The sequence below is a fragment of the Antechinus flavipes genome, chromosome 6 (assembly GCF_016432865.1).
Source record: "Antechinus flavipes isolate AdamAnt ecotype Samford, QLD, Australia chromosome 6, AdamAnt_v2, whole genome shotgun sequence".
Classification (NCBI taxonomy): Eukaryota; Metazoa; Chordata; class Mammalia; order Dasyuromorphia; family Dasyuridae; genus Antechinus; species Antechinus flavipes.
In genome coordinates this window covers 83,526,351-83,670,529 of record NC_067403.1, presented here as the reverse complement: position 1 = coordinate 83,670,529, position 144,179 = coordinate 83,526,351, and the positions used below count along the sequence as shown (strand labels likewise).

Here is a 144,179-nt window from a genome sequence, read left to right as displayed (position 1 = left end):
CTATAGGGAAAGTTTCTGGGGAAAACATGTGTAAATTCAATATATAATAATCATGCATAATACTGATAATCATGTGTATTTTATAAATAAGAAACTATCGTGTATATTTTGAAAAGAGACCATATAGTCCCATCCATTCATTTTACAGATGATGAAACCATTTTTCAGAGACATCAAATCTGGGATCTTAACTCCGATCTCTGAAACACCAAATCTAGTTTTCTTTCTTTTACCCTTGAGCCCCTCTAAAAAGGTGAATTATTTATTTTAAAAAGTTATTCAAATCATCTACTGTTTTCCTTCGTGTTGACCAGCATACAATATGGATGATAAATGCTTGGTCATACAAATACTTGAAAAACACATCTAACCCAAAATCTTCTATTTGGAAGATGGCGATATGAACTTTGGGGAATTCAGGAAGGTAATGGGGAGCTTGATACATAGTAGGAGTTTAATAATGCTTGTTTCCTTCCTTAATAAATGTTGGTAAATTGAAGGGATTTGAATTGGAAAAATGGCAGAGCTACAAAGGCCAAACTCAAACAGTTCCTGCCCTCAAGGCGGCAGTTTTCTGTAGATAAGACCATCCAACCCCAAAAGCCAGAACGGAAAGCCCAAGTCGAAGGATGAGAAGGTGCTGTCAGAGAGAAATCCAGACCTCCTCTTCCACACCCTAGGAGGCTTCCCAAGCCCAAGCTAACGACTTGTTCTGGAAGCCGGCTTGACTGGCTTGTCCGGTGCCTTCTTCAGCCAATTAAGGCTGCAGCCTGCTTGGGAGTTTGCTTGGTTTCATTTTATTGCCACGGCCTGTACATCAATTCACAAGAGGTATTGTTCCAGCTTTATCAATCAGGGCAAACATCTTTTGTGGCTAACCCAGGTTTGCCATTAACGATGGAATCAAATCAGATGGGGTTTTCCCATCTCCAATCATGCCGGCTCTAGAGCACCCATTTGCTTTTCTGGGACTCTTATGTTAGCCCTTCATCCGTTGGGTTGAGGTTCCCAGCTTCTGATGAAAGGTTAGATTTGCAGAAACAGAAGCTTTACATTTCAGCCATACAGATTGAATGAGCAAAAATCAGGCAGAAGAGAACTTCAAAAGGGGAATGTGGGGGGGGGGGCCTCTAGGACATGCCTGTGGGGACCAATTATTTTCTGGCTCAGCCTTCCCCTAGAGCAGAGAGGAAGCACCAGGATGCGAATCTTATCTAAGCCAGTCCCTATCATTCTGAATTGCCTCCCCGGTGTGGAATGGCTGCTCTGCCCCTCCAGAAAGATCCAAAAGACTTCAGGAGGGCCAGTTCCTAGCTTCCCAGGGACTTCTCTGGTTGCTAACCCAACCCCCCACTACCTCTTTCCTCCAGACTTTCAGACGGTCCCCAGTCTCTGGTTGCAAAGGTCCTGCTTACAGTTGTTTCACAATCTCAAAGAAGAACACATCTGCCTCTCTCCCTTATTCTCAAATGCAGATAGCCAGGCTTTACCCATCGGCTGTATTGACTAGCTGCAAATAGGGGAAAAAAATTTAATTTATCTAATAAGTTTGCCAATAAGTATTTCTTTAGGATTAACGAGCCAGCAAGTCTAATCACCAGATAGCACAGAAGAAACTGGGAAATATCAGTAATCATGTGGGAGCGAATGAATGACAGCTTGACACCTTTAGAAACAGAAAAAGGATTTTTATTTTAAACCAGTAACAATCTCAACAATATAACATCTTTAGCTTTAGAAACAGAAAAAGACTTTTTTTAAAAATCAGTAACAATTTCAATATAACATCTCAACTTCAGAAACAGAAAAAGAAAAAATTTTAAAACCAGTAACAATCTCAATAATATGACATTTCAATAATCTTGGCAACATAACATTGCAACAGTCTTAGCAACAGAACATTCCTCCCCCTCCCCACTCCCCATTATCGAAGGCCTTCAGGCAAAATTCAGTTATTCCCACAGTTACAGTTAGTAACAGGGTAGGCTCAGTTTGGGCAATGTATCTCAACAGTTGAAAATAGAGCAGGTCTTTCCAGACCGGCTAAGTCTTCTCTTATAGTAGGTGGCTCTGGCTCAGATGCCAACGTCTGGATGAAGTCGATCCAGCTCCGCACTGTTAAGTGGGTTCAGGAGTCTCGTGGACAGCACGATTACCTAAGAACAGGAGGGGGTGGGGAAACACCAGATATAATTAGGGAGGGAAAATCCGATCCTGCCTTAGCCATGGTGAAAGAAACAAAAGGGCATGGGGTATTACTTTTGAATGGACAGGGGGTGGGGGGTGGTTTTGGGGGCAGACAGACCCCATTTCCAAGTTTCAAGAATGGAACGCAATCCAATTTTAGATTTTCTGAGGTTCGTGGCTTGGGGTAGCATGATGGCTACCTTGTGCTCCAACTCAGAGTCTGTGCCCATCACTCCCCATCCCTCAGAACTCGGACACTTAAGTTTCTGTTCTCCACTACTGTAGATAGCAACTCTACTGCTGAGAATTTGGACACAAAGTGATTTTGCTTTCAGTTAGAATTGCTCCCTCCTAATACCACTCTCTGGCTTCAAAGATGAATAGCTGACTTCCGGCCAAGATGGCGGAGAGGAAATACACGTCTGTGTAACCTCCGTGTTTTTCTCTCACTATTCATTTCATTTCATGCCTCTGAATTAATGCTCGACTGGAAAAAAACCATACAATTACTTACCAAGAGAAACCATCCTTGAGACTCGTCAAGAAAGGTCTGTTTTTGCGCGAGGGCGGGGACGGTGACGGTATTTGGAAGCAGTCTGCGGGCAGCAGCTGCAACCAGAGCACAGAAAGCAGCTCAGAACCGGGTAGAGCGGAGAGGGGGTGGGGAGCGATCGCAGCCGTCTCTGCGGGGAGAGCTTTGCTACAGGAGCAAGTCAGCAGCCCAGCAGAGAAGCTAAAAACACCGGGGGTGAAGAATACAACCCCAAACAGCTGGAGTCTCTCGGGACCTGGCCACCCCTCCCCCACAGCATCTCAGCCCGCTCGGATCTCAGAGCGCTCGGATCTCAGCGCGCAGGCGCCATAGCACAGTAGGACCCGTGCCTCACGAATACCCTGCCCCTCCCCCAAAGAAAGCAGCCTCCAATCAAGGGGTTTTTTTCCTTCTGTTTCTTTGATAGTTTGTCTTTGATAAATAGACAGAATGAGCAAGAAACTGAAAAAGAATCTAACCCTGGACAGCTTTTATACAGATAAAGAGCAGACTCCAAATCCTGAGGAGACTAAAAATAAACAGTCCCCAGGTGAATCCCCAAAGGAGGAAATCGTATGTTCCTCAGCACAGATGAATCTCATGGAGGAAATTAAAAAGGCTCTCACAAGGGAGCTAGAAGAAAAATGGGAAAAGGAGAGGGAGGCTCTGCAAAAGGGGAAGGAGGCTTGGCAAAAGGAGAAGGAGGCTTTGCAAAAGGAGAGGGAGACTTGGCAAAAGGAGAGGGAGGCTTGGCAAAAGAGCCTGGAGAAGTCAGTTAAAGAGAGAGTGGATAAAGAAACCAAATCCTTGAAAAATAGGATTGGTGAACTGGAAAACAAAATTGGCGAAATGGAAAAAATTCCACAGAACAAAAGAACTCAATTGGACAATTAGAAAAAGATCTTTAAAAAGTGAGTGAAGAAAATACCTCACTGAAAATCAGGGTCGAACAATTGGAATTGAATGACTCGAGGAGACAAGAAGAATCAGTCAAGCAAATCCAAAAAAATCAAACAATGGAAAAGAATGTGAAATACCTTCTGGGGAAGACAACAGACTGGAAAACAGATCCAGGAGAGACAACCTGAGAATCATCAGACTTCCAGAAAAGTATGATAAAAAAAAAAGCCTGGACACTATTTTCCAGGAAATTATCAAAGAGAACTGCCCAGAAGTCATAGAAACAGAAGGTAAAATAGACATTGAAAGAATTCATCGATCCCCTACTGAAAGGGAAAAATCAAAACACCAAGGAATATAGTGGCCAAATGCCAGAACCCTCAGGCAAAGGAAAAAATACTGCAAGCTGCTAGAAAAACCCAATTCAAGTATCAAGGAGCCACAATAAGGATCACCCAGGATCTGGCAGCATCCACATCAAAGGATCGAAGGGCCTGGAATATGATATTCCGAAAGGCTAAGGAACTTGGTATGCAACCAAAAATAACTTACCCAGCGAGATTGAGCATCTTTTTCCAGGGAAGAAGATGGACATTCAACGAAATAAGCGAATTTCATCTATTTCTGATGAAAAAGCCAGAACTTAACAAAAAATTTGATCTACAAGCACAGAACTCAAGAGAAATCTAAAAAGGTAAAGATTAATCTTGGGAACTATATTTCGGCTATAAAGATGTATAAAGAATACATGTATACCTTGTTCTAGAAACTAGATGTGGAAAGGACATTGTACCAGAAATAAGGGAAAGTGGGGGTACTACATCTCATGAAGAGGCAAAGAAAACCTAGTATATCTGAGAGAAAGAATGGAGAGGGATGAATATTGTGAGTATTTTACTGCTTTCAGAATTGGCATTAAGAGAAGAATTTTAGACATATTCAATCTATGGTGAAACTTCTCCCACCTCATTGAAAAGTGAGAAGGGAAAAGTGAAAAAGGAAGGAATAAGCTAAGTGGAAGGGAATACGGTAACTGGGAGGGAAAGGGGCAAGTTGGGGGGGGGGGACTCTAGGGGGGGGAGGGATACTGAAAAAGGGAGGGCTGGGAAAAGCAACTGGAGCTCACAAGCTTAATACTGGGAAGGGGGGTAAGGGAGTAAGAGGGAGAAAAGCATAAACCGGGGTTAACAAGATGGCAAGTAATACAGAATTGGTCATTTTAACCATAAATGTGAACGGGGTAAACTCCTCTATAAAGAGGAAGCGGTTAGCAGAATGGATTAAAAGCCAGAATCCTACAATATGTTGTATACAGGAAACACACCTGAAGCGGGGTGATACATGCAGGTTAAAGGTAAAAGGTTGGAGCAAAACCTACTATGCTTCAGGTGAAGCCAAAAAAGCAGGGGTAGCCATCCTGATCTCAGATCAAGCTAAAGCAAAAATTGATCTAATCAAAAGAGATAAGGAAGGGCACTATATCTTGCTAAAGGGTAGAATGAATAATGAAGAAGTATCTATAATAAACATATATGCACCAAGTAGTGTAGCATCTAAATTCTTAAAAGAGAAATTAAGAGAGCTGCAAGAAGAAATAGACAGTAAAACTATAATAGTGGAGATCTCAACCTTGCACTCTCAGAATTAGATAAATCAAACCACAAAATAAATAAGAAAGAAGTCAAAGAGGTAAATAGAATACTAGAAAAATTAGATATGATAGATCTCTGGAGAAAATGTAATGGAGACAGAAAGGAGTACACCTTCTTTTCAGCAGTTCATGGAACTTATACAAAAATTGACCATATATTAGGACATAAAAACCTCAAACTCAAATGCAGTAAGGCAGAAATAGTGAATGTATCCTTTTCAGACCATGATGCATTGAAAATTACATTCAATAAAAAGCCACAGGAAAGTAGACCAAAAAATAATTGGAAACTAAATAATCTCATACTAAAGAATGATTGGGTGAAACAGCAAATTATAGACATAATTAATAACTTCATCCAAGAAAATGACAATAATGAGACATCATACCAAATGTATGGGATGCAGCCAAAGCGGTAATAAGGGGAAATCTCATATCTCTAGAGGCCTATTTGTATAAAATAGAGAAAGAGAAGGTCAATGAATTGGGCTTGCAACTAAAAATGCTAGAAAAGGAACAAATTAAAAACCCCCAATCAAACACTAAACTTGAAATTCAAAAAATAAAAGGAGAGATCAATAAAATTGAAAGTAAAAAAACTATTGAATTGATTAATAAAACTAAGAGTTGGTTCTATGAAAAAACCAACAAAATAGACAAACCCTTAGTAAATCTGATTAAAAAAAGGAAAGAGGAAAATCAAATTGTTAGTCTTAAAAATGAAAAGGGAGACTCACCACTAACGAAGAGGAAATTAGAGCAATAATTAGGAGTTACTTTGCCCAACTTTACGCCAATAAATTCGACAACTTAAATGAAATAGAAGAATACCTCCAAAAATATAGCTTGCCTAAACTAACAGAGGAAGAAGTAAATATCCTAAACACTCCTATCTCAGAAAAAGAAATAGAACAAACTATCAATCAACTCCCTAAGAAAAAAAACCCAGGACCAGATGGATTTACATCTGAATTCTATCAAACATTTAAAGATCAATTAACTCCAATGCTAAATAAACTATTTGAAGAAGTAGGGATTGAAGGAGTCCTACCAAACTCCTTTTATGACACAGATATGGTACTGATACCTAAACCAGGTAGGCTGAAAACAGAGAAAGAAAATTATAGACCAATCTCCGTAATGAATATTGATGCTAAAATCTTAAATAAAATATTAGCAAAAAGATTACAGAAAATCATCCCCAGGATAATACACTATGACCAAGTAGGATTTATACCAGGAATGCAGGGCTGGTTCAATATTAGGAAAACTATTAACATAATTGACTATATCAACAACCAACCAAACAAAAACCATATGATCATCTCAATAGATGCAGAAAAAGCATTTGATAAAATCCAACAGCCATTCCTAATAAAAACACTTGAGAGCATAGGAATAAAAGGACTTTTCCTTAAAATAGTTAGGAGCATATATTTTAAACCTTCAGTAAGCATCATATGCAATGGGGAAAAACTGGAACCTTTCCGGTAAGATCTGGAGTGAAGCAAGGTTGCCCACTATCACCATTATTATTCAATATTGTATTAGAAACACTGGCCTCTGCAATAAGAGTCGAGAAAGAGATTAAAGGAATTAGAGTAGGCAAAGAGGAAACCAAACTATCACTCTTTGCAGATGATATGATGGTATACCTAGAAAACCCCAGACATTCTACTAAAAAGCTATTAGAAATAATTCATAATTTTAGCAAAGTAGCAGGATACAAAATAAATCCCCATAAATCCTCAGCATTCTTATACACCACCAACAAAATCCAAGAGCAAGAGATACAAAGAGAAATTCCATTCAAAATAACTGTTGATAGCATAAAATATTTGGGAATCTACCTACCAAAGGAAAGTCAGGAATTATATGAGCAAAATTACAAAAAAGTTTTCACACAAATAAAGTCAGACTTAAATAATTGGAAAAATATTAAGTGCTTTTGGATAGGCCGAGCAAATATAATAAAGATGACAATACTCCCTAAACTAATCTATTTATTTAGTGCTATACCAATCAGACTTCCAAGAAAATATTTTAATGATTTAGAAAAAATAACAACAAAATTCATATGGAACAATAAAAAGTCGAGAATCTCAAGGGAATTAATGAAAAAAAAAATCAAATGAAGGTGGTCTAGCTGTACCTGATCTAAAATTATATTATAAGCAGCAGTCACCAAAACCATCTGGTATTGGCTTAGAAATAGATTAGTTGATCAGTGGAAAAGGTTAGGTTCACAAGACAGAATAGTCAACTATAGCAATCTAGTGTTTGACAAACCCAAAGATTCTAAATTTTGGGATAAGATTTCATTATTTGATAAAAACTGCTGGGATAACTGGAAATTAGTATGGCAGAAATTAGGCAAGGACCCACACTTAACACCACATACCAAGATAAGATCAAAATGGGTCCATGACCTAGGCATAAAGAACGAGATTATAAATAAATTAGAGGAACATAGGATAGTTTATCTCTCAGACTTGTGGAGGAGAAAGAAATTTGTGACCAAAGATGAACTAGAGACCATTACCGATCACAAAATAGAAAATTTTGATTATATCAAATTAAAAAGCCTTTGTACAAACAGAACGAATGCAAACAAGATTAGTAGGGAAGTAACAAACTGGGAAAACATCTTTACAATTAAAAGTTCTGATAAAGGCCTCATTTCCAAAATATATAGAGAACTGACTCAAATTTATAAAAAATCAAGCCATTCTCCAATTGATAAATGGTCAAAGGATATGAACAGACAATTTTCAGATGAAGAAATTGAAACTATTACCACTCACATGAAAGAGTGTTCCAAATCACTATTGATCAGAGAAATGCAAATTAAGACAACTCTGAGATATCACTACACACCTGTCAGATTGGCTAAGATGACAGGAAAAAAATAATGATGAATGTTGGAGGGGATGCGGGAAAACGGGGACACTGATGCATTGTTGGTGGAGTTGTGAACGAATCCAGCCATTCTGGAGAGCGATCTGGAATTATGCCCAAAAAGTTACCAAACTGTGCATACCCTTTGATCCAGCAGTGTTTCTATTGGGCTTATACCCCAAAGAGATACTAAAAAAGGGAAGGGGACCTGTATGTGCCAAAATGTTTGTAGCAGCCCTGTTTGTAGTGGCTAGAAACTGGAAAATGAATGGATGCCCATCAATTGGAGAATGGCTGGGTAAATTGTGGTATATGAATGTTATGGAATATTATTGCTCTGTAAGGAATGACCAGCAGGATGAATACAGAGAGGCTTGGAGAGACCTACATGGACTGATGCTAAGTGAGATGAGCAGAACCAGGAGATCATTATACACTTCGACAACGATATTGTATGAGGATGTATTCTGATGGAAGTGGATTTCTCTGACAAAGAGACTTAACTGAGTTTCATTGGAGAAATGACGGACAGAAACAGCTACACCCAAAGAAGGAATACTGGGAAATGAATGTGAACTATTTGCATTTTTGATTTTCTTCCCGAGTTATTTTTACCTTCTGAATCCAATTCTCCCTGTGCAGCAGGAGAACTGTTCGGTTCTGTAAATATGTATTGTATCTAGGATATACTGCAACATATTTAACATATATAGGACTGCTTGCCATCTTGGGGGGGTAGGAGGGAGGTAGGGGAAAAAAACAAAACATAAGTGATTGCAAGGGATAATGTCGTGTAAAAATTATCCTGGCATGGATTCTGTCAATACAAAGTTATTATTAAATAAAATAAAATTAAAAAAAAAAAAAAGATGAATAGCTGCTCCCTTTTGCACAGTCTTTCAGATCATTTTCAAGCATGGGGTCCTGATGCTCCGGCCCTTCCACGCCCTAACTCAAACCTTCCTCTGGTTTGGGTTCTCCATCCCTGGAGCAAAAAGGGCCTTCCAGAGCCAAGGAAGCATTGGGTCAATGGTTATCTTTGTTTTGGGCTTGTCTACCCTAGAAAGGAGAAAGTCTGGTACACTGGGAAGGGTGGCTTTGGAGCTGGAGGCTATGGATTCAAATCCAGATCTGCTGCATTGGATGTGTAAAATGGAGTTGGATTGCTCTAAATCTAGGGTCAGAGGGCAATAGTAGCCAGTATCTTTGTCAAGAAAACCCTAAATGGAGTCACAGCTAAACAACAAAAGTGCCATATAAATGTCAATTATTATGAGACCCTGAGGCTTTCTACAGCTTAGGGGTATGAGGGACAGAGCATGAAACTTGAGTCATAAAGTCCTAAATTCAAATCCAAATGCAAATATCTAGTAGCTATGAGTCAAGACATTATCCTGAATGTTGTTAGTCCTCTTCAGAAATAAAGGATGAACCACAACTGAGAGAGAACAAGGCTGCCTACCTTAGTTTCCTCATCTGTAAAATAAAGACCAAAGTACCCACCTTTTTTGCTGTATCAGATGAAATATTTCTAAAGTTCTCTGCAAACTTTAAAATATTAAATAAATGCTATCGATTTTTATTACTTTATTATTATTATTTGGAGCTGTGATGTACAAAAAGAAAATGTCAATAAAACTTTAAGAAAAAGTGAAAGAATTCTCCTAATTTGGGTCAGTGAAGAAAGAAAACCTAACTAGAAGAGGAATCCAAAGATAACTGGCAATATCTACTCATTGTAGTTGAAATCTAGGCCTTACCCTTCAAAAAATTGGTCTTTCAAAGCGAAAATATATTATGAAAGTAACTGATTATTTAGAGAACATAAAACTTGGGTTTTATGTAAGATAGATTCCAGAGGAAAGTATGGTCTCTACAATAGTTGGTTATCTTCCTTCCTTTCGAAAGAGAAAATGCCTTTTTAAAATCAATATGGTGTCATCCTTGCTATTTTTGAGACAGGAAAAAAAATCCTAAATACGAGAAAAAAAAGGACAAGTTTTTCTATGAAAATAAATAAAGTCCCAGGCTCAAGGATTACACTTCTCAATTTATAGTTTACATAACCTCTCTATCAACAAGACCTGCGCAGTCTGTGGTACAGTATGAGATTCTGTGGAGATACCAGATTCCAGACAGTTTCTAGCCTCCAGAATCTAAAATCCAGAACATAATATTAATTCTAAGAACTCTGTCCATAACAGGTTGGTGAATTTGAGCCACACTGGTAGCTTTAGAGGTGGTGGTGCTTAGGGAGGGAAGAAGAAAAGAAAAGTTAGATGGTGGGTCAACATAATGACAATGAGCAAAAGTTCACCTTCCCACCAATCTGCACAAGGTATTTTTGCCTACAGCTGACAACACACACACACACACACACACACACACACACACACACACACACATATAATATATTCTATATATCTTATGTCTATCTAGAATATGCAGATATGCAATCTCTCTCTCTCTCTCTCTCTCTCTCTCTCTCTCTCTCTCTCTCTCTCTCTGTATATATATAAATTCAGCCACAATGGCCAAGTTCACCCAAATAGTCAAAGCACATCAGCTGTAGGCTTTGAAAATGCTGGCCTTAAAATATATATGAAGGTATCTTATTGGGAAGGGAAAGGGAAATTGAACATTTAGTCGAAGCTTTATGAGCACCATGTCGTTTAGGCGCAGAAGTAGAATCGGGATTGAGTAATTCTAACTCTTGAAATCTTCCCATTCCGTGGAATTGAGACCTTCTGTTACAGAACCCATAACACAAGAAGGCCCTTTGGGCTGTCCAAGCCAAGCTGGGCCTGGGTCTCTCCCCTGTGAGGCTGAGAATTCCCCCTTTTCTCACTTCTCGTCAGAGAAGCATCCCTTCCTCCTTATCCAACTACTACATTTTCTAAATAAGGAAGACAGAAGTGGTGAAATGATGACTTAGATTCAGGTCTTTGACCTCTCAGTGCAATATTCTTTTCATTAACTGGACCTGCAGGCTTTCTCTCGTCATATACATAGGAACCCTCCCCTCCTCTCCCCCTCTCCCCCAATATCCCACTACTCTCAAGGAAACTGATGGCCTGGTGTCCTTGAATTGTACCAAGGAAATTGTTTCTGAAATCTGCTGTTGAGTGATAAAGAGATGACTTTCTCTTTTCCCTTTCTTCCCTCTTTTTCCTTCCCTTTTTGTTCTCTATCATCTTTTCTGTAAAGGGAAGACAGGTCACTGATAATGCTCCAGACCTCCCATGAAGGAGACACAGTTTAGTGGAAAGAACAATGGTATGGTCTCAGATGATCTGGATTTGGATCCCATCTTTACTACTCACTTGCTAAAAACCTCAGTTTCCTCATCTACAAATTTGGGAGAATAGTGATTATATGACCTCCCCTTCATAGGGGGTATTATGAGGAAAGCATTGGATGGACCTTAGAGCACCAGAGAGACAAGTTATTAATCATTTATTTTTGTGGGCTCCTTAATTCCTAGTACAATGCCATACCTATCTGAAACATTTAGAAATGTTTTTGAAAAAGTGAGGGCAGACCCAAAGTCTGAGCCAAGATTCAACCCACACCAGTATACTAATCTATGGCTTGATCCAGAGATTCTTAACTTTTTTTGCATCATGAATCACCTGGGGAAGAACTATAGGAGGAAAACTTTCCCTGTGTTTTTTTTTTTTTATTCTTATTTTCTCTTAAATTCATAATTGGAGGAAATGCTCAATTTTAACCAGAAGTTAGTGAAAATAAAAGTATATATGCCCTCCCATCCACGTTCATGGACCTGCCCCCTTGAAATCTATCCACAGACCCACAAAGAAGCCAGTGGCAAGGGGCTGGCTGGCAGCAAACTGCCTTGAGTTGTGTCGCCCTTCCCAGTGACCAAAATCAGTGGGATGTGTAGGGGGACCATAGGAGCCCAGATCCAGTGAAGCTTGGGTGCTGGAGGGAGAAGGATGTTCCCTGCTCAGCCTTCCCTTTCCTACTCATCTGTCAACACTTCTGGAATAAATGAGCAAGGCACGGCGCTCAACTCCTGGATCAGAGCATTGTATCCCACTCAAGGAAGGAAGAGAAAGTGAAAAAAGGGGGACACATCTGACTCAAGGGGTTCCTGCTCTCAGACATGAAAACAAGGGCCTCTGAGACAAACACTTGAGTTCCTCTGCAGCCTCAGGGCAGGCATAATTTGTATGTCAACAAGCTTGGGTGATTGCGGACAACTACATCCTGGAGTTTTATATGCTGCTGGTACAAGGGGGAGAGGCGCCCAGTGCCAGAGTGCGTCCTGGCCAGAGGGGGGGCAGAAAAGCCCTATGGGAGGGGGGGCACGAGGGCCCCAACCCCTCACGGCCTTCTCTCCCAGGAGCTCCCAAAGCAGAGGCAAAGACAACTATCTCGGAGGCCTTTGTGCTCACATCCCCCACTGTCCTCTTACTCACGCCCGGCCCACCGGCAGGATTGTGCCCTTTGTTTTCCCCTTTTCCAAGCTATGGCTTGTGACGGCAGATGCCAGAGCCTTCCCATGTCTGCCCGCCAGCAGAAAACACGGAGGGGGGGAGGATGGGATGCAGGCCACGGGCTCTGCCTTCAGGGCCTCTGGGATTTCTTAGCCAGGAGAAGCAGAGAAAGGTGGGGCAAGGCTTCCCCCTCCCTTTGGGAATCTCTCATGTGAAAATGGGCACCTGTGTGCCCTCTCACACACACACAAACTCATACACACAGACACACATGCACACTCACACAATCACTCTTCCTCACAGTCACATACACAATTACACACATATTCACACTCTTCTCTCCATCTTTCTCTCTCCGTTCTCTATCTCTCTCTCAAGCTCACACACACACACACACATACACACACACACACACACACACACACACACACAATGAATATTCAGAAAGAAAGCTAGAAGGCTTTGGACACAGAGTGATGAATAACATCCTCCCCTAAAATTGATGATATCTCAACAGATAGAAAAAAAAAAGCAAGTTGCCAATATAGTCATTTCTAACTTAAATCATAAACTTTTTTTGCAATTATGTAAAATATTTCCATACTAGTTATTTTGTACAAGAAGACTTGAATGAAAGAAAAAAGACAGAAAGACAGGAAGAAAGAGAGAAAGAGAAAGAGAGAGAAGAAAGAAAGAAAGAAGAAAGAAAGAAAGAAAGAAAGAACAAAAGAAAGAAAGAAAGAAAGAAAGAAAGAAAGAAAGAAAGAAAGAAAGAAAGAAAGAAAGAAAGAAAGAAAGAAAGAAAGAAAAGGAAGAAAGGAATGATAGGAATGATAGGTTCGATATATGACTTCAGTGCTAAGGTGTGAGGATCGGCCACTATCTCAATTCTTCTTTAATTTTCATGGACATGAGCATCTCGATTATAAAACAAAACACCCAAAGCTTCCGAGTAGAACTCACTTGTGCTAATGATGTACCCTCATTTCAGTTCTCTGCATGACACATCCGTCACCTGCAGGTGGGTTCTGCAGGTACATTATCTCCATGTAGTTGCTTTACCTTCAGGAACATGGTAAATCCCGTTTTAAGTAGGTCGCTGAGGCCCGAAGACACGTGTTCAATATCGCCAGAATCTGGTCGCTGTGCGTTCAGCATCTCCTCCATAATCTGCTTCAGCAATGGCTTATAGGTTGCCTGAAAAGGTAAAATGTTACCACATTAGTGAAAGATATGTGTCCAATTGATCTACTGGAATAACCATCCAAAAACGGCAATTTTGGGGGAGGGGGAAGAGAGGAGAAAAGAGAATCAACACTTTTCCAAGCCAGATAGAAAGCAACATTTTAGCTTATGAAATTAGAGAATAAAATATAATAATTTAATACTGACTTGAAGACAATCTCAATCTTTGAGAGCAGCTCTTGGTATGATGCTCATTACTGCCAGAAAGGATCTATCTATCCAGTAATTTATTTATTTACATAGCCCTCTCTTTATTCATTCTCTATCTATATATTTTAATCCTTCTATTCATTCTCTTTTCTATCTATAAATTTCTTTTCTACCTATAAATTTCTTTACTACCTATAAATCTCTTTTCTACCTATAAATCTCTTTTCTACCTATTTTTTCTACCTATTAATCTCTTTTCTACCTATAAATCTTCTTTCTGCCTATAAATCTCTTTTCTACCTATAAATCTGTTTTCTGCCTATAAATCTCTTTTTCTACCTATAAATCTATCTATTTACTTATCCATCCATTGATTATTATCTATTTATCTATGCATCAGTATATCTATATTCATCAATCTATCTGTTTACCCTATTCCATTCGTCCCATCAGTTGCCTATCTATCTAATCTATTAGTCTATCTTGTCCACTCATCCATCTCCATTCGTCTGTTCACCCACCCACCCACCCATCCCTCTCTCTCCCTTGGCTGTCAGGATACAACTGGGTTGCTGTGGACAGAACATCGCCTTTATAGTCAGAAAACCTTGGTGTTCTTGAGCATGTCACAATGAGCTAGGTCTCCATGGAGAAGGTAAGCAAGGCAACTGCTCATCATTTGAGGTTAGTGCTCAGCCTATATGCAGAGGTTTTCTTCTTTCTTTTTTTTTTTTTTAATTGTAATTAAAGCTTTTTATTTACAAAACAGATGCAGGGTAATTTTTCAACACTGACCCTTGTGAAACCTTCTGTTCCAAATTTTTCCCTCCTTCCCACCTCCTCCCCTAGATGACAGGAGTTACATGTTCAATATGTTAAAACATATGTTAAATCCAATATATGTAAACATATTTATACAATTACCTTGCTTAGGCAGAGATTTTCTTCCTACTTCTTTTTATTGACGTTGTTTTCCCCAATAGAATATAAACTCTGCGGGCAAAGACAATTTTGTTTTTATCTTTCTATCTCCAGGGTCTAGCGTAATGTGTGACACACAGCAAGTATGTAATATATGCTTGCTACTTGTTTATTTGTGCTTTGCCGACTGAGGAGTCCCAGGCGGATGGATGAGGTGGGGTACCCAATGAATGATAGTCACAAAAGACACAGGGACCAGGATCTGGGGACACGAGGAGAAGCCAATGGGGAAGGGAGCTAAGCCCCTATATGGTTCTTGGGATGGAGGCTGGGCTTTGGCTGAGAAGCAGAAAGAGCTCAGGCCAGGGTTAAATCCCCTGAATGCCTCATCAGGTACCTTTCATCTTGTACAATTTGGAAAACACCCCTTTGCACGCTGCAGATCTTGAATCCCCTTGTTAATTGGGCAAGGGTTGTCTGCACAAGACACGTCCAGTCTTAGGCCAAGGTTATCATGTTAGATCCATATGATAGTGAGTCTGGAAGAGGTCACGAGCAACATGCCCGGAGAACAACATCTGCTTAATAGCTCTCTAATGCCACGGCTGAAAAACACCAAATCAAGTGTTGCAACAACTGGGGGAAGAGATTAAAGCGCACATTAACCAGAAGCATTTGCTTTGAGAAATTGTAGGGTAAAGATCATTTGAAACAAAATAAAAACGATGTGTTCCAATTGTCAGGCAGCCGGATCCCCTGAATAAATACAACCGATTTAAATCCCGGGTTAGGAACAAGTCTGAAATCTCAATGCTCAGTGGTGTTGGGCTTGAAAGGATTGGCCAATAGGCTGGGGCCCTGTCCTGCTTTCTCCCTGAGAGAGGGGACCCTCAGTCCGGTCGGTTCAGGGGCAGAGATGGGATGAGGTGGGACACTTGTTGGTCACTGAGTGGCCGGCAAAAACTGGTTTACTTAGCCACGATACAGAAAAGAGATCAGGAAAGATGCAATCCCATTTAGCTTCAGTTCTGGGAGATGTGGCCTCCCTGCTGCCTTATGGAGACAGGGCTGGTCAGCTGGCAGAGCACTGGGATCTTTCATTGGGACTGAGAGGCTCGGACTCCACAAGGGTGGAACTTTATATGCTTTGGGGTGATCGGGCAGCTTCGTCATGACAGGAGGAGGCCAGTCGTGTGGCAGGAACAATGTTGTCTCCCTTTTAGGGAGAATGAATTGAAGGGGAGGGGGCCGAGAGCTGCTAAGGTTAGAGGGAGGTATGGCCCTAATCCAGGTTGTGGAGAAACCCTGGCAGGTATTTATCCTACCACACTCTGTTCTTTCCTCCAAAAAGAAAAAAGGTGATAGGGACATTCTATCCTTTTTTTCTTTGCTTAGAACCTTTTTTTTTTTTTAATATTTTATTTTATTTTATTGAATAATTACTTTATATTGACAGAACCCATGCCAGGGTAATTTTTTTTTACAACATTATCCCTTGCACTCGCTTCTGTTCCGATTTTCCCCTCCGTCCCTCCACCCCCACCCCTAGATGGCAAGCAGTCCTATATATGTTAGATATGTTGCAGTATATCCTAGATACAATATATGTTTGCAGAACTGAACAGTTCTCTTGTTGCACAGGGAGAGGGACATTCTATCCTTAAGAAAGTGCTTTGTACAATGCCTGGTAATCAACATCTCCATCATCCCCTCCACCATATCCCCATCCCCATCCCCACCATCCCCACCACCACCACCATTATCTCAGCTAACACAGCGCTCGCCAGATGCTACCTCCTGTGCTAAGCACTTCACGTTTGTCCCCACTGGGTCCTCCTCTCAACCCTGGAAGTGGGGGTATTCTTTTTCCCCACTTTTAAAAACGAGGCAGCTGGGCAAGCCCTCCCGGGGTCACACAGCCCGGGTTCAGGCCGGGGCTCTGCCTGCTGCACGGGCACATGAAGAGTGCTTGCGGACTAAGGACTAAGGACATTACCACTGCCTCCCTGGGTTGGAGCCCCACTTTCCCTCCCCCTCAGTAACCTATCTCTGCCCCGTGAAGCCCACGGCTGTGCCACAGACAGGGGAGCGGCTACATCCCCTGGTAACACATGCACACGGGAGTGGAAGAGCATTCGGCGCCTCCCACGTGCCAGCACCACGGAGGACAGGGAGCTCCTTCTCGGTTCCGTTAGCATACGTAGGTTTTAGAGCCTTTCAGGAGGCCGAAAGGGCCTCCTGTTTGGAGAGACTCTACTAAAAGGATTCAAGGGTGAGCTCCCCACAATTATTTACCATCCTTTCACGCTCCATGATTGTCCTGAGTAACGGAATTTCTAGCTTGCTGACTAAGGGATGAAAGCCTGGGGCTTGTGGGATGCAGAGCCTCCCCTTGTATGGCTGTGCGTGAAATACATCCGAGGGAGTGCATTCTGCACATCGATGAGAAATTGTTCTGTCTCTGTGTTAATAAACGCAGCCAGGTTTTTAAAGAGGTGATAGGCAACGGATCAGCACCAAGGGCCTTTGGCATTGCCCACAGAATCACCAGCTCCAAGGGGAGGCTGACAGTCCTGTAGATGCCGGGTTCCTCCCAGAACCACAGCTCGAGTAATTAAGGAGTAGGCCCGGGAAGACTCAGCCAGGTCTACCCTCCTTCAGTTTCCTGAGGAGCTCAGAGCAACCTCAGGTTGGACAGAGGGGAGCAACAGGGTGACCCTGAGTAAAGAACAGAGACATTTCCAGGTTCTGAGAGAGGGGGAAAGTTAAGTGCGTAGAGCCAGGGGTTCTCAACCTGGGATATATAAAGTTGATTTTCAAAACTATTTTTAATAATGTTGAAAACTATCTTTACCTGTATTTGGAAAAAATGAAATACTATTGAGAAAAAATAAAAACTATTAAAAAAATAAAACAACCTATTTCAGTAGGACCGATTCCCTTGTGATCCTATTTCTTTTAAGCATTTAAAAACTTCTATTCCTAGAAGAGGCAGTCACCAGACTGTCAAAAAAGTCCATGATACAAAAAAGTTAAGAAAGAAAGGATGTTAAAAAGAAGTCAGGACTAGACTTTAGATGCTGTCTACTATTGTGTGCCTGTAGTTGCCTGTATTTGAAAAAAAAAAGTTGATAATAACAGCTGACATACAGTAAGTAGATAAAAAAGTGGATATATTACTTCGTTTGCTTTCCACAAAAACCCCATGAGAAAGGGCTGAGGATATCATACCCACTTTACAGATAAGAAAACAGGCTGAGAATGAGTAAATGACAGGATCACCTAAACTCTGAGCCTGGGAGGGAATTTGAACTCACATTTTCCTGGCCCCAAGACTGGTCCTTTAGCTGCTCTACCACTTAGCTTCCCCAAGGGACCTCTCCTCCCCTTTTTGTACCCTTCTATACAGCAGGGTCCGGATTATAAATAAATTATTTACTTTATTATAATTTAAATTATCATTTCAAATAGAATTGGAATACATATAGGAATACTTCTGGGGACTCATTATTTGTACTCATCAGGACCTAACAGTGGAAATGAGATTCTTGACACTCAAATCAGAGGTAACTGATGGTGCCATCCATGGAATATTGAGTCCGGGGGCAGGAAAACTGGTTGAAATTCAGTCTCAGACACTTACTAGGTGTGTGACTTCAGGAAAGCCATTGACCATAGTCTGCCTCAGTTTCCCCAACTATAAAATGATGATAATACCACCTGTCTTTCAGGGTTATTGTGAACATCAAATTAGATACTATATTACGAATAAGGTGATCACAACACTTTATTTGTTGTATTACAACACCTGGCACATAGGAGGTAGATATGTAAATGCCTTTTCTCTTTTGATTCCCTTTCCCCTTCAGGGTAAATGGCCTAAACTCTGTTAGTACGGCTGATATTATGAAGAAGGATAGAGACGATAAGGTAGGGTTCTTGAGCCTGCCAGTCATGGAAAGGAGCCCCAACCCTGGGAGCGATGGTGTAGAATTCCTGGCAGATCTTACACCAGGTTGTGGTGGCAAGGGCAGGCAGGAGACGCCTGGCAAACTGTCATGGTATTTCCCAAAAACATATTAAATGGAAACCTCTAAGAGAAACTGTGACTTCTGTGTGTCACATAAACTAAATGTCTATGTGAAGTTAGCCAAGGTCCTCCTCATTGCTGGCCACAAATGCTCCAAGACCTCATTAGGGTCCCCCTGCCAAAATTTACAATAAACGCACTAAATCTTGCTTGGTTCTTGTCATTCTGCTGTCTAACTGTCACCATATATCCTAGTTCTTTTTTTTTTTTAATAACTTTTTATTGATAGAACGCATGCCAGGGTAATTTTTTACAGCATTATCCCTTGCATTCACTTCTGTTCCGATTTTTCCCCTCCCTCCCTCCACCCTTTCCCCCAGATGGCAAGAGTCCTTTACACGTTGAATGGGTTGCAGTATATCCTAGATGCAATATATGTGTGCAGAACCGAACAGTTTTCTTGTTGCACAGGGAGAATTGAATTCAGAAGGTATAAATAACCCGGGAAGAAAAACAAAAATGCAAGCAGTTTATATTCATTTCCCAGTGTTCTTTCTCTGGGTATAGCTGCTTCTGTCCATCTTTGATCAATTAGGGCTCTCTTTATCGAAGAGGTCCACTTCCATCAGAATACATCCTCAAACAGTATCGTTGTTGAGGTATATAATGATCTCCTGGTTCTGCTCATTTCACTCAGCATCAATTCATGTAAGTCTCGCCAGTCCTCTCTGTATTCATCCTGCTGGTCATTCCTTACAGAACAACAATATTCCATAACATTCATATACCACAATTTACTCAACCATTCTCCAATTGATGGACATCCTTTCATTTTCCAGCTTCTGGCCACTACAAACAGGGCTGCCACAAACATTTTGTCACATACAGGTCCCTTTCCTTTCTTTAGTATCTCTTTGGGGTGTAAGCCCAGTAGAAACACTGCTGGATCAAAGGGTAGGCACAATTTGATAACTTTTTGAGCATAGTTCCAAATTGCTCTCCAGAATGGCTGGATGTGTTCACAATTCCACCAACAATGTATCAGTGTCCCTGTTTTCCCACACCCCCTCCAACATTCCCCATTATCTTTCAACAGGTGAAGAGAATGGGACTCCAATGACTATTAGACCTTGACATATTTTAATTTTAAGGCATGTAAATCATCACGTCTGAAGAACATAGAACTCCAAAAGAGATATTTATCTGAATTCTGAGACACCACTACACACCTGTCAGATTGGCTAGAGTGACAGGGAAAGATAATGCAGAATGTTGGAGGGGATGTGGGAAAACAGGGATACTGATACATTGTTGGTGGAATTGTGAACACATCCAGCCATTCTGGAGAGCAATTTGGAACTATGCTCAAAAAGTTATCAAATTGTGCCTACCCTTTGATCCAGCAGTGTTTCTATTGGGCTTATACCCCAAAGAGATACAAAAGAAGGGAAAGGGACCTGTATGTGCCAAAATGTTTGTGGCAGCCCCGTTTGTAGTGGCTAGAAGCTGGAAAATGAAAGGATGTCCATCCATTGGAGAATGGCTGAATAAATTGTGGTATATGAATGTTATGGAATATTATTGTTCTGTAAGGAATGACCAGCAGGATGAATACAGAGAGGACTGGCGAGACTTACATGAACTGATGCTGAGTGAAATGAGCAGAACCAGGAGATCATTATATACCTCAACAATGATACTGTATGAGGATGTATTGTGATGGAAGTGGATCTCTTTGATGGTGAGCTACTTCAGTTTCAATTGATCAAGGATGGACAGAAGCAGCTACACCCAAAGAAAGAACACAGGGAAATGAATATAAACTGCTTGCATTTTTTTCTTTGTGTTGGTCACTTGGTAGAGAAACCTTAGATTTCTGTTATTTGGTACCAATAATGAATTTTTCTTAATAGAATCTTGTCAGAAAGACAACTATACTGCCAAATAAACATTCGATGGGTTGTCAAATAGGCTTCTTCCAGCCTGATGGTGTTTATAATTCTCACCTATTAAACCTCTGTCTTGGAGTTGTCCTTCTGATTTTTCTGGTTTTTTCCAGGAGGACCTTTGTTCTGATGCACTCTTTTTTTTTTTTTTTAATAACTTTTTATTGATAGAACGCATGTCAGGGTAATTTTTTACAGCATTATCCCTTGCACTCACTTCTGTTCCAATTTTTCCCCTCCCTCCCTCCACCCCTTCCCTCAGATGGCAAGCAGTCCTTTACATGTTGAATGGGTTGCAGTATCTCCTAGATACAATATATGTGTGCAGAACCGAACAGTTTTCTTGTTGTACAGGGAGAATTGAATTCAGAAGGTATAAATAACCCGGGAAGAAAAACAAAAATGCAAGCAGTTTATATTCATTTCCCAGTGTTCTTTCTCTGGGTGTAGCTGCTTCTGTCCATCTGATGCACTCTTAATGAATTTTTAACCTGTTTATGTTTGCTCTCATGCAAAAAAAAAAAAATGTTCTTTATAGGGGATACTTAAAGAACTTGGAATTTTCTGAACTTTTCTGAATCTTACTCCTTCATGTTTAAGGACAGAGTTTGTCATTTAAAAAAAAATTTTTTTTATACTTTAGAAATGGGTATGAAGAAATGAGAGTTTCCTAATCCCCCCTTCTCCCGCCCCATTACTAAACAGGATAATTGTAAAATATAAAGGAGATAACATATCAAAAGTCCTTTGTAAGGTAATGAACTGAACCAGATACACCCAGGGAAAGAACTCTGGGAGATGACTAAGAACCATTACATTGAATTCCCAATTCCTGTTATTTTTGCCTGCCTGCATTTTGGATTTCCTTCACAGGCTAATTGTACAATATTTCAGAGTCTGATTCTTTTTGTACAGCAAAATAACAGTTTGGACATGTAAACTTGTCTTGTGTTTCATTTATACTTTAATATATTTAACATGTACTGGTCATCCTGCCATCTGGGGAGGGGGGTGAGGGGAAGGAGGGGAAAAATTGGAACAAAAGTTTGGCAATTGTCAATGCTGTAAAATTACTCATGCATATAACTTGTAAATAAAAAGCTATTTTTTTTTAAAAGTCCCTTGTAAGGATAGAATTCCATTTAACAATGTTATCAAATAATTGTTATTCATACAGGGATTCTTATTCAACAATAAATTGGTTACCTTCAATAAAGATTCATGTCCATCATTTTCAATGTCATTAAATGTTGTAAGTTTACAAGAAATTATTTTTGTTGTAATTTGTCTCTACAAGAGTTTCATAACAATCGTGGCAAACATATAGCTGGGGGAAGGCAGAGGACAAATGCTCAAGAACAGATTGGAGAAATGAATAAAACAATTTTAAGGAATGAGTTGGTCAAAGAACAAATTATTGCAACTACATAGATCTTAGAGAGAGTGATAACAATGAAACAAAGGAGAATAACTCTTAATAGGAAGTTGAATCATTCTCAAAAGGAAAATGTATGCCTCAGAAAACACATTATTGCATTTCAAAGAAAGAATTAATTAGGATCAAATACAAATTTTCTTGTTTGTATATACACTAATAACCCTAAAAGAATTACAACACATTTTAAAATTCTTGCACTAATGTTTTGTTTTGTTTTGTTTTGTTTTTTTACTGAGGCAACTGGGGTTCAGTGACTTGCCCAGGGCTACACAGCTAGGAAGTGTTAAGTGTCTGAGGACAGATTTGAATTCAGGTCTTCCTGCCTTCAGGGCTGATGCTCTATCCACTGCACCACTTACCTGCCTCTGCACTAAGGTTTTTAAAGCCTGTTAACATAAGGTCTCTGAAACTGATTTTTAAAAACATATGAGTATATGTGGGATTTCATTGAGCAGGAAGACAAATTTTTCATTATCATTATGAGATGTATTTATTTCTGCTTAGAAGTTATCAGAATTGGGCTAAAGCCTAATAATCATTCCATCTTACATAGTGTCATGTAGCCTGCTCTGTTCAAATAGTAGAGACTTTCTTCAACTATGAAAAAAGGATTTTTCCTTAAAAAGCAATTATACTTATTTGTAACTTTTCTTTACTCCTGAGTTTCCTTCCAGTGTCTAAAATACTTCCTCTGTCTAGAATCTTTGCTACATCTCACAACATTCTGTGTAGTGTTCAGAGGATGGAGAGAGTAGAACCAGTTGAAGGATCAGATGAGTCTCCATGAAGGAATTGACAATCTAGCCCTGGTCCATAGGAAAGGATTTGGCAGAGTAATGCAGCATTGATCTCCCTGATTTTGCCAAAATCAAAAGTACACATAAATCAGGAAAGAAGAAAAGTCAGGTAATAATATGCTGAATGTAGGGCTATAGCTAGATTTGGTTTATCAAATTTAGAGGATATATATATGAGACAAAGAATGGAAGCCAGTTGGCTTGTGAATGGCTACATAGGAGGGAAGTGTCTTTGTTCTGCCAACAACTCTCTTTAGCCAGGTTTACTCTAAAGTGTGAGGTTTGGGATTATAGTGTTCATTGACTACTTATGATTTACACCATTTGTAGGCCTCAATCATATGAAGGGAGGGATAACAGGAGAGCAGTCTAATCTTTACTTGAACCAGTAATGTTAGTGATATTTGTGAATGTTAGGATAACCAAAGAAATGCCTCTAATATATTGAGCAGCTCATCTATGGAGGATTTATGAAGGACATGGACAACAATTCTCTAGAAAGAGAAGACATTCAGTGGTTTATGGCCAGAGACTTTCCCATAACCAGTCTTGTGCAGGAATCTGGGTGTTTTTCTATGCTGTGGGAATAGTTTGTTTCAGTCAAATAAACTGTTTCCTGTAGCATCCCTTAATGCTACCATAACCTTATAGCTCCCCTTAGAGCTACTCTTAATGCCATTCCCTCAAAGGCAAGGCTAGGCAACACTTAACCATATTCAGGCACTAACCCAGTTACCACAGAGACAGGCTGGCCAGGAGGTAGGGTTGAAGGGAAAGAGAACTTTATTTTTAGATAGCACATATATACCCCCCTGATGATCCAGGAGAAGGGGAGGTCTTCCAGCAACCTGGCATAACAGGATTGGCCCGAGAAGAAGGAGGGATGCATGGTAGGCTTTGAGAGCACTAAGGAGGGAGAGGTGGTGCCTGTGCTGCTCAGCATCAGGCAAGGAGATAACAAAGGATTTGGACTTCAACACCTGGCTACGTTTGTGGTGATTACTTTCCTGAAAACAAGGCTGCCCAAAGACCACCAGGAACCCAAAACAAGAATATTGCAAGGGGAAACAGCCTTTTATAAATTAAAATCAATTAATCAAATAAAGTCAATTAATCAAGAAAAGAATACAACATTAGATAATTTGATTTCTAATTGAAGATTAGAGACAGTCCAAGTTAGGTAAGAAAACAGTTCATTCCCTAAATTCAAAAGAAGTGTCCCACTCCTAAATATCTATATTCAGTCAAAGACATGAAAAGAATAACTGATTTGTTACTAGGGGTCCATTTTCAGATACGATATGTGGGTTTGAGAAAACTCCTTGCATCAAACTTTGGATCTAATTGGGGTTTCTGGGCAACATAACCTAGGTTCTTAATTAAAGGTCTCTAAGTAGCAGATAGATATGGTTCTGTTTCCTAGTTTGACAATAGGATAAACAATATTATGGACTTTTAAACATTCCTCAAGACTTTTTGCCATTAAAAAAATGACATCTTTTGTTAGAGTTCAAATGTTGGAGTTCTTGTTCTTCTCAAGGCACAGCCGATTTAGAGGCTTAGAGTCCTTCGGATGTCTCCAAATCCAAAGGTTCTGTCCTTCAGCCTCTGCCTCTGCTTTCTTCAGCCTCCAACCAACACAGAGATGGAATGTCTCTCTCGACTCCTTCTGGGGAGCCCAGCCACCAACTACAGTGGTGTGAGATGAAGATGAATATGGTTGTCCACTGAACTCTCCACTCGTAGCTGTATCCTCTGAAAACCCTTCCTCTGCCACCAGAGTCGCTCCTCTCGAGTCCAGCTGAGCTCTCTTCTGCGACCAGCCAGCCAAGAAGAAAAATGTATTCTGCCATAGAGCCCTCATTGCTGGCCTTTTATCTGACTCTTCTGAGAGAATGGGATTATGGGTTTTCTCCCATAGTGCTCTCTGGCCCAACGAGCTTCAAGGGAGGTGTGAACTCATTGAACTCCAATGAGTAAAGGTGTGAACACAAGCCTTGTATTAATTAGTTCTACTTAGTACCTTGTTTCAGGTTCTGCCCAAAACATCTTCTTGTAAGATTAAATCAACTCTAATTAGTTAGCAGTTAGTAAGGATTCCAACATCTCCCCCTTTCTTTTGTTTTAAAACATAGGGGGTTTCTGAGGGGGTACAAATAAATCCATCAATATGGGCCAGAACTTTGTAACAGATATACATGGTATACATAAATCCATCAATATTGGAGGCATTATACATAATTTACATAAGCACATAGCAATATAACACAGGCTAGTAGTAATGTAACAAATAACATGAATCATCCTGAAAATTTACACATGTCCATAAGTCCTAGAAACAGTCCAATAGGATTCCATTGTCCAGTTCATGTGCCAGGAATCTAATAATTCTTGTAAGCTCTGAAGTACTGCAAAAGATCTCATCAACAATTTTTCATCTTAAGGAATCCAATGATTCTCGCTGATTTTTCAAGAACTAAAACAGTTTCATCTTGTGTTAGGAAATCCAATGATTCCTGAAGATTTTAAAAGTCTTTTAAACAGTCTCTTTGTCAGCTATGCTCTTTCAATGGTGAGCACAATCAGCAACAGAAACACCCAATATTTCTTGGGTCTTCTCCTTTGTTTCAAGGGTCTGCTCCATCTCTCTGCGATGGACAAGGCGAATGCGGCTCGTCGGCACCCATCTGATTCCTTCTCCACATGTAGAGATACAAGCAAATCCTCTCCCCCAAGCAGTTAGCCTATCTGGTCCCTTCCATTCACCACTTTCTGGATCTCTCCACATCACCTGGCGATTATCTAAAGATAGTGGAGCTGCTCGCACTGGACACTGCTCTTCTGGTGGGTTATAAAACCTGTCTGCTGGAGCCAGTGCATCTTTATCAAAGATTAAAAAATTAAGGGTATAGAGAACTAAATTTAGAAGTTCTCTAGGGTTACCCGTGGCTCCCCCTTTCTTTTGTTTTTGGAGGAGTGTCTTAATGTCTCTGTTTCTTCTTTCTACTATTGCTTGACCTTGAGGATTGAAGGGTATGCCAGTAGTGTGTAAAATCTTATACTGTGCACAAGTGTTCAAAATGTTTGGAGGTATATGCCGGTCCATTATCCGTTTTTATTTCTTGTGGCACACCCATAATTGCGAATGCTTGAATGAGGAATTCAGTGACCACTCGGGCTGTCTCTTTTGCTGCTGGTATGGCAAAAGTGAATCCTGAAAAGGTGTCTACCACAACGTGGATAAAAGATAGACGACCAAAAGATTTATAATGGGTCACATCCATTTGCCAGATTTCATTGGGTCTCAAACCACGAGGGTTCTTCCCTGGAGGCAGTGTAGGAGTGTGGAAGGGAAGGCAAGCTGTACAGCTTTTCACTATGCTCCTGGCTTCTTCTTTTGTAATTCCAAACTGTAAACGCAAAGCTCGAGCAGCCTGATGGTATTTAGAATGGGATTCCTGGGCCTCCTGAAATAAATGCGTACTGACCAACATAGTTAAAAGGCTATCTGCCTTGGAATTTCCATCAAAAACAGGACCTGGAAGTCCACTATGTGAGTGGACATGCAGGATATAAATCTTTCCTGGATGCTTTCTCACTTGCTCTTGAAGTTCCTTAAAGAGCTGATATATATTAGAAGCTGCAAATTTTATTTGGGCTGTGGCAATTCTTTGTACCACACCTACTGAATAGGCTGAATCAGATATTATATTTATGTTGCCTGGGTAATAAGTGAGAGCTAGCATGATCGCATATAATTCATTCTGCTGAGTGGATTGAAAAGGAGTTCTGACTACTCTTTTTACAGTTAAATCATGAGAGTATACAGCACAAATATTTTGTTTGGCTGCATCTGTAAAAATAGTTGGTCCTTCAAGAGGAACCTTAGAAACCTTCTCCTCAAAAATCCATTGCCAATTATGCAGTAGTCTGGTTATCTTTAATGGAGATCCATGTGCAAAATTTGGAGCCATGGCCAATAAAATTTGCCACTCTGGGATGGTTTCACAGCATACATTAATTTGTGCATTTGTATAGAAGGTATATATCTTGCCAGGTCTTGTCCCAGATAATTGTACTGCTCGCTTAATGGCCTTTAATAGAATCCTAGCCACAAGCACTGGGTAAGGCGTAAGGCTTTGTTCTGGTTGTGCTGGGAGGTTCACCCACTCTATCACACTGTCTCCTTGATGAAGGACTGCTGTGGGTGCTTCTTTCATAGCAAAAGCTGATATTTCCAAGGGTTTTTGAGTTACTCTTTCAACTACATTGGATAAAGCCAGTTCAACTTCTCTCAAGGCCTCTTGAGCTTCTTTTGTAAGCCGGCATGGTGAATTTAAAGCAGTGTCTCCCCTTAAAATGTCATATAGAGGTTGCAATTGATTGGTAGTTAAACCTAATACTGGACGCATCCATTGGATATCTCCTATTAATTTTTGGAAATCATTTAAGGTGTTCAACCTCTCTGTTCTTAAAAACAGTTTTTGTAGAGTAAGTGCCTTAGGATATATTTCATATCCTAAATATTGAAAAGGAGCATGCCTTTGAATTTGTTCTGTAGCGATATGAAGTTTGTAGTATCTTAGTGTTTCTATGGTTTTTTGTAGACATGCTTCCAGCATTTGTTCCTCAGGTGCACATCCCAATATATCATCCATATAATGTAATAGCATAACTTTTGGAAATGCTTTTCTTATTGGAGCAAGAGCAGTAGCAACATACATTTGACACATAGTGGGGCTGTTCTTCATTCCCTGTGGCAAAACTGTCCATTCATATCTTTTATAAGGCTCAGCTAAGTTGACGCTGGGCACTGAAAAGGCAAATCTCTTCATATCCTCCTTATCCAGAGGAATGGAATAGAAACAATCCTTGATGTCTATAACCCAAAGAGGCCATTCTCTAGGAAGCTGAGTAGGAGATGGAAGTCCAGGCTGAAGAGTTCCCATAGTTTCCATCTGTTCGTTCACTATTCTTAAATCAGTTTTCCCGGTTTCTTTTTTACAACGAACACTGGTGAATTCCAAGGACTTAGAGAAGGTTGTAAATGCCCTTGTTCAAGCTGCTCCTGTACTATATCTAATAAGGCCTGAATTTTATCACTACTTAAGGGCCACTGTTCTATCCACACTGGTGTATCAGTTTTCCATTGGATAGGAACAGGTGAAAGTGTTGGCAGGCCTTCAACAGCAGCCCTGCTTAAAAAACTGAAGTACTCATTTTTAACCCCAATTGTTGTAAAACATCTCTTCCCCACGGATTGATGGGGATTTTTTCAACTATAAAAGGAGTAAAAACTCCTGTTTTGCCTTCAAAAGTCCATCTCATAGGGGCAGCATTAACTTCAGCTGCTATTGATCCTCCTACTCCAGACATATAGGTATCTGCTTTAATCTTTGGCCAGTGAATGGGCCAACTGGCACCTCTAATAACTGTACGATCCACACCTGTGCCTACCAATCCTTCCAAAGGTAGGCCATTTATATAGATAGTGAGCATAGGTCGGTCAGCCGTTACAGCTGCTGTCCAGTATATTCCTGGATTTTGTGGTCTGGAGTCAGAACCTGGATGACTATCACCAGGCTGCTTATTAGGATTCTGTATGAGTAAACCTGATGCTACTACGTCTCCTGGGTGATAAGTCACACATTGTCTACCTGTATTAGTGACTGGGATATTATCTACACATTCCCCAGTTTCCCACATCAGTGTGTGGATGGACACTGTTTTGTACATATAAGGAGGTGAAATGGTCAAGCCTACTGTGCCTGGAGGTAGGGGATCCATAGGCTGGAGAGGAACAGATTTCACCTCTCCAGGGGGTATCTCAGTTGTCCCAGCTGCATACAGCTCTATTCTCCCCAATTGTAATTCCCTTCTGCCATCAGGTTGCTTCCTGGCTGGTTGACTGTGTAATCCCCTTCTCCCATCATATGGCTTTCTGGCTGATTGGTCATGTCTGGGTACTGGACTTCTAGGTACTCTCTGGGTGCACCATTGGCTGCCATCATGCCCCAAGTGTTTTTTGCCTTGGGCCCTGGGGCTGGGCCCCTCATCCCGTTTCCCTGAATCTGTCTGCATTCTGAGGCCCAATGGAAGCCTCTGTTGCATTTTGGACATGGGATTTGGGGTCTTGTTTTCCCACTTTGTTTTCCCATTCTATCTCTATACCAACATTGAGCTTTCAGATGTCCTACTTTTCCACACTGAAAGCATCTACGAGTCTCTCTGGAAGTCCCTTGCCAGGAGGGACTCTGTCTTCTCATGTTTGGATTTTGGGAAGTCTGCATCATAGCCTGGCTATAAAAGGCACCTGTGCCCACTGTGGCACAGCGTCTTATGAGCTCCTCTAAAGGAGCATCCTTGCGCAGACCTAGTATAATTCTTCTGCAAACCTCATTAGCATTTTCCTTAGCAAGTTGCCTTATCAAAATGTCTGTTATTGCATTTTCTCCATTTGTTCTTGTGATAGCTGTCTGCAAGCGTCCCACAAAGTCAGCAAAGGGTTCATTTGGCCCTTGTGTTATTTTTGTGAAGCCCCCCCCCCCTTGTCGTCTTTATTGTGAAGAGAAGCCCACGCTTTGATAGCATTATCAGCAATTTGCTGATATGCTGCTACAGAATAACCAATTTGTGCTGCAACATCTGCATAAGGACCTGTACCTGTTAGTAGGTCACAGGTGATTGCCGTATGAACTCCACTTTGACTATTTTGTTGGGCTTGTATCCTACAGAGCTCACTATATTCAGAAAGCCACAAGTAGTTCTGTCCAGGTTCTAGGCATATTCTTGCTATCGATTTCCAGTCATTAGGGGTCAAGATTTCAAAAGCCAAATTCTGTAATAGCATCTTAACATAAGCTGATGTAGCCCCATAAAGAGTGCAAGCTTTTTTCAGGTCTTTGAGGATTTCTATATCAAAAGGTGAGTATCTTCTACTTTTTTGACCTGAAGAATTAAACTGTTGAATTACAGGAAAAATGTGGTGTTGAAATTCTGATACATTTTTCCCTTCTTCTCTGGCCTTAATTAGTCCCTTTTGCAATCTGCTCATAGGAGCAGCTGGATGCTGGGGGGGAGGTGTTGGATGCTGGGGGGACGTGCTGGATGCTGGGGGGGAGGTGCTGGATGCTGGGGGGAAGGTGCTAAATGCTGGGGGGGAGGTGCTGGTGCTGGGGGGGAGGTGCTGGATGCTGGGGGGAAGGTGCTGGTGCTGTCACTGCCCTCCCCACTACCCCTCCTCCCTCCATCCCGGAGGGTGGAGTTGATGGAGGAGAGTCAATTACCTGCTTGTCAGGTGGGGCTGAAGCTGCCTCAGATTCACCCCGCCCTTGAGCCTCACTTAAGTCTCCCTGCCCTGTGGGGATAGAACAAGTACGGTATTTTAAGGCCATCTGTATCGTATTGTATAAATAGAATACTTCAACGGAAACTGAACGAGGACCGTTTTCTTTGTTATATGCAGAGATCTGTTGACCAACCAATGCCCAGTTTTTTAGAGAGATTTGCTCTTCCTCTAAGAACCAAGGGGAGGTGCGTTTTAATGTAGCCAGAAGTCTAGCTGCTTGTCCCCAAGTTACAAGTAGCCCTTGATCTTCCATCAGCTTAAGCAGGCTTTCTATAGCACCACTCCTGGGTGGGGCTGGGGTTGGGGGGGGTTGGGGTGGGGGATGGAGAATCTTTACCTAGGATCTGTCCCATTTTCGCCAAGAAAGGTTGTACTCACTCAGTTCCTGGTCACTGGAGACTTCTTCAGTGAAAGTAGGGTCCTTGGTTCCCACACTTGGGCGCCAAATGTTAGAGTTCAAATGTTGGAGTTCTTGTTCTTCTCAAGGCACAGCCGATTTAGAGGCTCAGAGCCCTTCGGATGTCTCCAAATCCAAAGGTTCTGTCCTTCAGCCTCTGCCTCTGCTTTCTTCAGCCTCCAACCAACACAGAGATGGAATGTCTCTCTTGACTCTTTCTGGGGAGCCCAGCCACCAACTACAGTGGTGTGAGATGAAGATGAATCTGGTTGTCCACTGAACTCTCCACTCGTAGCTGTATCCTCTGAAAACCCTTCCTCTGCCACCAGAGTCGCTCCTCTCGAGTCCAGCTGAGCTCTCTTCTGCGACCAGCCAGCCAAGAAGAAAAATGTATTCTGCCATAGAGCCCTCATTGCTGGCCTTTTATCTGACTCTTCTGAGAGAATGGGATTATGGGTTTTCTCCCATAGTGCTCTCTGGCCCAACGAGCTTCAAGGGAGGTGTGAATTCATTGAACTCCAATGAGTAAAGGTGTGAACACAAGCCTTGTATTAATTAGTTCTACTTAGTACCTTGTTTCAGGTTCTGCCCAAAACATCTTCTTGTAAGATTAAATCAACTCTAATTAGTTAGCAGTTAGTAAGGATTCCAACAATCTTTCATCTTCAACAATTCTTCTATGGTCAGTAAGAACTTATGAAGAATATTCTTTAAATACTTTGCTATACTTAGGAAAGTGGATCTTGCTTTTAGCCAAGCCCCAGACCTCTTTCCAGGTGTTTCCTTTTTTACTCTAATCTGTCCCCATATAAAATATCTGCACATAGATAAACGACTCCCTGTCTTTTTAGCCAACAGTTTCCTAGCCTTTGGAATTCCTGGACTGCCTCAGCTCTTCTGACCTAGGCAAAATATGAAAGGCCTCTTGCCTCTTTCCTCTTACCATCATAGAGATAAATAATAGTAGTCAGTTAAGGAGAGGTATAATTAGCTAGTGGGAAAGCAATTTTTCCAAATCTCTGGAAGTAAATGGATAGGCAGGATCCCTAGCTTTGACCTCCCCAATTTCTCACTCCCTTTCAGTTAATCCCTCAGAAAAGAAATGTTATGCCACAGTTCTCTTTAACTGTCCTGACTCAGTTTCCCTGTCTCAGTTTCCTTAACTGTTCTGTCTCTGACCCAGTAAAACTAAGGATTATTCGCTCTCGGGTTATAAATTAGCAAGATAAAAGAGTAGATCTCCTGACTCTTTTATGGATTTACAATATTCCTTTAGAATATTCCAAGATAACCCACGATATCTTTACTTCTTTGTCTCCGGATTTTTTAGGGTTTTATGGCTTCCCCTCCCTGATAAAAACTTTCCCTCCCTTTCTCTTCTTTGTCTCCAAAAAGGTATTTAAGAAGTTGGGATTCCTCCATTCATTGCTGGAGAATGGCGTCTGGCAGCTGTATGCTGGATGCTGGATTCTTTGGATCCTCCAGCCCTGAGACCAATATGGATTCCTTGGTCCCAGTATACTTATCTCTGTCTGACTGGATAATCTGAAACGAGAGTCCTGTCCAGTCAATCTTACTCTCCCATTAATAAAAATATTAAAACTCTCTAATCTCTCTCCTGCCTCAGTTTCTCCGGCATTACAGAAAGACTTGCCCTGAACAATGATGAAGGGATTTCTTTTCAAATGAAAGTGAGGTTTCTAAGACTATATAGCCAGTGTATAAATTTTTTTTTAATTATTTATACTCTGACTGCAGTTTTCTTTTCACTGGGGATTACTAAATCCTCATGTATCCTTCCTATGGTTCATATTTTAGGAAGGAGGAACATGATTGAATCTTCAGAATTATAATCTGTCTGACACCTAAGAAATCTCTCTTCAATTATTTTCATTTGGTTTTCATCTTTTATGATTGAATAATAAAGCCTTTAAAAAAAAAACTGAATGAGAATATTTGTGGGAGATACACAGGGAAGATCTGAAATGGTTCTGTGATGACAACCAGATCCTTTTCTGTGTGAATAGTTTTGGAGATCATGAAAACTATGGACATTGGCCCATTGCAGTGACTGCTCTGCATTGTAGGCTGAGTCATATAGAAGTCATGGATAATCCCCTAAGTAATTTGAAGTATTCCTTGGGAGTGACTCCTCTATTCCCACTTTGTTATTCAGTATTAGTCTCTCCCATTGAACTATTATCCCTCTGAGCACTTACTCAATTAACCATCCAAAGAGGTCAAACAGCCACTCCTTCCTGCAGTGACTTTCCACTACAGAGATCAATCAGACTATCTGCTAATGTCATCATAAAAATATAAAATGTCTAATCTCAGATATGCATTGAGTTTTGGTAGAAAGTCTTCTCTAAAACTTGATTTCAAAATATGTAGCTTTTCAAACATTTTGATCAATTTTGCTCTTTAAGAAGTGCTAGTCCTCATGGAGCTGGCAATCTATCAGAGGAGAATTTTATAAAATATCCAATATTATCTAATAAAGATGAAATAAGTATACTACAGTTAAGGGATATTATCAGAAGATGAATAGTTATGCATTTCCTCTGAAACAAGAAAAGAAGAGACATTTGGAAAATAGAATCCATGGATGAAACTGGATCACTAGAAAAGTTCATCCTTTTGTGGCTTTGCCCACTTCAATATGCACTGATCCATTATTCTGGCACATTTTCTTCTGTAAGTATTAAGTATTGGCAGAGAAGCTGAGGCACAGATACACTAATTCATTATTGGTGGTGCCATGCTTTGGACTAGGATTTAAAAAAAAAACAAAACAATTTGAGGTCATGCAAAAATATTAGAAAAATTAATTATATTATTTGACCTCTAAATGACAAGAAAAAATTCCATATACATGACAATATCGGAAACAAGGGGATTAATAAGTGACAAATATAAAATTCTACTATTGGGAAATAGCTGAGAAAGCTAGGGAGTCTTATAACAGAAGATTATCAACAAGTCTCTCATCCCAAAGATTTGGCTGCCTGTGGACATTGAAGTAAAAGAGCTTCACTCCTCCAAAAAGGACAGCTAAGTTACCCTTCCTGTTGGACACAGATCTTATGACTTACATATTGAGCATTAACCCAATCGCAGATCAATATCATTGATACATTGTACTCCCAGAATATGTCATCAGAAATTCTGTATTTCCAAATCAGTTTGTCTATTGGAAGCTTACATTTCCAATATGCTTCTTGCATCCAGAAAGGAAAAAAAAAAAAAAAAGAAACTACTTTAGTGTCTTAATTCATTGGCAACTCCCAATATACTGTCATTTTTAGACATTCCCTGGAAGCTACTAGTCATACACAATACAAAGGATATAGAATTGCAGGTGAAAAAAGGGGGCTTGGAACTATACTTTGATACCTCATTAGATGGATTTAAGGTGTGTGTGTGTGAGTGAGTGAGAGAGAGAGAGAGAGAGAGAGAGAGAGAGAGAGAGAGAATTCATTGTGATAAGAACCTTGTTTTCCTCTCCTTTCCTCTTCTCTACAAAGAAAACCTACTTGCTGCTTCTTTCTCAGAATTGAAGGGCAAGTGCTGGTGAGACCAGAGGGAACAGATTGGGAGAATGTTTCTGGTGCGACATTAGGATTGAGGTAGTTATGCACAATTGACGAAAACTTATCATGTTTTTTAATTGAGTAAGGGATAGGAGACAGAATGAAAGCTTCAGGGGCCCTCAATTCTTCTCTTTGTGTCAGTTTAAATCCTTATCTCTTCAGAATTTTGTCTTTAAAAAAAAATATCTTCTCTTTAATTCTCCAATCTCTCCTAATACTTATTTTCTATCAAATGGTATAAGATATCCTCATTTTTGGAATGCCTTCATTTGAGCTTAGCATCTCACGTGCAATTGATTTTTTTTTATATTACATTATGTTATAGAAATGCTTGTTTTATTCAATAAATTTTTAAAAAGAAATAAACATTTAAAACCAATAAGAAACAAGGGCTTTCATTCCAGATCTCTAAACTTTTCAAAACGCAAATTCCAACAACTGCCTGTATATTCTCATTGCCTGTACTTCCTTTCTTCTCTCTTTTTAAGCCCTTGCAATCTAGCTTCTGACCTCTTCAACCAACCAATGATTTTTACATTCCAAAATCATCTAGCTTCTTCTAAGTCCTCCTTCTCCTTGAGTTTTCAGCAGCAGTAGATAATACTTATATGTATTACATAATAATAATATTCTTAGGCAGGCAGATAATTGCTTAAATGGATAAATTCAAAGAATAGATTTAATACATTGGTATCAATTCATTTGTTTGCAAGAGAGATGTGGACAAGAAAACAACAAAGGTTGACAAGTTGGCCTTAAAGTGCAGCCTAGTTTTTCAGAAACTAAACTTGACATAAAATTATTTCCACAATTCTAGGACGGTTGAACATTCATATGCAAATAGCCATAAGTATGCAAAGACCCTGAGTGGCTGTCTTTCAATGCCTTAGAGTGGTTCTCTCATTCAGGGGTTACCTTGTAATCACATCCTATCAAACCTAAATCAAGATCTATACCTGGGCTTTCCTTCTTATGGCAGTGATGGCAGGTTACTTAAAAACCGTGGTCAGTAGACATGCAGAGAAGCCACCATGAAATCATTATGTATCTGTGGAACTTTTATGTAAAAATAATCTTCAAGTGCCACTCACTGGAATGACAAGGGTTTTTCTAATTTAAACTTATCCTCTACTTTTGGAGTTACTTAGGAGAATGACATTTGTTCCTATACTTAGGGAGTCTCACTAGGCGACTTAATGGAAGAATGGCTTGAAAGTAGAGTCTGATTGAAATTAGGACCCAAATAAGAGGTGAAAAGAACCTTAATTCTAATTCAATTGATGTATGAATAAAGGAGCAATATTAAAAGATACAGTGTTCATAGAAATAATCAAATTTAGAAATTATTCCATATGAGAGTTGAGAGATAGTGTTACAGAATTTTAATTTTGGGTTACTGGAGATGTGGTGGTAACCTCAACTGAAACATGGATATTTTGAAGAGAGATATGTTTGAGATATCAATGAAATACTTAATTGAAAATGTATGATAAGTATTAGGATGTATGAACTAGCATATTAGAGTGTGTATTCTATACATTTTTGGAATATTGCTTCATTTTTGGAATTTTTAATGAAGTTATTTTTTCTATGGTTTGCTCTTAATTTACTGTTTTTAATTATTTTTATGCAATGACTCCTTTTTTTCACCTAATGTTTTACGATTGCATGTGAAGTTTTCAGCTTTTATCATTGTAAGATATTGAGTTCCAAAATGTGTTTCTTCCTCCCTCTATATCTTTCCTTCCCAAAACAACAAGCACAGTGATGATAGATTATGCAGGTACAATCATAATAAACATTTTCCACATTAGTCATGTTTGAAAGAAAAATCGTAACACAAGGGAAAAGCCATGATGGAAAACAACAACAAGAACAAAAGTCAAAATACTCTGCTTTAATCTCTCTTCAGACTGTAGTTCTCTCTATGTATGTAAACAGTATATGCCATCTTGAGTCTTTTGATAGTCTTGGATCATTGTATTGCTGGCATTAGTTAATTGTATCATAGTTGATTCATAAAGTGTCTCTTCAGTGTGGATTCTCTGATATAGAGTGATTCACCTTTTTAAAAAGTATTTCCCTAATGATTACATTCATACAGTTTCTCTAAAGTGTGGGTACGGTCATGGTCAGTAAGACTAGATGTAGACTTTCCACATTGGTTACATTCATAAGGCTTCTCTCCAGGGTGGATTCTCTGATGTTCAGCAAGAGCTTCCCTGTTTATAAAAGCCTTTCCACACTGGTTACATTCATAAGGTTGCTCTCCAGTGTAGATTCTCTGATTTACAATAAGATCTCTCTTCCTTCTAAAAGCCTTTCCTCATTGGTTACATTCATGTGGTTTTTCTCCAGTGTGGATTCTCTGATGTTTACTAAGAGCTCCCTTTTCTCTAAAAGCCTTTCCACACTGATTACATTAATAAGCTTGCTCTCCAGTGTGGATTATCTGATGTCTACTAAGAGCTTTTTTCCTTCTAAAAGCCTTTCCACACTGGTTACATTCATAAGGCTTCTCTCCAGTATGTATTACCTGATGTACAATAAGATCGCTCTTCCTTCTAAAAGCCTTTCCACATGAGTTACATTCATATGGCTTCTCTCCAGTGTGTATTATCTGATGGCTTTTAAGAGCTTGCTCACATATAAAAGCCTTTCCACATTGGTTACATTCATAAGGCTTCTCTACAATGTGGACTTGCTGATGTACAATAAGATTGCTCTTCCTTCTAAAAGCTTTTCCACAATGGTTACATTCAAAAGGTTTCTCTCCAGTGTGCATGATCTGATGTCCAATAAAACCTTGCTTGCTTCTAAAAGCTTTTCCACACTGGTTACATTCATAAAGTTGCTCTCCAGTGTGGATTCCCTGATGTCTATTAAAATCTCCCTTCCTTGTAAAAGCCTTTCCACACTGGTTACATTTATAAGGTTTCTCTCCAGTGTGTATTATCTGATGTCCAGTAAAACCTTGCTTGCTTCTAAAAGCCTTTCCACACTGGTTACATTCATATGGTTTTTCTCCAGTATGGATTCGCTGATGTACAGTAAGACCTCTCTTGTTCTTAAAAGCCTTTTTACAATGGTTACAGTCATAAGGTTTCTCTCTAAGCTGGATTCTCTCATGTGTTGCACAGTTTTCTCTCCAAGTAAAGTCATAGGATCTATCACCCATGAACCGTTGTTTGGGAGTTTCTACCATAGAATGGCTTAGCTCTGCAGTAGTTTCCTTCACTCCAAGTCTGATCCCTCCTTCTAAAAAAAAAAGAAAAGAAAAGAAAGACAGAAAAAAGCAAACAATGAAGCAAATATAGTCATGATAAAGACACACGCACACATACATACACATACACACACACACACAATTTATATTCCTTTCTCTCCATCAACAGAAAAGAAACTCGGTTATTTTCTCTTTTTTCTAAGCAAAGAGAAAAACATTAAATGGGCAGAACTAATCATTTTACATCCCATTATTTCACATTCCATACATAATTTAATTTCTAAGCAGTTTCATGCACAATTTCAGTGGAACCTCTCAATAAACCTGTGACAACACAGAGAGTGCCTTCATTTGCCTTAGGTGCACAACTTAGGTCATCAGCTGAGAATGGCTGACACCCCAAAACCCAGCAGCTGAGATTAGAATTTGCACACTGAGAATGGGGATGCTCTGCCTACATTATGTGACAAATTAGTTCCACTCTCAATTTTTCCCTTTCCCTTTCATGATTTGCATTTTCACTTGTTTTCATAGACATGACATTTGGTGCATATATAGGAAACACTCAAATTATGTCATGATCTGTCCTGCCTATAATCATAACAAATTTCCATGGTGATCCTGTTCAATTACATTTTTCTATTACTTTCTATTACATAACAAAAAAAAAAAAAGTTTTTTTTAAATGCATGAAATTATCCACATATGAAAATGTTTCATGCATAAAATTGAGTTCATCATCCTGAGATATGGAAGGGAATTGCAGGCTGCACTATTGCAATCCTTCCCTTTTAGCAGCTCACAAACCCCTTGAACAATTGAGATAATGATCCAAGGGATCTGACCAAAAAATGTCTTAGTGGGACCTTAGGTGGTGAATAAATGTCTGATTTGGTTATAAAGGTAGCTGTCCTCTGGGACAACACAGATATTTCCACTTTTACAAGTCTTTTTCTTGCGATTTTGGTCTATCATGATCACCAATACACTGCTATGGAGGACTGTGCAGTGAGTCCATCAAACTCTGGCTGCTTCAAAGTACAATACATTGTTCTGGTTTCTCAAATTGACACCAGAGTATTCCCAGCATTCCAGGAAGGTTGCACACTCATGTTGAAATGACCACGGGCTTGCAAAGACCTTCAGGGGCTTTCTCTCCCCAGACCAGAGTAGTTCTTTCCCTCCTGAGTTATCTAGCAACCCCATCTCATCCAGTCTCTGAGAAAGCCTGAGAAAGATGTGCTAAAAACAATATTTGCAATTATCCTTGAGTCATTTAGGGCAACATTTGCCAGGAGCCAATAGAAATATAAATCATTTTAACAGTAATTAACAATGACTTCTGACTGGTTAGAGTATGTCTCCATAGGAGCTTATCCAATTCTTTTGTTTTCTACATGATACATGTATGATCATTTTCATCATATCTGTTTCAAAATCAGAATACAGTTACAGTGGATAAATGTGGATAGGGTCTTTGTTGGAATCTTTACAAACCATTATATTATTATATTAAAGAAGAAAAACTCCACAGGTCTTGAATCAGAAAGTCCAGGGTTTTAAACCCACTTAAGAACCTTGCAAATCAAGTTATAAGATCTCTGTTAGATTCAATTACTTTACCTGTAAAATGGGCATAATAATAGCACTTAAGTCCTCTATTCTCATGAGGATGAAATAAGACAGTGCAGAGCATGACACACAGGGCTGTATAAATGCTACCTATCTTATTTCACTTTGACTATTACCTCCCCAGTTCTGCTCTCCTTCTTAAACCATCCTCCTCACCAATTGATGATGCACTGAGGCACTAAATTATTTAGTCTACCTGGTGCACAGTGGGTCTCTCCAAAGTGGCTGGTGTATTATCCACCCCACCATTCTGGGACCTTCATAAGAACGGGGGATGTCCCTCACATCTCTTTGTGTTCCTGGTGTTTAGCCCAGTGTTGCCATGTAGCAGGCCCTTAATTGTTTACTGACTAGAAGTTCTAAGGAATGGCTCATGACCCAAACTTTGGGCACATTCAGGAGAGGTCCATTGCCCCAAATCCCAAGCAAGGGCGTCTTACAGGATCACAGATGAACACTAGTAGGGACTTACAGGGACATGGAGTGTGACCCACTCATTTTATAGATGGGAAACTGGTGTTCACAGAGGAGCCTGGCACACTGCTGCCAAGAAATATCCAATATTAAATTCCAAGTCTGGCCTTTCTCCCCCAAACTGAGCATTTACTTCAGGGTAACTCCTAGAAGCCCCTTGTGACCACAACTCTCACAAGTCTGCTTTCACCTCACTCACCTGGAGAGCAGCTCCTCAGGCCTTCTTGGTCCAGCATCCAAAGTGCTTCCCTTTGCTCAAAATAAGAGATCACCTCTTCTCTGGGAACTGGAAGCCCTGGGCATGGGGAAAAAAAAGAGTTAGAAATCAAAACGGAGAGAAGTTGGTCATGTAGTTCTCCCTAGTGAAAGAATGAGGATCCATAGCTGCTCCATATTGAAATTCAATCCCTGATGTTCAGACATATCAGTTTATACTCACTCACTGGGGTTTGTACATCATCACCTAAGAGAGGATGTGCCCACTATTTGTACTACTTCCTCTGAGAGAGAGCCAAAGGCCCTTCTTCCCACCTCCTATCCTGTGAGGCTCCCCCCACTGGAAGAAACTTCTAATCCCTAACCTGGGTTACTAATTGTGTACCTCTGGGCAAGTCAATTAAATTCTGTTTGTTTTCCTCAGTTTCCTCAACTCTCAAATGCGCATAACAATATCACCCAACTTGAAATGTTAAGATGAGGTTAAAGTGATATCATATTTTGTTGTACTTTTAACTTATAAACAAGCATTTCAGTATCATAGTTCAATAAAAAGATGTTTGCACATGAAACTGTAAATCCACATTACACAATTTGTTATTCATTTCAAATAGACAAGAAAATTATCAAGTAAATTTTTTCCTTTCTGTTTGCCTGTGCCCACCCAAGAAATGGCTGCCATTGCATAGAAATATATATATATATACACTCACACATTAATAAATAATAAACACATAGACACACATACATAAACATACATACATACAGATATGGATGTAAAATTATGCTATCCGTATTTCTATTTATCAGGTTTTTTTTTTTCCCCCTGGATGTAAATAGCATGTTTCTTGATTTGTTCTTTGTCATGAATTTAAGTACTGGGAATCATCAAGATAACTTATTTGCTGAAAGTTGTTCTTAAACTGTATCCTTGCTATATTGTAAAGAAAGCATATGGCACAGCACCTGGCAAAGAGCAGGTGGAAATAAATACTTATTCCCTTCCATTCCTTTGCCACCCTTTGTGCTGGAATTATGAGGGCAATTCAAAGGCATATTAAGAAGAAACTTTCCATACTAGGGCCAACTAATTGCTTTGAGCTGATACAAATTGACTCTTGCTAAAAAGAATATTCCAAATACTAGACCCAATCCAAAAAAGGAAAGAGTTGAAAGGAAAAGCCACCTGAGCAGTTTTTAGAGCTTTGGTGTACAAAATTAGAGGTGAAACTCTAAGATCAGTTCGATGTTTGAGATGCTTCTACTGATTTAAACTTTGACCTGGTAATGGGTAAGAGAGCTTCAGGAACAAAGAAAATTCTCAGGTCCTGTCACACAATACAAAGACCAGCTCTTTCCCTTCTCTTCCCTCAAATCCTGTACACATGGCAATGAAGATATTCCCTTTGATTGCAGACTTGCAATTATCAGGGGAGGTGCCCTTACCCAGGGAGAGCAGGTTCTGGGCGTTCTCCACCATGACCTCCTTATACAGCTCCTTCTGAGAGGGGTCCAAGAGCCCCCACTCCTCCCATGTGAAATCCACAGCCACATCCTTGAACATCAACACCTCCTGCAGCATCAAAAGTCAGAAGATGTTGAGCTGAAAGATCCTTCAGAAGTAGAATCCAACCCCCTTCAATATACAGGAGGAAACAAACACAGAGAAGCGAGTTGCCCAAAGGTCATAGGCTTTCTGAGAGTCAGAGTCAACTCTTGAACCTGTGACCATTAAGAGACTGAATTTAGAATCTGTTGAAATAAAACTGAAAAGTGACTTATTACAGAATACATAATGGAAAGGCATCCTAGGGCTGCAGAGAATATTCTGCTAATGAATTCTTCCACACCCTTTGTTGGTAACCTTATGTTTCTCCCAACTCCATTTCCTATTTCCCCATTCCCTGTACCTCTTCCTTTTATCTATAATCTATTTTCCTAAATAAACCACCTTTTGCCAAAGAGAATGGTCATTGTGAATTTTATACATGTTTACTTCAAGCTAGGAATTACTTTCCTGACCTAGTCATGGTCTATGTGTAAGGTAAATTTCAGTTTAATTCCTTTATTCTATTATTTTGTTCTGGACAACAACTATGTTTTGAAAAGAAGGTTTCTGTGCGGTTGATCTACAAGCAGTGGCAGAAAACTCCTACAGCACAGCCTCAATTGCAGCCCTGGAAGTGTGAAGGACCAAAAAAAGACCTTGTGAGCAGAGGAGCTATGTGACAGAGAATGAAAATGTAGGGAAAACAGCAAAGGAAGGTAGACAGTGAGGAGAGGGAGAGAAATCCCCTTTCTAGGGGAAGAAAAATGGATGAAATTAGAAAACTAAGAAACAGGACTAGTTGAAGGGCAAGAAAGAGAGGGAAATCTACAAGAGAACTAAGAAGACAAGGGGGGGTGAAGAAACACAGAATGAGATAAATTAGAAGGGATGAACAAATGTCTAGAGAAAGTTGAAATAAAAGACTTATGACATCTTCTAAATGGGACAACTAGAGGAATATGCATATTTCTTTTCAACAAATGGTTCTTTTACAAAAATTAATCATTGGGATACAGAGATCCTTCACACAGGTGTAAAAACGAAGACATAATCATTATATTCTTTCATTTCCCACAGAAATAGGAATGAAAATGTGTTCAAAGATCACCAACAAAAAATACAAACCTAAAAGGAGATTTACCTGTGACATATTACATAATGACCGAGTTAGAGGACAAATCTTAGAAATGATAACTTTGTAAAGGAAAAGGTAAATGATTGATTAAATAATATCCAAAATTTCTGGGGTTCTGCTGAAGCTGGTCTTAGGTTATAGGTGTGTGGCGGGGGGAAGTGAGGGGGGAGGGAGAAGACTTACCATAACATTAATTAATGTAGAAAAAGAGATGTTTAACTGAATATGCATTTTAAAAAACTAGAAAAATCAATGAAAAATCCAAAATAAGTACAAAAAACAAGATATTAAAATTAGAGGGGAAATAGATGAACAGATAAATTGGATATACAAAGTGACAAATAAAAACAAAAATGGCTTCTTTGAACTGATTCTAAAAGTAGAGAAAACCCTTAGCTAAAATGATCAAAAGGAAGAGAGCATAAAATACAGTCACTGAAATATCAAATGGCAAAGGTAAAATAAGCAATCTCCTTTGATAGCTTTGGTAGCTTCTGCAATGACTAGCCTCTATGCTTTTATGTGAATAGAGCTCCTGAGAGCCAAGAGAAAAATTATCAGATTTCTTTCTGCATCTATTTTGAACAACATCAGCCTCCTGAAAGAGATGTCCAAATGACAATTCCTAGGAAACCATCACCAAAATGCAGATCTGCCAAGTTGATGAAAAAAATCCTTCAAATCTCCTAAAAGAAAATCCAGGACAATTGAAGTACTAAAGAGCCAGCATTAGGACTAGACATAATTTGGCAGCAACTTTCATTAAGGAGCAGAGAACTTGTAATAGGATATGGCAGAAGGCAAAGGACCTAATCTTATGGCCAAGAGTAAATTATGAAGCAAAAACAAATGGAATGCTTTCAGGGGAAAAGGACTTTTAATGAAAGTCCTTCCAAACATTCCTAAAAAAATGACCACGAGACCTGTGAGGAGAAATACAAAAAATCATCCACAATGAACTACTCTCAGGGACTCAAAATAAAAGGAAGAACTAGTTATATACCACCATAGTGACATGACATGTGTTCCCTCTGATTCCTTTTTGTGCTAACAGAAGGAATCAAAGTAGAATAAACCTGGGAGGGTTCTATTATGTCTGGATGATCTTAATGAGAGATTGGAAAGAGGGGGAGAGGGTGGAGAGAAAAAAGAGCTAGGAAATATTGTCTCTGACCAGGAGGGCCCTCGATTTGACATCTCTACCAACAAAGGGTTGGGGACATCTGAGCCTCAGTCATCTAGTCAAAGGAAGAAAGAATGCCCAGGACATAAGCAGGTAAATGCAGAAATTCAGTTTACTCCCCTGTGAATTGACTCAAGTCAGTTCTCTGCATTATACTCTTCCAGGTCAACTCAGGACCTGCTGCAGCCTATAGAAATCAAAATATCCAAGAACCTGAAGTGCCATGACACATTAATGTGACTCTCTTAATCCTTCCTTTTCTCCTACTTGTTCTCAAGGTTTCTGCCAGTGCCTGGCACTCTGCATAGAGAAGCCTAAATTAAACCAGAAAAAAAAAATTTGTACCTTGGGGTCCAGGAACAAAAATGAGAATCCCAGAAGCCTATTTTAGACAGGAGATATGGGTCCCTGTGTGCCAGGACAGGTCTTAGGAGCCTCAAAGCAGCATGATGGCCCCAGAGCTTTCTGTACTAGAACTCCTCAGCTTGGACATCAGGCCTTTCTCAATGCTCTCAGTGACTAAGGAATGGTCAAGGGGAGGGATTCGGGGAGACCTGGAAAGGTTGGGGAACTTAAGGCAGAAGGACAGGAGCACCCCAGGAGAATATATTCTTCTCTGATGACCAGGACAAGAGCTGGGGAAGCCTTCCAGGCTCGGCTCCCGGCCTGACCAAGACAAATTCTGTGAAGGGTTTTCTAGGAGCTTCAGGGAAACTTGTCATAGTAAACCAAGAGGAGGGGGGAGACACTTTGGGTAGGGAGGGGAATTGGGCAGGCCCAAGAAGAGCAGACCTGCTCCCTCTGGAATGGAGATTCATGATGATGTGGTAGATCTTGTCAGTCCCTTCTAATGAGGAGGAACATAGAAATAAATGTTGAAGTGGTGTGTGTGTGAGAGAGGGTGGGTGTAAGTGGGTCTGTGGCCAAGATCCCAAAGGTCCAAGGAATTAGTTGGGCAGGGCAATGTTACTATTTGTCTCCCTGATGCCTGTTTTTGTATGGAAATAACCTATACATCAGAACCTTATAGCTTCACACCCCATGTCTAGGGAAATGGCAGTTACTGCTGATGTTGGTCAGGTCTGGGGATGCACTTCACTTACCTGAGGGCGTCTGAGGCTCCCAGACTCCATTCCCTCTGGCTCCAGGCTCCCTGTAGAGGTAACAAAGCAATCAAAATGAATCCTTTTTGTTAAATTCCTCCCTCCATATCAATAACCAACCAAACAAAAACCATATGATCATCTCAATAGATGCAGAAAAAGCATTTGATAAAATCCAACATCCATTCCTAATAAAAACACTTGAGAGCATAGGAATAAAAGGACTTTTCCTTAAAATAGTCAGGAGCATATATTTAAAACCTTCAGTAAGCATCATACGCAATGGGGAAAAACTGGAACCTTTCCCAGTAAGATCTGGAGTGAAGCAAGGTTGCCCACTATCACCATTATTATTCAATATTGTATTAGAAACACTAGCCTCTGCAATAAGAGTCGAGAAAGAGATTAAAGGAATTAGAGTAGGCAATGAGGAAACCAAACTATCACTCTTTGCAGATGATATGATGGTATACCTAGAGAACCCCAGAGATTCTACTAAAAAGCTATTAGAAATAATTCATAATTTTAGCAAAGTAGCAGGATACAAAATAAATCCCCATAAATCCTCAGCATTTTTATACACCACCAACAAAATCCAAGAGCAAGAGATACAAAGAGAAATTCCATTCAGAATAACTGTTGATAGCATAAAATATTTGGGAATCTACCTACCAAAGGAAAGTCAGGAATTATTTGAGCAAAATTACAAAAAAGTTTCCACACAAATAAAGTCAGACTTAAATAATTGGAAAAATATTAAGTGCTCTTGGATAGGCTGAGGGAATATAATAAAGATGACAATACTCCCTAAACTAATCTATTTATTTAGTGCTATACCAATCAGACTTCCAAGAAAATATTTTAATGATTTAGAAAAAATAACAACAAAATTCATATGGAACAATAAAAAGTCGAGAATCTCAAGGGAATTAATGAAAAAAAAAATCAAATGAAGGTGGTCTAGCTGTACCTGATCTAAAATTATATTATAAAGCAGCAGTCACCAAAACCATTTGGTATTGGCTAAGAAATAGATTAGTTGATCAGTGGAAAAGGTTAGGTTCACAAGACAGAATAGTCAACTATAGCAATCTAGTGTTTGACAAACCCAAAGATTCTAACTTTTGGGATAAGATTTCATTATTTGATAAAAACTGCTGGGATAACTGGAAATTAGTATGGCAGAAATTAGGCAAGGACCCACACTTAACACCATATACCAAGATAAGATCAAAATGGGTCCATGACCTAGGCATAAAGAACAAGATTATAAATAAATTAGAGGAACATAGGATAGTTTATCTCTCAGACTTGTGGAGGAGAAAGAAATTTGTGACCAAAGATGAACTAGAGACCATTACTGATCACAAAATTGAAAATTTTGATTATATCAAATTAAAAAGCCTTTGTACAAACAGAACGAATGCAAACAAGATTAGTAGGGAAGTAACAAACTGGGAAAACATCTTTACAATTAAAGGTTCTGATAAAGGCCTCATTTCCAAAATATATAGAGAACTGACTCAAATTTATAAAAAATCAAGCCATTCTCCAATTGATAAATGGTCAAAGGATATGAACAGACAATTTTCAGATGATGAAATTGAAACTATTGCCACTCACATGAAAGAGTGTTCCAAATCACTATTGGTCAGAGAAATGCGAATTAAAACAACTCTGAGATATCACTACACACCTGTCAGATTGGCTAAGATGACAGGAAAAAATAATGATGAGTGTTGGAGGGGATGCGGGAAAACGGGGACACTGATGCATTGTTGGTGGAGTTGTGAACAAATCCAACCATTCTGGAGAGCAATCGGGAATTATGCCCAAAAAGTTATCAAACTGTGCATACCCTTTGATCCAGCAGTGTTTCTATTGGGCTTATATCCCAAAGAAATGCTAAAGAAGGGAAAGGGACCTGTGTGTGCCAAAATGTTTGTAGCAGCCCTGTTTGTAGTGGCTAGAAACTGGAAAATGAATGGATGCCCATCAATTGGAGAATGGCTCGGTAAATTGTGGTATATGCATGTTATGGAATATTATTGCTCTGTAAGGAATGACCAGCAGGATGAATACAGAGAGGCTTGGAGAGACTTACATGGACTGATGCTAAGTGAGATGAGCAGAACCAGGAGATCATTATATACTTCGACAACGATATTGTATGAGGATGTATTCTGATGGAAGTGGATTTCTCTGACAAAGAGACCTAACTGAGTTTCAATGGATAAATGATGGACAGAAACAGCTACACCCAGAGAAGGAACACTGGGAAACAAATGTGAACTATTTGCATTTTTGATTTTCTTCCCGAGTTATTTTTACCTTCTGAATCCAATTCTCCCTGTGCAACAGGAGAACTGTTCGGTTCTGCAAATATGTATTGTATCTAGGATATACTGCAACATATTTAACATATATAGGACTGCTTGCCATCTTGGGGGGGGAGGGGTGGAGGGAGGGAGGGGAAAAAAATGAAACATAAGCGAGTGCAAGGGATAATGTTATAAAAAATTACCCTGGCATGGATTCTGTCAATACAAAGTTATTATTAAATAAAATAAAATTTAAATTAAAAAAAAAAATAAAATAAAATAAATTCCTTCCTCCAGTCCCTGGTCTTTATCTCAGGGTCCTGCTGCTCCCAACTTTGAGGGGCCCACAAAAGTGATAATAGACTAAGCTCTTATTAGCAAAGGTCACAGCTAACCATAGGGAGTCTTTAAATCTCAGACTCTCTGAAAACCAAGAGAAAGCCAGGAGCCCTCTGGGGAGTCCCTCTCTTCATTATCTGTGCATAAAAAAGCACAGCTTTCCCTAATCCTAGTCCCAGCCTGATTGCCTTTGATTTCATAGCCTGGAGAATGCTGTTTGGGGCCCTGACAGTAAAACTGTTCCAATTTTACCCCACTTTTGCTGTCTGTCTTTGATCCAATCCCTTCTTGTGCCAAGCCTAGGTCACCAAAAGAAGATGGAGAGGGAGAAGCATCCCAGAGGATCAGTCATCCTGATTCCCTCTTTTTCTCAGCAGGAGGCAAGCCTACAGGGATTTCTGGGGGAGTGTGAGGTCCTCCAGGAGTTACAAAGTGGGTGTCTCATTGACCTGATGTTCACTTGAGAATTACCAGTTATTGGTTGATACTGCAAAATGTTAGTGGCCAGAGGATTCTCTGAAACCCTGGGAATTGTAATGTAAAGAACTGCAGAGTAATGCTAGGGCATTTGCAGATGAAGTCACTGCCCAGGGTTAAGTATACTGCCCTTTACAAAACCCCATGAGAATGACCAAAGCAAGCCTAATCCTTGGAGACAAAATCCAGTCTGGCATTCAACTCTGAGGGCTCAGAGAGAAGAGGGGCCAGGGAAGCAGGAGGTCTGGGGATCAGGGTAGAGTCTAAAAGGTAAGACAGAACAATGGAGATCATGGAACTCAGGACCAGTGGGGTGAGAATTGGTGGACAGCCGAAGCAAGGAAAGTTTAAAAAAAAAAAAAAGTGCCCTGAGATCTACCTAGGAGCTGGGAAGGAATGCTGGGACCTTCTGGTACAGCTTAGGTTTAGAGTCTGAAAACAGGACAGCTGAATCAATAATCAAGAGTTGGGATGGGGAGCCCAGGACAATTGGGTCCTAATCAGAAGGCTGAAATTATGGACAAACTCTGAAGTCTGGGAAAGTGTGACCCAAAGGGAAATCTGGGCAAGTTTGGGAAGTGATTGGGAGCCTGGAAAAGGTGTAGGGGTAGGGGGGCTCATTCAAGAAGCAGCCTTGGTAGAAAGGTGTGTTCTTGGTAGACATGGAGGTCATGTACTCCAAGGTCAGAAGAAGAATCTCAAAGACAAGGAGAGGCAGTGGAAGTGGGGAAATATGGAGCATGCTGGCTCAGACCTACCTGGGAGCTGCAAGCACAGCTGTGGATGCAGGAATGCCAAATTATCTCAGCTCCAAAGGAAAAAAAAAAAAGGGGGGGGGGTGAGAGCCCTGAGCTGGCAGGGAAAAAGGAGAGAGATTGGAGCTCTTAGGGGGAAAAGAGATCTGAGTTCCCAGAGAAAAACAGGGACAGAATAAAGGTCCCAGGGAAGGTAGACCAATTTCCATAAAAGGTAAGGCAAAAGGGGCAGGAAGGTAGAGTGATGCTAGCTCAGACTTCCACTTTGTGGATAGCCCAGTAAGGAATTGTCTTCCTGGTCCTAAGAGCCCTGTCCCATCCCTCCCCCAGATTGGTTGAGTACTTTCCTCCAATCATATCCAGGGCCTGGATTTTAGAACTCCCAGTTTCCTCTCCCACCTTAGTCCTGCCCCCATCACAAAAAGATTTTCTGCCCCAAACTCCTCCCAGACCTCCAGAATCCTCCCAGGCCACCCACCCAGCCCCCAGGCTGGTCCTCTCTGAGAGCTCCTCCTCCCATACTCATCTCCACCTCCTTCTGGGCAGAAATACTGCCCTGCTGAAAGTGCCTCACCAGACTAACCCAAAGTAAGAGACCTCCTACTCTGAACAAAGGAAGCAAATAGCTCTTGGGAAATCGGGATGCTATATACCATTAGTTACTGTAAATCCAACTTGGATTTTATTGGATTCTCCCTTTGTCATTGTGATCTTTAACCCTCTACAAGCAGACCAGACCTTAAGGAGAAATACTCTCAAACTCAGCATGAGGAATAAGAACAGGGAAGAATTAAAGGTTACTGGATCAGAATTATTTTGTCTTATTTTATAGGTACTACTCACTCCTCTGGCTATTATTTTATTAGATTTTGACTATACTCCTCCCCCAAATTCCACTCTCCTTAAACCATTATCATTCTTACTTGTAGTGTCTGGGCTAGCTTTCTGCAGGATCTCTGGACTGGTTTTGGTCTTAGCAGGAGAGTCACCCCGATGGTCAGGAATAGAGTCCAAAGTCTTTATTATCTTCTTCAGTCTCACAGTCTGAACCAGTTTCTTCCAGTTCTCTCAACCCTTAAATATCCTATTATAATTACATCATTACATCATACTGAGTATCACCATGCTAAGTACTAAGTATATGTAAACTAGAGAACCGTTATCTCATCAATTCCACTGAGTAAACACCTTGTTTTAAGTATCCTTGTTTCAAGTACATTTCTCCAGAATTCTGGTCCTTTACACTTAGTAATTAGTGAGTTATAAATCACTCCATTTAGTTCATTTTTGCAGTTCACAATGGGCTCACAGTGGGTTTCCATCTCATTGTTGGTATGTTGTCTGCCCCACCAATCCAAGACCTCCATGACAGCAGATGTCCCTTGAACCTTCTTTTGTTCTTGGTGCTTAGCCCAGAACCTGGCATGTAGTGGGCACTTAAATGTTTGCTGACTTATAGAAATAAGCTCATCTTCGATCAAATAATCCCTTTAGGCAGTTTCAGGAGAATTCCATGCCCCTAAATCCCAAACAGAGAAATCTTATAGGATCCTAAATGATCACTAGAAGGGACCTACCAGACCATAGAATATAATGTCCTCATTTTACAGATGGGGAAACTTAGATTCATTGACCAGCCCAGGATACCATTATAAAGAACTATTTTAAAAAGAGTTTCTAGGCAGTTTTTCCCTAAGTTTAGCACTTACTCCTTGGGAACTCCTAGAATAGTCCTGCAACCACAAGTTTCTTACACCTGATTTCCCCTCCCTCACCTGGCAATCAGCTCCTCAGCCTTCTTGGTCCAGCATCCATGGTACTACCCAAAATAAGAGATCTTATCTTCTCTGGGGCCTGTAAACCTTGTCTGGAAAATCAGTTAAGGATGAAAAAGGAGAGAAACTTGCAATTTAGTTCTCTTCAGGGAAAGAGGGAAGGAGCCAGAGCCACTCCATTTTGACTTTCACTCAATTATGTTCACACATATGAGTCTCTATACTCCCTCATTAGTTCTTGTTTAACCCAAAGTAGAATATGCCATATTATTCTGTTGTACAATTATTAAAAAAATAATAGCCTTTTATTTTCTAAATATAAGCAAATGTCATTTTCATTATTCATCCTTGGAGGTCATGAACAGTTGCCAACTAAGGATTTAGATGAGCCCAATTGTGCAACAGTAGAGGGGACCTTAATAAGAACCCAATGTCAATAGCATCTGAAGTCCACATCTGGAGGGGAAGGAAGAAGGATTTAAAATTTAGTGGAGCCAGTGCCAACTACTATAGGCATCCCATGTCCCTGTATGAGCAAGGAGACATCTCCAACAGGAATCATCAAAAGAACAAGCTTGGTCTAAATGCCGTCCTCCTTCTCACTTCTCCCCAGAGCTTTGTCCTGGTGAGCGATTGGGATTGGAGGGAGGGTCCCTCAATGTTCTCTTTGATGCTTTCTCTTTTTTTTTTTTTCAGCATCTATCCCCCCTTTTACATTCTTTCCTCTAGAGACTGGATTTTCCACAAGTAAAACAAGCTTCTGGTCTAATTAAATTTGAAGTTGCAAGAGGGCAACGATTAGAAGGGAAGTAGAAAACTAGGAGGGAAATTTTATATTGAAGACTTTTGATAAAGGGCTCATTTTTAAAAGATGTAAAGAATTGACTCAAGTTTATAAGGATACAAGCTTTTCTTCAATTTATAAATGGTCAAAGAATGTGAACAGACAATTTTCTGAAGAAAGTAAAAGCATTTCTAGTCATATGAAAAGATTACACCTCTCAGATTAGTTAAAATGACAGTTTTTCTGAGTTTTTAGTTTCCTTCTAATTCTTGAATCCTGGCCTCTATAAAAGACCCCTCCCTAGGGAAACAGAATAAACAGTTTCATTCTATTATCCGAGAGACAGGCATGACACCCCATTGATAACACTCACTACTGATTAAGCTCTCTACTGAGGTGAAGATTAGTCCAGAGACACTCATTCAATTCCACAATTCTCAGCAATACTGGTGGGTCTGGGAAAAAATAGGGGAACTAAAAGAAAAATGTTGGTACTATGAGTTAGGTTACCCATATAGAAGTACATTAGCAATTATACTCAACAAGGGTTCTAAAGTATCCAGAATTCCCAAGGATTCATAGGGCACAAAGAAAGAATAGTGCAAATTTCAGTCAAATATTCATCACATTTTTTCCTAGTAGCAAAGATTTAGAAAGACTACTGTTTCTCTCTGTGACTGGATACACCATCTTTGGTGAATGAATATGCTGAAAAAATATTGTGAATCAGAAAGGGAAAGACATAATATATGATGCTAAGTGAAATTACCTCTTTCACAATTGTGCAAATGTCTGGAGTAGGATGGTATAAGTAATAATAAGTATTGATAGACATGTAGATATGTTTGGGTTTTAGAGAACTGTTGTTCTTTTAGTGTTCAATTGTTCTGAGAAAAAGACTTGAAGTGGGAGAGGAGGTTTTCACCAAATGAGTGAGATGTGGAAAAAAAAATAAAATTCTAAAAAGTGGAAAAGTGAAAAAGAAAGATATAATTCTTTAAAAGATACGATTGACAAATTTAAATGATAAACAGAGCTAGGCTAGGAAAGGCAACAAATTTGACCAAAACATGTAATTATAATCACTGTTAAACATCAAATCACAATAAGCTGAATGAATACTGATTAATTTGAATAGGGTTTCAAAATTATCATCACACTGACCTTGGATACAGGAGAACCTGACTTTGAAGCCTATCTTGCCTTTTAACTAGCTATCTAATTTTGTCTTTGCATCCTGACATTGGCCATAAAACATAAAGATAATAGCAAATTATTCGTAAGAGTTTTTGTGGACCAAAGATGATGATGTATTAACAATATCTTAAAGCTCAATGACAAAGCTCATTATTATTACAAGGTGTCACATCATTGTGCCCACCCTTCCAAATGATAATATCTCTATTTGTTGGAGACTGGCACAAGTTTAGGGATAAAATATCCATTATTACTATACTTGCTATGGTCATTCATGAAATGTGTGTGTTTGAAAAAACTTAAAGGAGTGGGATTGGAACCCTTAATGTGCCCCATTTTCTCCTTTCAGGGTCATGGGTGAAAAATTTGAATCATCAAAGGTTCATCTCTGTGTTATCTATTTGAGAAAAGACATTAAGATAACCACCCCTGAATGCAGACATGCTATTTGTATGTCTTGTCTCCTCAATGAAAACCTTCCAACTTCTTGCTGTACTGCATGCCAGGCGTTCTACCAGTTGGGAACTCAGGCTGATATGGCAATGCAACCTGAAGAAGAAGCAACCTAGAGAAGAACAGAAGCTGCTCTGTGATTATAACAAGATCCTATTCTGTGTGACCTGCTCTGAGTTACCGGATCATGAAAATCACACACATTGGCCCATTGCAGTGGCTGCTCAGCATCACAGGCGAGTCATGCACAGAACAATGTCATTCCTCCAGGTGGCCCAAGGTCTTCCTTGGGGAGTGACAGCTCCATGCTCAGTTTAGTCATTCCTATTGTAGACTATCACTAGGATGTATTTATTCCCTGATAATCTGAGTACTTACTCAATTATCCACCCAAGGAGGTCAAACAGCCACTTCTTCCTGGTGTGACTCTACACTATAGACATCAATCAGACACTATTGGTCTTTCAAGATTCAGCCCTTCACATTGCATGCCCTCAACCTAAGAGAAAATATCCTAATAGTAGTTATTCATGCTATTCTTCCAGAAAAAAAAAAAAATCAAGGAAAATCTGGAAATTTTGCAGACACTACTGATGCTGAAGTAAGAGACCTAAGGGACAGGCTGTAATTTGAACTGTAACTACCTGGAACTCTTTCCTTCAGTAATGTTTTGTACATCCTTAATCTCAGATAGTTTTCATAACAATCCTGTCATCATTATTAGCCATAACTAGCAGACAAGACTGTTGAGGTGTGAGAAGTGAGGGCTAAGAGATTCCCTGACAACAATGGAGTCCTCTAGCCACTTTGCAAAAGAATTCACAAACCCCAATGAATACAGGCTTGAGGTTTGTGGCAAAAAGGGTCTTATTACACTAAGAAAACAACTTTCTTAGTGGGCAAAATCCTGTTACGATTATTTACAAAAGCTTGGGCACACAGCTTTTGATTATATAATTATATTTATTATATAATAGGCAATAATATATCAACATAAGATATAATATAAATATACACTAATAATCTTAAAATAAAATAAATTAAATATATAATTATTATATTATAACATTATATAATATTGCATATGTAGTATAAAAATAAAGTAAAATGATACAAAAAATATATTATATATAATTATATATTACATATATATATAATTATATAATATTACATTATATAATTTTCTCTTGATTATATATTTTCTCTTGCCCCAAGTCAGGGAGCAATGTGAGGGACTAATTTTCAATCCAATAGAGGGCAGTGACCATGCCCCAGGCCAAGATCTCCAGTTCAATCATAGGAGGAGTTTCCTTATCTGGAAGTTTCCTTTATGAACCAGAAGGTAAGGGCCCTCCCAGAGGCCTGGAGGCTTTTCCAACCCTTCCCTCCTCCCCAAGATCAAGGGGACAGTTTACTACAAGACTACTGAGGCTCAGAGACACTGTCTCTTTTCCTAATCCATGTCACTAATGACTATAGGAGCTTTGAATTAAACCAATGGCTCCTAATCTGAAATCTAATGCTTCTCTTCAACTGAAGCTGACCTCTATAACTGCTTCTCCTTTTGGCTCCCTGTCTCAGCCTCAGACCTCTACAAACAAGAAAACAGAAAAATGGGGGCTGAGGGGAAAACAGCTGATTTATCTGCTGCAAGAGCAAATTAACAATAAGCTTTGAGAAGTGAAGACATTTGCTAACAAAATTGTGTGACCAGTAACAAAATGGCCTTGGAATGATAGTTGGGAAACAGTGAATCAAATTATCTTTCTATTATCATCATTAACAAAGAGCAATTACTCATTTTCATAGCACTCTCAGGTTAGCAAGACCAGTTTAGGTAGAAATGTTACTATCACCTTTAAGCAGAAAAGCCATATTATACTTCTGTTCCAAGAGATCAATATACAATATTTGAGATTCAGGTGGGAAAAGCTCAAGAAATCCTAGATCACTTACGCAAATTTGATTCATTTCACAAGGAAATCACAAATAACATTGAAAAGTCAGCATTCTCTCAGCATTTTGTGGACTCAGATTTAGGTAGTAAAAGGATTTTGAGGTCATGTTTCCTCCCCTAGCCTGAAGAATCCTATCAAACCTCTCTAGAACTCTTTCCTCAAAACAAGAAACATAAATACTTATTTTTACAGAGTCAAATTCTCAAGAATCCTTCTTGAAACTCTATCTGAAACATGTATATGGTACAGATGATGCTATTTGTACACTGGAGGAAAAGCCAGAAAGAACAAATGCTTTGTCAAAATTGACCATCTCCAGAGTTTCAAATGAACTGCACTCAGCTCAAAGTGATATTCTTCCTATAGTTCTGATGTTTACAATGTTATTAAATGCATAAGATTAGAATTAGCATTGATCACTTGAACTAATTCCTAATAAATCAATGGGATTAGGTTGTATTAAGACCTTATTAATCTCCATTATGTCTTATTGCTAGCAGATTTAAGCCTCATTACCAGTTAAACTCTTTGGTATCCTGAACCTGAATAGTCAATACCTTAGAAGAGACACTTTTGCAAATCTGCATTAGAAACAAAGCCCATTAGAAGATATATAGCACAGAAAATCATAGAACTCAATAATTTCATAAAAATAAGTGTTAAATGTGATCTTCACTTGTAATTGGGAAAGTAAAATGTTATTTAGAGAAATAAATAAAACTGAGGTTAATATTTTTGCCTCAATTTCTCTTTTGGCAGTGTGGTGAAATATCTCCAGAGATGCTTTAAAAATACATAAAGTAAAATGCAGAGTCACAAAGAATCCAATTCAATTTCAGTAGGTATCAAAAATACTTTTAAAACATGTTAAGAACTCTACATCCCTGCCTATGGACTCAAAGCTGGTTATTTATATTTACTCTCCTCTGGGATTACCTTGCGCCCAGCCTACTGAGCACTGCTTAAGTGAATCTGCCCAAGGGAGATAGATACCTGGAGTTGGTGCTGCATCCTAAGAGGAGATCAAGCAAGAAGACACAGTCCTCCTCATCTCCAGGACTCTTTAACACCTTTGAGACACAACCTCCTGCCTCAAAGGCCAACCCCCTTTTTACCTCCTGGGCCCGCCCTGCCAGCTGACAGACATGGCAATTCTCAGAGAAGAAGAAATGTCCCTAACAAGATGGGCAGAGAAATACGCAGTTAAGAAGTGGAGTATTGTTTCAGTATTCAAAAAGCCAGCGAAATTCAGAATCTAAAGGTGGGTTTGGGGAATATTCTAATAAAAAGACCTGTAATTGACAGCAACTTAAGGATGTATTTTCCATTGGTTTGCCCTGAGAAAATGAAATTCCCCTTGGGAAAAAACTTTCCTCATTGTCCTTCACTGGAAACATCTGTAAAGGATTTTGTAGAAATGATTTATTCCTCAACGAATCTTCCTTTACCTTATTCTTTTCCCCGTTTTACCAGCCGGTAGGAAGTGCAAATAAAACTGACTTTTCCAATGCAGCAATCAACTTCTGAGATTAAAAACAAATAACACACCTAGAAAATGGTTTAGCACATTTAATGTTAAATTCCCTCCCATGCCTGGAGACTATTCACAGATCCCACTGAACGAGATAAAATGAGATCTTTCAAGACAGTTGTGAAAATCGAGTAAGGCTTCATCTATTTCAAAGTTTGAGTAGGCCTGAAGGACTTTAAGTCAAGAGCATACTTAAAGTGTCTCCTCCCTGCTATCTTAAGGACATACTTAAAGTCTCTTCCTGCTATCCCCTCCCTGTTAGCTCCCTAAGGGCATACTTAAGTCCCCTTCTTATCCTCCCTATTTCAGCCAAATATGGGCAACTATGTACTTGTTGGTCAAGTTCAATTTCTTGGATAGTTCTCGCGTTTAGAATGTAAGATCCTCAGCCAATAAGGATGAGGGTCAGTGGTGGGAGGGGGAATTTGCGTTAGGGATAAAAGCACCGACCCTGCCCCCTACGAGGCCTCTTCCCTTCGATTGTCTTCTCGATGGGTGGGACGCCCATTCTGGAGAATGTAAATAAACTTTGCTTTGCTTCTAGAGATCTATCCAGTTGTTTTATTAATGGTTTCTGACCCACACAGGAGGGAAGGGAAAAGTTGAACAAAAATGAGTGCAAGGGACAATGTTGTAAAAATTACCCATGCATATGTTCTGTCAATAAAAAGCTATAATTTAAAAAAAAAGAAAGAAAGAAACAATCATCAGCATTATTTCAGAGAGCCCTAGAGAGACTTCCATGAACTGATGCTGAGTGAAGTGAGGAGAACAAAGAACATTGTATATAGCAACAACAATGGATGGACAAGGCTCTTTTAAACCATGAGTCGGCAGGCCAATCCCAATAGACTTGTGATGGAGAAAAACATCTGCAACCACAAGGAGGATGATTGGAAATGAATGTGGATCACAACATAGTATATATTTTCATGTTTTTATTGTTGTTTAGTTGAGTTTTGGTTTTCTTTCTAATTTTTCTTCTTATTGACCTGATTTTTATTGTTTAGCATGATACATTTGGAAATATGTATTAACAAATAAAGATGATGTTTTAAGTCTCTGAGTGGAAAAGGGAGAGTCTTCTAGGCACAGGGGACAGCCACAGAAAATGCCTAAAGAGAAATGTCTTATTTCTGGAAGAATAAGGTGGCCAGTGTGACTAGATGGAAGAAGACTGGATATTATGGGGTGAATTGTGTAGTTAGGTGGGCCACAATTGTGGAGCAATTGACAGAAGAAGGCTTTTGTTGGATTTAAGTGAAATTAAATGGGCCTTTGTTGCAGTTGGGCCTACTTGAATTCCCAAAGCTACAACCTGAGCAGGGTGGCAAAAGCATTGACAGGATTACCTTATCCCTAAGTAGGCCCTTTTGTTGTCCTCAAGTGAGCCCTTGCTACAGTGGGCCCTTTTGCATTCCTTGCATTCTCTATATTGACACAAATTACCATGACCCTCACAGTTTCCATAACCAATAAAAAGGCCATGTTATGATTCAACTCCCAAGATTATTTTTCCTTTTACAAAAGAACTTACTGATATCCCACTTCTTTACTAACTCCTTATAGGGTTACTTACTAGACTTACTAAGTGTCACAATGGCTAACTCCTTTTTGGGAATTCAGCCTTCCAGTCAATGGAGTGATCCCCAATAATTCATTTAAAAAAAAAACTTAGCCCAATTACTAAGGGGCAGGTCCATTGGGTTCATTAGGAACCCATTCAGCTCATGGCAGCAAGTTCTCTAGGAACTTAGCCACCTTAATGGTTCCCTCCTACTTGTTAATAGTGAGTTCTCTTAGGGAACTTACCTTGAAGCCTTCCCTTGCTTATCAACCAATTCCCTTTTGGAACTTAGTCTGCCAGTCAATGGCATAATAATACAATCTTTTCCTCTTTATTTGGAGCTTCTCTAAGCCTACAAATTCTTTTGAGACACCTCTCAAAGGTCAAAAACTCCAATATATACAGTGGTTCATCCTGTGTACATTAAAATTTTCTGGTCCATACAGGGAGAGTACTGAAACACCAATATTTTGGGGATTCAATACTTTTGCACCACTGCATACAAACAGATACGGGGTCAAGTGGGTAAAGATTTGAAAAACTGTGACAATGCATTGCTGATGAAGCTGTGAACTAATCCAGTCATTCTGAACAGCAATTTGGAACTTTGCTTAAAGGACTATACAACTGTGCATATCCTTTGATCCAGCAGTGTCACTACTTGGTCTGTATTCCAAAGAGATTATAAAAGAAGGAAAAGGACCCACACGTGCAAAACTGTTTGTAGCACTTCTTTGTGGCAGCAAGAAAAGGGAAAATGAGTGGATGCTTATCAATTGGGAAATGGCTGAATAGTATGTGAAAGTAATGTTATACTATGGTTCTAAAAGAAATGATGAGCAGGCTGATTTCCAAACACCCAGGAAAGATTTATATGAAGTGATCCTGGGTGAAGTGAACAGAACCAGGAGAACATTTTACACAGAAACTGCAAGATTATGGGATAATCAATTATGATAGACTTGGCTCTTCGCAGCAATATGTTGATCCAAAACAATTCCAATATATTGGGGATGGAAAATGATGTCTTCACCCAGAGAGAATGCCTGAGATTAAGTGGGAGTCAAAGCAGACAATTTTCAGCTTTTTTTTTTTGTTTGTTTTTTGTTGTGTTTTTTTTTTTTCTTTTTGTTCTGATTTCTCTTTCACAACATGACTAATTTGGAAATATGTTTAAAATGATTGTTTATATATGTATAACCTATATCAGATTACTTACTGTCTTGAAGAGGGAGGAGGAGAGGGGAGGGAAGAAAGGAGAAAAAATTGGAACTCACACTCTTACAAAAATGAATGTAGAGAATTATTTTTACATGTAATTGGAGGAATAAAATACTGTTGAAATTAAAAAAGAAAAGGAGAGATTCATTCACAATATCACTCATTGAGATGAGACAATAAATCATATTCCCTCAGCTTTTAATGCAATTATCAAGTGATGGTCACACCTATATTTTGAAAGTGAACAACTTATACAAATAAAAAACATTAACATCATTTTACATTTTACATTTACAGTTACAAACAACTTCAGATATATTACATCATTAGTGTCTCTTAATCACCTATGTACAGTCAATGGCAAAGGGAAAAATATGCTCCTTCCTGGTATGAAAAACCACACAAAAATAATATCCTGTGCCTTCAAAACAGTGCATCTATTAAAGGATAGAGCTTGACTTGCACTCATGGCAACACCAGATTTTGTTTAAGTTCAGTTGATTGGATATTTATATTGGAAGAGAGCTGGCTTTCTGGAGAGGCTTCTTTGATAAATCAATATTGATATCAAATAATGTTTCCCTACCAATCACCCAATAGGAATGCTTTAAGATTGTACATTGTGATCTGTATCTGTAATACGCCAAACATATCTTAGGCCTGGAGCTGTGTCCCTTAGGAAAAAAAAAAAAAAAAAAAAAAAAAAAAACCCTAGGAAGAGGATAACTAGGTGGCAAAGTGGATAGAGCACCAGCCCTGAAGTGATACATGCTTAGATATTTACTAGCTGTGTGATTGGACAAATCACTTAATCCTGCTTAAGGAAAAAAAAGGAATGGTCTGGAAAAAAAGCTATTTCAAATATACTTGAGGGTCATTGGAATTCCAATCTCTTCTCTTATTGGAGGACAAGGAGAAAAGAAAGGTTGAAGATGTGCAGGGGAGGGGATGTGAGGGAACTGATACATGAAGCATTTCTTGAAAGTGTCATAAAATGAGACAGACCCTTCATCACAGTTCAGCAAAATCCCAATGCTGAGGATAGGACCATGAACATCATGAGTGAAGTTGGGAGGAGTAGTCATTATAGTATATTGATTTCCATTCCTAATACATGAAAGAAGGAATATATCCTTAGCAGAGGGGACAGGATCTCTCCTCAATGATGCCTTACATACACCAACTGTCCATTGCCTACTGTCTCCCACATCAACTTCCCAGTAGTGGATTCCAGATTGAAAGACTTGAGTCCCCAAAATGATGTTCTCTTTAAATCGGTCAGGTGTGAAAGTTACAGCCTGTTGGTAGCCTCTATGTACAACACTTTTCCGATTATCTGACACAATGAGATATGGACAGGCACTTTCAGGATCCAGGGTCACATTCTCTGAAGAAAAAGAACAAGAAGTTGAGAAGTTTAGCTTCTCAAAACCTGAATGGACAAATAGATATAGCACAGTCCCTACTACTCAATGTTTGTTGTACTCATGCACAAATTTTGTAGGAATTTTTTTCCTTGTTCCAAAACAATAATTTGGGGGCTTCTTTGGTTGATCTGTAGCTAGTCTGGGGACTAAGAAAATGTTATGGCTTCCCGGGAATGCTTTCCCACTAAACTTCCATTAACTAATTCACTAAAGAATACTCTGAAATGTGAGTTTAATACCATGAGTGCAGATTCTCACCTTTGAAGCTTGTCAGCATATCACACATCATAGTGTAAGAAAAGAACATCCTGGGAGTGGTGACAGTTTCTGGACAGGAATCTAAGAGTGATTCACACCTGCAGAGAGGACAGACTCATTTACCCTCAGTGATAGGGAAAAGACACCCAGTCTCACTATCCTTCCTCCCATCAGACAGACCTTCCATTCCATAACTGTTCATAAGTTTCCATTCACAAAGCTCTGCTGCCCTAGTTCCAATAGAGGACTCCAAATTAATCTTACCTGGTCTGTATATTTTCTGCCACCTAGGGAGAAAAAGGAGAGAAGGTGAATGCTGGACTTTGCCATGCCTTATACACTGGCTCTTTAGTGATTGCCTACTCAGTCATATGTACTGTACATGAGTGACCCTCAATTCCCATGTACTTCATTGACCTAGGCTCATGTGGCTTGAGATTTTCAACAAGAGAATTGTCTAAAAAGGAACAGCCAAGGACCTTAGGTCATCAAGTCTAATTTCTAACACATTGTTCCTATGTTTTCTAAAAAACTTAGGTGTTAGATCCCTGTCTTCTGATCCAGAGCACATGCATTCTATTTTAATCATTTTTTCCCTTTGTGGACACAAAAGTATTATGAGGAATATGTACTACTCCTATGAAAAATTTAATGAGCTCTATTAACCAGTCTACTAATGATTGTATACTTCTCTACAAAACTTTTTGAATTAGGAAATTTTGTTTAAGGTTGTTTTTTTTTTATTTGCCAGCCATCATATTTTTAGAATTTCTAACTTAGCTTGAGCAAAATCCTCAAAAAATTACATTTTCCTCATCTACTGTCCCCTTAGAAATCTGACGATTAAGCATATTAGAATTCTATTTAAACTAGGAAGCAACCAGCTTCCTAGATCCTGCTATTAATTCCATCTGTTATTTGCTCATTTTTTGACAGGATTTGGAAATCTTAAAGAGCTGGGTAAGTCGAGTGTTACTGAATTATATGATAATTTAATTATCTAAAAATTATTTGATAAACATCTAATAATAATCCAATTAATACTTTGCCATTCCTACCTGCAGAAGCTGGATATCAGGTTTCTGATAATTTTGTTCTATGAGCACAATTGCTTCTCTCAAGCTTTGAAGGTACTTGGAAAGTCTGGTCCCATTTTCTCTTATATACTTCAGATGATCATATTCCTTCCTGGTCACCAAGTGAAGATGATTATTCTCTTCTTCAATCAGCAATTCATGGCATCTTTTATATTCAGCCCTCAGACTTTCCCTCTGAACTTGGCCCTTTTCCTACAAGGAATAGCTTAGTATGATTAGGTCAAAGTTCTCTCAATCAATGTCCAGAAGAAAACATAGTCCTTGAATCCACTACATTAATGTCTTTTTGCATAAATAAGTATTTATTTATATAAACTGATATTTCTATTATTCTTTAAATTGAGAGATTTGTTGATATAGTGGATAAAAAAGATGACTTTAGAGTCAGGAAGAGTTACCTCTGACATATAATATCCTAGTGAGCCTGTCTAAATTCCTTAACTTTTGGGTGGTCCAGAGGCATCAAATATCAAATAGAAATGGATTCTTCCTGGTTGCACATCCTCAGAAAACCTCAAATTAACACTATCTGTGTTGTATTATAGTTTTCTTCTTTTTTCATTTTTTTAAAAAATAGTTCCCAATTACATTTTAATTTTGTTCAAATTAAATCAAGAATTTTGTGCTTGCTGCCCACTTGGCCTTGAATTGAACAGCACTGTTAGCAGCCATCTTTCTTTCTTTGTTTTTTTTTTTCTTGCTTGCTTTCTTTCTTTCTTTTTATATCTCTCACTTTCTTTCTCTCTTTCTCCCTTCCTTCCTTTCTCCCTCCCTCCCTCCCTCTCTTCCTTCTCTCCTTCCTTCCTTCCTGCTCCCAAGCAAATCTCTAAAACCAAAGTTCAGAGAAGTTGCAGATCTGTGTTATTAGATGATTTCTTCCTTCACAAATTCTCAATGAAATAGCAAGATCCAGGGCTTCTCCTGGATAATATTTCCTATAGTGGAAAACTTGTAGGAAGTAAGACTGTCATGAAGATCTACTCCCAGAAAAAGTATACAAACTTTCCTTTGGGATTGTGCTAAAGTCTCTGGTGCTGCATATTGTCCTACATTAACTGTGTCCAGTCAAAGGGAACTCAAGTCACTTACCTTCCAATTATACTCTTTCTCTCTCTCTTTATTCAGCAATTCCTCAACTGTCTCGATTTCTTTCCAGCAAAGATGTGAAGCCTTTTGGAGCTTGTCCTAAGGAAATACCACCATTAATTTACACGTTATGCTATTTCCTAAGCTTGATCATCAAAGTCCCAATATATTAGATCATGGAGGTCAATGATAGTGATGTAGTACAGCCCTTTGGAAGGATGTAGCAGGCCACCTCATCATAGGAATGATGTAGTTAGAAATGATATATTTCTTCCCTTCGTCTCTCCTGCCCCAGTTTGCTCTATGTGACCAGGATGCTGAATACATAAATATTGTTGGCTTTCTCATAACAGCCTGTTGGTCAGTGATAATAGAGTTTCTGAAATTAATGAGAAACAACCAGGTGCTTAAAGTTGACACAAGGCCAGAACAAAATTGGGTAGCCAACACTTAATCAGGTGACATTCAGGTTCAAAAACACACTTCCAGAAGATTACCTACCCATTACGGGTCCTGCACCTGCCACAAAATCAGAAGCAGACCACTCCTCAACTCCACCTCTAGGCCATAAAATTAGCTTATCACTGAGTGGAAACACCTGATCCCTCTCACTTTTCCCTATACATTTACTTTCTTGTTCTTGGTTCTTTGCTAACTTCTTTTGGAATTTAACCTGCTTTAATTGGTGTTACAATTATAATAAACTTTGCCCCTAGACTTGAAAATGGGTTCCAGCCAGCAAATTCTTTTGTAAAACCTTGTGACATCAGTCTGGAACTTCGAAATTTTGGGGATTCCCTTTGAGCCACAACAATAGTCACAGTATCTTTTGCTGTGTGTGGCCTTGGAGCTAAAAGGCACAACTCATGCAGATACTTCAAGATATTCATAGCCTCCAACCCAGATATATTTAACACAAGTGATTGGTTCATAAGAACCACCAGTGGGAGCAAGAGAATGCAATTCCTTCTCTGAATTGCTTCTCCATAGACATACTTACCCTAGAATCCTCTGCAGCCTTTTCTATAGATTGTACTGTATGCCTCCTATGCTCTGGAGTTTGAAAGCAAAATGCACAAAGGAGAGTTTGGTCCTCCTCACAGAATAGATTTTGCTCTGCCTGGTGTCTGCTACATAACGTACTTTCCTCTTTAATTGTCATCAAGTGGGGTTTGATGTGCCTGGCCATGTTGGCCAACTTTTCTAGATTATGATTGTACTCGAAGTCTCTCAACTGGAAGATTCTTTGGCACTCGGGACAAGGGCAAGGTTGGTCAACTGCTCCCCAGGTCTTGAGGAGGCAGAAGCGGCAAAAGGTATGGCCACAGCTCAAGGTCACTGGGTAGTTGAAGTAGTCCTTGCAAATCGAGCAGGTCAGCTCTTCTCTGAGGTTTTCAGCTAACTGGGCCATGGCCATGTTTCTGAACAGGAACAAAGACTTGCAGTCTCCCAAAGTGATGAGAATGGGTTCTCAGCTTGTGCTTATTTATCTCCTCTAGCCACTTTCAGCTTCTCTCCTTTGTTGAAAGAAAAATATCGTTTTACTCAGAATGACGGGAAAAAGGCAAAGACAAATTAATGAATGAACTAAGCCAATAGGCCTAAAACCCAAACCTTCAAGCACCTGGATTTGGAAAACTTCAGCTCTTTCCCCTGAACCCCCAATAGTTAGAATCAGCTATTTCAGTGAACTTGGAAGTCACCTTCCCTCTTTTCCCTTCACATAGGTTAAATTATCTTTTCTTCTTCTACTCCTCCCCTCCAACCACAAAGTCTAATCCATTCCCAGGTTCTGTTGGAGATAATAATGAGTGATTAAAAAGGAGACATACTCTGAAATTCCAAAACTCAAATTCTTCAAGCAATTCCAAAATTCTTTCTAAATATGAAGGGTGAAACAGCCATGTTTAACAAGCATTTAATGCCTATTTCTGAAAACTTTTCTGTTAGAGCTTGGCCAGTTTTATGATATTAATTTTAAACTTCAAGTTATCCTAGTTCCTAAATGGTATTCTCATCCCTGAAGAGCAAGAATCACAATGATGAGGCTCTCAGGTATCCAAGCATGCAAAGACCAGAGAGCCTGCTAGTCAACACCCTCATTTTTCATTTAAGATTTGGAGGCACAGCAAATCTTAAATCTCACAAAAACTCAATTTTAAGCTAAGCAGTTAGTCATCAGAGTAATGAAATATAAGATTAAATAACATTTTATAACCTAATCTGAGGCTGGAAGCAAATGTATCTTTGCTATAATCTGAATAAAAGTGCCTCTGTAAAACTGAAACCCTTCAGGTACAGTTTCTCCTCTATTACCTTCCCCTCTTTCATTTTTTTTTTCACCTGGAACAAGCAATCCCCATGTATTTTTAGTAGAAAGGGTTACTATCTGAAAATAAGAAAAAAATGATTTCATAGTGGGAAATTTACCTTTATTGGCACAGGTCTAGATTTCCTTTGGGATCTTCAACTTCAGAGCTCAACGTCCAAGAATGGAATTCTGACCTTAGATTATTGACATGGCCCTTTTATACCCCTTAGAACCTCTAGGTTCTTCCTCTCTGGGTCACACCTTGAAGTGTGAACTCAATACTCCAGTGAACTGATTCTGCTTTAGATTGAGGTGTTAACTCCACCCTTTACTTCCAGGCCCGAGTTCACACCTGAACTGGAGTCTCCAAGCCAGAGCTTCACAAGATACTGAATTCAAGAATTTCTTAAATTTGTATTAGTGCAAGGTATTATTCTAAGTAATATTGTGGATGTAAGGATGAGAGCCTTAATGATCCTAATAGAATGATTTATAGAAAAATATTACAGAGAAAAAAGAACTTTGAATGACTTCAGAATGCTAATCAAAGCACTGATAAATCACTACTCCAAAATAATGAAAACAAAATCTGTTAACAGAAGGTGAAATGTGGAAAAAATACATTTTTCATATCTAATGTGGGGATAATAAAATATGTATTGAAAGATTTATTTTGTATTTCTATAAAATATTTTTTTGCTCAGTGGAGAAGATGATAGAAACAGATAAAATTCTTCTTAATTTAAAAAAAAATGGCAAAATATTTTAAAATATTTTTAAGGAGGATTTTTAATTTTTTAAATATAAGAATGATTTTTGAAGGAGGAGGTATCCACACTGATGATGTTGGTTTTTATATTAGAATATAAACAATAGCATTGAGGAGGAAAGATACCACAGATTAAAGGGAAAGGAAAAAAAATCATTAAGTCCTAGAATCTCATGGTTGGAAAAGAACTAAAAGATCATGGAGGTCAATGACTAAACAATAAGCCATTTCATCTTCAGACATTATAAAATTATAAAATATCATGGCTGCAAAATACCTGAGAGCAAACTTAAGAGCTGCTGTTTGTCATTTCCTTCTCTGACATATTTTACATATGACAAACTGAGACAAACTGGGTTAAGTGACTCATACAGCTAGTAAGTGTCTGAGGCAAGATTTGAACTCAGGTAGATTGGCTTCCTGCCTCCAGGCCAAGCACTCTATTTATTATACCATCTAGCTACCTTGGAGACAATGTAATAACACACATATCTGAATAAGAAAGCCCTTTTCCAGAAAACCAAGATGCCATTTACCTTCTGCTGAAGACATGTCTAGTAAGGCAGAATTCACTATCCCCTTCTTATGCCCATGCACTCACTGCTCTCCTATTTCTCTTTGGGATAACAGCTATTTTGTTTATCATATCTTTGAACTTATATAGATTTGATGGTGGATATAATCAAAAGAGGCAATAAAGAAATCATCACAATTTTGAAAGTTTTGGAGAAGAAAGGTAGAAGAGGAAGGCATAATTAAGAAAACAATTAGTTCATACTGTTGTTTTGTTTGGTATGAGTAGGGACTTTATGAAAATCCTCAGACAATTTAAGAATCCCTTCCATATATTAAGAGATTATTGATGAAATGGTGGACCTTGATTTTTCAGTTGTTTATTTAAATATTACTTTACAGATGAAGAAGCTGAAGCACACAGAGTTAAGTGACTTGTTCAGTCCCACAGCTAGTTGTGTCTAAGGCCAGATTTGAATTCAGGAAGACTCCAGGTCTGGAGCTTATCCACCATACTACCTAGTTGCCATAGCATTATTTGTGTAGACCAGACAAAAGCGGCTCATTATACAGATGGTAAATTAGTCAGGTGACATATGATAAGCAGGAGAAAGAAAGTTAAAAACAGTGACCGAAGGATTATCTGATAGAAATGGAGAGCTGCCTTGCAAATAGTGCCAAGAGCCTGTGAAAATTGGAAGTAGTGTCAATCCCTCAACCAGTTATAGAAAAAATGTCTTAGCCATAAAACACTCAATGGACAAAAAGGAAGCACAGAAATAAGTTGAAATGTTTAGTTTCTACAGTAACCATGTTCTACAGTTAGGTATAATGCCAGAATATGTGAAGTCAGAAGGAAATTTAGAAATTCCAAATGGGAACCAAAACAATAATCTATTTTAGGATAAGTGAAGAAGGCAGAGCAGCCTACCATGACCCTTCCACAATTTTTTAGAGCTTCCTTTTAGCTAGAGCTAAAAAGGAAATGTTATGACTTGGTCTATATGCACCAAGATGAAAAGAAATAATGGGAACCATTATGTGCTAGGAGGATTTTGGACTAAAGAGACACATGGACTGGTCTATAAACTACATGATACCAATCTCCAGGGTAGCATGGGTCATAACCTTACCTCTCCTCCAAAAACATATTGGAATTGTCACCACTCAGTTCATGTTGAAATAGCAATAGTTTATCACCGACAGAGCCAGTACTGGGGACTTCATCCACATGAACAGTTTTCATGAGGATATATCAACCCATATTGTTAGCATGCTCAGGAAAGTGCCAGAAATGGATGTAGGCAAATCTCTTGCAGCATGTTCTCCAAACTGGCAAGAGTTAAAGGACAAATGCAATGCGCCACTGATAATGGGACTGCTCTCCTCACCCCACAAAGTGTGCAGTAGTGAGAGGCCACCCTTGATTCATCTACTGGCATCTGAAAAGGGGGATGAAAAGTCAGCCTAATATGCTGAACTAAGGGCAGAGTGGATAGTTGTCACCAAGACTTCTAGGGAGCAGCTCAGTGATATAGTGGTACATAATGACACAGATATTAGCTAAAAAATTAGCCACATGATCAAATGGCAGTTTGACAAATTTGATATTTGGAGCAAGAAGCTGTGGGAAGGCATAGCTAATGTAAATATTAAGACTGAAATTGTATATGCCTCAGAACATCTAAAGCATAATCAAAAGAAGCAAAAATGGAATAAGAGGAAAAGGAGAGAAAAAAGAGAAGAGAAAAATGGAGGAGAAAAAGGAGAAGGACTTTATTTCCTTAGGATTATAGTGAGAGAAACCTATTTGTAATTTAAAAAAATGGAAACATTATTAGAAATTCACTAAGCCAATTAAATAACAACCATATGAGAAATTATCCCATGCCTTTAGATAAGTTTAAAATTTCAGTCCAGTCTTCAATTGATTCAGGTGGAAAAGTACAGGACGTTACCAATGGATCCAAAATGTAATAGCATAGACACATAAAGAATCAATTCATTCCAGTAGAGATTGTTAGAATAGGAAATCAGAATACAAGGTATTCTTCCTTATTCTTTTTTTTTTCCTTCCTCCTCCTTCTTCTATTCCTCTTCCTCCTCCTTCTCAGTCTAGTCATCTTCCTCTTTGTCCTCCTCCTCCTCCTTCTCATTCTTTTCTTCCTGGTTCTCTTGTCTTTCTTTTCTCTTTGTCCTTGTGGAGAGTCATAACCTATATGAGGGTACTCTATCCAAACGAACATAAATTTTGATCACTTATACTTTACAAGGCATCTTGAGTTTAAGGGGTGAGATTTCTTCCCTACTTATTTATTCTATATTCCCCTCCCCCCCAAAAAAGGGATAATTAATTCTTCTGTCTCGTGTAGTTTTCATTTATGATTTCTTGAAAAATAAGCTCTGAAGCCCTTGTGATTCAAATGGAGCTACCTGACTATGCCTTTAAACCCAAATCACTCTGATTCTCACTGATTGGCCAAAAATAGTTCCTAGCCCAAACCTCACTGGCTCATTGTTTTGGTTTTGAAAGGTCAGAGCAAATATAAAATAGCAATTGTTTGTGTTTTCACCAGACACTCTCAGGGTCTTCTCCCAGAGTGGTTTAGTTTTATTATTTTTTTCTTGTGGGGGGAAGCAAAGTAGGTCATTTTCCCCCTCAATTTTTATATCTAGTCTTTAACTACTGAATGGATATTGTCTCAGACAAACTGAGACTTGAAAAAGACCTTAGCTTAAAAAGGCCAATGACTCCCACTACATCGGGGCCTTAGCTAGTTGTCCTGACCTATGTCTTGCCACTGAACTCCACTGACTGGAGAAAATGAAGTTCTGCCTCACTTAAATCCAATTCATGTGCAAGTTAAGACATCACAGGTGGGAGGAGAAAAAAGGACAAAAATATTTATATCAGCTTTTTGTGTGTGTGGTGGCAAGAAATTGAAAAATGAGGGGATGCCTATTAATGGGGGAATGAGTGAACAAGTTGTAGTGGATTGTAATGTTTGTAATCGAAAACTCTTATGCTATAAGCTTGCTGATTTCAAAAAAAGCTAGAAAGACTTAAATGAACTGATACAAGGTGAAGAGAGCTAAACCAGGAGAATACTGTACTCAGTAACAGCAATATTGTATGATGATCAGTTGTGAATAAGTTAGCTATTTCAGTAATAATTAGTATTTTCAGTAAAATTCTAAAGGACTTCTACAGGAAAGTGGTAAACCTCACCCAAGTGTATTCACTAAAACACCAACCAGATCAAAGCAAAAATCTATGACTTTATGATATGGAAAGAAATATTAGACAAAATCAAGGTAGCAAATCATGTGACGATGAAGACTACATGTTTTCCCAATACTTAGGAATTCTCCAGAAACCCCAAGTTAAGAATTATGTGCAAGTGACAAAGTAATTGGCCAAGATACCAAGAGCTCATACTATTTCCAAATTATTTTTGTAAACCATTGTTTGTTGCTGGATTCAGAGAACTTATACCCAATTTGGAAAGAAGACTCATAATAATTTTATGTATTCTATAGCAATTTAAAACAGAATCTCTCTACTTTTAATGGTTCATAGGTAGGACAATATATATATAGACAATAATGCTTAAATGAATTTACTTTTTCAATGCCACAAGTTCCCAGAGATCTTATGTATTCTATAGTAATTTAAAGTGAAATTTGTCCATCTCAAATGCTCATGAGTAGGATGAGCTAATATAATAAAAGCAATAATACCTAAATCAATTTACTTATTCATGACATAAATCACACTATTAAGCAGCTCTCTTCTGCCCTCTGCTGGAGTATAGAATTGTATTTCTGAATTAGTTTAGCTTAAAATTCAGCCTATTGTAGGACTATTAACAGACTTAAAATGATAGAGATCACACATTCATTTATTTCTAAAACTGAATCCATGAAATGAGCCACAGGACTATGGAAAATTCAGAAATAACATAAAGAAAACAATTTGTCTGCCAAGATTTTGTTCCTTGTGATCAGAGACCATTTTGGGGAGAAGCAGGAGCTTTGTATTCTGAGTTTGGCATAATACCTACCTCAAAAAAATCAGTTGGGTTTCTCTTTTGCTATTCCAACATGTCTTTGAAACTAAATTCTTTTGGAGTTTAAAGTGTTCCACAATTGGATGGAGGTTAGTGATTAAGAGTAGTACCTCTCTATTCTTGTTATAAGTACCTGTGTATTTAATATAATAGATGTAAACAAAAAGTAAGGGAAAAACAAAAATGTATTTATTTATTTATTTTTATTTACAGATTCATTTATTTATTTACAGATAAGAGTTCACTTTCTACTAAAAACCAAGAAATGGTTCTCTAGAGAAATCAAAATATTGAAGATCATTTGCAGAAAGATCACTGAATTTCTCTATTGCTCCCTTGTAACCCTAAATTAATCTACACCAGATTGAAAAAAAGAGACTGGAAAAGCAAAATCAGATTTTTCTTTTTAGTGGAAATTAAGTGTGATAAAAGATACCTTCGAGCATTCTACTTTGTGTTTGTGCATTAGCACAAAGTTAATATTGTGGTTGTATGAATTGGCATAAGCGTAATAGATCTTAAAGAATGGAAGGGGTTTTAGAGACCAATTCCTTCCTTTTTTAAATAGATAAGATATAGTATTAATTTATATCATTGTATTATTTATTATTATCATTGTATTTATTTATAAAATGCTATATTTTAATGATGTTATATTTTTAACATTTTAACAAGACCTACCACAGGAGCAGTAGCTTAAAAATATTTTTGCTGTTCTTTTAAGATTTTTTTTTCTTTAGATGGATCTAAGAAAGCCAATAATATCATATGAGGGTCAAATCAGGGACTCAAAACACAGGAGATGATGATTTGGTTTCAGGATTATTTTCATGTACTGACTGCTCTTATTTATAAGTTTTGGGCAAATTAAAAAGTATGTTTCCTATTAAAATAGATTGTCATTATGTAATACATTTATAACAATGAATTAAGCTTTTGGGGGAAAAACTTTATACATATTACTTCATTTGATCTTCATTCACATTAATCCTATGAAATAAGTGTTATGGGCTTTGTTATGCCCAGAATAACTGAGGCTCTGCAGAGTCAAGCAGCGTATCCCTTCTAAAGAAGCATGAGAGACAGGATTAGAATTCAGTTTGTTCCTCTATTTGTGTGAAGTTTTTTAAAAGTTTGCCATTCTGAGATTAATGTGTTTATTATAGTTTTTGTTTCACAGTTTTATTCATTTTTAATTCATGTCTGACTTTTCATGACCTCATCTGGGTCTTTCTTGATTAAAAATATTGGAGTATTTTGTCAGTTCCTTCTGCAGCTCATTTTACAGATAAGGAAACTGAGGCAAACAGGATTAAGTAACTTGCTGAGAGTCACAAAGCTAGAAATTGAGGCCACATTTGAACTCGGGTCTTTTTGATTTCAACTACAATACTGTATCTACTGAGTTGGGTTTAGTTCACATTCCAAATCTGAATTTCTGACTAAAATTAGAAACTGAGGGTATTCCTCTCCCAGACTGACTCTTTAGGGAAGGGAAACCAGGTCATTTTTTTTCATTCCAACATTACCTTTAATTACTGAATGGGTGTTGCCTCAGATAAACTGAGATCTGGGAAAGTCTTTAGCTTAAAAAAAAAAGTCAATGTCTCCCATAGCACTCAGGGTGACAGTGACAAGACATTAGTCAGGACGACTAATGTCTTATCACTGTACTCCAATAACCAGAGGAGAAGATGATATTGATAGCTTTTGCACAGCTCTGCCTCACTTAAATCCAATTCACTTGCAAGTCAGGACATCACTTTCTTGACACCAGTGGTCCTTTTTGAGGAGAACAACGAACAACAAAAAGTCATCAGAATGTGAAGGGAACTAGAATTTATTATTTTCATCTCTTGCTACTGATTATTTTCAAGGTGTACTATAGTTTGTATTTATTAATATACCTGTTGGAATCCTTACAAAGTGATAAGTTAGTTGCCTAATTTAGCATGGTATTTAGCAAATTCTCTAGCTCACTAATGTATTTAAGTGTTCAATGGAGTTCACATTTTTGGGAGATCCACAAGTCAGTATTCAGTATGAGATTCACAAGTAAGAAACCCATAATCCCACTCTCTCAGAGGAGGAGTCAACCTTTGGGAGATCATATATAAGAAGCTCTTGGAGCTTCAGTCAGTTAGTTAGTTTGGAAGATTGACAGAGAGAGGAGTATTCTGGGAGGAAGCCCACAAGCCCACTCTCGGAGAAGTCAGATTCATTCCAACTTTCACCTTGGTGCTGGCTGGAGACCTTTGGAAGAAGAGAAGATGAAGCTGGCAGAGGCAAAAGATTAGCAGCAAGAGTTCTTGGAACCAAGCAGAGAGATAGGTCTCTAAGAAAACTAACCAGGCTATTTTGGAGGAAGCAATAAAAGATCTGAACTTTTAACACCTGGCTGCATTTGGAGTGATTAATACTTTTAACTGAAACTAAGGCTGCCTCCAGAAAACCTCCCCCAAAAACCTGCTCTTCCCCAGAGAACCATTCATTATATTTTAAAGAAAAGAACACCACATATACTCATTTGCCAGTTAATGAGACCAAAAATGAACAATTTTTAAGAATGTTTTTTTGAAAAAGAAATTAATGTTCAATGGTGGGGGAAAATCTTTTTTGTATTTTAAGGAAAATTTCATTCTTTTTAAAAAATTTTTTATTTTTATTTTTGCTGAGGCAACTGGGGTTAAGTGACTTGCCCAGGGTCTCACAGCTAGGAAGTGTTAAGTGTCTGAGACAAGATTTGAACTCAGGTCCTGCTGACTTCAGGGCTGGTGCTCCATCCTCTGTGCCACCTGAAAATTTCATTCTTTATGTACATTTGGGTAAATGTGTTTGAAACTAGTCACAAATAATGTTCAACTTTAATTTTTATTGAAATACAAATTGTCTTGAGACCAGTGGAAAAAATAATTTATTGCCGGTTCTTTTACACATAAACATGAAACATTTATACATATATTTCAGTGTTGATACAATATACGAAATATAAAGACAAGCTTTTTTTTTACACAAAAATTAATTGCACTGTATTGTTCTATCTTATTTTATAAAGATATATTCAGAAAATATAAGGGAGAGAATTAAGAATACAGGCATTTTCTTCCAAGAGGAACACACCCTCTGTAGGGCTCAAACTAATTATTCTAGATCTCGAATCCTGAATATCATCACATTCGTCTACAGAAAGCAAAAGAAACATTTCTGAGAAATGTCAAAATCAGGCAAAGACTCCAATACCAAGAGTCCCAACAGGAAGTTTCAAACTTTGTTCTTGGATATTTTAAGAGCATCTAGACATTCAGTCCAATCCAAAATAAAAGCTCAATGAAAAATGATATCGCCTTAAACTACAGCTGTATGTAATTAGCTATATTCAATCTGATAGATACAATGGAATCTGAGAAATACAATGTAAAGGAAACATGGAATTACAGTTGCCACAAAACTGAATCAGTGGTATATTTGTTCATCACAGAAAATATTTTGTTTCTTATCCCCTCCCTCCTAGTCCAACAAAAGAAAGTTGTATCATACTTTGATACCGTTGTCATTTTCTTCACATAGTAGATTAAATCTTACTTTGTAGAATTACTGTTTTTTTTTAAGACAAAGATGAGAAAGGTCAGTAACACAAATAAAACAACTCCAACTTGGTCCCTAAATCTTGCTGCCCAAAGTGCGCCAGTGCTGTGGTTTTCTTCTACTAGTTAAAATCCAGACTGTGATAGAATGGATTCTATAATGATGAATGCCAGCATGACAAAGAGTGACATGTAGTAGGTCTTGCTGAAAAATATGTGCGCAGAGCACCAAACAAAAGTGGTCAACTTTGGTACACAGACATATTGCCAATGCAATTCAGCAGTTCATGAGTTTAGGACATAAAAGGTTCATTCACATCATCCACAGAGCAGGAACTAAGAATATACTCACACCAAAAGCAACAGCAATCTCTGAAGCAAAGCTGAAATATGAGTTTAGAGAAGCTAGAGGCAAATAGAAGAAAAATATACATGGAGATACACACACACACACACATATCATACACATACATTTTATATATACACAAACACACACATACATATATGTATCTATTGACAAGGGATGTGGTCATTGAAAGAGATGAAGCAAAATATATAGCCACATAGAATCACTGCTACTGGGCTGGGCTGGTGTCAAGGGACAGAGGACCCCCATCTGTTGTCTTTCTCCTTGTTCCTTGCTTTAACTCTCATCTTGTTTTGTTTCCTTGAAGTAAAATTAAGGAGAGAAAGCTTTAGTTTATAGAACTACAAAAATTTGTTCATACTCAATTTAAAAAAGACAAAAACCTCGTCTATTCATGTCAACAGTAAAGATTGAAAGACATTTTATACACACACACACACACACACACACACACACACACACACATATAATATATAAATTTCATAGATCTAAGTATAACAGTAAGAATGACATGCTTAGTTAAGGATCCATAATCTGAAGGATGCAGGCAAAAGGATCACAAAAACATAGAATTTTATATTTAAAACTGGAAAGAACTTTAAAGGTTACTTAATCCAACCTTTTAATTTTAATAAATGGGGAAATTGAGTCCCAGAGAGATTGCTGATTTGCTCAAGGACACATAATAAGTGACAGAATAAAAACAAAACAACAACAACAACCAAAAAAAAAAAAAAAAAAAAAACTGAATCTAGGTCCTGATCCCTGAACTCTAAATCTGGTGGTCTATTAACTATGTCAAGGCTTCTTAAAATTTTTTCACTGATAATCCCTTTTAACCTAAGAAATTTTCATTTGGGGGATATATAAAATAGGTATATAAAAATTTACTGATAACAAATCATAATTTTGCAACCCCCACATTCAGTTATGTGGCCCCACATGGAGTTAAGACCTACAGTATAACAAGTTTTGCACTACAGCATTCTCATAACTTTTTTTTTCTTTTTTTCTTTGCTAGGCAATTGGGGTTAAGTGACTTGCTCAAAGTCATGCCTCCCATAACTCTTAATCAAAGCAATCAATCTGCTTTTCAGTAAACTACTGTGACTAATACATTTGACTATCACTTAGTATTTTTATGGAAAAACATGATCAGAGCCCATGATTTTATAGGCTTCTTATCCTTATAAATGAAGTTGCTTAAGCAATATAATTGTTTTTCAGTCTTAGTAGATAACTTGTGACCAAAGACAGCAAAGATACTGAAAAGGTTTGCTATTTCCTTCTCCAGTGTATTTTTTGTTTTTGTATTGTTTGGGAGATAACCAAAATTAAATGGTTTACTTAGGATCATAGTCAGTGAGTCTCCCGTTGATTAAGGCAAACAGAGGTTAAGTGACTTGCCCAGTAAGATTTGAACTCAGGTCTTGCTAAATCCAGGCCAGTGCTCTATCTAGCTGTCTCCTAAGAAACATAATAGCTGAGTTTTAAGTTTCAAAAAAAAAAGTTTTATGCTTTCACATAATCCTCCCTAAAGCCCTATGATATGGACACTACAATTATTAGTGTCTTCATTTTAAATATGAAAAACTGAAGTTTAAATATACTCAGCCATAGTAATATAGCTAGTTGGTATCCAAAGTGAGATTCAGATCCAAATCTTCCTGACTACAAATCCAGCCCTATTCATTAGGTCTATTTTTTTCTTTTTTCCTGAGGCAATTGGGGTTAAGTGACTTGCCCAGGGTCACACAGCTAGGTAGTGTTAAGTGTCTGAGACCAGATTTGAACTCGGGTCCTCCTGACTTCAGGGCTGGTATTCTATCCATTGTGCCACCTAGCTGCCCCAGGTCTATTTCTTTTTAGAAGAAAACCAACAAGTGTGTTTACCCCACAGCTATATTAATAAAGCAGCAAAAAAGGATGTAGATAAATATTTTTAAACTTGGCATCAGTTTCTTCCTAGACTTTAAATACTAAAAGCATTTTTTGGGGAGAGAATGCAAAAACACCAAAGAAATGTAATCAAAGAGTTTAACTCACAGTCTGAAGCTAATATAGTGCATCCACATGCCTTTGAAAACTTTCTTGAGCTAGCAGGAGGATTGGTATGTAGATGCCTTAGTTGGTATTAGTATACCAATAGTGACATAAGCAGCTTGGGGATATACTGGAGCCAGATCAGATTGCCTCAAAAGAATCTATATTGTTAAATTTTCAATGTGAAGATTTGCAGTGGGAAGTTGGCAAATGTTATAAATCAGGGCTTAGTTTTATTTATTTATAAATATATTATATTTAGTACATATATGTGTGTGTATATATACAATATTTTTTAGGGAGTTGGTTATTAAACATTTGCTAGCAGGCGGCTGACAAAAATCAGACTTAATCTGGAAAGCCAGGGCTCAAAGGATCAACACTGGGATGAGACAACTAGTATGTTCTAGGACTCTGGGGATGGCGTTCTAGGGTCAGAAATTCTGATAAGCTTATAAAAGATTTCCAAAGAAACTGGACCAAAATGGAAATCATTTCTCTCTCCAGAAGGAACTCAAAGTGAACTAAAATTCACTTCTCACTTCCCAGGCTTGGACCCTTACCCTAGAAACCAGTTAGGTACAGCAAGAGCTCTCATATTGAATGGGGAACAGATTAGTTTTCATGAACCTATCATGAAGGAAAGGGTGAGGAAAGGTTCCTTACCATGGTCCAGAAGCCAAAAGAAAGAAGCAAAATCGAAATGGGGCAAGTACTAAAAGTATAGATGCTCTCAACTTTGATTTTCATTGCAAGGCAAAAGCAACTAGTCATATAATGTAGCCTTTAGGAAGTACCATTTGATTAAATTAGTCCTGCACATTAACTTCCCACTTGTTTTACTTAATAATGATTAATATCTTTGAAAATATTTTCCTCAAATATGGGAAAAATGATTTCTGATTAAAGTAAATATGCCATTAAAAAAACATTATCCTTTGTTAGTCATACCTCATCCTCTGTACTTTTTCTGGACAGAAACCAAACTTGCATTGGTTCTTTTTTACCCTTCATGGACACTGGTCCTCGGTGCTCCAAATGAAACTGTGGGTCTGAATTATCTGGTGTCATAAGACATCTGGAATAGAAAGAGAATAAAATGCACATACAGTTTTTCCTGAAAATATGGCATCCATCTAACAGCCACAGCACATGTTAAAAGTCATTGCAAAAGATCACCCAGGCCATAGGGCTCTGATTGTCCTGGATATTGCCACGGTTATGAGGCTACCTTTGAATGGAAATAAATATCAGCAACCAAAATTAGTGGGGAAGCATGCATTTCTTAAATGAACTTGAGGCAGGTTCAGAGAGAGATGGTTTTTATTTAATTCTGGAAATCTTACCTGTAGGTGTATTCAGACACATTGATCTTCCCCTTTTCTCCTGTGGTTTCTGTTCGGCTTGTAAGGTTAACAGTGTTTCCAAAGAGGCAATAACGAGGCATTCTTTGACCTATGACTCCAGTCACTACCTCTCCAGTATGGATTCCTATTGTTATCTGCAGAAATACAGGCCGGTCTCTTAATCACTTTACTAACTTAACAACACAAATGCCCTGGGATTCGATGTGGGATTCAACAATATTTTCATTATGTAGTTCCTGGCTAGAGCAAATCCTTTCCCTGAAAATTCTCTGAGAATAGATTTGGAATTCCTTGAATCATAAGGAGTCTTTTTTCTAAAAACAATTATTTAAATACAAGATGATCCAAAGCAAGGAAAACTGGAGAAGTAATTTTTCTATAATGGAACTAATCCCCATTTGGAATTAAAAGAAGTAGATTTGAATATCAATTCTATTCCTTATTTCACAAGGACCATCAATAATCACCAACTCTCTCTTTTCTGTCTCACTTCTCATTTGTAAAATCTGAAAATGATGATGATCATTCCAAGATCTCTTCCTGCTCTTAATTCTATGCTTATATGACAATACCACAAGAAGAAGGATTTTATTGTTGTTTTTAACTGAAAAAACAAAACCAAATGTTCTTTTAGTTAAGCAAAGAACACACACATAAGTAAGTTTCTAGGAGAATCTAAATCACTCTATACTTCTTTCTATTGTGAAGTTACAGTAAAATTAGTCATACAATCTAAAATATTCAAAAGTACTGAACCAGGCATTCAAAGAAAGTATAGAAAATATCCATCATACAATCAGGGGGGAGAATTGGTTCTAGATCTTTATTCCTCTTATATTATGTAGTATTTTTACTTATGCATTTTAAGATAAATGCATGAAATATGAATCGAAACTCAAAATTCAGCTGCATTCTTGTCTATAGGCACTGCCAGTTCTATTCAATATTTACTGACCTGCACAGATTCTCCATCCACCTGAACCTGGCCAGCTATTTCCATCATATCAAGGGCCAGATGGCAAATGGAGCGGGCATGGTGGATACAAGGTTCTGGTAAACCACTCACAGTCATATACTTATCACCGACAGTCTCCACCTATTGTAAAACATAAAGCAAAATTTATATCATATAAAGTGACTATTGCTATTATTTCTATTTCCTATAAACAACACACCTAGTTCTCCAGTAGCTTCAAAATTTTCTTGTTCCTTAATTTGTTGAAAATTTTGAGACAGTTGGATACTAATAGAATGAATCTTTGATATGATAATGTGAAATTCACATGTATTGGAAGCATTATTTATTGTGTTGATATAGATGAATCTGGTGGCAATGATAATCTTCTTCAAGAAATACCATTCTGGCGTCTTCACTGGAAATGGCTGAACTAGCTTTAGTATAAAACATTTTTTTTTACCTTGAGAAGCAATGAATTTGAAGAATTCAGAGGAGCTTGCAAAGGCTTGAATAAACTGATGCAAAACAAAAAAAGCAGAAGCATGTAATGTTCTTGTTGGTTTTCTGGAGGTCCAGGAGCAGCCTTCCTTTCAGTAGAGTAATCACCAGGAGAAAAGTCAGGTGTTAAAGTCCAAATCCTTTATTATCTCCTTTACAATCTAGTTTCCTTGCCTGGGGCCCAGCTAGCTTTTTGAGAGCCTTTCAGAGTCTTGGTTTCAGTGAGGGAAGTACAGGAGGCCAGGTCAGTCACCATGAGACTGATGAAAAGGGAATGAATCTGAGGCCAAGGACTTGAGCTCCCACCTCCAGGGCATTTGTCTTTTCTGGCTCTGGCTCTAAGCCGCTTGGTCCCCCAGGAGAGCCACCAAGAGCCTGACCAAAGATGGAATGAATCTCCTCCAGTCCTTGCTGGCTGTTATATACTCCATTATCATAGGTGTGAATCTTGTGGAACTATATTAAGTACTAAGTACATGTACCAAACTAGAGAACCATTAGTCACTATGCTGAACTAGATAACCATTGTCTCATCAATTCCACTGACTTGAACACCTCGTAAGAATCCTTGTTTTAAGTAAAAGAGTTCTGGCCCATAACAGAAATAGGAGAACAATGTCCAAATAACTGCAATAACATAAGTTTTAAAAAAATCAAAACATACAAGGAAGTGGAAACTGAGTGGATGCCTATCAGTTGGGGAATGACTGAATAAGTTATAATATAATGAATGTAATAAAATATTATTATTCTATAACAAACGATCAGCAGGGTGATTTCAGAAAGGCCTGGAGAGACTTGTATGAATTGATACTAAGTGAGTGAGTGGAACCAAGTACATAGCAACAAGAAGATTATGCAATGGTCAATTCTGATGGATGTGGCTCTTTTCAACAATGAGGTGATTCAGACAAATTCCAAAATACTTATGATGGAGGGAACCATTTGTATCCAGAAAGAAGACTATGGGGACTGAATGTGGATTACAACAGTATTTTCACCTTTTTTTGTTGTTGTTGTTTAGTGGCTTTTCTTTCTTTCTTACTTTTTTCCTTTTCAATCTGATTTTTGTTATGCAGCATAAATGTGGAAATATGTTTAGTAGAACTGCACAATATTGGATTATTTGCTATTTAAAAAAACCCAACATAAACAGTAAGATAATCTCTGGCTAGGTACTAATCGTTGGTTCCTGAGGATAGATAATGAAATACCTCTTCATTCTATGTTGGAGCTATAGATACATATTGTTGAATATAATGGCATATGTGGTTATTGGCTGGTTAGTTTTATTTAAACATTTTCTTTGTTACAATAAGAATTTTATTGGGATGGATGGAGTGATATTGGGAAATGACAATGAATTAAAAATAGGAAACTTTAAAAAATACTCTGCTGATTCTTTGCACAAACCTCTGTCACATACTCTTTGCTAAATCAAGGGCAGAAAATTACCGGGTGAGAATGAAACTTGTTAGTCCCTGGATAGAAGCTTATATATGATTCATCACTGTCATTAATCATTTTTTAAATGATGTTGCCACCAGGTACTAAGCTTTGTAAACCTAAATAAATCACATAAAATAAACAATTTTTGAAGAGTTTACATTATACTAAAGGTCTGGGGATGATCTGGTTAACTTTCCTGACTTTATGGAGAAAGATTCAGCTGACTTATTTTTTCCAACATTATATTTGTTTCCAGTTTTAATACTGCACAGGAACACATTATAAATATTTATGCTCAGACTGATGATATCTGACGGCAAATGTGAGCATTCTATCACCCCTCCTCTGCTCTGGAGTTCTCTTAGTGAGAAAAGCTGAGTAAAAATGCCTTCATGATATTTCCAAAATGGATGTTGTGTTTATTCCAAATGTAATCAACACCCAGCATAGCTCTGTAACCCTAAGAGTAAGTGAGCAGCTAAACATTTCATTTCAACTAAGGAAATCATTCAGTAGATTCACCGTATTTTCACTGAAATCATAATACTCTCACTGAAATCACATTGCCCTGAATGAAGTCATAATGTTCTAAGTGAAATCACACTGCTTTCCAAAACATTTAGTCTGGATACAAAGAAGGGAAAATTTCATAACATGGCATATGTATTTGAGCAAATGTTAAATATTGAATAATCTGGTTTACTTCCTCAGCTACATGGTGATGATGACGACTGCAGAATAATTTCATGGAATAAAGGTTCTCCCAAGTCTAAAATCTGAAATGATAACTTACCTTATAGACAAATGGGTTTTTTCGTGAATCAGTCAGTATATCAAATCTGGTATAGAGGTCATTTAGAAGATTGACGATCTTCATGGCCCCTTCTCCAGATGCATGTTTGCTGCAGAAGGCATTGAATCCCACAATTCCACTGAATAGGATAGTGACATTGTCATACCTCTTGGCAGGTACTGGACGTTTATGTCTCAGCTCATTAGCAACTGAAGGGGGAAGGACAGAATACAATAACCTGTATAAGGAAATAAATGTGGATGAGAATGGGAGCAAACATACTACATCAAAAATGTGTTTGGCACTTCCAAAGCCCATCTGATAGAAAACCCTTTGAAGACTGACTCTCTTAGAAGATCATTTGGCCATTGGACCATACTAGACCACACACTGACTAGTAGAGGTAACAAATTAAATCCACAACTGCTCTGCTGCCCTCTACTATGATGCTATTAATAAAAAAGATAGAAAGACAAATCAAACCAATCAACCAAACAAAAAAACAACTAAAAAACAAACCTTCTTATAGCCATGATTAAGAAAAATTATTAAAATCTCAGTGAAATCAGGCACTACTTTCCCAATTATACTTCTCCTCTTCATGGAAGAAGCTCCTTAAAATAATAGCAGGCAAGGTTGGGGGTGATGTAATTTCGAGAAGATGGTATTTTACTTGTAGACTATGCAAGGGCAGAATAGGAGTGTGTATATCTATGAGGATAATTAGACAGAATAACATAGAAACTCATGAACCAATCTGGAACCAATCTTCAGACTGATGCTTTTGCTAACTACCATCCTTTTAACACATTCTGAAGAAATGTTTATACTTTGAAAATGTAAGTTTTCACACAAAAAAGATATGCTCTTCAGCATTATTCCACATGTGCTCAAACTTTATAAATAAAAATTGCAGTTTCATCTCATTTTAAGGGGAATACATCAGAGTTATCTATCTCTTACTTTCTTCTCAAGTTGACAGTCAAATTCAATTATAGAATTGTAATTCTTAAATTGTATAACTTAAATGTATAATTTAAAGTGCATAATGGTCACACCTGCCCCCCCCCCAATTTATATAAAACATAGGATCTTTCTTACGTGTCTGTCTTTTTCTTTTCATCTTCCAGTGCTCTCAGAGTGAGCTGCAGTCTGTCTGTGAGGATTTCCAGTTCTTGTGTCAGTTTATATTCCTCTCGGAACTGCTCTCCCAAAAGAACGAGATCACGGGTAGCATCGTGCAAGGGAATGTCACTCAAATAGAGACCTCTCCTTGTGAGATCATCCAGATTCATTACACTGTTACAAAAGGAAAACATTGCAAAATTGACCCAAATCATTCAACTGGAATTACCACCACTAAGCTATGGTGGAAGGGAGATATCAAAGGTCATTGACAATTCAAGTAAACAAAAATTATTAAACATCTACCATGTGTAATTCTCTGCTGAATACTAAGCAGACATTTTGCCTGAGTCTCAACTGAAGAGGTACCTCAAATTTATTAAAGAATAATCTATTTGAGTATGGGATCAGAATTTTTAAATGTGCTTAATTTAATTGTGTTTTATTTCAACTATCATAGTTGAATCAGATTTTCCCTGCAAGGTTAGGTGCATAGCAAAGAAAAAAAGCTAGAAAGGTATTTGTTATAGTAATTTTTAAAAACAAAATTTTATCACAATTTTGGGAAGTGCTATATTTTATTTTCATTTGTCTTCATTTTTAAAATATTATGGTTTTGGACTTCAAAATCTAGAAGCATTCTCAATCCCAATGCACTTATAGGAACCCTTGTGAAGAATGAAGTATATTTCTTTGGTCAAATTTCCCTCAAGATGTTAGCTGTTCAGAAAATTTTAATGGGAAATAAGTAATTTTGCTAATCCTTAATTAAAAATTGATATACTATGTTTTTGCCAATATCTATATTACTTTTCAGAAGAGTTTTGATTATCTGTCACATATTTTCACCACAAGCAAAGATAATAGATGAGAAGATCAATTCATAGATGGTTGGTATATTCTAGGGAAAATTTGGGATGCTTTAGTCCTCTTTTTCTATTGCATATTTGGTATCTTCAAATTCATAATAATTAAAAAATAATTTTAAGGGATGTATCACATAAATATATGTATTAGGAAATTATAAGTCATCTCATCTAAAAATGTTTTCTCAAAGACACTTTAAAATTATGTCTAACACTGATCTCAAAATATATGTTACCTATTATATACTAAGTTGCATATATTTTTACCACACAAATTGTTACATCTGTAACAATATGTTACATCATCATCCAGAGAACTCAATGGCAAAAAAATAAAAGAAAATACAAATAAATATTCCTTGTATTCTTTATTTTCATTAGGGCAGCTTCACAGATTTCTTCCATATTAACTAAGAAAGCAACCTTTTAAAATAACTTCATTCATTCAGTTGTTTCAGTTATATCCAATACTTTGTTGACATCTTTTGGGATTTTTTTGATCAAAATATTGGAGTGCCTTGCCATTTCTTTCTCCAGCTCATTTTATAGGTAAGGAAACTTGCCTGGGATCACACTACTAGAAAGTGTCTGAAGTCAGATATGGACTCAGTTCTACTTGATTCTGTCCATGGTACCATCTAATAATATCTTTATTGGCCCAGTGATGCTTATAATCAAATTAAATGCAAACAATGCAACAAATCTGTTACCATAGTTTCAACTGTATGGAAATTTAGAGGCTATATCAGATAATGAATTTTAAAAAATTAAAACCATTTGTTTTCTGAAGCTGCTTATTAATTAGGCTTATATATGCTAATATGTAGCTAAGTGGCATAGTGGATAGGGTGCTGAGCCTAGAATCAGGAAGATTCATCTTCAAATTTGGCCTCAGTAAGACCCTAGGCACTTGTTTGCTTCAGTTTCCTCATCTATAAAATAAACTGGAGAAGGAAATTGTGAACCACTTTAGTATATCTGCCAAGAAAATGGGTCACAAAAGGTGGACACAATTGAAAATTTGAAATAAAAATTGAAAATAAGTGAAAAATGACTAACAATAACAGAAAGACATGTTCCTGTAACTTTTAGACATTGAAGTGCCTTGAATTTTATATTTTTTTTATATTTTATTTTTGTTATTTTATATTATACAAAACCTATAATTGCTTTATGACTTTACTTTTTTAGAAGTTAGTTTTTCTGATGGCTCTATCATTGAGTTTTGGATCGAATTTTTTGGAAATCTAAAAACACCAAAGTTCCATGTGCAATTATTAAGATGAAGAAAATAAAACACATTTTAAATGATTTCTCTTTAGTTCAGTAAGTTTAGACATCAAATTACATAATTCTAGGTGTTGGGCATAACCTTTGAAAAGTCATCAATATATAATCATAATTCAGAGTGTAAGGACACATGCTAACCAAATTGTATTGCAAAGAGCAAAATAAGGGGAGTTCAACATAACTTCAGGCACCTAAAGAATAATTATCTATTGTAATAACCTTGGAGAACACAGGAAAAGAATGCTCTCTGCTTCAGGTAAGTAGATCATTTGCCCTTTAAGGCGTAAGCAGCCAATCTCCGCCCCAGTCAATTCATCTTCACATTCTAGCTTCTCCACATCCAATAATCCTTCCTTAAGTAAAGAAACCACAGCTGTTAGTTCACATTAATCAGATTATCTCTTTCTCTTCAGGATGTCTATACATAACCATCCCTTTGGAAGCTTCAAAATACTAATATAAATGAGCAATGATTAAAAGGACATCAGTTAGAGTTAGGATACAACACAGAAAGTTAGGAACCTTTTTCACTTCACACTGGCAACTAGAAATGGGATCAGCTGCATATGCTTTAAGTATATACAACAAAAAGCCTTTGAAAAAATATTTTAGGTAGTTGAAATAGATTGGAAAGTGTACTATAGAAAACTTAAGTATATTCGTCAACTCTGGATTCTTCTTGATTACAACTCTTTTAGAAATTACATATCTACAAGCCCCAAATTCGTAACTAACAGCCATAAGAATGGCAGCTTTTAAGGAGCTTAAATTCTACTTAGGGGTGGGGAGAGATAAGGAAAGAAGGGAATGATACACTTTGTACACAGACAAATTTCCTGTCCACTGATTAATTAATCAGTATCAAGAAAAATAACTTTCACAAAAGGGTAAAGTTGGGACTAAACTTAATTTTTATAAACCAAGTTTATTTGAAGATTGAGGTGATTTCTAGCTAATGGGATTTAGTATGCATCATGTATTTGGTATAGCAACTTATTGATATGCCAAATATTATTATTTTGGTAATATCAATTTATTGCTTTACTAATGGGTATTGTTTTTTGCAACTCTACAGTACACATTTCATATTATCTAATAACTTCAATTTTCCCCTCCCAATAATTTCAGTTTGTTATTTATCAGCTTTTAAAGAAAAAATTTTAGAACTTTACCTTGCTTCTCAAGACAAATACAGTATTGATATGTGAGAGGATCCCATGGAAACTGATGTCAATATGAGGACGAACCAAAGAGAAGACAGATAATAGGCTGCAATTTCCAGGCTGAAGCTAAAATACACAAGAAATAAAACAGTACTCAAATAATGTAAGACAAACATTTTATGTAATTAGAAATCATTATATTACTTAATTGACAGTATAATATAGTGATATTAGTGCTTAGTCACTTTATTAGTCTCATAGGCTATACTGTCTTGAAATTTAGAAGAAAAAAAATTAAATTCAACTAAAGGCCAGACTCTGAACCAACACAATAATTTAATAAACATGGAGCCAAATGTTTGGAACCAAATGGAATTGGGATAATTTCTATTCAAACACAATTTACTTCAAAATGAATATAAAAAGAGAGAATTTTAACTTTTTAATGAGCAAGCAGGGGTGGGAGGTTAGTACTTATATTTTTAAAATTATATTTTAACATAATTTTTAAATAAGCTGTATCAAATATTAAAGGATCTCTTTCCTGATTGTATTAATTATCCTGGGATCTATGATGAAAATAACAAAAGTGGGCAACCACCATATATTTTTCTATCTGTAACTAAAACTGAGTTTGGTTGTCCTCCAAATTGAACAATTTAGTATCCAATTATGGCAACTAGTTAGTTATACAGTGGATAAGTTGGGATTTTACCAATACCACTGAATCTAAAGTACAAGAAGTTAAAAAACCAGACAACGAATGGAACATTAAAAAAGCATTCAGCACGTTTTATTAGATTTGCTACTTCTTTCACACTATCCAATGTAATCTTTACTTTTCTCTTTTCATTTCATGCTCTCTTTCATGCTACTGTCCTAAATATTCTTTATCTCCTTCTAAGATGTCCTTAGATTTTATTTTGAAGCTTCTGTCCTAAATGATTTGTTACTTGAGAATTATTCTCTTTAATAATTAAAAATTTCCAGTCTCACTTCAGTTCCTCATTTTGGTCCTCAATTGGTGATTTGTCCTCAAAAGATCATCCAAATGAAAAAAAATTTAAATAGATATGAATGTGTGGAAAGGGGGAGGGAGATAAGAATGTTAGAGCATAAAATAACCTTGTATTCCTTATCTATGTAGTAAAATTGTTCCCCTTCTCCCTCTGAAGTAAATCCAATTGTTATCCAAGCAACCATATACTTGCACGTTATGAAATAGCAAAGAAAATACTATATAATTTCAAAACACATGCCTTGTATATCCATGTCATACAAAAAAAGGTTTATGTTGTGAAGTACCATAACATTTTCCTAAGAAAAGAAATGTTAGAAAGAAACAAAATTCAATTTTTAAATCCTGTAGCTCTATGAAAGAATGATGTAATTTTACCTGGGGAAGCACTCTGTATATGGCATTTCCACACTGAGTTACTACTAGATCCCTGTCAAATATTATGTGAAAAGGAAAAGCTTTGCAGAAAGTATAAGGGCTGATGCGGGATTCCTGGGTACCATTTTCTTCAAATCTGTCAAGATCTTCATAAAAATCCTCTTCTTTAGAATCCTTTTCTTCAATTAAAAATTGTGTGTGGTCACATTCTTCATTTCTTTGCTGAATAACCTGTTCAAAAGAAAAAAATAAGTTATAGATAGCACTAGAGATAGTATCTTCTAGAACATAAAGATAATTGGAGCAAAAAAATTCATTATGAATTAAAATGCTTATATACATGTACAAGCTCAACATACTTGAAACAAGGAAAAAATGTTCAAACTCAAACATATACATATATATATGTGTGTGTGTGTCTATATATATATCTTTTTCACTTATAGGCAATTAATTAAATTCAGCATTCTGAATAAGCATTTACAATGAAATTATAATTCTGAGGAATTATCACATTAAAAAATATGCCTGGGTCTTTTAATGAAAACCAGCTATTTCTACATTCTTTGTTTCCCTTAAAAGGTTACATAAGCACAAAATTGATATTTTATTCAGAATATTACCAATATGTGAATGTATTAACCATTTTAAAAATTCTTGATCAATAATAAATATTTATAAGATACTCCAATCATAGAAAAATAAAGTATGGAAAGCTAAAAGAAATTATTTTCTTTCTTAATATAACTTCATTGTTCTGAAGTTATAGAAATAATTATGACTTAGAGCAAGAAGTTTGGTGAGTTTTGTTAATTATGCAAGTATTTGAATTTTACACTCACTGTTACTATAATTAATGTAACTTGAAGGAATGAAAACTAGAAAAATAATAATAGCACTTTAATTTACATAGTGCTTCAAAATTGGCAGAGCTTTAAAAATATCTTATTTTGGTTTATTCATTTATTCTAGTAAATGAATGGACTTTGTAGGTCATACTCTTAAGATTCACCTGTGTTTCTTCTTAAGTTTCTGCTGTTTCAATGCTTATTATTCTGTACAATTCTTTTCAATTTTTTCCTCCTGTAAATTCTCTACAAATAATCTACTCATTCCATGCTGGAAGCCTAATTTAATAATTGGGGAAGTAACAATTCAAAACTTGGGCTATCCAATTTTTATTTTCTACTTTAGCAAATGACCAGATCATCTCCTTTTCTAGAAAAATATGCTATTAAAAATGACTCTTATAGTACTTCTCAAGTCTCTAGAAATATGCTGTCACCAGCCCTGTTTGTAGTGGCTCTTAGAAACTGGAAAATGAATGGATACCCATCAATTGGAGAATGGTTGAGTAAATTGTGGTATATGAATGTTATGGAATATTATTGTTCTGTAAGAAATGACCAGCAGGATGAATACAGAGAGGATTGACGAGACTTATGTGAACTGATGCTATGTGAAATCAGCAGAACCTGGAGATTATTACATACTTCAACAATGATACTATATGAGGATGTATTCTGATGGAAGTGGATTTCTTTGGCAAAGAGAACTAACTCAGTTTCACTTGATCAAGGATGGACAGAAGCAGCTATACCCAAAGAAAGGACACTGGGAAATGAATGTAAACTGCTTGCATTTTTGTTTTTCTTCCCAGGTTATTTTTGCCTTCTGAATCCAATTCTTCCTGGGCAACAAGAGAACTTTTCAGTTCTGCACACATATATTGTATCTAGGATACACTGTGACATATTTAACTTGTATAGGATTCTTGCCATCTGGGGGAGGGGGTGAAGGGAGAGAGGGGAAAAGTCGGAACAGAAGTGAGTACAAGGGATAATGTTGTTAAAAAAATTACCCAGGCATGGGCTCTGTCAATAAAAAGTTATAATAAATAAATAAATGGGAAAAAAAGAAATATGCTGCCACCTACTGTCATTTAATTCATCTTTGATTTTGATTCTTCTAGAATTGCAATATTCTATGACTCATAGTCATATAGTATATAACCAAGGAAATACTGTCATTAAAACATAGACTTCTTTGATAGAACACTTTCAAATCAAGAAGAGATCAGCAAAATTTATCAAATCTTTTCTTCCTATTCTTTCTGGGAGACAGCTCATTATCTATCTGCAATGTGTTTACACACATATACAATCATCATACATAGTTGGTGGGCTTATCAATAAAATGCACACCATAATTTGGGGCAATATGCATTTTATATTCTTGATTTTTCCCATGTGGATTGTTGACTTATTCTGTTTAAAGTGGCCATGGATCTCACTAAGATTCACCATATTGATCCCAATACTCAATATCATCAGTACTATATCATCTATAAAAAGGATCATCTGGAAAATGAATCTCACTATCTTCCATTGACTAAGATAAAATAATGTATATGTTTATTCCCATTATATGCTTAAAGAAGTAGACACCTAGGACTTCTATGAGCCAAGATGGTTGAGTAATCTTCCATATTCACCTCCAAAGAACAATAAAAATAGTGTCCCAAAACAAATCCTGAATGGCAGAACCAGCCAAAAAAATGGGTGAAACAAATTTTTAGCCCAAGAAATTTGAAAGATCAACAAGAAAGGTCTACTCACTCGGGTAAAAGGGAAGCACAGTCCAGAATATGACTCATCTCAGCAAACCAGTAGCATGCTCTGCCTTAGCAAAAAGCAGTGGTAGATCTTGAGTCTCAGTGTGATGGAGCAGGCAAATACCAATACTAGCACACCAATTGCCTCCTTGCTTTAGCATAGCCAGTGGAATGACTCTAACCACCACCATAAGCTTCAGCATAATCCCAGGAAATAGGCAGCTGCCAGAAGCTAAACCACAATGTACTTCAGTATAGTCCCAGGGAAATGTAGAAACATCTCTCAGATCCCACCAGTCACCTCCATTGAACCCCATTAGTGCAGCACCAGACATGATGTTCCCCATGGATCTCAAGACAACATTAGTGCAGCAACAGATGAACAGTCGAGACTTGTAGCTTCTGACAGAAGAAGCCTGAGACACTGCCCCTTCCACCCTGAGAGTGGAGCTAAAATTTAAATGAAAGGGAAAAGGCAAAAAAAGAGCAAAAACCAACAACAATAAAAAGAATCTGACCATAAAAAGTTATTACAATGACAGGCAAGATCAAGTCACAAACTCATAAGAAGAACACAATGCAAAAACACCTACAGGCAAAACCTCAAAATCTCAAGCTAAGGAAGTAGTCTCAAGCCCAGAAAGAACTTCTGGATGAACTCCAAAAGGTGCTTTAAAATCATATAATAGAAATAGAAGAAAAAATGGAAAAAGGAATGAGAGTGATGCAAGACAATTATAAAAAAAAGCATCAATAATCAAATTATTGGTTAAAAAGTAGAATTGGCCAAATGAAAAAAAGAGATGCCAAAAACCCACTGGGGGAAAAATAAACTCCTTCAAAAGTACACTTGGCCAAATGAAAAAGAAAGTATAAAAGATAATTGAGGAAAACAACTCCTTAAAAGTCAGAATTGGGCAAGTGGAAGCTAATGACTATGAGACATCAAGAATCAAACAAATTCAAAAGAAAGAAAAAAAAAAGAAAATAAAAAATACCTAGTGGAAAATAGATCTAGGAAAGACAATGTCAGATTCACTGGATTACCTAAAAGCCATAATAATAATAATAATAATAAAAGAAGCTGAAACACATCTTTCAAGAAATTATCAAGAAAACTATCCTGATGTCCTGGAACTAGACCCCAAAATAGGCCTTTGAAAGAATCCAATGATCACCTCCAGAAAAAGATCTTAATATAAAAACTCCAAGGAACATTATGGCTAAATTTCAGAACTATCAGTTCAAGGAAAAATACTGCCAAGTGGCCAGAAAGAAACAACTCATATACTAAGGAGCCACAATCAGGATTAGACAGGACTTTGCAGTCACAACATTAAAGGATCAGAGGTCAATAAAATATAATATTCTAGAAGGCAAAAGAGCTAGGTCTACAACCAAAAATCATTTACCTGGTAAAATTAAGCATAATACTTCATGGCGGGGGCGGGGTGGGGTGGGGGGGAAGGAGGAGGGAAATGGCCATTCATTTAAACAGAAAGAATTCAAGCTTTCACAAGGAGAAGACCAGAATTGAACAAAAAATTGATCTGCAATATCAAATCCCCAGAGAAACCTAAACAAGTAAAAAAGGAAAAGAAAACATAAGGGCTTTAATGGAGCTGAACCATATACATGCTTACATAGGAAGATGACACTTACAATTAAAAATTTTGTCACAATAGCACACCAGAAGGAATATACATAGACAGAGAGTATGTGTATAAAATGGAATTGAGGAAATGGCATAAAAAAATAAGGGATGAGAAAGAAGGGTACATTGTATAGAGAAGGAAGAGGAAGGAAGATTAGGGTAAATTATTTCATATGGAGGGGCAGGAAATACCTATTTTAGTGGAGGGAAATATGGGAAGGTGGGCCATCAGCACCTTATTCTCATCAGTATTGATTCAAAGAAGGAATAATATGCACAATCAGTTGAATATAGAAATCTGTCTTACTTGAAAGGAAAGCAAGAGGGGAAGAGATTAAATAAAACAGGGAAGGAAGACTAACAAAAGAAAGGATAGATCAGGGGAGGTGGGAGACAGAAGCAAAACATTGTTGAAAATGGAAAGTCTAAAAGGAGAGAAAGAACAAATAGGAGGAAAAATAGGATAGAGTTAAGACATAGTTAGTTATAATAACTGTGAATGTGAATAGTATGGACTCTCCCATAAAATGGAAGTAGATTACAGAATGGATCTGAAACTAGAATTCTACAATATGTTTTTTTGCAAGAAACACTTGAAGCAGAGAGATACACACAAAGTAAAAGTAAGGGACTAGAAGAAAATCTATTATGTTACAGCTGAATTTTTTTTTAAAAAGCAGGTATAGCAATCCTGATCTCAGAGAAAACAAAAGCAACAATAGACTTAAAAGAGATAAGGAAGGAAACATCTTGCTAAAAGATATCATGACAATGAAGTAATATCAACATTAAACATAATATGCACTACGTGGTATAGCATGCAAATTTTTAAGGGAGAATTAATTGAGCAACAGGTTCATAACCAAATAAGAGATAAAGAATTTTGAAATATAAAATAGATAATTTAAATTATATTAGATTAAATAATTTTGCACAAACAAAAGCAGTGCAACCAGGATTAGAAGTAAAGCAGAAAGCTGGAAAAATCTTAACAGCAGGTATCTCTGATAAAATCCTCATTTTAAAAATATATAATGAGTCTAATTTATAAGAAAATAAGTCACTCCCCAATTAATAAATGCTCAAAGGATATGAACAGAAAGTTTTCAGATGAAATTAAAGCTATCTACAGATACACAAAGAAGTACTCTAAATCACTTTGGATTAGAGAAATACAAATTAAAACAACACTGAGATTGGCCAATATGACAAAAAAGTAAAGTGATAAATGTTGGAGAGGTTGTGGGAAAATTGAGACACTAATGCAGCCTTTGTGGAATTGTGAGTTGATCCAACCATTCTGTAGAGCAATTAGGAACTATGACCAAAGGGCAAACAAGCTTTGACCCAGCAATACCACTTGTAGGTCTGTATTTCAAAGAGATCATTAAAAAGAGGAAAGGATCTACATGACCCTTTTTGTGGCAAAATATTATATATTGAAGAAATGCTCACCAATATGGGAATGACTGAATAAGCTATGGTATATGAATGCAGTGGAATACTACTGTGTAATACAAATGCTGAATAGGCATTTTCAGAAGAACCTGGAAAGACTTGTATAAACTGAGGCAAAGTGAAATTAGCAGAACCAGAAAAATATTGTATCCAGTATCAACAGTAATGTATAATGATGAACTGTGAGTAATTTAGTTGTTTTCAACAACATATTGATCCAAGATAAGTCCAAAGGACAAACCCAAGAAAATGCTATTTACATCTAGATAAAAAATGGATGGGCTCTGAATGCAGATCAAAGCATACTTTTTTCACTTCATTGTTTTTCAGTTTTTTTCTCCTTTTAATCTGTTTCTTCTTTCATAACTGTGATTAATGTGGAAATAGATTTTTATATGATAGCACATGTATATCAAATTGCAGACCATTTTAGAAAGAAGGTAAGGAGAGGAGGAAGAAAGAAAAATATGGAATACAAAATCTTATGAAAATGAATACAAAAAACTATAGATATGTAATTGGAAAAATAAAATACCACAAAACTAAAAATATTAAATGAAATTAAATATTGGGTATGAAATTGAAAAAAAAAGTGGATACCTAGAAATTAAATACATTTTCTAAAATCAGACTAAGGCCAGGTCTACACAGCTAAAACAAAGAAAGAATGTATTCTAGTGAATTTAAGAAAGAGTATAGATAGACAATGGGGCAATTAAGTGGTGAAATAGAGTCTAGGATCTGGAATTAAGGAAGACTCATTTTCCTGAATTCAATTTGGTTCAAAAGTGGCACAGGAACTTACTAGCTACATGACATGGGACATGTTGCTTAATTCTGTTTACTTCAATTTTGTCATCAGTAAAATGAGCTGGAGAAAGGAAATTGCAAACCACTCCTAAATCTTTGTCAAAGAAAACCCCAAATGTGACGATGAAGAATTAGATATGACTGAAATTTGACTCAATAATAAAATCATACATGGATAGGGCCCTGAAATAATCATCATATGAGTAGTTGAAAAAATTTAGAGACTCAGGATTATACATCCAGAAACAACTCCAGAGGTCATGTAGTCCAACACCCTCATTTTGCAGATGAGAAAACTGGGACTCAAGTCCTCCTGTCACACAAAGTTTCAGAGAAGGGATTTGAATTCAAACCTCTGTACCAATAGCCTGTGTTCCTTCCATTCTACCATGGGCACTGTCCTTTGTATATTCTAATTTTATGGCACATAATTCCAAAATGTAACAAATACTTTAGGAGACAAACATAGTGTCAAATGTATAATTAATAAGATTGCAGTATTTGCCCTGACAAAATTGGTAACAAGTGGCATTCTTTTGACGTCATCCCAAATCTGAGATTCTAATCACCATAGCAACAGCTATGCAAATCTTGATAAATTACCAGCTTTCAGAGATTTCAAGTTACTTTTTGTTCTTTTTTGTGGTTGGCAAGCACCTGTGCCTATTTAGCTTAGGTAATTGAAAAGTCAGAACAATAATAAAGCGATAATTTTAAAATTGGATTTAACTTGGGGGGAAAATAGCCCTTATCAATCTTTTAAAGCCTAGATGTGAAATTTCCCTAGGGCAGCAATACTGCTAGTTCACTATCATGTTCTAAAGGTTATATAAAGGCAGGAAGGTCTGGTGTGACCTTAAGGAGTGATCTGTGCTGTGGGTTGAATTTTGATTGTGCTAGTATAAGAGTTGTTCTCTTTATTTGGGTGTATTCCCTAAGTCCCTTGGTTGGAGATAAGAATGAATTTGGAATCAATAATTGATTATCTGGTTTACTAACTGATTATGCTATAATTGATTCATTAATTATGTTGTAATTTGGGAAGCATATGCTGCAAGTCAAACAAACAACCAAGTGCCTTCTTGAATGGCTGTGTATGAACTTTTCTTTAACAGAATTGGAAGATATTGTAGAGATAGATCATTTAATCCAATTCTCTCATTTTAGAGAGGACAAAATTGAGATGCAGAGGATTTAACTGATTTGCCCCAATCACAAAAGAAGTAATTAAAAGAGCCAAAATCTGAACCCGTTATGATATTCTAAATTCAATAGTCTTTACCACACTATAGTGTTCCTAATTCTAATGATCTTGCAGCATCATTTCTAAACTTGTATATTCTCTGACATATTATAAGCCAACCACAGACACTGCATTGCCAATGGGCCAAAGTAGGTAGATGCAATGATAAATAAAAGGGGGAGAGAAAATCAGGTAAAAGCTGGAGCAAAGTCCAAGGAATCATGTTGTCTTGGGAGTCAAGAAAAAAACAGGAGATTCTGTGTCTAAATTGGGGCATTGAGAGATCAGAGTTCAACAAGAAAGAGCCTGAGGTCCCACTATCAATATTCTTTGGACCATCTAAAGTTTTACATTAACCACTTTCCCACATTATCACAGTCCATTAACAAGCAATTATTAAACAGTTACTATATGTCAGGCACCATGCAGATGATCAAGAAATCAAGTGCATACCATTTGGACTATGTCAAAAAGGAAGATGTGCAGTCAACTATTAAGACAAATCAACATTTTGTATTTTAGAAAATGACTCATGCACTTTCATTCACATTTTAATATTTGGAATTGAATTAAAATATATGTTCAAATTATGACAACACTCCTTGTATATAAAGAAGGGATATTCTTTAGATAACCATGAAGATGTTCAGACTTACAGATTATGCTAAGTATATGAAAGATAAAGACAAATGAACAAAGGGAATAACTTTCTATACCAAAGCAGAGTGGAGAGAAACTGGCAATTAAATTAGTGCCCCAACAAAATCCACAGAGGAAAAGAGTGCAGGATTTACCAAGATAAAGACTTTTATATGAAGATGGGATAATTTTCTGAGTTTTCCCTTCCATATAAGTAGAACATTTTTTATTGAAACAAAAATTCAATAATATAGTTTTAGAATAACAGTAACTAGTTGTATAAGAAAAAGACAATGAAGCTTCAAGATTAGACATTATAAATTTGAAGCTCTCACACTCTATGCTAAGTTACTAATTTAATCTGGATATACAGATAGCAATAGTGGTATCTTATTTTTTTTATTTGACTCTAGCTGCTGCAATCTATTTTAAAACAAATTTTATCCCAATAAAGCATAAACTAAATGAATGCCTGATCTGAGACTATCCTCAGCTCATTAGAAGTGGCCATTTGTATTGCGAGTACTGCCTCACAGATCCCTGGATTTGCTAATGTCATAATGTCCATATGGTTCTGGTGACCAATCATAGAGACTAGTGCTAAAGAACCAAAAGATGCAACAGCATAAAGCTACAAGTAAATAAACACTAAGGATCCTACAATCAGAGTTAAAAACAAACAAGAAACTCCAAATAAATTAAAAAAAAAGATACATAAAGCAATTCTTATAAAAAATCTTACAAAGTCATGGAATTTATTAAATGACTAAACTAAGGCCAAGGACAATGAAATAATTACCAGTCCAGTATCATACAGATAAAAAGTGGTAGAGACTTTATTATTCAAACTCATATCCTCCTTGAATGCTGTTACCTATGAATGTCAGGGAACCATCATCCAAGAAGTGCCATTGCCTTGTACAGAATTCATTGCTTTAAATCACTGATGTGTTTAAAGCAAATTACTATTTAGTTCCATGCTATGATTCTGGCAGTTTTCAAAGGGCCTTTTGTTCAGTTTACCTATAATGATGTATTCCATTTTCCTACTTCAATACTTCAAAAGATCTGTCAGGATCCTCAGTGAAGATTCTACTTCAACCAATAAAGACTGCAAACCTTTTAATGATATCAGAGATTGGAATAGATGGCTTCATTATAGTTGCTGTGGTCAAATACATTCAATCATTGGTGACCAACATTCTGGAGATGAGTTCTCTCTATGCTTAACTAAGCTACCCTATGGAGAACAGACATGCGGTCAATTCTCATGTCCATTCAAGGAGCATTTCTAGTTTGGCAGGATCTGTAAAAATTTTCTCTTCAATGACATGACCTTCAAGGACCTTTATTAGAGAGGTATTCTTTTTAATAGGGTTTTATTCTTCTCTCCATTCAGGCTAAAGCAGATTACTAAAATTTCATCTTACAATTACCTATGGGAATTTCCATGAAGAGGCGAAAAATGGTAAGAAGGCTATTTTTTCAATCTACCTAGTCACAGGGTGACTGAGATAAATCTACAAGCTTGTCATACAATACCAAAGTGGGTCCATGTGAGAACAGAATAACAAGTAAAGGTTCACACAACAATTGAAACTGAGCACAGTCAGTACCAAGGAGTCTCAAATATTTTGTCTTCAGATCTATTTTTAGCAGCTACAAGTCTGGCTACCAGCTTCTAGAGAGTACAGTTCTCCTTCTGAGCTCTTTATTTCATTTTTGAGAAGATTCCAGGAGGAGGAAAAATAGAGAAGTCTTTCAAATTGCTTAAAGCAGAGGTATCAGACATAAACTGTTCATTGTGAAGGAACTAGATTAAAATGTAATTGATAAATGATTAACAAAATAAAGAGTAATAGAACATAGATAATGTTAAAATCTAATTTTCTAAATGAATATGTGGCCTGAAGGTAATAACGAATGCAGAGTATTTACCTAAACACGTAAACTGTGTATAGTTTAGTGTCACCTATTTCTATTGAGTTTGACATCACTGGTTTAGAGAAGGTAGATTACCTCAGGTTCCTCATCTATAAAATGAGCTAGAGGAAAAAAAAATGGAAAACCATTCCAGCATCTTTTCCAAAAAAATCCCAAATGGTGTTATGAAAAATTAGACACTATTAAAACAAATGAACAACACTGAAGAGGCAAGAGATATCAAGAAGAAAATTGCTGAGATTGTTTAATAATCCAGGCTTGCAAAAAAAAAAAAAAAAAAAAAAAAAAAACAGGGAAAAGAAAGAATGATAACCCCAAGCTGAGCCTTCATGTTGGCCTTAATTTCTCTAACAGCAATTATTTGGCCTTGAATCAGATGTTTCCTCAAAGCATTTTATTGCTTTGAGTACCTAATCACGAAAATGATTCGTGCACTTTCATTCACATTTTAATATTTGGAATTGAATTAAAATATAGCCAATTTCAAAAAATATGAAAAGATACCTACATTGTTCTTAATCCTGATTTTTTTTATGATTAGCAATACTCATAATTAAAAGTATAATGCTGATAAAAAATCCTAATCAAAAGTACAAATTATTTACTTCTATGTATCCCCTTACTAGCTCTTAATATAACTTTCTTTAAACCCCAAAATGTATTCATTCCAAGGATAAATACAAAAGATTTTTAAATGGAATTCTATACTATATATGCCCTTATTTCCATTTATTACAAGTTTAGTTATTATTCCAGTGGACTAATTGTCAGTCTCACTCAAAGTAGCATCTTTATTACAAATATTACCTTCATATCAATTTCAGTGCCATGAATCTGTTGGGCGACAGTTTTGATGATACCGATGACAATATCCTGGAGTCCTTCTCTCTCTGAGTAGTAGTGCAGAATGAGTCCTTTGCCTTTTTCTGCATCAGTGCATCTAAAGGAAGGGGCACGCATACCTGGATAGATAGTGGCAAGATGGTCATGGAGAGCATCAAGGTTCTATAGAGAGAAGGAAAACAGGAATGAAAGCATCAGAATTATGAAGTACAAAGGACTTGAGAGAAAAAGACATCCAAATACAAGGCTTAGGTGTTTTACCTGAGTGATTTTACACAAAAAATGAAATTCAACCTCTTAGCATACCTGTAGAGTGAAAATTACATAACATACCTTTTCTTTATAAGGATATTTGTATAGGGTAAATCACAAGGGAAGCATGACTTAACAGGTATGACAAGTGTACTTAAGAGACAGTACACACAAAAAAAGGATGGGGCCCACAAAAAAAACTAGCTACATAGAGGAATAGCAAGATATGATTATTTTTTCCCACTTGAGTACTAAAAGTAATCTTGATTAAAAAAATAAATAACACAAAGCAAAAAAGGTAGAATCAGAAGACAAGATAACATACTTGACTCTGACACATAAAAGGAAATATGAATGAGATGAATCAATAAACGATGAATTTTGATAACTATTTGGAAGTAACTAATGAGTTGTGATGATACTTTTACTCATTTAAATTAATTTAAAGGCAAATAGTTACTAAGTACGTTTGGTAGATCATACTGAATTTTAATTTTAAGTTAGTGAAAAATTAATTTTATTTAAAAGCTAACCCTAAATTATATGTACCTGTGTAGACATGAACATGTCATATGATTATGCCAAACAATATGAGCAAATAGATGTGTATGTATTAACTATTATCATACAGACCTTTGGCAACAGATCCATTGTGGATATGAGTAAGTAAGCTCCAACATATAATTTGGGAAGAATTCAAAGAAGAATAAGAATAAAAGTTCTCATCGAGGAAATGTATGCAACATGAGTCATATGGGTAAGGTGAAGGATGACAGGTGAATAGTTAGTGTTATATTAGCAATCCTGTTTTTATTTTCACCCTTTTACAGGTTGAAAAAACCAAAGGCAAACATATATTAATTGATTTAATCAGGTTCACAGAGTTAATAAATATCTGAGGCCAAACTTGAGTCTTGCTGACTCCCGGTCCAGTTTCCTATCCACTGTACTACCTAGATGCCTCTGTCTAGGTTGGATATCATGGATATGTTTTTGTTCCAAAAACTATTTGTTAATTTATATGCCTTTATCTGAGGTATCATCATATAAAAGGAGTTTGACTTCCCGAGTCTCTAAATTTCCAATATATTTGAGAAATGTCATTTTTCAATGACTCCCTCCCCAGTCAATCAACAAGCACTGGTTTATTTTTTATTTTTTTCAAAATTTTAAAATTACAACTTTCCATTATATAAAAATATATCCCACTCATCCCTCTTCTTGGGGAAAAAGTATTCCCAAAGTATTTATTAAACACTTTTTATTACTATTTTATTATTATTATTATTCAACACTATTTATTAAACATAAATGATTATATCCACTGTATAGGTGCTGAGAACACACATACAAAAACGATACAAGATGCAATAACAGCTGCATCATGAAACAATTAGATTTTGAAGCAAAAACTAAGGAACATTCATTTATTTGTTAAACTGTGATATAAAGTATATTATTGTTGTTTGTCCCTGGTTCTTGAAGACGACCATGACATCAGAGAGGTGAGCCCTTGACATGCAAGTGAATTGGATTTAAGTGAGAGAAGGCGTGCCCGGTAACCTGCCTCATTTTCCCTTCCAGAGCCAGTATAGATCAGGATGACTGGAGACGGCCCTGGATGCAATTGGGAAACTTTGGTCTTTTTAAACTAACGTCTTTCCCAGGCCTCAGTTTGAGTGAGGCAACCACCCAATCAGTGGTTAATTAAGATTAAAGAGGTCACATCCCAAAGGAGAGACAACATATAATCAGTCAGGTTCAAATAAATTGTATACAGGATAGATAAGAAATAATTAACAGAGGGAAGGCATTAAGGATTTATGACAGATTGAGAAAGGTGTCTATGGAGGGTAGGATTTTAGTGGGGACTAGTAGAAAGCCTGGGTAGTGATTTAATCTTTTAGTGCCCTAGGCAATGCTTAATGACTATAGTTGTAGAGAAGGTACAAGGGTAGAAAGAATTTCCTCACTGGAATTTCTCTGTGCCATTGAAAAAGCACATAACATCTTAAAAAGGATTCCCATAAGTCTTTCTTGACAACAGTCAGAAAAGTTAAGTAGCACAGAGTTGGGGGAGGAGGGATTTGGAGTCAGAATCTACCTTAGACATTTAAAAGTTTTTTGAATATAGATTTAATGCTTCCTCTATTGAAAAATGAGGTAAGAAATGTGCTAGTATTTTTTTTCTTTTAAATGTTATTGATTTGTATTGTTTTATCACAATAGATACTTCCTATCAAACACAGAGATTATTTTATTATTACCTGAAAAGAGGAATGTATGTTTTAATTTAGAGAATATGAGACAATGATTATTTTATTTGTGTAGTTTTGTTGGTTTTTAATGTTGATTTTATTTACTGTTGCTAGGAGAGTCGAGAGAGAGAGAGAGGGAGAAAGAGAGAGAGAGGGAGAGAGAGAGAGAGAGAGAAAGAGAGAGAGAGAGAGAAAGAGAGAGAGAGAGAGAAAGAGAGAGAGAGAGAGAGAGAGAAGAGAGAGAGAGAGAGAGAGACTGTGTACGAGAAACAGAGACAAAGAGTGTAAGAGAAAGAGTGAGGGATTTTGGCCTTTTTACTCTAAACCACTTCAAGAGTATACATTTACATATATGTACACATGCATGTATGTGTATGTAAACACATTCACATGTATCTAATATACATGTACATAAATATACATAACAATATGTGCATGCATTTGTATACGTTTTACTTAATATTTTGCCTAGTTTTTTTTAATCTCTAAATCACTTCATATATCTTCCTATCTTTCTTCAAATTATTTACAGTTGCCATTCCTGCATAATGATATTCCATTATTTCACATGTCATTATTTGTTCATCCATTCTTGGGCACATAATTTGTTTCTTACTTTTTTGTAAAGGACAGAAACTTTTCAAAAGAAATGAAATCATAAACATTGAAGAAAACAAAATTTGGGTGTAATTATCCCAAGGCCTGGGCCCCAAGTAAATTTATTTGTATCTATCTAGCATACAGTGAAATAGAATGGAAAATATTTTAGCTAAGACAGGGCCACTCTAAGATTGGTTCAATGACATTTCGTATATGCTAGCTCACATTTATAGGGCTCTATAAGATTTTACAGAATGTTTCATTTACTATAACCCTATAAAACGGGTAGTGTAAGTATTCCTGTTCCCACTTTACAAATAGGGGAAATGAGGTTCAGGAGTTGATTTTCTAGGGTCCAGCTATGCAGTGGCAGATTTCACCCCTCATAGAAATATGACATTTTGAAACTATATTAAGGCCTAGTCTCCAATTAAATAAATAAATGTCATCTTAGAAAAATAATTAATACATTTTTCTCAACATTAAATAATCATCTGTAAATGAATGACCTGTAGGCTACTTCCAATAAGGTATAATCTCTCTCTCCCACATCCTAACATATTAAAGTTTTTCCAGCTTTTCAAAGTTATGTTTGACAGAGTGAATCTCTTTTGAATATTTCCCACATTAGCAGCAGTATTCTCGAAATAACTGCTTCCCCTAAGGGAAAGAATAGATCCCACTTTCAAGAAATGCTTTATATACTATTGAACGCCACCAGAGGGAGGTGTTGCCATAGACTAGGAGGCTATTCGATTCTTTTATGTTGGTTCTTTCTCCACTCCTAAATATTCAGAAAATTCCACTTGATTGGGGGAGCAAGCAATCTTTCCCTTGATTGTTTAACCCCAAATTATTAAAGATATACAGCTTCTGAAAGTTTGGAAGGAGGAAGAGCTGGGGTATGGCTAATATAGTCATTAGCCACAATATTCATAGATTCCGTACCCCTCTTTTTCCTTACATTCAGAAATCAGTAAGGAAGTGGTAGTATTGTTTTCTGTCTTACCTGCAAAATCCTCAACTGAGGCTTATGCTATTTCTGAGTTTCTTTAAAGCAATCAAGCTCTATTATCATGAAAGAGTAGCCATATGTTTCTATTCAATTTAAAAAACATGAATTAGGTCTTTACAAGGTAAAGCCCTGCCTTGGTCTACAGTAGTGGGAATATAAAACTATATGAGCCTAGCTCAATCATCCAGAACTTGCAATCTAAGAGTGAAGAGATGGGTAGGGAAGACATAAACACATATATTTATTTCCCTCCAACACAAACAGATATAAAGTCTATCAAGTTCAGTTTAAAAAAAAAAATCCAAGTCAAGTGCTATATAAATTTCATTCCTCATTACTTTTCAGAAAAAAACGCAGCAACAGCTCAAGTAATGATTTGATACATCAAATATGTGTGTTTGATTATCAAATGATTCACCATTAAAAAAAAACCACGATAGATCATGCTTTTCTAGTATTAAAAGCAATTATACTGAAGTCTTTCCAATAAAATCCTACTCAGCTGTTTTATTATTGTGTAATATGATCCCCATCTTCTTGAACATTAGGACAATAGAGGGCTTTCTTGTCTTTGAGTAAGGATCCTAGCCCAGCTAAAGTTAGAGAGGTTCACAAGTAGAGAATTTACTAATAGGTGATGATTTTTGTTGTTTGGGAGATTTATGAAGACTGAGACACAGAGATGATGAAATTGGCATACCCACAGTGATAAAAACCTTTTGAAAGACTAAAGTTTTAATAATCATATTTAACATTCATATAAGATTTTACGATCATTACAAATCATTACAAATATCTTGTTTGATTCTCACAACAAACCTGAGAGACAGGTATTATCATTATCCGCATTCTACATTTTCTCTTTTTCAAGAGAGGTTAAGTGATTTGCTCAACAGAGTAAGTATGTGAAAACAGATTTGAACTCAAATTTTCCTTATTCTAGTTCAGCACTCTATCTACTGTGCCATCTAACAGAGAATTGTTATTTTTTATAAAATCATCCGCCTACAAATTACCTACTTCTATACTACAAATATATTTCTATGAAAAATTCACAAACAAAAAGATGACATGTCAAAAACATTTTCTAGTAGGTGTCAATGATTGATGAAATAAGCTTCTACTTTCATTAATATATGTGGAAACAATAAGGAAATAAGTTGTAGTGAATCAAAGTGATCATGTCTGTTATGCAAAGATACAGACATTATCTGATTCAATAATTACTGTCCATTACAATTAGAAAATGAGACAGAATGTAAACTCTTTGAAGGAAAGGCCTGTTTTTCATTCAGATATATCTCCAGAGTCTCTTACAAATAGTAATCTCTTATTAAATGCTTGACTGTTAGATCAATGAATTATATTACCACTTAATAGTAAATTAATCCAAGATGTGAATAGACAGTACTAAATTTTATTGCTATCTGTGGCAACCAAACTTCAAAATATCAAATGTATTATCGAGTTTACCATTAATTAAATGGATAAACCAAGAAATTTCCTGGAGCACATAAGAAATAACACCACTTTAGCACAGTATTGATTTCCTTTAGGTAGAGCCTCATATAAAAGCACTCTTGAGATTTTTTTTTCAGTTACAATTACCTTTAATCTCTGTCTCTGTCTCTCTCTTTGTCTCTGTCTCTGTTCTCCCCCCTCCTCCCTCTTTTCATATTATGGAGATGACTATCATGGGAAAAGTAAACGATTTGATTCTATTATACCTGACCACATTTTTCTGCCACAATTACTGTTATATTATGCTTTTAGAAGCTTTTAAGACCACAAGAAGAGATTCTAAACATAGCCAAGATTCTCTCATCAAGGCTCAAAGAGAAACCCTATTCCATGTTAACAACATTGCCTATAAATTGCCTTTCCATTATTCACTAAAGTGGCTACTAATAGTTCTATCCACAGATTGTGAATAATAAGACTTTCTCCTGAAAACATCATATTCGGCCCTAATTTTATGAGGAGTAGAGGAAATCTTGTTTATAGGAAAAAGAGTGGCTAATTAAAGTCTCTTGCACATACATATATTCATGTTTTCAAACTAATTTTGAAATAAACTCAAAGTTAAGCAAATGTAGATTAAATATACCACCTGTTAGCAGTGATTAAACTGCAAATAATCAGTGGTTTTTTTCTCACCACTTCATAACTGTTAAAGTTTTCTCAGCTACTTCAATTTAGAAATAAATAGAAAAGAGAGCAAGTACATCCATGTTTGTCATCATTTGAAAATAAGAGGTCAGCTTGGGAGTTTCTATTGACTTTTTTAGTGACTTAATTCTGATTTTTCCTTCATCTTCCATATGCCAAAAGGATATTTTTTATTCATGGTTATTGCTCTCAAGGAGTTTATCATTACTTCTGATTTAAGCTGGAGTCCACCAACTATAGATGAAAATTATTTCTCAAATCTTGGGAAAGTGCAGTCTAGTTACAGATTTAGGATACTATTTTTGATTTCCAGATGACTGTAACTTATACCCTTTAGAAATGTGTGAAAGATTCAGGTTTTTCTATCCCTTTGGGATGTTTCCAGGGAAAATAGTTTCTCTATTTAAATATATAAACTAAAAATAAGCTTACATATAAACCTAGACTCAAAAGAAAAATGGGATTTCTGAGATTTATCTAGTCCATCTTCCTGACATCAGACATCTAGAGATTTAAACCCTTTCCCCATAATGGATTAGTCCTTATTTTAAAATTCGTTTTTAATAACAATATTTTATTTTTTTAAATTACAATTTATAACATTCGTCTTTTCCTACTTAACAGTATTTTATTTTTTCCCAAATACATGTAGTTTTCAACTTTCATTTTTGTAAGATTTTGAGTTCCAAATCTTTTTGTCCTTCTATCCCTTATATCACCCCTCCCCAAGAAAGCAAGCAATCATAGGTTATAAATGTACGATAATTTTAAACATATTATTTCAAAATTCTTGGGCTTAAGGCTCAATTTATTCAGTGAGCTGTCTCAGTTTAATTCAACAATTCAATTTGACAAAAGCATAATTAAATATTGATTATTTGGAAGGCACTCTACTAGTCACAGGGAATAAAAAATGAAAAACAACATAGTCCTTGTCTTTGATGACATTTTGTATATTCTCAGATGTGAACACCTCTATACATACAATATATTGCTTCATCTTGTAGAATACAGTGACTGTTTCATCTATCTTTGTGTATTATCCTCAGTTCTTAGCACAGTGCCTGACATTAGTAGATGCTTGTTGTTCATGTATATGAGTCATTTCCAGCTTTTTGTGAGCCCATTTGGGTTTTTTGTTTTTTTTTTTTTTTACAAAGATAGTGGAGTAATTTATTACTTCCTTCTCCATATCATTTTACAGCTGAAGAAACTGAGACAGACAGGGTTAAGTGACTTGCTTAGAGTTGCAGAGCTAGTTAAGTTTTTGAGGTCAGATTTGAATTCAATAAAAGAAGTATTCCTGATTCCAGACCCCATTTGCTACCTAGCTGCACCTTAGTAGGTGCTTAATAAATTTTTATTGATTAACTGGTCTCTGTTTGATTGGATGGAGTAATTATGACTATGTGTTTCCAGTTAGCACCCGATTAGCACTAACAGGAAAGAGCCCAAAAGTTCCACTACTAAGGCAGAACACCAATTTCACTGTTTCGATTTGCATGAAGGACAGATAAGAAAATTGAAGACAAGAAAATGAATGGTTTCAGTCATTTTTATTAGCCTTTTCTTTTTGAGTTAATTTTTTTCATGTTTAGCAATGCACATTTCTTTTTCTAAACTACATTCTGAGAATGAAGTTTTAATTCCTTTTTAATCTTTGTCAAATGAGAAATATAAGAATAAAACTACTATAATGTGTAAAGAAAAACAAAATTTTTATATCAGTTCATTTAAAAAAAAAAGAGTTGGTTGTTTCCTTTAAAACTTCTTAGAAAAAAACTTTAAAAACTAAAAACAAGTAGTCACATAGAGAGCTCTATATTAGATTTCAGATCTGCTTCGATTTGTTTTTTCTTTTTGTTTGTGCTTTTTTGTGTTTTTTGTAGACCTCAGAAGAAAGGAGCCTGGGTATGAGTAAGCATGATTAAGAATGAGGCAAATGAACAGCTAAGGTTTGGGCTATTACTCTTCTTTTTCCTTCCTTCTTATAACTGCTATGATTCAACATTTATTCAACAAACAATCAAGCAGAACCTATTGGGTGAGAAGTACCATGATAGATCCAGGAGAAGAAATAAAGTTTAGATAAATTAGTCAATCAACTAATAAGCATTTATTAAGTGCTGACTATTGTGCCAGGGCTGCAGTAAAGTACAAGGGACATAAAGAAAGACCAAAAAAATCCTGTCCTCAAAAAGCTTACATTCTAATGAAGGAGAAAACAAGTAATTAAGTTCATAAAATAGGGAGAGAGAAAAAGTAGCTGGAAGGCAATCCCCACAGAGAATGAATTAGCAACTGAGACACTAGCTAAAAAATATGGTTTCTACCTCAATTGACCTTACAATCAAGTATATTTCCTGTACTCTAATGAGCAGGATGAAGATATGGGCATAAATAAAAATTCTAAAATGTAATATGAAATGATAACTGTTTTAGAGAATCACAAAATAAAATGTTGTTAAGATCAATAAGGCTTCAACAGATATAGAGAAAAAGGAAAAGGAGTATATTCCAGGCTCAGGAAATATGAAAAGCAAAACTGAAGAGACATTAATGTTAGGGACAGAGATCAGTCATTGGGATAGAACTATTAAGAAAATGGGTTTTTACCGATGAATGAGTAAATTATTTTTTGAAACCTTCTAAATGTATGATCTTAAGGGGGGGAATTATAACTGGATTTTTTGGGGGAGGGGAAATAAAAATGTTAAAATGGCAATGTTTCTAAGACATGTTGTGATCATTACTCCTGAAAAGCCACTTAGATTTAAAAAAAAAAAAAGAAAGTCATTATAGACCTATGTCATATATTTAAGAATGAGCTGTTATTTTCAGGAATACAAAAGGTGAAGGGTGGGGGAAGAGAATGATTTCATTGTGTTTTCATACTCACCCAGGCAACATTTAAATATATAAATTAAAAAAAAAAAAAAACAACCAAAGACAACATTCATCAGGTCTGATAATGAATCAAAGGCCTCAACACTATTTAAGACTTGGAAAACATAGAGCAGTTGTACAGGGGAGAGAAAAAGTATGTCATGTGCTACTGATCTCTGTTGATCTTGTTTATTATTTCCTTTTCCTGCACCCTCAGTGACTAAGCTTCCTCCTGCCCTTTGTGTACTTCAGGGTTTGAAGACAGCCTTTCTGTGTCATGAGAAAGCAGTTTCCTTTGAGGTTCAGGAGTTAAAAGCAAGGGAATGTTGCATTTTTCTAAGAAACATAAGTAATCCAAAGTGACAGATTTTTACAGCTGTTTGGGAAAATGACCATATTTCCCAAAATAGCACTTCTCATGAACACTCAGACATTGTATCTGACGTAGGTCATCAATTCTAGACAGCTCCTGATAGGCCTGGCCAAATCACACTTTCACATTAAAACTGGCTGAAAAAGATAGTGAGGTTGCCAAAGACTGTCTCAGGGAAAAAGGTCTCCAGGACTCATCTAAAACTAGGGAGAAAGCCTTTTCCTTTCAACCCCACATTTTCTTCTCCAACTATTTTCTGCCCACCAGAGACTCTTTTACCCTTTACCACTTCAAAGCAAGTGTTGCTTATTAATATTATTTTATGTGAACTGCTTCAAAACACTGAAAGGAGAAGAGAGGGGATTTGCTTTGGCCCTGAATTTTCCTTGGGATGGGCATGGGTTCTAGGAGATCATGGGAACCATATTTTCTTGTTAGAGGATAAGAGAATAATCAGAGTTCCTTGGAAATCATTCTGGGAGTGAGTTGTGTTAAATTTTTTGGTATCAAAAATTATGAGTTAAGAGTAGGGGAGTCATATGCTGGAATAAAGGACCTCCAAGGCAAGGCCTAAAATATTCTCTGAGTACTAAATCAAACTAAAAGCTCACCGGCCTGCAGTGCTATGAGAAAGAAAATAGAAGGCTCTTTTTTGGAACATAATGAGTACAATTCTCAGGTGTCCTATTCCATAATTCAAACATTTCAATTCCTTGCCTAATTTACAGAAATTAAAAATCGATGGGGCTAATAGAGGACAAGAGGGAAACATCTGTCTGGTAGAGACATGACTTGAGACACATGAGAATCTCACTATCATTTAGTTCTTCCTGACCAGCTGTCTTTTCTCCATATCAGCCTTCCAACGTTTCTCTCCAATGTTTACATCAATACTGCAGAGGTTTCAAATAGCAATTTGCCATAGCAACAACATGGCTGCCTTTTTTTTTTCTAATTTAAGAAGAAATTTGGCAGTATAGAAGAGTTCTTCTTGAATTATAGACTTTTCCACAACAGAACATATCTAGATAAATATATGCCATTCAAAAGTGAAAAACAAAATCTTCAAAAAGTGTTTCCTCTTATCCAAAGGCCAAATCTCAGACTTTTCCAGTCAGTTGGACATAATATAAGACATCCCAACTGAGAAACTGGACGGAAAGTCCCACAGAATGAAAAGAACTATGTAATTCATATAATTTATAAATGGCTTTATACTTCAAAAATCATACTTGGGTTGTTTCCTCTATACAGTTGCTAATTTTTAACAAGTATGGAAAGAAATTATGATATTGAGTCTAAAAAACATCTACAAAACCCAAGTCTTCAGGTTCATTGATTTGAAGTCTAGAGAGACTTAGGTTTCTCCAACATTTAATAGTTGTACGATCCTCCACAAATCACTGACCTTCAGTTGCCTCTGTACAATGGAAATAAAAATAACTGCAGTACAGACCTCACAGCACAGTTGTGAGATAAACCAAGCTATCAAGTCAAACACTCTACACCTTAAAGTGCTATCCAAATGTCAATTAATATATTACTGTGCTCAAACAGACTTGCTATTTCTGGCCCCAACTCCAAACTCACTACTCTTCCAAATTCCCCTTTCTTTGTGTAGCAGGCATCAGTATCCTTCCAGTCATGTAGGTTTGTAAATGGGTTACTGTCCCATTCCTGTTACAGCTGATCAAATGCCAAGTTTTGTGAAGTGTGTGTGTGTGTGTGTGTGTGTGTGTGTGTGTGTGTGTGATTTCATCAGCTTAATGAATTTCTTCAACTTATTCTTACCTGGGGTTACTGAGCTGCTGTTTCACAGGTATAATTCAAATATAGATATTCCTAATTCCAAGGCTAGCTCCCCTAGTCACTGTCACACTGACTCCCAATTCAAATATTTCTTTTAAAAAACACCTGTGCTTTAAGACATTTGTATTTCAATACTTCAAGGATCTATGAATTTTATAAGTGGACAGTAGTCCGAACAGAGATTACATCACTGTCTCAATAGTGTAAATAACTGGCCAAAAAATTGTACGGTCATAGAGTCAGTTTTGTGGGTTTATACCTGCAGCTTTTCTAACTGGGGAGGATTTTGCAGACTCTGTATTCTACTGAAATAGTCTTCCAGAAGCCTGGCTTACCTCTAGGTCATGATGAAGCACTGGAGTCAGATTTCAGTGGAGAATGTTTAAAACATACCTTGCAAAAAAAAATCAAAGTTGATGAAATCTTGGTCTGGACAATTTGTAGCTGCTGTTAAGTGTTTGATCTAAAATATTCTTTCTAAGTCCTCAAAGGCAATGACAGTATAGTAGAACACCAAAGACTACAGAAATCAGTTTCATAACTTAGTATTTCTAAAAACGTCAATGTTCACTTATGAAGTGTGATTCTAACAGAATGAATCTCATTCTATAAACCATAAATGAAAATTGTCCTGATTACTGTAAAGTCACACTTGTACTGCAGGGCCACTGGCTGGTCTTAATCAGTAAACACAGGCTTGCTGACATAAGAATATCCCCTTAAAAGCACAGATTAAGAATGGAAAGTTACTTAGTGAGTTCTAGTTCAACTCCAACATTTCAGGGATGAGGGAACTCATCTGCGTAAAGACTTTCCCAAATTCATACAAACATTTTAAGTGGCAGGATGCAGAGCCTAATATGAATTCTATGATAACAGATGTATTTACTCTTTTTCCCTCCATGATGTCACACCACTAAGGAAACAGCATTTGCAGATATCTAAATGTCTTTGTCAGGTAGAAAGGCATGTAAGAGCATAGACAGGCATAATTTGATAGAAATACCTGATATAGTAAAAAGATCATGATTAGGAATTAAGAGACCTGGGTTTGAGGTTTAGCTCTGCAATTTACTAATATTTGTGTGACATTGGGCAGATCTGTTCACTCTCTGGACTTCAGTTGCCTCACATATAAAATGAAGAGATTGGATTTAATCTATAAAGTGCCCTAGATTGTTGGTGGATGAAGGGTTAAATAACTTTAATTCACTGGAAAACAAATGATTTCTAAAATCCTATTTCCTTTCATTCCTGAAAGTCATTCGATTTAATTTTAAAACATTGTCAATGTTTTGAGATGTTTTATATAAATAAAACCCTCAAGAAAACCAATCATTTTATTCAGTAGTTACTTATGATAAATAAATATTAATGAGAAACATACCCTTTCCTATGGATACTTTTTGCTTTACTATCGTGTCCTGTTTAAAAAAAAAAACTACTTAAAAAGACTATCATTATTTGTTAATGTTTATGCTTAACTTAAAAAAAAAGTTTTATTGGTTGTGGGAGTAAAAAACAACATAATCCAATTGAAAATAAATAAATATACACTTCATGACTGCTAACTTTCACTGTATATTACATGAAGGCAACCACAAGGAATCCTGCAACAAATAACAGAATGCAACTTGGTACTTGTGATGTAGACATGGCAAACATGTGTCAAGTTCTAGTTCTGAGATGACTTAGAGGATAATTAAAGCTGGAACCTTGGCAAGACATGACATTAGTCTAAGAACAGTACAGTAGAGTATATAATTATATAACCAAGATGCAGAATATTTACTCAAAATCCAAAAATATGAGCAGAGACTAAATCTCCCAACAAACCCATTTAAATATAGAATGTTTAATTTCAATTTACATTTCTGCAAGTAGCTACTTCTTGAAGAAGAATTTTTTTTGACAGCAGTACTCTAGCAAATCCCCGGAGGTATGGCAAACCAGTTTCCATCTTGATTTAATACTGTTTTAAGTTCAGCAGGGGGGGAAAAATGTTCCTGTGTAAACACCAGCCATTTTGATTAAACAGTTGAGTTCTTACTGTGGTTGTTAAATCAGTAATGCAGCTGGATGGGAACTGGTTTACATTCTCTTAAGCTGGGCTTCAGCTCTTCTGGTGTCACACAGTGACATCACTTTCCCCAAGACTTTGCAGCAGGCAGATCAGAAATACCAATTGTAAACAAGAACATCACTTTCAGAGCTAACACATTTCCAGAAGAGGGTCTCTCTCACAAGTGAGGTTGCTTAAAATAGCCCACTCAACCCAGAAATAGCATCCTCTTCCATTTTTCCCCCAGCCTTCCATTTGCTAAAAAACAGCAGAGATAAATATTAATGAGACAGCCTTGACTTTTCCTGCTAATTAAGTGGATTTAGAAGAAAAAAAGTCTGACCTTTCTCAGTGAAGCGTTAACTAAGACAATACAAATAAGACACATATTTATTACCTGTAGAAATTCTCTGACATTGGAGCCCAGAACACGGAGGATGGTATCATAACCGGACTCTTGGCAAAATACAAAAAACATCTTCCCAAACATTTGGAGGATTTCTCCTGCATTGAGATCTATATAAAAGTTTAGGGGGGGAAAGTTTGATTACTTAAGAACTTGAAGTGGGGAATTTTCATTGTAAATTATTATTGCTAAAATGAACTAAAGCATCTTCAATGCTTCTATAGATGACTTTAGAACAAATCTGTCACACAATAAAACCAAAAGAGAAAATTTTCAATATTTTTTCAAAAGAATATATATATATATATATATATATATATATATATCAGATGATTTTATTCTCATATGGTATATTACTAATGCATTTTCCCATCAAACTTTTTTAATGCTAATTTTATATTTTGCTAATTGAGAAGTTATTTTAACATTGCATTTTCATTTCATTTAGGAATGAAATTGAAATGAATGTTGATTGTTTGGGAGAAACAGCAATTTACATTACTTACAGAACCTTTCTATTTTGAAGTCTGTCTGCCATTTTGAAGTAATATTAAACCAAAGAATTACTGAGTTTAAGAACACTTGACTTTTTTCTTATAAATTTATTTGGCTTCCTGGTTAGAATAGGAAAATTATCGAGCTGCCTCCTCCCTCTCTTAAGGTATAATCTGATTGTAAATCAGGTTTGTTTCTCACCACTAGAGGTGAGGCTTTTTCCTCCTGAGGCTTCTTTTATCTTTGTTGGTCAATATTTAGTCATATTTCCCCCTGTATTAACATCTCTTCTTTATATATCTCTTCCTACAAAGTTATAATATATCATGGTTAAAAAAAGATTTATTTATTAAAAATTCTTTCATTATTGAACTTGAGTAAAAATTAAATAGTTCATATCACTACCTCTAACTATGGGTGTTTGGCAGGGCTCTATTCTCCACCTTTTCTTCTATCTCTACACTCTGTTGGTGATCCAATTACAAGTGTTTTATTATCATCTATATGCATATTATCCCCAGATCTTTTTCATTTACCTCCACTGTCTTTTTATTTTCCACATGAAATGCATGATAAAATTTTATCAGATTGAATTAATTTCTTTCCTTAATAATAAAGTGGTCTTTGCACTCAGTGAATAAAAGAGGATAATGGAAACCAAGTTTAGGGGCCTAAAACTAGCTTTTCACTTAGCATTATCAGTATTTGACTCTAAAAATCTTTTCAGCTCTTTGGTAAAATATTGGGGAGAGAGTGTAAAGTGAGATGGAGTATAACAGTTTATGATGATGTAAGAGTCCTCATCAGAGTTTGGGAATTAAGAAGGAACAAAAACAGTTTTTTCCCCCTCATCTTCTTTTTAATTTCTTTTATTTTACTCAGTCTAAAAATTGGAGGTGGGGTAAATCATTCTTTCACTCTGCCCAGATTTTCTTCTCTAAATTAGATTTGCATGATGTGAGGTATGAAATTTAGAGTTCCTTTCTATGCATGAAAGGATCAGCCAGAAATATTTTCAGAAAGGGGAGTGACACAGGGTTAGGTAGAAACAAAGCTGGGGACATCTATGCAGCTATTCTCCCACTTTCTGCCCATTACTGTACCACTTTCCCTCTTTGCAGCATTCTTTGCAGCTACTTTTGAGTATATTTGAGCTGTTGTTTGTCCTCCTTTCTTGAAGAGGACCATGACATCAGGGAGATGATGTCATGACAAGCAAGTGTATTGGATTTAAGTTGCAAAGTCATGAGTTTCATTTTCTCCTCCAGAGCCACTTAGTCCAGTGGCAAGATAGAGATCAGTACAACTAGAAATGGCCTTCAGGTATTTGAGCATAACTACATTTAAAGCCCTGTAGTGGACTGTTGTATTGTTAAAGAATCAAACTATCAACTCTCTGTTTTTGGATTCTTACCAATTTCTAAAGCCTGTCTTTTTTTCAAAGTGACTCCTTAACATATTTATCCATTTTTGATCTTTTGCTCTATATTTCTAACTGCCAGGATTGACATCTTCAATTACATATCCTACTAGCACCTTAAGCTTAACAGTAGAAAATTGTACTGATTTTGCACTCCAATCTGCCTCTTTCCAACTTTGCTATTTCTGTTAAATAGCAAACAGAAATATTTTGGGTGGGTTGGGTACCACCCAACTCTCCATATCCCCACTTTCTTATTTTTGAAACGTGAGTATAATTTTTCACTCTTCTGGTACATTCAAATATTTATCAAATCTGGTGTTTCTACTTTTACAGTATCTCTTGTGTTTGTTCTTCTTTTGACTCACATTACTATCCTTCTGGTTTTGGTTCTTCATTGCTGTAGTTGCCTCCTAATGATACTTCCTGCCTCCAGTCATATTCTGCTTACTTCATCCATCATGCATTTGCTGAAATAATCTACAAATATAGGTCAGACTACTTGTTCAAAAACTTTGATGGTTCTCTACTTCTTGAGATAAAACTCAACATCCTTAGCCTGGCATTTAAGGGATTCCACAATCTGATTCCTGCCTATCTTTTCAGCTCTTTTTCAATTAATGATTATTCAATCTCCTGGCTACTTGATTTTGTCCCATTATTTTCCAGTTTACTTTTATTGTACCCTCTCTTCAAGAATGCACTTTAACTCCAGATTTGATTCTTTCCTTCTTTCAAAGACTGGCTCAGCTGAAACCTTATCCAAACTAAAATCTTATTCCATCATGCCCTTAAAGGTTTTCTCTCTCCTGAGATTTCCCTGAAAAATTATTTATATCTTTCCTTTGTTCCTATGATACTCTACCCGTATTATACTGATTTTTTTAAATGTTATAACCCCTGGATAGATTTTAAGCTTCTTGAAAACAGGGGAAGTACTTTTTTCCATTTTGTACATTTAATCCCAGTGTCTTTTGCACACAGAAAGTACTTAGTAAACTTTTGGCAAATTGAATTTAACTGAATTCTTATTTTCTCTACTGATCATGGACTTATGAAAATAAAAAAGGAAATGGTGAAATCATTTTCTCCCCAAATATGAGCAGGTAGGTTAAAAAGTTGTGTTTGTTTGTTTGTTTGTTTGTTTTTATTTATATGTACTTACTGAGAACTTTGCTTGCTGCCGCAACCAGATCATATGTTTTGGAATCATCATATATTATTCGAACAAGAAACTGCCCTTCTTCATCTAATTGTGCCTCTTTTCTAGGGAAAATTTAAAAAAAAACAGTAAAAAGTAAAAATATTAACAACCACCAAGGAAGAATTTAATGTTATAAAGCTTTTAAGAATAAACAATAGTTCTTTATGGAATTGAAGCACTAAAGATTAATGATAAATTCACCCAAATTACAAAAATTAAATTGATATACATATAAAATACCTTAGCACAATTTTTCCTACAAATTCATGTTTCTTCCCTTGATTCCCACTATCATTGCAAATAATAGGCTATAGGGGTTATTGCATCACAAAGAATGTTGAAAATGTAAGCATATGCACAAAAAGCATTTTTTGATGAGTTACAATGTAAACACTGGGTTTCTGTGCATGATAATTAATATACTCATTACAACCTCATTCTGTGCTGTTAAAATGGGATCTCAATGTAATGAAATATTATTATAAAGAAAGATATGAGAAATATGCGAAATAAAGAGAAACATGGGAAGATTTATCTGAACTGGTATAGAAGATAATAGAACTAGGAGAAAAATATATATAGTGGCCACAATCATGTACTCTGAATAATTCTAAAATGTAATTTTAGCCCCAGAGGAGAGATACTGAAAATACTTCCTTCTTCTTATCACTGAGGTAAGGGGCAATGGATGCAGAATATGACATACATTGTCAGATACAGTCAATATATTAAATGGCTTTGCTTAACTATTTTTCTTTCTTACTGGAAGTTCAATTTTGAATGACCAAAGAGAATTATATTTGGAAATGACTACCAAGAAATCCTCAAAGGCATCAATAAAATTTATAGGAAAGATCATCACTGTACAAATATTTTTCTTATTGCAATTTTATAAGCCAAATTAAATATTGATATAAAAACAAACAAAATGCTAACCTTATAAATATAATGGTTAGCAAAATCCTAACATTAATGGGATGATATTCCAAATATTATTCCAAATTAACATGATTCTTAAGTCAATGTAAGATAAAGCTCTTTTTAAAAAATTAATAGGACATTGATAGGATTCTGAGCAAGTCACTTAATCTGTTTGCCTCAGTTTCTTTATCTCTAAAAAGATGAGAACAATTGTACCTATCTCTCAGGGTTGTTGTGAGAATTAACAGAGACAATAATGTAAAGTGTTAACATGGTGCCTGGCACATAGTAAACATTATATAAATGTTGGGTATTATTAAATGTTCCAGAATTCTTAAAAAGACAGTTTTCTACAGACAGATTAAGAGGAAGAAGGGAACCTCAAGAGTTGAGCAAAAAAAAAAGTTATTTCCTTTTTTTCCCCACGTTACTAAAAAGAGGTCTAAAGAACAAAACTTCTCTCAGTTTATTACCAGTTTCTAATCAGGACCTGAATATATCTGAAAATATTCTGGAAAATAACTAAATAGAAATAAGACCTATTGTTTCTCCTTTTAAGGGGCATATGCATATTTTCCCCACCGAAGTACTTAAGAAAGAATACAGATTACAGTAAGGAGAAAATTCTATTTACATGATATATTAATCAAGACTAGTTTCTGAAATTTAACTTGGTTTAGTCCAAAGTCTCTTAGTGTCACTTATGGATCTCTAAAAAGAAGGAATTGCACTAGATGATTGTTAAAAGTTCCTCCCAGAGTTATGTTCAATTGTCTGCATACATTTGAAGATCAGTTTACCATGTACTCCTGACCAAAGGAAAGGTGCAAGATATCAGCTGTTGACCAAAAAAAAAAAAAAAATTGGATAATAGTGATAGATGGTGGAAATGGCCTTTCATCATAAATTTTTGGAGTGCTAAAGTGTTGTTATTGCCCTTTTTTCTGAATTAATTCACCTCTTTCTTGACTATTCATTTCTGATGAGCATATTTGGAAATATATCACTATCACTAAAAATTGAGCTATCTATGCTCCAGTAGGTTGAATCCTTCTTGAGAGCAATAATTATTCTTTTTTTTGGTTGTTTTTGTGTCCTTAGCATTTAATACTATGCCACATACACAGTCGATGCTTTTTAAAAAATTCTTTATTCTTTTCAGTGATCAAACGTCTATTTTCTGTCCTTATTTTCCCCTAATTATGGAAAAGCTCTAAACAAAAAGACTACAGCAAATGTGCACAGCCAAGAAAAATAAATCCTTACATTGGCCACATCTAGCAAAATACATTTCTCATTTTACATACTGACTCCATCACCTCTCTATCAGGAGATGAGTAATATGCTTCATCATGAAATCATGGTTAGCCATTGCTTTGATCAAAAGCTTACATCTTTCAAAGTTCTTAATTATTCACATTGTTTCAACATAAATTGTTCTCCTTATTCTGTTCTCTTTATAGCATCTCATAGTTGCTGAATAGGAGTAGTCTCAGTTATATTACTATACTTTGCTAAGTAAGGATAAATCAAGCTCTTCTCAAAAAAAAAATGCCAGGGATGTCCATGATTCTTGGTTAAGAAGGCAGGGTCTTTGTGACATAATTTATCCCAACAAATTGCTAGGTTGGGCCAAATAATGACCCAATTTTCAATGAACCTATATTCTGAAACATGATTAAGCAAACTTGCAAAACTAATTTTATATCATTATGACCTCCAGCCACATGGTGGACCCATTTTGGTGTAATTTGTTGAGACAATTTCAAGAACTAGTTTTCAATTCTTTCTGAGAATAGACTTCAGTCAACAACAATGTTTCAACCTTAATGAAATGACTTCATTGAATTAGCTAATTATAATATATATATATATATATATATATGAAACAGTTTAATTACTGTTTAATACCCATTATAAATAGCAAAAAAGACATAGAAGTCTTTGTGTAAGTGATCTGCCATCAATTTATCTCACTGCAATACAGGAAAATATATCTTAATGTATTTCAATGAGCCTATGATATGATCTCACTAATTATGAGATTATCCATCAATCAACCAACAAATATTGATTAAACACATACTAAAGAGAATGAAAGAGACAGAGACAGAGACAGAGACGCAGATAAACAGCCAGAAAGTTCTAGAAATATAGGATAGAAAAGTATTTGAAAGGATTTTAAATGTCAACAGAGGAGCTCATATTGTATCCAAAAAGAAATAGTGAGCCACTGAGGATTCTTGAAAGAGGGAAGGATTTGATGATGTCACATATCCTTAAGTATATTAATCTGGAAGTTGGGTAAAGGATAGATTAGAAAAGAATGAATGAATAAAAGATTAATTAGAAGGCCAATCCAATAATACAAGCCAAAGATGATAAAGCTCAAACTAACGGTGATTATTGTTTGAATAGGAAGAAGGATATGGGCATGAAAAATGTTGAAACTGCAAGAACAATCAAATTAAGTGAAACAAACCAACATAGGAGCCACTTCTGACATTTACTCACAACAGTCTAAGCTCATAGCCACACATCTCTCTACCAAATGAAGGTAAATATTTTCTTTTCTCTTTTCTGTAGTTAACAATGTGCTGCCATAACTATGTAGCTTCATTTTAGTGTTCTTTTCATTTACAGTATTGAAGTTATTATGTATAATGTTCTAATTATACTTACTTCACTCTGAGAATGTCATTCTAAATTTTTATATAATGCACGAATGTCCTATTGTATCCATATACCACATTTGTTTAGCCATTCCAAAATCAAAAGCCACTAGTGATTTTCCAGCTTTTTGGGTACCCAAAATGGTGCTCTCCATATCCATGTCTACCCTTCTATGTTGGTTTTCTCTTCCATTTTAATGTCACCTCCTTCAAAGAAAGGACTGACTCACTTTTTTCATTACATTCCCAATACTTATTATGATGCTTCATGAATAGTTGGTACTTAAAATGTTTTTTTCTTTATTCACAAATTGGTCTTTTCTACCTTTAGGTTCCTTGGGGAGAGGGTTGATTCTATAATTCTTTCAAAATCAACCAAAAATTCTTTTGCCATATATTTTCCAAGGATTTTTATGTTTTCTCAAATATTTATTTAATACCTAGTCAGAGCATCACTGGAATCTTACTATGGTTCTGTAATACCACACAGTAAAAGGGATAATGACAAACTTAAAGCATGTTTAGAAAAACAGGACCAAAATGGCAAAACTCTGATGCCACATCATAATCAATTAAAGGATCTGAGGATGTTTAGCCAGAAGAATAGAAGAATTAGGGGAGATAGCAGTGTTTATATATTTGACAGGTCATAATAGGAAATAAAAATTATTACTTTGCCCTAAAGAATAAGATGGAGAATGACAGGAAAGTGTCTCAGTGAGGCTGACTTTATTTGAAAACAAGGAAAATTTTCCTCATATTTAGAAATATGAAAAAGCAGAATGGGTTATTCCTGAAGATAATAAATTTTCATTTACTGGAGATCTTCACTAAAAGGGTGGATTAACATCATGATTAATACTGTAGAAGAGAGTCATACTCAGGGATGGGATACATTATCTCTAAGGTCCTTCCAGCCTGAAAATCTATGATTCTATAATCCGTTATTCATAAATATCATTCAACTCATTCTCATCTTCTCCTGATTGCTCATTCGTATTCATTTACCTATAGAAATCCAAGATACTTGGATATGGGTATGAGCTCCATGCTCACTTTCTCTTCCCTCCATATCTCTCTACATACATATATATTCTAACATTGAGACTGGAAGCCTAGTATTTGGGGGGGGAAGAAAAACAGTTCATGTAAAAGTTTCTTCAAGCCCAATCTGTAGTCCATGTATATTTCACCTTTAAGAACTCAATCCTCCTCAAATTAATCAATAATCTTTTATAAACTCCTGTATCCGCTAAGTGGGACCTAAAGAAGAAGAGGTAAGGAAGGAGTGTGAGAGGAAGATGAGACTGGACTTTAGCAAGAGGAAGCCTATGTCTGGGCAAGAAATCAGATAATTGCAGGGAATGAGGAATGAAAAACTGCCAAAAGCTTGCTTAAGCTAAAATGGATCACAGAAATCATCTGGTCTAATATTCTCACTTTACAGCAGAATGTAAACTCCTTGAGAACAAGGATTATGTAATTTTAAAATTTTATTCTGCAGAGCCTTCTTGATGTTATGTAAATAAAGTTTTGCTGAAATCAATTATCTATTGCACAAAGGGGTTAAGTGACTTGTCTAAGTCACAGATTATTAATTGCATATTTGAACTGAACTGAATTGAATTTAAATACTGTACAATTAATGATTTTAAAATATAATCTTTTGACTAACATGCAAATATGTTTTGCATGACTGCACATGTGTAACCTATATCAAATTGCTTGCCTTCTCAGTGAGAGGGGAAGGGAAGAACAGAGGGAAAGACCGTAGAACTCAGAATGGAAAAAAAATAAAAATTGTTTTGATATTTAATTGGATAAAATAAAATACTGAATAAAATGTAATCTTAGATTGGCTCTTTCAATCAATTCAATCTCAATCAAAAAAAATTTTTTTTTATTATGCACCTACTACTTGCAAGAAACTGTGCCAGGCACTGCCTATAAAAAGACAGGAACAAAACAGACACTGCCCCTCAGGAGAGTTACATTATTCTAAGTGGGGAGTGAAGGATATAACTTATACTCAAATTGGGAGGAGTGACTTAGAGGGGGAAGAGAGAGAGCTGAAAGAAACAATTTAAGTTTTACAAAGCAGTAAAAGCATTCATACTTTGAATTTGGATTTAGTTTGACTTTTTGGTCCTAAAAGATTATTAACTTTGATAAAGTTAATGGACTCATTCATTTCCTCATTTATTTGTGCAATGATTCACCATCTGTTAATCATCTATATACAAAGCTCCATTTTAGGCTCTGCCATCATATAACTCTCTATTATACTAAGCCCACATAGTCATAGCCTAGGGATATATGAAAAAATGATAAGTGTCTATGATAGCCCTAAGTCAGAAGTTTTGATTAGCTGTGGATGATTAACACTGGGCAAGAAGGTGGATTAATGTCAAATTTTTATTTTTATCGATGATTTAGTAACATACAAATTGAGTTTTCTTGGGTAACTGGTTAAAAATGAATTCTGGTGGTATAGAGGTTTCAATCAACTAAAAGAATTTTATTTTCTATACTGACTCATATAAGGACTTGAACTGTTTTCTGGATGACTTGCAAAAATTCCTTTATCTCTGTTGTTACACTTGTTGATTCTGTTATAATTTATGCCTTATCTGTAAGCCTCCCATGGTGAATTTTTTTTTTGTAGTGTAACATTAATAATACTCAAAGAAGAGGAAAGTGGCCAAGCTATTATAATATCAAAACTTTAAAGAGGGGCTTGTGATATCTCGTTAAAGTGTGGAGAACCAAATGAAGAGAGAGAGAAAGAGAGAGAAGAAAAAGAAGGAGGAGGAGAAGAAAATGATGAAGGAGAAGATGAAGAAGAAAAAAAAAGGAAGGAAAGAAAGAAAAAAAGAAGCAGCTTTTTTTTTAACTTGTTAAGAAAACTTGGGTAGAAAGAGTATGCAATTGAAGAGGTAGCTAGGTGGCACAATAGATAGCCCTCAAATCAGAAGGATCTGAATTCAAATGCAGCCATAGATACTTAATAGCTGTGTGACCCCAGGCAAGTCATTTGATCTCAAATGCCTCTCAAAAAATTTTTCAACCATCAAAAGACAATCTTTCTAATACACCCACAAGTAATGTATAGTAGTACCCCAAGTTCCAGCTTTCATGTGGAAGCAGTTCTTGAAAAGCAATTTCCAAATTAAACAGAAACAAAACAGCAAAATGATTTATGAATCAAGTCACCTTTGGATTTCAGAAACAAAGCAAGATATTTAATTTTTAATTGTAAGAGACAAAAATCTCAAAGATTTCTACAGTCAGTATTGTTATTTTTAAAAACAATAACCACTGATTTACCACAAAGATATATAGAGGAGTTAGTTATCCACTGTAAACTTTAAATGGGTCAACCTGAATACAGGAATTGGGAGGACTTGGATTGAAATGCTATTTCTGATATAATCTACTCTCAGTATCTCCACTTATAAAAGGTGGTTGAATTAAATGATCTCTAAGCATCCTTTCCAGCTCTAAAATAATATATATACAATGAAGAAGAATTTTCCAGCTCTGAATAATTCTAAATTAAGTCCTTTAATTGAAAAAAGATCTAAGATAATTCGGGAGTAATCTTTTATTTTGCTTTTTAAAAATCTTACAATTTATATACAGAATCTTGGTAAAATCCAATTAAATGAACTAAAAATAAAAGGAAACTTTTTTTTTTAGATAACAAAATGAACACGTAATAGGATGTAGCTGATATGAGAGCTCTAAGTATAATATCAGACACCCATTCTGTCTCATTTCTTTTTTGTCGTTATTTCCATAAAGAAATCTTCCAATATTCATTTTTAAAAAATAAAATGTTTATGATATTTTTTCTTGTATTATGAGAATGGGAAAAGAGGACAAAAAAGTGGTGAGAAAAACATAGAAGCCAAAAAAGAAGATCAGGGATATGGGTTTCTGCCTTTTATCCTTTGCAAAGGAGGAAAAATTACCGAGAAAACAAGGTTTATAAATGTTGGAAATGTCAGCTGTAATACAATATCAACATTCAAATCATTTTCAAAATTCTAAGTATTTTAAACTTCCCCAAAACATCAAATCAGTTATTTTTTTAATTAAAAATATTTTTTCTATTTTAAACTTAAATACAAAACAAAAAAAGAAAAAAAAATATTGCCATGTGCACATCAAAACATAAGAATGTATTCAATATAAAACAATAAATTTATATTTCAAGAAAACCTATATAAAAATACTACACAATGTTTTCAAAGGTTCCAGTTAATTTTTTAAAAATATAAGTTCCTGCAATCCAGTACTATACTAAAGTTCTCCAGAGGTAATGACTAAAATAAATCCCTGCCTTCAAAGCGTGTATGTTCAAGTGATGGGAAAAACAACTTGTACACAGAGAAGTACAGTACATCAAATATACACTAAGGTGGGATAAAGAGGCAAATTTGAATGAATTATAATGTTTGTTAGGGGAAATAACTACAGACAATTTTCTATAGGAGTTTGGCAGTGTGAAAGGTAGTTTGGGGATAATCTGTGAAAAGCTTTAAGTCGTAGACAAAAGGGTTTGTATTTTATCCTATTATTGGGAATAGAGAGTCATTAAAGCATTTTAAGCAGAAACATAGTCACACAAATTTTGTGAGTTGTGTTTTCAGTTTGTTGAGCGTGAAATGCTTGCAATACATTCAAGTAAAAAGATTTAGCAGGCTATTAGTGATGCACAAAAAATTGTAGCACAAGAAATAGAAAAGAAGTAGGAATGTAGAGTTGATTGCATTTTAATATAGGTAATTAAATTTATGTAAGCTGATAAGGGTAGTTAGGTACTCTAAATTATTATTGTTAGAGAAAGTAAGATTTTATAGATGAAGGATGCTGTAAGTGGAGCTCATGATGAAGATGAATAATAAGTTTTAGAGATATTAAACCCATGAGAGAAGGAAAGATAGGTGATGGCGGCTAAACAGATAAATTTCAATTTTTGGATTCTGGAGTTAAAATACTTTTGGTAAGGCAAAATACTTTGATGATCTCAAAGTTATGACTATCTTTGTGTGTGGCTCAGATGGAATAAAAGTGCTACTGGTGGGAATTAAGAATGTAGATGAAGTAGGAGAGAGGATATCTGGAAAAACATTAACTTCTATGATGAAGTTGACAAGTATAAGGGAATGTACTGGGCTGAAAGAGAAGACTCTAAGTGAGGAATTGAGTTATATGAGAAAAGAAGGAAAATGTCCTGGGGACCAGTAGAGAACTGCAGTAAGAATCAGGGTAATAAATCTGGTTGTGGTAGGAAAAGTTTCTGGAAGTGACAATTGAGGCATTCCTCAAAGTAGGATTTCACTTTATGCTCATTATTTTTTTTATTTTGAATGAAAATTTTGAGTAAGACTAAAAAAAGAATTGGATTTAGGATCTCTTTAATAGTTCCAGTATTGGGAAAATGTGGAAAGGAAACCCAGTTTTGGCGAAGATGGTCAAGACTATTTGATAAAGACCATCTAATGGATATAGTAAATATCCACTCTCCCCAAGCTTTAGCTCCACAGAAATTTAGATCATTCTGTAAAACAAAATATTTGAATATGCCAGTGTCTTCTGGGGTATTTAGAGGGAACCAGGTTTCTGTGATTCTAAAGATATGGAAGAAGTATGAAAAGAAAAGGGAGATTATGAATAGAAGTTTGTGAATGAACAAAAATAGAGTGGGAAGAGTACCAAAGAACATGATGGAGAAAGGTGAAATGGGAGGGGGACACTGAAGAAATAAGGTTGATGTGGATGGGAGGAAGGGAGAAGAAGTACTGGTAGCAGAAAACTGGAGGATGGACTTTTGTTGCCAGCGATTCAAAATCAAAAGAGGAAGAGAAAATCTGCTAGCTAAAGAACTTTAGATTCTTATAGGATTCCACTATAAGCAAAAGTAGGTTAGAAACAAGGTTTAGCTTTGATGTTTATAAGATTAATGTTCAAGAAAACAGAAAGGAAATGAAGTCTAATTTTTTTTTTTTTATTCTGGGCCAGCCTGGGATGCAAAGGACTACATTATAAGATGTCTGGTACTTGGGTCCTCAATTGCTGTGAAGTATTTTCATTTAGTCTATCTACAAAGAGTGGACATTGGCTGGGAAAACAAGGTAGAATTATATATTAGCATAGCACAAAGATAATACTCACTCAGCTTCAGTATCCTGTATATCAATCCCCATTCATCTGGCAAGGGTCAGGCATTATATGATTTACTATACAGAACCCATGGCTTATTGTCAGAAGATCATATATAGAGAAGGAGAAATGGTAAGAAATATTCCATATATACTAAAATATTCATAGCAAGTACTTAAACTCAAATTATTTCAGAAGATTAAAAACATTTTTCTGAAGGAAAAAAAATGTTCTAATTGCAGGTATTCCCAGATATCTTGATTCCCGCAAAAAATTGTCCCCTCTTTTGCTCTACCAAACATTTTTAAGTTAGTACCTAAGTTAGGTACTAAAATTTTCACAACATAATGGCAACCTAAAATAATTGCTTTTTAACAAGCAACATAGAAAATCTACACTTCAAGTAATCCCATAGGTATGAGAACTATCCATTTATGTTGCTCAACCAAGCTCTAGTCTTGTGGCAAATCAGATCATTGCAAAGTTAAGTATCTGAACAGTTATATCTCAGTGTCCAACAGAAATGTTTTCATTCAATAAGTTTCATGTTTTGCTTTTACAGAGTTTATACACATAAGAATTATCCATTTGAACATTTATATGTCCTTTGTTATTTTTAAAAATAAATGTTTCCTTGTTCTCCAAAATAGGGGTGAGTACTGCATCTATGATTATAAAAAACTGATTTTATTCAATTATCAAAGATTTTTTCTTCTCTTCACCAATTTTCTTTAAATTGGAAAAAAAGAAAAAGAAAAAAAGAAAATCCTTGTCAAAAAATGAAATCAAACAACAAAAACAATCATTTTCAATCAATTCATTGGACATGTCCAAAAGATGAAGAAGAATTTAATATGAAATAGGTCAAAATTGACACAAGAAGTACAGAGATGAGACAGAACTTTCAGACAAATTCTTTATTTTGTGTGCATGGTGACAGAAGAATGGCTAGAAAAGAACCAAGTAAGTATTGGTGCCAGCTCTAAATGGGAAGTCAATTGTTAGTTTTGCAATGTGAATATTGACATCTTGGAAATGGGAAAGGTCTGCAAATCAAGTCTGATATATTGTTTTTTAGTTGTTTAGATGTAAGAGAATGTTAATAATTTAGATTAAGTTAAAAAGCCTGTCATACATAAACATATACATATAGTATGTGTCTTGACCTAGCTTCTCTACAACTTGCAAACTCGTAAAAGTACGAGTTTGGCCACAATCCTCTCCCTGAACTATCTTTCCACTGTCAAAATGAAAGCCACAAAGCAATTTTTCTTTAAAATTTTTAAAAATTAAGTTAAGCATTTGGCACAGAAAAATACTTTTCAGAGATTTTATAAGATGGATCTATACCAGCGCTCTATTTTCTGAGTATTTAGATCTCTGTTTGAATACAAAAAAGTTCTCAGGGTTAATGTAGCTATTTCTCTAGCACAGGTTGACTGACAAAAGCGTGACAAAATTACTATGGTTGGAACACATATGGATGCATAAAGCTTTTGCAATAACTCCTTAGCCCCCACTGTTTTGTAGAATACCTCTTAATACACAAATTTAAAGAAATAATTCAAGAAATAACTTTTATCTATTTTTAAATTTTATTTTTTAAAAAGTGGCTTATTATTTTCAAAACATATGCAAAGATAGTTTTCACCATTCAATCTTGCAAAATCTCGTGTTCCAAATTTTTTTCTCTCCTTTTCTCCCACCCCTTCCCCTAAACAGCAAATAATCTAATATATAATAACTTATCTAAATGCTCTTTTGGTACCACCTTTAATTGTGCTATGCTTAAGTCCCTATATAACATTTGCAAACCTGGCTATTCTCTGAGATCTTTTCAAAACTGCCCAATGAGCCTCCTAACCCACATTCTTTCATAACAGGAAGTTTTATCTTCAGTCTCCCTTCCTCAGACTCTATTTGAGGTACAGCTTTTGGTTCTGGATACTACATTTTAGGACTGTCTCTAAAGATGTAATGTGACATACTAGGTAGAAAGCTAGCCTCTGAATTAGAAAGACCTACATTCAAGATTTACTTTTGACACAAGTCATTTGAACCTTTCAGTGCCCCCAAATAATTTATTTAGAAATACAACTGAAGAACAGGTGCCTGTTTGCATTGGTGGAGGGTGTTTTCTCATTTGTTCTTTCCTACACCAATTAAGGTGGAGCAGTACATAAAAGTTCTAAGGTTGGAGCAAGGAAGACCTGAGTTCAAATATGACCTCTGACACTTTCAAACTGTATGATTCTGGGTAAGTCACTTAATCATGTTTGCCTCAGTTTCCTCATTTGTCAAATGAGCTGGAGAAGGAAATGGCCAACTACTCCAGTATCTTTGCTAAGGAAAACCCATATGTGGTCATGAAGAGTTGGGCCCCTCTGAAATGATTGACCAATAAAATCAAAGGTTTAGTAAATTTTTAAAAAATGATATCACATTCTGAGAAAGGAGTCCAAGATGAATTCTAAGAAATGGACACAATCATTGGAAAATTAGATGAAGAAATTATGGTTGGTTAGTCTGAAAACTTGTGACTGGGTTAGAGTATGAAAGTATTAAGTCCCTGGTGGGCTGTCATATTAACAGACTATCAGATTTGCTTTGCTTAAGTCCAGAGGACAGGATAAGTAAGAGCAGTGGATGAAAGCTGCTAAGAGGAAGATTTTAGGTTTTGATATCAGAAAGAACTTTTCAACAATTACGACTGATCTCAAGTGGAATGAGCTGCCTCAATTGGTAATAGGGTTCTCTATCTACTATGTTCAGGGACATTTCTGGATTGTTGGAGAGGAGATTCCTGCTTATAGAGGAATTAATCTAAGTTATATCTGTGTCTTCCCTAATTCGGAGATTCTGTGATTTGTTTAGAGATACTAGATTTCCATCAATAGGTGATTTTACTAACCATACCATTATTTCAATAATATCAATTTGAGATCAATTTAATATTTCACAAGGGCTATAGCATAAAAAATCATCAGAAACAACATGTGACTGCTTTTACAGAATGGTAGAAAAGGCATTTTAATGATATCACATAATAAGGAATGGGGGATAATGTAATTGTTTCCAGACACAGAACAAAGACTAGTCAGGAAGACCAGGGACTATGTGGGGGAGTCTGGTGCCTGAGACCTGGAAGCTAATAGAGTAGTATATTCATCTATCTTTCCTAACCAACAAGAGATAGTCTCTGATGCAAAAACATGTGTGCATAGTTCTCTGAAACAGGATAAGCTCCTTTGTCTCAACTAATTAAATCCCAAAGAATGAAATCCAAATTAAGACAATCAGGATTACTCAGGAATTTTTCCCCCCATGGTAACTTTCAAATTATGTGAAATGAAACTTCTAACATATTAACACTATGCTTAATTTTTCTTAATTAAAAAAGTAGAAAATCTATAAGAATAACATCTTACAATTCATTGCATCACAGACTTGGAGCTGAAAAGGAATACTGAGGTCATATATCCATTCCATCTGATTTAGCAGACTTAAAAAATAAGAATCAGAGAATTTCAGGGATTTGGCTAAACTCACACAATTGGTAATCGATAAACTAAAACTAAACGATAAAACTAAAAAATCGATAAAACTGACTCCAGGGGAGGGTTCATTCCTCTACATTCTGCAGTCTAAAGTTTTTTCCTATGAACTATCTCATCTACCCCACCTCATAATACTAAGACACAATAAAAATTAGATAAGCCAATATATTATTATCTCTATTTATAGATGAAGAAACTGAGATAAAAAAGAGATTATATGAATTCACCAAGATTATCTTGCTAACAAAAGGTAGATTTTCTAACCCAAAGTTCAATACTTTTCCCACTATATCACAATATAAAACAGTTAATAAACAATGTGTGTCATTGTTTTCTATAAATAAATGAAAACAACAAAATCTTTCCAAATAAGATAACCTTATGGTATGCCAAAGGTATTGTTCATTCAGGAAAAAAAAATTGGTAGATAAGTGAAAGATTTACTTGGATCATTAATGCTTTTAGAAATTTCCTTCCCCATATTTAGCAGGTAATTTCTGTCCAAAATCATATCTGTTGAAATTCTCAAAATAATTACCTCTATTTCCTATTTAATTTCACATGTGTTAACATGGCCAATCCAATCTAATAAACATTTATTAAGTACCTATTATGTGCCAGGTACTGTGCTAAGTGCTGCTTAGAAAATGGCTAAAATAATACAGCTCCTAATCATTTGCTCATATGACCCAGAGAGGTTGTAGACTGTCATTTCTGATTGTCATTTACTGGCTTCCTTTCTAATATGTTAGCTGAGATGTCAGATTGCTAAGAAATCTCACCCAATAAGGCAAAAGGTAGGAAAAGAGAGGATATTACTGGCTCTCAAATTCTTTCCAGTTAGGTACATTTGGGTGATTTAAGTGCCCATTAGGAAATGACTTTGTTTGGTAAAGGGTTTGAGATTATTGGAATTTTCGAACAGTGAAAAACTTCACTGAAAGAACAAATTGATGGATTAGGCCATAAAACTTTAAAACATAAACTTTTGCCCTGGAAACAAAAGAAGGAACTGCTTTGTTATCTATAAACAGTATTATCTCTAACAAATTATTAATTATTGTTTTATCAGTGGATTTTTGTGAGAAAACCGTAAAGTTCTCAGCTAAAGATCATATGAAAAATGTACCTGAATAATCATGTTTTAAACCATAATATAAGCAAAAACCTAAAATGTGTTATTCAGCATAAAAATAGTAATTAAAGTCTAGCAGAGTATTTTTCTTGTTGTTCAGTTATTGTTCAATTATATCCAACTCTCCAAGACTCCATTTGAGGTTTTCTTGGCAAAAAAAGTAGTTTACCATTTTCTTCTCCAAGATCATTTTACAGATGAGGAAACAGAGGCAAACAGGATTAAGTTACTTACCCAGGGTTACACATCTAGTAAGTATCTTAGGCTGAATTTGAACTAAAGAATACGTGGTGGTTTTTTGTTTTGTTTTGTTTTGTTTTGTTTGTAACGATAATTTTAGATTGGTTCATGAAAATCTGTTTGCTCCAATAATCCAAGCCTTTGCCTTCACAGCTATTTCAGAAGTTGAGGCTGCTAATGGGGTATTTTAACTCATTTCAACAAACACTTATATGTGAAGAGGCATTTTTTCTTTTATTATTATTATTATGGCTTTAACTTTTTTATTATCTTATAGCTTTTTGTTTACAAGATATATATGCATGGGAATTTTTTCAGCATTGACAGTTGCAAAACCTTTTGTTTCAACTTTTCCCCTCCTTCCCCCTACCCATTCCCCCATATGGCAGGTTGACCAATACATGTTAAATATGTTGAAGATTATAGCTTTATTATTGACAAAACATATGTATGGTAATTTTTCAACATTGACCCTTGCAAACACTTCTGTTCCAACTTTTCCCCTCCTTCCCTCCACCCCTTCCCCGAGATGGCAGGCAGTCTGATATATGTTAAACATGTTAAAGTGTATGTTAAATACAATATAGATGTATATATTTATACAGTTCTCTTGTTACACAAGAGAAATCGGATTTAGAAAGGTAAAACTAATCTGGGAAGAAAAGTAAAAATGCAAAAAAAAAAAAAAAAAAAAAACAAAACAACAACAGAAAGAGTGCAAATGCTATATTGTTGTCCACACTCACTTCCCAGTGTTTTTTTCTCTGGATGTAGCTGGTTCTGTTCATCACTGACCAACTGGAACTGAATTGGATCAAGAGGCACTTTTTTTAAAGGTAAAATAATATGTAATTCCCAAGATTGAGGCGCTTATGTTGATTTTTTTTTTTTTAGAGGGGGAGGGAGGACAAGGTAAGATATATAAATTCAAATTCCAGATATACAAAATCATGTTGATATGCATACTGAGATGTGTCTTGTTAATGTTGGCTAAAAGCTGTCCAAAAAGTTAAGGGCAGATTCTTGCCCTTGAAGTATGAGATTTACAATTTTCTCCAAGACTTTACCTAGTTGCCACTAAACTACTAACAACAAAATGTCAGCAGAAGACCTAAAACTTGTATTTTCAAAAATAAAGGAAGATGTAATGTAGTCTGATCCAGCAAATATTTGTTGAGGTAAGTTTTGCACATCTGGGATACAGGGCACGTATCTACTCTCAGGGAACTTAGAAACAAATGGAGAAATAAAACAGTGAAGAATAAAGACAAAATTGTGAGGAACTGTTTGGAAAAGAGTTCACAGAAAAAGTTGGAACACAAGCTTGACTTTGAAGGATTAAACAGGATTTGGAAAATTGGAGGGGAAGGAGGGCATTTTAGTGGATAGGAAGATGGAGAAGGAAAAAGACTGGATAGGTTGAGTGGGGTGGCCCAACCACAGTAAAGAACAGGTCTTGGAAAAAAGAAAAAAATGAGGTTAAGTAGGTAGTAGATAGGATGAGGTGCGATTATGGAGGACATTAAAAGACATGCAGAGGAGTTTAGATTTCTTGAGGGAGGGAATGAATCATAGAAAATTAAAGAAGGAGGTAACATGCTGTTTGCATTATTCTATATAAGTTATTCTGGTACTAGTATGCAGGACAGATTTAATACCTTACATTTATATAGCACTCAAAAGTTTACAAAGCACTTCCTCATGATTACTTGGTAAAATTAGTAGGTGATGCAAGTATCTTAATTCTTTTTTGTAGACAGAACAGGGGCTCAGAGAAGTGATTCGCCATGAGAATGTCACAGCTAAACATTCTGATCCCAAGTGATTCAAGACTCCTGCTGTACTGCTTAGCATAAATATAAATGTGAGCTATTATAATTACATATCCATTTGGTCATTAAGTCTTGTTCTCTCTTCCCTTGAAATAATCTTTAGATCACATCCATTTCCCATTTCTTCTACCTTACATTAGACATTGCTTCTCTCTCTTGAAATGAATAATAAGAGATTATACTTATAATAAGAAGAATTTGGAATCTCGACTCAGAAAGACCTAAATTCAAACATAGCCTCACACTTAACTAGATTTGTGGTCCTAAGCAAATCCCTTAAGTTCTATTTGCCTCAGTTCTCATCTGGGCTGTTGTGAGGATCAAATAGAATAACTTATGTAAGGTGCTCAGTACAATACCTGGAACATAGTAAGAGCCATATAAATATTAACTGTTTAATATAATTATTATATAATATTTTAAAGTTTACAAAGCACTTTACAAATACTTTCTCATTTTGTGCTGGAGTATGACAACAATCTGGAAGGTAGGTGCTATTATTATCCTCATTTTACAGTGGAGAACACTGAATGAGAAGTTAAATTGATTTGCTCAAGATCACACAGCTAGCAAGTTATCTGAGGCTGGACTTAAACTCGGGTCTTCCTGATGCCAGAGCTATCTAGTGTACCACCATTTACATGACTCTGATAAAGAAAGAATTCATCAGGAAAGGTTTTAGCTGGAAAGACTGAAAAATGGTGGTACTGTGGTCAGAAGCTGGGCTAAATCTAAAATGAAAAACTACACAGGAGCAATATTTTTCACATATATTTTGTGCTATGTGTCTCTTTAAACATAATTTGCAATGATCCCTTCAGCTTGAGTTGTGAATTTAAGTAGTGTCTATCCCTTAAAACAACTATCAAGTCTAGTTTAATCTGATAGAATCTAAGATGGTTATATTTAGTTTGATAATTATTACTTTTTTTGTAATTTTGATTGGGGGGATCTATAGTGGCAAAAATTTAAAACTTCCCACTGACTATATTAACTAGAACAAAAAAGTTCCTGATTGCCAAAGTTAGCCACTATAGCAATATAGGAGGAAAGAAGGTTGGGTAGGAAAGAAGGGTAGGACATAGACAGAGACTTCCATTAGGGAAGAAGAGAAAGAAAGAAAGATTTGAGAGAGAGAGAGAGAGACAGACAGAGACAGACACAGAGAGAGACAGAAACACAGACAGAAAGGTACAGAGAAGAGACAGAGACAAAAATATAAAGAGAGAGACAGACAGACACACATATACACACAGAGAAAAAGAGAGAGAGACAAAGAGAGTGTGTGTATGTTAGTTTCATTCCATCCACCAGGAAGCTTTCACGGGGCAGGCAGCCAGTGATATAGGACAAAAACAGGAATTACAGGCTCTTGTATAATCAAGTAGTGTATCCCACTGCCTTTAGGCAGAACCTGACATAAAACCATTTCATAGATAAGAAGTCTTGGCCTTGAGGTAGTTAACCACTTGGAAAAATCCAATCTATTCCAAATCCATGACCTTTCATTATGTCAAACTTAAGCATCAAATACAAAAGTCCATTTAGGAATTATTTGTCCTTGTAGAGAGGGAGAACAGCTGGATGCTATTGCATATGTAGTCATTTTTAGTTTATCCCTCAGACTTTTATTCTCCAGACTAAATAATTCCTGATCCTTCACATATTCTTGAAAGTTCTTATTCTCCAACTAATTTGTTTGGCCTTTCCATTTAAAACCCTCCACAAACTGGCTATCTACACTTACACTCTGTAATTTCACATTGGACCTAGTACTTTGCTAAAAACTTAATCCATTGATTTTCAATTCTTAGCTACCACAAAAAGAGTTTTTATGAATACTTTTGTACAAATAGGTTCTTTACTCTTTTTTTTTTTTTTTGATGTCATAGACCTAGCCTGGTATTGTTAAAGGTATGTTTAATTCCATAGCCCTTGGAGCATATTCTAAATTCCTCTCCAGAATGGTTGGATTAATTTACAAATCCACCCACTATGCTTTAGTGTCCCAGGTTTTCCATATCCCCTCTAACATCCAATGTTTTCCTTTTTTGTCACATTAGCAATCTGATAGGTATGAGGCGATATCTCAAAGTTGTTTTAGTTTGCATTTCTCTAATAGTAATTTAGAGCATTTTTTCAAATGAGTAGGGATATATTAGATTTTTTTCATCTGAAAACTTCCTGGTCATATCCTTTGACCATTTATCAATTGGGGAATGACATATTTTTTAGAAATTTGACTTGGTTCTTTATATATTTGAGAAATGAGGCTTTTATCAGAGATACTTTTTGCAAAAATTTTTCCAGTTTTTTTTTTACTTTCCTTATTTTGGTTGCATTGTTTTTTTTTTTTTTTTCAAAATGCTTTTTGAATTTTGTATAATCAAAGTTATCTATTTTATATTTTGCAATGCTCTCTACATCTTATTTGGTTCCAAATTATTCACTTATCTATAAATGTGATAAACTACTCCATGCATTCTTAATTTGCTCATGGTACTGGTAAATGGCTAAACAAGCTGTGGAATATTATTGTAATGGGCTATATTGGGCTATAAGAAATAACAAGCAGAATGATTTCAGAAAAAACCTAGAAAGACTTACATGAACTAGTGCATAGGAATGTGAACAGAAGCAGGAGAATATTATGAAAGTAACAGCAATATTATTTGATGAAGACTTGCAAATAACTATTTTCAGAAATACAATAACCAAGACAATCCCAAAGAAATAATGCTAAAGACAAATTGTCCACTTCCAGAAAAAGAACTGATATTGTTTGAATACAAAAGCATACTATTTTCACTTTTTCCTTTTATTCAAGTTTTCTTGTAGAAAATGACAGTTATGGAAATGTTTTACATAATTTCAGTATATCTGATTGCTTACTTCTTGGAGAGGGCGAGGAGAGAGAGAGAGGAAGGAATAGAATTTAAATCTCAACATTTTAAATATTTTTTTAAAATTCAACCCAGAGTTTCCATGGGACAGTGATTTTGTTTATTATTTGGGCTACCTTAGATTCTAGTTGATGACTTAATATATAACCTGTTCCTACTGTTGATACATCCTAGGATGGCATTGTGGTGTGAAAGTACTACCTCTATTACTACTGTATATGACTACAGGCAAATCACTGTCCCTTTTGGTTTTCCTATTCCTTAAAATGATGGTATTAGAGGAAGTGACCCCTTTAGAGAGCCCTTTTAAGTTCTAAAGCTTGCTAGGATCCTATGAAAATAAAATTAGTAGACACTTACCTACTAGTTTAAGATTGTTGAAACACTAATTTTCCAGATAAGGAAACTGAGGCTTACAGAGGTTAAAAAAGACATGCCCAAGGTCACAAAACTGAACAAAGTCATCAGTAGAATATGAATCCAAAGTTTACTATCTTCAAGATTAATCACTGCACTTTCCACGGTACCTAATTGTTTACAAATCAGATACAAAATGATTCATTGTTTTTACTAAAGAGAAACAATAGCTGCTAGCAATATCATGATTTCTTTAAAGCTATGACTATGGTGCAGAGGTCAGGGTCACCAACTTAAACGGCCAGACACTTATCTCCCAGTTGGTGGCTCTGTTGGTTAGGGGACTTGGAACAGAAAAAGAGGATTTTTGCTTTGAGCTCCTCCACAGAGCTGTTGGACACTTTGAATTACGAAAAAATGGCACTATGCCTGGTGAAGTAGCCAGAGACCAGCAACTTTGTGAAAAACTGACTATGCTGTGCTCTGCCCCAGGAACCCTAAAAACATTGTCTCGATATGCTGTTCGACATAGCCTGGGACTTCAGTATCTGCCAGATGCAGTAAAGGGCCTGCCATTGCCAGCATCTTTGAAGGAATACTTGTTACTTATAGAATAATGGAGAAAGAGCTTGGGCCATCACACAGCAACTCTACATGAGGTTTGCAGAACTCTCTACAAGAGTTTGCAGAAAGGGAAAATATAAGAGAGTTGAACTTTTTTTTCCCAAAAAGTCTCTCTGCTTTGGCTTCTCATGGCCTAGGGATTTTTCTTGCCTTAAGTCCTAACTCTACCCCATCCCCCTCCAGAACAGGACAATTAAAAATGGCAGTGAAAAGGTTATGTGATGGTCAAGAGAGAAGGTGGAAATTAATAAAATGAAACATATTTAGAGCTTTTATCCATTTAGAGCTTTCTGTTTGGAATCTGTCATTTAGGTTATATTTTAAATGTTTAGCAGTTTTTCTGATGCAAGATAGATTTGCCTTTCCAGAAATCTTATTCTACTAAAGTTACCAAAAGTATGTTAGCTTTTATTGTCAGCTTTATAAAGAGCCACTAGCAGATCAGAAAGAGGGAAAAAACTTTAGCTAAATATGAGGATATAGATGCTAAGCTGTTGTAATGTTTTTATTTTCATAAAACATTTTTATTTAATATATGAAACCCATTTTTTTGAAATCATATTTTAAATTCCATAAACAGAGATCTTCTTTGGAATGATAAGACCAATCAGCAACCAAGGCACTTTCTAGATTCTATTTTAAGCCACAGTATTTCCTTTCCAAGGCAACATAATCTTTGAGTCAATTATGCATGAAAAATACTGATGTGGTTTCTCACATGACCCAATTCATTTCTTATGCTGTTTAAACATAATTTCTTAAGCAGAATGTAAGAATATTACTTACACTGATGTAATAAGAATCAATGAGTTAAAAGCCATCTGCCTTCAAAAAGAACCAAAAAATAGGTTTAGCTTTATTAAAAATAGAGGGTATGGCTGTGTTTTTAGCATCATCTGGCTAACTAAAAGCCTCACATGTGTGAGGCTTTTTCTTTTTACTTTTGCAGAATGTTTAAAGTTCTACAGGGGGGAGCTTTAATTATTGGCCAATGTAAAATCAATCTTTTTTAATTATCTAGAAACAAATTGCATTTTAAAACTGTCTTTTCTTCATCATCACTTGACAAGGGTCTGAACTGGAAGTTGGGAATGTGCGACCTTTGCTTCTGTTTTAGTCATTCAGATAAAAAAAAAAAAAAATCAGGGATATAAGTGCCGAAAGGAACACCAGAAATCATCTCACTGAAAAACTTCACTTTACAGCTGAGAACACTGAATCCCGTAGACACTAACTGGCTTCTCTGAGGTTATATAGGTAAAAGATGGAAAAGCTGGGATACAGACCCCAGATTTCCTGACTCCTAGCCCAGGGCAGTTTTTTTTTTTAACCATCCCATAATTTATATGCTTATATTGTTCTTTTTTGATGATAAAGTTAAGTGCCTATAACATGCAAGATCTTGTACTAGGTACCCAAGATTTAAAAACAAAAATGTTTTAAATAGTTCACGTCATTTCAGAACTTATATTTTATTAGAGAAGGTAATATACATACCTATGAGTATAGACAAAACATATGCAAACTAATTCCATCACTACTTAGTATAGAGTCACTAAGTGTATCTGAAGGAATTAGGAAAGATCTCACAGAGAAGGTGATATTTGAGCTTCATCTTAAAGTCACTCTAAAGGTGCATGCATTTCAGACACTAAGGACAGCCTATACAAGGGTATGGTGATAGAATGCACTATGTGATGAATAGAGCTTTAAAAAGCAAACACTGATTGGCTCTCATTGGATCTTAGACTAAAGAAATGATTAGTATTCCCATTTTACAGATGGGGTAAAATTATTTGGTAAAAGGAATCTATTTTATCTAATATTGAAACAATTTTATTAGTATTTGAAGCTTGTGCTAACATTTAAATTATATAGTTAAATAATTAAATTTCAACGTCTCCATGATTGTGGCAATAAAACTAAGTGGGAATTATCCAATTATCTAGGTAGATAACAAGTTCCTGAGACCCAGCTAATTCAAAAGACTAATTGCCAAACTTGTTTCCCTTATGATTCAAAAGATAAAACTCTTCCCAGTCAGGAAGAGGTAAAGAAAAAAAAGCCCTAGAAAAGCTTTATAACTACAAAACTGTCCATTTCTTAGTCTCAATTTGAAACCCTGATTATTTCCATGAAAGCAGATTTTGTAAGAGCACAAGAAACTTTAATTGTCTAATAAAACATTTAAGAATTAATTAATTATAGCTGTAAAAAGTTTGGAGAACAATTAATATAGAATTATTATGTTATTATGGAGAAAATTATTCTTAAATATCACATCATCAAGACACATCGTTGAGAAAATAAAAATCAGCAGTAATTTAAAAGGAGTGGACAACATCCTATTATTTAACAAATGTGTACTAGTTGCAGAAATATCTGGTTGGTATTATCAGTTAATTTTACAACAGAATAACCACAAATTCCAAGACTCTTTTGAAAGAAAATCTTTGTGATTAATGTTGCCTCTACAAAGTGATGACTGTCATTATAGAAGGCTTCTGGGTTCATGGAAGCTTCATTGCTAGACTCAGACACTGATTTCTCTGATTGCTGCGGACTCAAAGTACATGGTACATAGATGGTATTTAATAAATGCTTGTTGGTATAATGGATGAATAGTTGATAGTTGCATAGCTGAGACCTGGGTTAAAGCTATAAATTATTAGCTTGGTAATGATTCCATGAAAAGATTGAGATGGGCAAACAAATTCCTGCACATCTCACTTTGCATTTCAGAATTTGTAATGAACTCAACTAGGACTGCTAAGTAATTGAATTTCAATGTCTTATGTTTCCAGGGTTGTGGCAGTAAAACTACATGGGAATTATCCAATTATCAAAAAATCTTGTCAGGATAACATGACTTTTCTTGTTTTAACAAACACTGTGCAACATCCCTCCCTTCCCCTGCCCCCAAGTGGTCCATGGCTTTATTTCACTCCAAAACTTTGGGGGGTGGGGGCCGGAGAATTCCTTGGAGGCAAGGGAATCCACAGCCTGCCAGGGTTTGTGTAAGGGCTGGTGGCCTTTAGGCTCCCAAACAGTATGGGAGAAGGAACCGACCAGCTCTAGGGTCACACAGGGGCATTCCCAGCTCTTTCCCACGGCTGGGCCAGAAACACAGCAAACCAGATTCTGTAGGGAGATGGTGGTGACCACAAGACCTCTTCCCTGGTCTTCGTACTCCTCCCTCCCTCTCTATCCCTCGACCAGGCCTTGAACCGCGCCCTCTCGGCGGCACTCACTGATTCCTTTGCTTCCATCCTTCCCTTCAGAGCGTGGGAACCCGGAGCTCAGGCCGCGCTGGGACTGAGCAGCAGCTGGGAGCAGAAGCAAGGGGGTTTCTCTAGGGAGGAGGAAGGAGCCTGGGTTACTCAGTTCGGGATTGGTGGAAGGATACAGAGATTGTTCCTTCTGCAGCCCTGAATTTGTCCAGGAGTATTAGGAATGCAACCAGGGCTCGCTTGCTCTGTCTCTGTGTCTGTCTATCTGTCTGTCTCTGTCTCTGTCTCTATGTCTGTCTGTCTGTCTGTCTGTCTGTCTCTCTCTCTCTCTCCTCTCTCTCTCTCTCTCTCTCTCTCTCTCTCTCTCTCCCTCATATGACAAGAGAGGAGTGCCACACTTACTTGATATCTTCCCAGACCTCAGGGCCATAATTCCGTATTACTAGGAGTTCCAAAGCGTGATTCACGAATCCGTACTGCAAATTAGAAAGTCAGAGGGACATTAAATATTAGAATTAGAGATAAAGGGCATATGACAGACAGTAAAAGAGAAATCATCGTTTCCCTTCCTCCAACCCACCCGCCCACCTCCCGGAACGCAGTGGGTTAATCAATTTGCAAGCTTGTGCCCGTGTCATTCCTCGGATTGGATCTTGGGTGCAACTCTCTTCTGGAGAACTGCTCAGAAGCCCAGGGCTGGATACGTTCAAGGGCACCAAGAGCCCGGTCCCAAATTCTTCCAGGCCAGAGGGCTCCCTTATTATCTTCTGCTCACCTGCTGCCACTGCCATCTGCGGAGCTGAGCATCCGCACAGAGCGGGAGGGGGTGAGCACACTTCCCCCACCCCACCCCAGCCCCCGCCACAGTGCTGCACTCATCCTTCCTTGCACTATCCCTACCCTCAGCGATAGGACAAGCTGGGCTAATTCCTGGGGCCAAGCCCTTATCTCCCCTCTACTCCATTCCCCAATCCCTGCCAAAAACGGGAGGCAGGGGAGGAGAAAGGGAATGGGGGAAAAGGGAGGAGGATGAAATAGACAGCTTGCTTACTTGTTTCCTTTTTCTCCTTCTCCACATCCCCATTTACAACCACCACTACCCCATCTCCGTCCACCCCTCCCATCTCTCCGGGAAAAACAGCTCAGGATGTTCCCTGGCCACGCTTCTCCTTCCATTCGGGAGGGGGTAGAGCTGGCTCTCCAGGAGACGGGGCCGCTGTTGCGATTCAGAAGTGCCCTCTCCCTAAAACCAGGTGAAAGAAAACACAGGCCCCCAAAGCTGCTGCACTTACCATAATGTGAGTCGGGCCTCAAATTTCCTCGGGAGAGCTCCCCGGAATCCCTTCCCCAGCCCCAAGGCCGAGTGAGCGATCCTGCAGTCGCAGCACTACCAGGACCGCAACGGTAGCGGCAGCAGGAGAGGTGGTAAAGGCGCAATCGAGCTGCAGCGGAGGCGGCGGCGGCGGCGGCGGCGGTAGCGGGGGTAGCAGCGGTGGCAGCCAGAGCCGGGAGCAGAACCCCCCTCGCTCCGCCCTGATTGCCACCTCCAAGCGGCCAATGAAGAGTTCGGCCGTGGGGCTGCTTTTTTTTGTCCTCTGCCTCTCGACCAATCAACTCTAGAGGAGGGAATTCGGATGCCCTGAAACGAAGCTGTCTACAATGTTCCCAGAGTCACCTCTACTGTCTTGGGGTGCCAGGGACTGGGAAGAAGCGGTTGTAACTATCGCGGAGAGGCCTGGAGTCCGGCTTTGGGGCTAGTTGTTGTTTTCCGGGGAGAATATTTTTCGAGAGGCCGGTTGTTAAGGATAAATATGAAGGTCGCTGCCACCCAGTAACCCAACTCTCGTGTTGACTATGGGTGTGATTCTATATTGTCACCTCCCTTATTTGAAAGAGCCCTCGTCAAGTTTATTCTGTAAAATTTATTCTGTAGGGTCTTGGTCCATTCGCTATAATGTCAAACCAACCCAAATAAATTTGTTTAAAGCGTAAGTTTGAGCACATGATTTAACCCCTCTGGGTTCCAAATCGACCTCTGGTACTTATTACCTTTGTAATCTTGGGCAGCATTCGACAAGCTTGGGCCTAAATTTTTCATTTCTAAAATGAAGTTCTCTTGGAGCTCTATATTTGTAATCCAGATAAGATTTTCTTCTTGCTCCTCCTCATCCTTAACATTCTCTTCATTTTATGGAAAAAGAAATTGAATTTTAGAGCATAATATGCCTACTATTACCAAGTAATGTTACTGGGCATCCTCCACCATACCATTAGAAAAGAGATTATTTGTGTTATTCATTTTTTTTAAAGACAATTTTCTATGAGATCATTGCACACAAATTACATACTCTACTGAATTTCTACACAAAAGAATATGTTTATTTAAGCAGGCAAAGTCTTCAGCAAATGTTAGACTCCTGGAGATCAATAGAGTTTGGAAGACAAAGAGTGGTTAGCTTCTAGACCTAGGGCAGATGGCCAAGGCCATTGCTCCAGGTGGTTTTTAATTCTCAAGTAAAGGCTGGTGTCTGAATCTGTTATTGCTTTCTCAAGTGACTGTTGATGTGTTGGAAAGATTCCAGTGCAAAAGTTGGAGCTAGCTCTTGGCTCAGCCATCTCCAGTTATCTCATTATTGGGCATTTGGCACAGAGCTCCATGTCCAGCAAAGGGCTGAGGAGAAAAAAGGAAAAATGCAAAAAATCTGTGCCTCTGCCATTTGTAACCATTATTTTAAGTGACTCAGCAACTGACACAACTTAATGATTATGAGGTGACTTGTAACTATGATGGCTAGTAGTGTTTGCTTTGCAAATGTAGTCTTCTGAGGAGCTTACAATCTTACTTCCATATCTTTGTGAGAAGAGGTCAATATGGGTAGAAAAGTTTGTTGTTTTTTGAAATCCTGTAACCATTCCTTATAGTTGCTGATTTAGAATCCAACTTTGAGTCTCAAAGGTCATCTTTTCAACTTCCTCATTTTATAGATGAAAGAAGTAATATTTGGAAAGAGTAATGAGATTTCCCAGGTAAAAGGCAGCAAAGACAGGATTCAAATCAATTCTTCCTGTTACCAAGCACAGTAGACTTTCGACCACTCCACTGCTGCATACAGCTCTTCATAGTTTGATAAGATCAGTCTTGAACTATTTCAATTGTTCTCAAGTTCCATAATAGGCAAAAAAGACCACATAGGCTTTGGATGCAGGCAACCAGGGGTAAATGATTTGCTGAGTGTTATACAACTAATTAGTGTCTGGAGGTTGAATTTGAGCACAGGTGCTGGACTAGGGCTCCATGCTCTATTCACTGAATCACTTACATTAAAATAAAAGTTATGCAGAGCAGTTAATGAAACATACACATCTTTTCAAGGAAGAGAGGCTAAAAGAGATGATTAGATTTGGTCAGATATCACCTTTCCTATCTTAACTGGTTATCTTAGTCCAAGGGAGAGAGTGAAATGATTGTGATATAAAGATAAAAGACATTAGTAAATCTCTTTTGACCTTGACTTTTCCATCAGAAAAACAGAAATAATAATACTTACCTTGTTTACCACATTGGACTGCTTTGTGGATTAAAAACACATTTCTAAAAACAGTACACTTATTCTGGGATAGAGTACCGATAGTTGGTGTAAACAGTTCTTAATTTCTCCCAGCAGCTCTTGTTTAAAACAGTTCTTCCTCCAAGTAATTCATACTCTTGCATTGATCAAATATGTGATAATTATCTTATGTTTTGATTTGTCTCTGTTTCTGTCCACTTTACTGATCTAAAGAATTTTGATGACTAGTGATTTACAAAATAATATCTATGTTGTGGGATGATCTTCTGTGAATGACTTTGCAATATAGTGATCCAAGACCACTCTGAAAGACTTATGATAAAAAAAAAATGTTATCCATATCCAAAGAAAGAACTGATTATGTCTGAATACAGATTGAAACATACTTTTTAAAAACTTTATTTTTCTTTAAGTTTTTTTTTTGGGGGGAGGGAGTGGAGACAGGGAAAGAGATCTATGTTTTCTTTTGCAATGTAATTCTTACAGAAATGCTTTATGTAGCTTCACATATGCCTTCTTAATGGAGGGGTGGGTGAAGATAAAGGCAGAGCATCTGAAACTCAAAGTTTTAAAAACAACATAAATAAATGTTTTACATGTAACTGGAAAAAGTAAAATATTAAAAACAGATAAGACATATTAGGTGTGTTAGTAGCTTAACTCCTAGATATTTTATACATATTCAATTACTTTGAGTGGGATATATAAAACATGTCTCTGATGTTTTAAATATTGTTAAAAATACTAATGATTTTTGCATTTTATTTTCATCCTATTACCTTGCTAAAGCTATTACCACCTCAAACTGTTGCTTCATTAATTCTCTGGAACTTTCTGGGTAGATAATCATATTATCTGCAAATAGATACAATTTAATTTTCACTTTGTGACTCTTTATATATCTAATTTTGTTCTCTTTTTAAAAAAAATTTGTTCTCTTTTTTATCATTGTGACAATGTTTTTCTAAAACTATGCTAAATAATAGTAGGGAAATGGT

The 144,179-nt window shown here is 36.5% G+C and overlaps 1 protein-coding gene and 1 long non-coding RNA gene across 2 annotated transcripts; one reads left to right on the top strand and one right to left on the bottom strand.

The window, feature by feature from the left end:
• Positions 1-73,806: 73,806 nt before the first annotated feature.
• Positions 73,807-141,595, bottom strand: GUCY1B1 (guanylate cyclase 1 soluble subunit beta 1). Its single transcript, XM_051966992.1, has 14 exons — positions 140,905-141,595; positions 140,015-140,088; positions 115,935-116,035; positions 112,846-112,964; positions 98,989-99,186; positions 87,820-88,050; positions 86,433-86,549; positions 85,480-85,613; positions 83,081-83,278; positions 81,980-82,217; positions 79,237-79,377; positions 78,261-78,415; positions 77,866-77,992; positions 73,807-75,171 (listed from the first exon to the last, which is right to left on the bottom strand). The coding sequence occupies exons 1-14, from the start codon at positions 140,905-140,907 to the stop codon at positions 75,148-75,150; spliced, it is 1,860 nt and encodes a 619-aa protein (XP_051822952.1). The 5' UTR covers positions 140,908-141,595; the 3' UTR covers positions 73,807-75,147.
• Positions 140,095-141,604, top strand: LOC127541764 (uncharacterized). The gene is made up of 2 exons (XR_007948467.1): positions 140,095-140,438; positions 140,866-141,604. It is a non-coding gene; the product is annotated as an uncharacterized LOC127541764 (long non-coding RNA).
• Positions 141,605-144,179: the final 2,575 nt, after the last annotated feature.

What these genes read in the sequence shown, in the direction of transcription:
- GUCY1B1 (XM_051966992.1), bottom strand. An exon ending in GCACTGAAATTGATATGAAG is followed by an intron (nt 88,051 to 98,988) that starts GTAATATTTGTA and finishes TCTTTTGAACAG; the next exon opens with GTTATTCAGCAAAGAAATGA. An exon ending in TGGATGGAGAATCTGTGCAG is followed by an intron (nt 78,416 to 79,236) that starts GTCAGTAAATAT and finishes GTATTTCTGCAG; the next exon opens with ATAACAATAGGAATCCATAC.